Raw genomic sequence first — 115559 nt, 5'->3', positions numbered from 1 at the left:
TGCAGGAGGATGGATGGTGTATGGGAGGGAGGATGGTGTGTGTGTGGGGGAGTGGTGTATGTTTGGGAGAGTGGGTGATGGAGGGGTGGTGTGTGTGTGTGTGGGAGGATGGGGTACGTGAAGGTGGATGTTTGGTGTAGGAGAGGGAGGACGGTGTATGTGTAGGAGAATGATGTATGTGTGGGAGGATGGGTAGTGGAAGGATGGTGTGTGTGTGTGTGTGTGGGAGGTGTGAAGGTGGAGGATGGTGTATGTGTGGGAGGATGAGTGGTGGAGGGATGATGTGTGTGTGGGAGGATGGGGTAGGTGTGGGAGAGTGTATGGTGGAAGGATGGTGAGTGTGTGGGAGGATGGATGGTGGAAGGATGGTGTGTGTGTGGAAGGATGGATGGTGGAAGGATGGTGTGTGTGTGTGGGAGGACAGAGTATGTAAGGGTTGGATGGTGTATGTGTGGGAGGATGAATGGAGGAGTGGAAGGAGAGTGTGTGTGTTTGTGTGTGTTGGTCTGGGGGGGGGGGGGGGCAGGACTGGTTCTCGGGGTGTGCGGCTGGGCGCTGGGGTGTGGGGCTGGCCTCTGGCGGTGGCCGTCTGGGCGGGCCGGGTCCCCCCGGGTGGCGTGCTGGCCCTTGGCCTGAGGGGGTGGGGGGTGTCCCTGCGCTCCTGGGCCCGCCGGGGCCGGTGCCCTGTGTCCGCGGGGCGGCTCCTGCTGGGGTCTCCTGCTGCTGCCTTCCTGGGCGGGCGAGTGGTCGTCTCTGTGGACCGGTCGGGATCTGTAGCCTACGGGGGGGCTGGTGGCCTGGGTCTCGGGACCGCTGGCCTGACTCTGGCCTCTGTTCAAGTGAGGTGGCATCTGCATGATCACTCTGCATGGTCACTCCTTCCTGAACGTCTCCACACAGTCTTTGCGTCGCCATGTGGCCGAGTTCTCCAGCATATCCACACAGGTTTCTCTGCGCATGTTCTTGAATACAGCAGTTTCACTTATATCTATTATCATATTTTTTTTTCTTTTTTTTTATTATTTCGGTTCTTATTATTATTATTATTACTCTTACTCTTATTATTATTACTACTACTATTATTATTATTACTATTATTGTGATTATTATTATTGTTACTATTATCAACTAGTTGTGTAATGACCTACTGGCCAGGATGATCTTAGCTATATATGTTGCAAGTAGTATGGATTACATGGTCTTCTGTATGATGTTTCAAGTCCCCACCCGCACTCCCCACACCCTTTCTGTCCCTCTCTCTCCCCTCCCTCTTCTCTCTACTTTCTTTTCTATCTCTCTCTCTCTCTGTCCCCTCCGGTCGAGTCCAGCATTAAGAGTCTGATTTAATAAAGTTTTTCATGTCATCAAGAGGGACTTTATACATGTAGTATAAATCCCTGCTTGATAGAGTAAAATTGCCCAGCACCAGACAGCAGCCAGACAATCATTCTGTTTGCAACGATGCTGGACAAGACAGGTTTAAAAAAAAAAAAAAAAAAAAAAAAAAAGATATAAAACACATCATTCACATTCCTCCCGTGGGCTCACTACCTACAGGAGGGGCCATAGGGGTCGGATGCATTGTGAGCTGGGCGGCGGCCAGAGGCGGGGACCCTGGCGGTCTGATACTCGGCTGCAAAAGCTAGCTCTAGGGACGTGGAATGTCACCTCTCTGGTGCGCGAGGTGAAGCGGTAGATATAGTTGGACTCACCTCGACGCATGGCTTGGGCTCTGGAACCACTGCCCTCGAGAGGGGCTGGACCCTCTTCCATTCTGGAGTTGCTCCCGGTGAGAGGCGCCGAGCAGGTGTGGGCATGCTCATTGCCCCGCAGCTTGGCGCCTGTACGTTGGGGTTTACCCCGGTGGACGAAAGGGTAGCCTCCCTCCGCCTTCGGGTGGGGGGACAGGTCCTGACTGTTGTTTGTGCTTATGCACCAAATAGCAGTTCAGAGTACCAACCCTTTTTGGAGTCCTTGGGGGGGTGTTGGAGAGCACTCCTTCCAGGGACTCCCTCGTTCTGCTGGGGGACTTCAATGCTCACGTGGGCAATGACAGCAAGACCTGGAGGGGCGTGATTGTGAGGAACGCCCCCCTGATCTGAATCCAAGTGGTGTTTTGTTGTTGGACTTCTGTGCTCGTCATGGGTTGTCCATAACTAACACCTTGTTCAGACATAAGAGTGTCCACATGTGCACCAGGACACTCTAGGCCGCAGTTCGATGATCGACTTTGTAGCCGTATCTCGAGGTCTTGTTCACGAGCGAGGGAAGGAGGGAGCGGGAGATCGACAGACGGATTGGTGCGGCGTCCGAAGTGATGGGGACTCTGCATCGGTCTGTCGTGGTGAAGAGGGAGCTGAGCCAAAAGGCAAAGCTCTCGATTTACTGGTCGATCTACGTTCCTACCTTCACCTATGGTCATGAGCTGTGGGTAGTGACCAAAAGAACGAGATCGCGAATACAAGCGGCTGAAATCAGAATCACAATCAGAAATACTTTATGTAGCACCCGTACGGCCACTCTTTAGGATGAGAATGGTGGGTGCTTGGGTTCGTTATATGTAAAGGTGGATACCACGAAGGTGCACCTAGTAAGTGGATATTTCCAAACTTAAAAGTCAAACCAGTATTATGCAGAGTAGTCCTATGTAGGAAAGATATGACCCAGAGATGACGTAATTTAGGCAAACTGTAAGGCCTTAGTTTCAATAAACAATAATTTGGCAAAAATAAATATTAAACCCCCGAAAACCAAATATAAATCCCCAAATAGACATACAAAATAAAACAAAAACCAATATAATATTCCCCAGACAAATCAAAACCCCTACAACTTAGATATAAACCTTGTTAGTTTCAATATACTTTTTCTCCTCCAAAACCACAATATTGTACGCTTAGCTCTTAGCTCAATACGCCAAAACACAGAACAATATTTAAACAGTAGTGAACAAGCGCGCGAACAGTCTCCTTATTTAGCAGTGGTGGTGGACCCACACACACACACATACACAGTCAAGGTTACTCACGGTTCCTCGTTAACTCACGGATCCACAGACTCAAAAGGAAAGACGTTGCAGGCCTGTTACTCTTTCAAAACATTGAGTGCGTCGAAATAGGTCTCGGAAAACATTGAGTGCGTCGAGATATCGAGATTCCGGACGTTGGAAGGTGACATGGTGCAGCTAGCCTAGCTCTAGCACCTCGTGGCTCGCTGGTAGCTTTCTCCGCTCGCTCGTCCTCCTGTCCGGCTCTCCCGCTCCGTCGGTCCTCGGCCTCGCTCGAGTCTCTCTACTCGTGAACGTACGAGCCTCCGGTCCTCTTCACCAACCTCTCGTGCGGGACACACACCGGGCCTCTTTCCGCCGAGGAGTTTGAGCCGCCGCGCTCCAACTCCGCTGTTCTTTTCCTGAGTCTCCTCAACCCGAGTCTCTCCCGCTTCTCTCTGCTTTTCCAAACTTTTCCTTCCCCCCTCTCGCATGTCATTAGTCCCGCCCACTCGTGCCCTGCCCGCAAATCACCAGACACAGAGCTGAGTGACTACATACAAGGACGAATGAAATTACAGAAAAGGAAAACATCACTTACATTTACAACTTTCGGTGGCAAAATAAAAACTGTAGTGAAATAATCTTATAACACTCAGTATCTTATACCGCTATAAATTTAAAGTAATCTCCTGTACTTTATATTTAATTTTTTGTAATGTAAATATGTCAATATAAACAATAAAAAGCAAATAAACGTTTACTTTAGAATATTTAAGTTACTAATTAAACTTGATAAAGGATTAACATTAACTCCTTAGATACCAAAGAACCACTGCATTGTGTTTTAACCCTATAACTGCCACAGGGCTACATTTATTAATCCCTTCAGGGAAATGAGTTTCCTCCGCATGGTGGCTGGGCTCTCCCTTAGAAATATTGTAAGAAGCTTGGTAATCCGGGAGGGGCTCAGAGTAGAGCCGCTGCTCCTCCACATCGAGAGGAGCCAGATGAGGTGGCTTGGGCATCTGGTTAGGTTGCCTCCTGGATGCCTCCCTGGTGAGGTGTTCCGGGCACGTCCCACCGGAAAGAGGCCCCAGGGAAGACCCAGGACACGCTGGACGGACTACATCTCTCGGCTGGCCTGGGAACGCCTCGGGATCCCTCCGGATGAGCTGGTAAATGTGGCCGGGGAGAGGGAAGTCTGGGTTCCCCTGCTTAGGCAGCTGCCCCGCGACCCGATTCCGGATAACCGGGAAAAAATGGATGGATGGATGGCATTCACATGTACATCCATACTGTGTGTATGTTGAGGAGCTGCTGTATCAGAATGAGTCATCTTCCTCCAGAAATTACAGTTACAACTAGAAAAAGCTGTTATTAGCACAACATCACGTGTGAATGCTTTCTTGATGAATGATTGGACTGAAATGCTGAAAGATGGTTAAAAATGGTTGTTGAAGAAGTATTTATGAAGCTGAAGTGACAAGTTGAAGAATTTAAAGCTCAAATTGGAGTTAAAAGGTGCTGAAAGGGTGAAAGGTTTAGCTGAAATTCGCTCAAGATAATTAAACATGGCTGAAAATGGCTGAAATCTGCTTGTTGAAGTATCATCTGAAGTAATCATGAAGCTGAAGTGAACAGTTAAAGTATTTAAAGCTGAAACTGATTCTTTGAATGTGCTGAACTGGTGGAATGTAGAACAAATCTTTGTAAAGGGCAGAAAGAGCTGAAACAGAGCTGAATTGGCAGCTGAAACATAGTCCATCATGTAACCGAGCAGCAAAGGACATGATGAGAGGACAGACAGAGGAGGAGAGAGAGGAGGACATGTGGTCTGTTGTAACGAGAAGGACAAGGAGGAGACAGGAAAAAAGGATAGAGACATACCTGGACTCATTACAAGGACAAAACCAGGTGAGAAGTCCATAATCTGGATCAATAAAACTGAATGAATTAGGTCAAAGGTCAGCTGGCTCCTAACAGCTGAGAGAGCTCATTGGGTTGTCATGACGACGGCTCCGAACTCTGTTAACAGGCACACAGAGAGGAGACCAGAGCTGCACTGTTCCAATCACTCTGTGCACCTCCTGAACTACTCTTCATTAAGAGAAAACTGTACAAGATATCAAAATAATTTTTTTACCGTGAGCGCCAGGAGGGTCTGGGGAACGCAGGAATGTGATTTAATTTACTGTAATGTGAACTGAATTTAAATTGTGGCGAGTTAAAAACACATGAGAAATGCATTTTTCTCTTAGAATCCAGATTTGAATGGAAGTCTATGGGAGAAGAAGTAGACTTATCCTCGCTTGGAGAGGCATAGCTCAAAATCGGTAAATCCCAGCTCTGGCACGCTTGGTTCTCTCCGAAGCCACTCAGATTCCTCCGTTTTGATGTATAATCTATGTCTCTATGACGGAAACTGTAGGAGTTATGAAAGTTTGTTTTGAGTATCGGAACAGTCTGAAAAGTTAGAGTGGGGCTAGAGTGGGAGAGAGTGGAGTGAACATTCTAAAATTTATTGATTTTTAAACTGTCATATTTCAATAACGGTAAAAGATATCCATCCATTCCTCTTCTGCTACGGCTCAGCATTTAAATAACCTTTATCAGATTTGATGGTTTAGTCACAGACTTTTTAAGTGTTTTGCTTTTCTTTCACAAATGTGGGAATGAAATTGTGTAAAAATATATAAAACGGTGAAATTTCTCTAGCCTGGCCAGGCAGCTTTCTGGCAGTGTTGCCAACTTGGCGACTTTCTCGCTAAATCTGGCGACTTTCCAAACCCTCTTAGCGACTTTTTTTGTCAAAAGCGACTAGCGACAAATCTAGCGACTTTTACTGTAGTTATTGGAGACTTTCTGGTGTTTTGGAGACTCTTTGAAAGCACATGTTGTTCTGCAGTTACTGTCGTGAACGAGCAGCGTGTGCTGCAGGAGCCCCTCCCCGTCCCAAAGCACTCACACAGGCAGTCAGTCTCACAGTAGCTCGGGCAGAGGCTGCAGTCAGAGCAGCAGAGAGGAGACCCACACCGCTCCGCTTATACACTGAAAATGAATTGTGATGCGCAAAGGCGCCGCTGATCCCGCCCTGGTCTACAGAGCGGGATGTAAATGTTTTTTTCGCTGTCATACTAAAATAAATAATTGCAGTGAATAAGTCTAGTGAACACTGTTACATGGCTGAAGTTTTATACTCCATGTACAGTGATCCTCAAAACATCTTGTATCTGACTTTTTTGAAGTCAGGGCTTGGTGAGGTACAGTTGGCCATCAAGGCTTTTGAGGGTGAGCAGGTAGATCCTCCTAAACGTCTTGACAGCTTGGTTAACCTGATAAAGTCTGGGAGTAGCAGGGTGCTGAATCCAATAGCAAATATTGATGTGCTCAAAGAGCCAATTGATGGATACATCAGTTGTAGGCTTCTAAGTGCAGCATAAGGTTAGAAACTAAACTAAAAGTAAGAAAACTAAAAAAAAAAATAAAAAAAAAAAACTAACTCTGCCAAAGTGTCTCTTTTGTGTTACTTTGCCGGTCCCAAGCCCGGATAAAGGAGGAGGGTTAGACATAGAGCAATTCCACGCAACTTAACAGTCGTTTGGTTAAAATTGATATTCTAACAATTAACAATAAAGGACAAAATTGATTTATGTAATGTGGATCTCGACAAAGGTTATCAAAGCTTATTTTTAAAAGTAATGGCCTATTTCAATGACAAAAATACAAAACAAAACAAAAAAAAACAAACCAAGAATCAACAGAAAAAACTATTTGTAGTTTGTAATGGAAAATTTATACACATAACCCTTATAGTTTGTATTCTACACTTTGTATTGTTAAAAACCCTTGGCTTGTGGTTCACTCAGGGAGGAGAATGACTGTGTACCCAGATAAGAATTTAGTGAGCTTCCCCCTTTCACTCCTTAACATTTCCCTACAATGTTATCAGCTATGTAGAAGAATTTACTACAATGACCTTCGACCTCGATGTTATCAGCTCATGCTCTGGCTATATTAACCAAAGCACACATGTATCTGGAGACTCGCTCAGCCAAACCTCTTTGACTGTGTGTTTCTCATTGCTGATCAGCTCTTAATAAAACTGCTTTGTTTGATTCTCACTTAGTGTGTGATCTTTGACAATAAAATTCCACGACAAGTTCTAAACATATTTAGGGTGTTTTTGACTCTCCTTTTGTCTCTCCATGATGTTATTTCTTTCTCCTACAATGGCTGTTACATTACAGGCAAATGGCCAATTATGCAAATTAGGCGATGACGTCATTTAGCGACTTCTGGCGACTTTCAGGACAGCCAATAGCTACTTTCCTTACTGAGGAGTTGGCAACAGTGCTTTCTGGGTGCTCAGCCCCCCTAAACCTCTGATCCTAGAACCGCCCCTGGTTTACACCACCGTCCTCGCTGGTTTTCACTCTGCTTTCCTTATATGGCGGCATTTATTTTTCCAAATAAATCTGAAATGAATGCTGTTAATCTGTTGGATTATCTTGTCAGAGATTTCCAGAGAGAATGCAGGATAAATAACCCTGATAAACTTTCCATCTTAGTTAGGAGCACTCTTCCACATATAGTTGTGTCCCTTTGAAGCGATGAATTAAGAACACATTTAATTTTTTCTATATTATTTACATGCTCTTTTTCTCTTGTTTCTTTTTTTTTTTTTTTTTTTTTTAGTGATGCCTAAATATTTTACTTCAGTTTTAATTGTGATATTACAAACTGACTGAGCTGTTTGGTCATGTAGAGCAAATATCTCACATTTATCAGCATTTCATTTTACAGCTGGTGTCTTAGAAAACTGGTTCATAAATTCAAGAACAATGGGAATTTCTCTCTTATCTTCTAAAAACAATGTTGTGTCGTCTGCAAATTGGCTTATCAAAATGTTTCTGTCCAAAATGTTAATACCTTCAACCCCATTGTTTGTAAGACTGATAGCCAGCAGCTCAGCGACCATTATAACCAGCGAGGGTGAGGTGTTGCATCCTTGTCTGATCCCCTCTTGACTGGAAACCTCCGACATGTACCGGGCTCCAAAGCTACACAGCTGTTGATGTCATTGTGTAGCATATCAATTAGATCAATACATTTATTTCCAAAGCCAAATTCTGTGAGCGTTTCTAAAATGAAAGGATGTTCAGCTGAATCAAAGCTTTCTAGAAGTCCAGGAATAGAAGGTAGCCACTTACTGTAAACATGTCACTGTAGGCAGTGAAGTCCAGGACCAACCTGGTGTTATTGTAAATTATTCTTCCACCAAGGAAGCCAGATTGTGTTTCACTGATGATCTGATTTATACCGGTCTGAAGTCTTGCTGCAAGTTTCCTGATAAGAGTTTCTACTCTGTGTTTAGCAGTGTGATTGGTCTCAGAGTGTCCAGTAGTCTTTGTCCTTACCATGTGTTGGGATTAGTGTTATAAGCCCTTGTTTCATGCTTGGCAGTAATTATTTTTTCTATGCATGTGTTACAGCTGCCACTCATTGCCTCCACCTGGGGCTCATCCTGCAGGTTAACACCTGCCCTCTGTTGCCTGTTTGGAGTCGGCTGGTACTGTCACACCTTCGCCTTCACCCGCCTGATTGGATTACTGCTGGTCCAATCCCTGCTCCTGCTGCCTTCCACCAGGAAGTAAAAGACTGCTGCGACCGCTCAGTCAGTAGCAACTGTTTGCACAGACAGGCTGCCCTTGGCTTGTGAACTTGATTGTGACCGTGTGCTTAGTTGGTGGTTTTGAGAAGCAAGATTAGTATTTGTTTCCAACAGCGTTAAAACTGTTTGGCTTTTGTGTTCTTCGTTTTGCTGACTGACAGTCTTGTTTTTTGTTATCTTTGTTTGGTGTTTGGTATTACGTAAAGCCCTTTTGGCTTCTCTTTCAGTTGTATTAGTTAAAGTTGTTAATTAGTTAGGTGTTAAAGTTAGAATATGCTGGGCTAGGTTAGTTTTGTAATTGTAATTGTATGTAGAATTTTATATCAGCATAGCTACTGAAACTGCTTCACTCTTCGTTAACTTAGATTAGTAGACCAGTTTCCGTCATCCCGTTTGGTTATTTCTGGTTTTTGCTTTTAACTGGCTGATTTTGAGTTAGACCATAGCGGTAATTTTTTTGTTTTTGCTTTGAGCAGCTTCGCTAACCCCAACACTTTTCATTTACCACCATTTGTTTGTTCTCCATTTCCACTTGTTCCAATAAGATCTGTTAGCTTACGTCATGAACATCTGTCTGCAGTTCTCTTCTTTTGTTACGCCTCTCATACCACTGAACTGGGTCGTAACAGCATTCCTGTATTGCATGAAATATAAGGAGTCTAACGTCATTCCAAGATAATTTATAAAAGTCTGCTGTAAGACTGTCACGACCAGGGGATTTGTTGGATGCCAGTCATAACAACTTCATCTATAAAACAATGAGTTAAATTTTCCGGTTCAGTTTTACAAAAGGTACGTTTGTTATCAATGTCTCGAAACCTTGAGATAAATGTGTTAGATCGGTTTAAGTTTTGTAGTTTCTTTAAGTGTAATTCTCTGATTCTGTTTAAGATACAGAATTTAAAAGGAACGAGTCATGTTTTATGCCAATTCATATCCCTAAAACGAGCATCCCAACAGGATTTCCCTCTCCATGTTATTTTCCCAGCATTATAGAAACATTCTCTGATATTTATTTTTGCATTTTTTTACTTAAGATGTCAAAACCATTTATTTAAAGTGTGTTCTATTAGTAAATGATCTTAATCAGGTTTAGGAAATAAAGTTTTAACTACTGCTGGACAACTATAAAAATTTTAATCATGATTAATTGCATGACATGGTTCAATTAATTGTGATTAATTGCATTGTTCTGTGCAAAATGTCTCTTTCCTTTAAAAGAAGGCCCACGGCGCAACATCATGCCGGGGAGCGGAGCGCATCAGAGACCCGTTTAAAGACAATGGACTGCGGCCACACCGGTGAGTCACCCCGCCTGACAGATCCCCATCCGAGGACTGAGCCGGGAACTACGGCTACTAACCGCGAGGCTATGGGTGGTGGTGTGGGCTTTGGCTGTTGGTCGGCAGACGGAGCGGCAGCTAAAGCGGGGCGTGCTAAACTCGGTGGGGGAAAAGACAACATGCTACAAATGCGCTCAGATGGCTCTGACTGTCATGCTGCACAAAAACAAAAGCAACATTTATTCTTCCAAACTGTCAATCACGCTCATGTGCTCTGGGACGTAAAGTGTAGGGAATACTAGGCGGTCAATTAAACATACACAGCCTTATTTCCACATACGATCAGATCTCTGCACTTCTGCTGGACTCAAACTTGGACTATCTCTGTTTAACAGAACCATGGCTTCAGAGCAATATACCAGCTAATATGATCGACATTGCTGGGTATCAGTGCTTTAGAAAGGACAGAAACACAGGCAAGGGGGTATTAATATACATCAAAGACAAATTTAAATGTCATTTAGTTGAACTGAATACCCCACAGGAATGTCTAGCCTTGAACGTAATTTTATCACCTACTGTGAACTTTAATGTTGTTGTCCTCTATAATCCACCTTCACATACTGTTACCTTTTATGATGAATTAAGTTAAGTAGTGACGCAACTTGACTCTTATAGAGAGACAATATGGTACGGTGACTTTAATATCAATTGGTCTGACAAAAACTGTAAACAAAAACTAAAAGCACTTATGACACATTTCAATTATCAACAGATGATTAAAGGTCCGACAAGGAAAACCAGACAGACTAAGACCCTCATTGACCCGGCATTGACTAACAAACCAGAACGTATAACAAGGACTTATAATCTGATAACAGGAATCTCGGACCACAACATGACTGACTGTTAGGAAACTGACTAGAAACCTGCAGTATTTTGGTAAACCTGTTAATGAAAAATTAAAATGCATTATTTCAAAATCTAAAACTGTACAATTTGAAAGAGAAGTCACTAACATAAACTGGGAACAGATTACGGCTCTAGATGATGTAGAGGAGTGCGGTAATTATATGACAGCAGCCATCACAGGACTAAAAGAAATTTACAAAGCAGATAAAATCTAGACAAAAAGAATTCACTGTAGCCTGGATAAATAATGAAATACACAAACTGATGAAGCGAGATTTGGCTCTGAAAACATCACAACGTTCAAAACTTAATACTGACCTTTTGATTTACAAAAGCCTAAGAAATAAAGTAGAACTGGAACTGTACAAACCAAAAGCAACATTTTACACCCAGGTAATTGACAATGTTAAGGGTAGCAATAAAACTAAATCTATATCTAAAGTCATTGAAAAAGTTGTAGCAGCACAATTGATTATTTAGCAGGCAGACAGCTCCTCCACCCACAGCAGTTTGGTTTTAAACCAGGTTGTTTAACTAAATTAGCAAACTGCTGTTTAATTGAAAATGTAAGAAGTCCCTGGACAAGGGCAATGTGGTGCGAGCTATATTTATCGACCTTAAAAAGGCTTTCGATTGACTGCTTATTCCATTACAGGTCGCAGGTGAGCTGGAGCCTATCCCAGCATTTTAACAGGTGAGAGGCAGGGTACACCATGGACAGGTCACCAGTCTGTCGCAGGGTCCACACTAGAGATGGAATTTTTGGCTCTTTGAAGGGAGCCGGATCTTGAGGAGCCGTTCCTTTCAAAGAGCCATTCAAAAGACTGGCTCGTTCTCACAATATCATACAAACTTCACAATATATAAGAATGACAAACAATCAAAATATGTACCTATATAAAATTCATTATACAAGATAAAAAAATTATAGGAGAAATATAGATGAAAAAGGATAAACCTGAGCAGTCAGTGTAAATTCTATTAAATGTTTTAGATAGAACTCACAGTATTTGTTTCCAAACATAACTCTCTGCCCATAGATGCTTCACATGAATGGAGTGTGTTGGACATCACACTTCTATGTCACACATGTTATTTATTTTATTTTCATTTTACTCAACTGTACTACTTCTTATTTACTTATTTATTCATTTATTTATTCATTCAGTCATTTTCAGCTGGAAGGGGGTGAGGGGAGATTGGGCTTGGTGTGTGTGTGTATATGTGTGTGCGTGTGACTGTGTGAAAGATTTTATTGAGTGTTTTTATTCTTATGTTTTTAATCATGTAAAGAACTTTGTGCTACCTATGGCATGAAAAAAAACCCATTACAGTTTGCATACCGTAATGGGCTTGGGGTTGAAGATGCCATCATATACCTGCTTCAGAGAGCCCACTCTCATCTGGACCAGTCAGGCAGCACTTTGAGGGTCATGTTCTTTGATTTCTCAAGTGCTTTTAATACGATTCAGCCTGCTCTGCTGTGTGAGAAGCTGCAGAAATTCCAGGTGGATCCCTCCACAACCACCTGGATTTACGACTACCTCACAAACAGACCACAGTTTGTGAGACTGAAAGGTTGTGTGTCTGAGATGGTGGTCAGCTGCACTGGAACACCACAAGGGACTGTACTTTCACCATTTCTATTCACGCTGTACACCTCAGACTTCCAGTACAACTCTGAGTTCTGTCATCTGCAGCAATACTCTGATGACTCAGCAGTTGTTGGGTGTATCAGTGATGGACAAGAAGCAGAGTACAGAGAACTGGTCGGTCAATTTGTGAAATGGTGCGGTGACAATCATCTCATCTTGAATACCAAGAAAACAAAGGAGATGATTGTTGACTTCAGGAGGAACAAGAACACACATAGAAGTGTTTCCATCATGGGAGAGGAGGTGGAGGTGGTGGAGGAATACAAGTACCTTGGAGTTCAGCTGGACAACAGACTTGAGTGGAAAAGCAACACTGAGTACATTTACAAGAAAGGTCAGAGCAGACTCTACTTCTTAAGGAAGCTGAGATCTTTTAACGTCTGCACCAAAATGTTGCAAATGTTCTACAGGTCTGTTGTTGAAAGTGCAATCAGCTTTGCAGCAATCTGCTGGGGCAGCGGCATCAGAACCAGAGACTTGAAAAGAATTAACAAACTGATCAAGAAAGCTGGTTCTGTGCTTGGAGTAACTCTGGAGCCGCTGGAGTTGATCATCAAAAAAAGAATTCTGTACAAGCTGACGAAGATAATGGAAGATCCTTCACACCCTCTACACAACGCCGTGACGAAGCAACAGAGTGTGTTCAGTGGGAGGCTTGTTCAAGTCCGATGCAAGACAGAGAGACACAGAAGATCCTTCCTTCCAGCAGCTATCAGGCTGAAGAACAAAGCCCTTAATTAATTAATGTGATTGTTTTTTTTAAAAAAAAAAAAAAAAAAAAAAATAAAAAAAATTACTACTACTACAATATTGAATTTCCCTTTGGGATTAATAAAGTATTTTTCATTCATTCATTCATTCATTCAAAAGCGCTTTGTAAATAAAGTTTGATCTGATTTGATTTTAAAAAAAATTAAATTAAAGAAAAATTTGTATATACATTTGTATATAAAAAGAATGGCTCACAAATGAACGGCTCACAGCTGTGAATCGGTTCCCATCGTTCATTTAAAAGAGTCGTTCAAAAGAATCGATTCATTCATGAACGTCACATCTCTAGTCCACACAGAACAGAACCCACACATACACGGGGAGAACATGCAAACTCCAGACAGAAAGGCCACCACCCCCCAAGGTTCGAACCTCCCCCAGCTGAGGCTCAAACTGGCGACCTTCTTGCTGTGAGGTTGCTGTGCTAACCACCGTGCAGCCCACTAAAAATTATGGACAAAATTCCAATCCGCCATCATCATTGTATCATCATTAAATAATATAATCAAATGAGCTTTGAGAGCTTTAGCAATATTTGTTTCATCAAATTAATTCACAAATGTATTAATTGTTTTGCACCTGAGCCACTAAGTACATTTACTGAGAGACAAAACAGCAACAGATTCACCAGAAGTTCCACAAATGACAACTGTAAAATCCCGTACTGCAGGACTAGCTTTGGACAGACAGTGTTCTCTGTTAAGAGCTCTAAGCTCTGGAACTCACTACCATCTGACATTAAGACCAAACCTGACGCTAAAAGATTTACTTCCAGGCTTAAGAACTGGCTAAAGACAAACCAGGACTGTACTAATTTTTAAATACTGTAATTTCCTGTGTGGGTGTTAAATGGGTGGGATTGTTGTATGCGCTGATAACTGAAGACATTGTTTTATTTATTTATAGTGTTTTATTGAGGGGTGAGACATGTGAACATCCCATGTTGTATTTGTGATGTTTTATTGTTTTGTATTGTAGTGTGTATAGTCACTGTTGTCTGTGTTTTGTGTAAAAGCCTAACTAGGGACGGGCATTGAGAATTAACCTTGGCTAAAATGCTGTCGTGTGTGACATGATTCATGAAACATACTTGTCCCTACCAAATAAATACATTTTGATTTGATCTGATAAAAAAATGCAGTAAATTTTGGTTTACAAACACTACATCAGGGGTCTCCAACCTGCGACTCTGGAGCTGCAAGTGGCTCTCTGGACCTTCCACAATGCCTCTAAATACGTGGCTAAAATATTCTTGTCATTAGGTTGGAAACTATGGACATTGTTGTTTTTACTTTACATAATTTTCCACAAATATCTACATCCCTTAGAAGAAAGTCTGTCTATTCTCTTTTTTACAAGTTTGATGTTTTTCTTTATTTTAAAACCGATAAATGGAAATAAAAACGTGACTGAAGATGGGTTTAGCTTTAACTGTCATGTGACTGTTGCATGTTCTACTAGTTTAGCAGCAACCTGTGCACACATGTACTATGAAGAAAAAAGTTGTGGTGTAAGAGACCTAAATCAGAGACACACAAACATCTGATATTCATACAAACAGCTTCCACAAGTTTGTTTCTCATGAATAAAAAATCTTTTTAAACTTTTAGTTTGATGAATCCTGACCTGAGAGTTTCCAGTTTGCAGTCTGGACTCTTCAGTCCACCACACAGCTTCTTCAGTCCTGAGTCCTGCAGGTCGTTGTTACTCAAGTCCAGTTCTGTCAGACTGGAGGACTGGGAGCTGAGGACTGAGGACAGAGGTCCACAGCTTCTCTCTGAGAGACCACACACACTCAGCCTGGAGAGAAAGTTACAGAGAAAATGTAAGACGTGAAAAGACTGAATCAGCAACGCTTTATTGTTGCTGAGTCACATTCTACGTATAAACACATGTCTGTAAGTCTGTGGTTTCTATCAAGAGAAATAAAATACACAGAATGATCCTACGGAAGCTGAGAGTGGTCACGCTCATGTTTTTTTAACACTTCCTGCCAAAAACAACACTGGCCGGAGAAAACCCACGCAGAGATGGAGAACATGCGTCAGACGTTTTCTGTAATCTTTACTCCTGTACCCAGACAACCAAAACACGTCCCATTCTCCTTCAAAAAAGACATCTTCTCTTCTTGTGTCCTTTTATCCAAAAGAAGGCAAATATCCAAAGAATGACCAGCTCCACAAAACAAACTAACAAGTTCTTCTCTCCTTTATTTACAGGTTCCACTCTCTTCTGAACAGATGTTACAGTTGTGGCAAAACTACTGCTTCTAGTTTCTGAACCAATTTGAGACTCGACCATTTTCAGTTCTTTTCTCCTCATTCCAGGTTCATCTTGGATATCTCCAAAAAAGATGGTTGCTTGCTTTCTTGTTTTTCCACAAACTCCACAATATATTGAAACATGACTCTATAGCAAAACTTCTCCTGTATATCACAAACCGTGCTTCTCCACTGATCCCGCAACTTATAAGGAAGCTGTTTTATAATGGTTTACATATTTGATGGAACATTTAAGTCACTCAAAGAATTTCCCATGGAATTGGGACATTCTTGTAACAAATAACTACAGGCTTGTAAAGCTTTGATGTCTTCTGCTTTAACCATTGGCCAGGAAAGCACCTTATCAATGTAGGCAGAAGCTATTTTGAATGGATCACCAAAATGCTGTTGAAGTAGTGACTTTGCCTTTGAATATCCCTGAGAAACAGGCAAATGTTGACAACGTCGGACTAAATCTCTGGGTTGACCCTTCATATACTGCTCAAGGTAATACAAACAATCCTTCTGGCTTTGAGTTCTTCCTTCCATGTTATGTTCAAAAGCTCTTATGAATGTTTGGTATTGCAGGGGATCACCATAAAAACCTGTAGCTCTGGTTTAGGTAAAAGAAAAAGCGACTGGTGTTCAACCAATAAAGATGTTATTTCATTCTGCTTTTCCAGAACTGTGAGGAAACGTTGATCTGTGTTGCTCTCTAATGCAGATACAGATGAGTCAGGAGAACTATGTGTAGCTGTTTGATGTAAAGCACCATTTATGTTATAGGTAGACCGGCCCCAGTCACAGCAGCAGGAAACCCAACATTATTATTTATCTTTGGTTTCACAGCAGCGTAACTGAGAGAAAGGACATCATCTTCAGCCTCTGCAGCCAATGGTTGCGTGTTAAACTCAGGTACAAATGTTGCAGCATTAGCATTCAACTGTGTTTTCTTTCCTCTTTTCAGTTAGCTGTTCATCCCGTCTGCAGAAACATGACACACAAGAACCTTCCGACGCCTTTAACACACTCACTTTAGCCATAGAAGCAGCCAGTTCCATGTCTAAATCTAGCTCCTCCTTCTTTCTCCGTAGCAACTCCTGCTGCTCCTCTAAAACATGCTTTTCTTTCAGCAGTCTCTGATGAGCCAAAAGAGCGGCTGTCAGTCTTTAATCGAGCTGATGATGTTGTGGAGGAAGCGGACTTGCTTACCACTGTACTGCATCTCTTTGTTCTACTAGACACATTAGAAACGCTGTCATCTGGTCTAATGTCATCTATTACATTTTCAATATTACTCATCATTCCTCTTTATCATTGGAAACATTGGATCCTTGACATGATGAACCAACAGCACCACTGCAACAGGTTCTTTTGTCACCTCCAACAACCATTTCTTTGTTTCAGCCACAAAAGCTATTTTATGTTATTTAACACTATCAAACCACGTATTTTACTTTTCTTGTTCTTCAAGAGGAAACATAGGAACTTCCATAGCATGAAGATAATCTGCCTCATTATACAGACTTGATATATTTTCAAGACATGACTGTATTTTTCCAACATTATCAGCACTTTGCATAAGATCTGTAATTTCTCTTATTGCACCTTTGATCCTTTTTACCTTTGCTTGATGTTTTTCTTGGAGCCTTTAACTTTATTTTCAAAAGCTTTAGCTGTAAGTTTTGTTTGTCTCTTCCCAAGTGTTTCATTTAACTCCATTTTTCATTCACAAAATATCCAGTAACCACAAAAATATTTGCTAATTTCCAACTATACACAGCCTTTATTTATTTATCTATTTATTTATAACTTATGTTTCTACATATACAGTGCATTATTTTTGTTTAATTCCCCTCTACCTCTTCTCCAGGACTATAGTAAACTCAACCCTAGTCTTCTGTGCATACTAGCGGTGGGTATTTATGTACCCAAATACCGATAGCCTCGAACCAGACTGACCGTCTTAGAACCAGAACTACGGCAGCATTCCCAAACGCAACGCTTCAGCCGCTTGACACACGAACAAAAACACTCACAAAATCCCAAAATAAACAAACCTGTACAATCACCTTATGTGAAAGTACCGCTCAGCCTAACAGGAAAACAAAAACATCCTTTATTAAAAAACAACCATAAATGTTCTCAAACACACTGTGTGTATGTCGTTTTATAACAACGGCTACGACAGCAAACAAACAGCAAATTGTGAATGAATGGGCTTTACGAGACTTCAATGCACGTTCACGTCTACCGCTCACAACTTTAAAAGCAAACTCAAACATCCAGGGTTGTACCGATAATACCATTAAATCTGCTTCAACAAGTAGGCGAATATCTTCTGTTAACAAGATGCTTTTTGTTAACTAAATAACAGAATAATCTCCGTTGACGGATAAGTTACTAGTTAACATTTTTTCTCTTGACAAAAATTATTTTCTGTTGACAAATAATTACTTTGTATTGACAAAATATTGCAGCGCAGCAACTTAAATTTGAACCCAATCACCGCGGCAGGATAAGACATGAGGATTTGTATCAAAGACGCGTCACGCTAAACCAGTGCACTTGTCACGATGTTTTATTTTTCTTTATCCGTGTTACAATAGTAAGAAACAAGCACTTACTTCAACTGATGAGCTTCAAGTTGTACAAGGATATATCAAACGGTGCATTTTGATGACGGTTAATAGAAAATATCTCCCTAAGCTCACCGTGCCTCCATGCTCCAGGTCCAAACCAGACACAGGTGAGCGTACCCATTAATGAAGACAACACACCCACAATCACCGGTGATGTCACCACACATGTGCACACACACATTTTATGGGAAAAATAAATAACCTGACATATGGCTCCCAGAAAGGATGCTACCGTGGAGAGGGTTGTAGTGAGAAAGGCAAAAAATGATGAAAAGACAACCTAAAAATGTTTAGAACAGCAAAAAAAAAAAAAAATAAAATAAAATAAATTCTTCAGTCAATATTTTCTTTGTTTTTAAAGTTTAATTTTAACAAGTGTAAATTGTTTTTTTAATTAGGATGTTACAACACTTAACTTTTTAAATGTGTATGTCCACACTCTTCATTAATAAACATTAATATGTGACGGTAAGCCAGCGCGGGATCAACCAGCAGCAGCTTTGTACGTTTCATTTCCAGCCTGGAAAGAACATTTTCATCATGACAGCAGATGTGGTGAACTATTAGCAAATCAGCTCAAACAAAAGCAGGAAAAACAACCATCTCCAACATTAAGGACTCAGCAGGAAAGCCGACCCAGATACCCGAAGAGATTAATAACATGTTTAAAGAATTCTATGCAAACTTAAACTCATCTGGGAAAACAGATGAGGAAAGAATGAAGTTATTTCTAAACAACATCAACCTACCACAGTTAAATGAAGACCAAGTTAACATGCTGGACTCACCAATAACACATGAAGAACTTTACACTGCTCTTAAACATCTGCCTAATAACAAAGCACCAGGACCCGACGGCTTTCCTGCTGACTTCTACAACATTTCTGCTCATTCTAGCTCCCCTAGTTTGCTGAGTCATGTCTGAAATACAACATAATTCCAATATACCAGAAAACATGAATAAAGCTACAATCTCATTCATTTTAAAACCCAACAAAGATCCAACATGACCAGCTAGCTATCGTCCTACATCTCTCCTTAATGTAGACTTAAAATCATCACAAACTGGCTCATAGAGCTGAAAATATAATCTCACCTATCATTCACCCTGATCAAATCGGTTTCATTAAAGACACACACTCATCCAACAACACACGTAGACTTCTTAACCTTATAGACTGCTCAATATCACAACAATCCAAAACCATTATAGTCACACTAGACACAGAAAAGACATTCGATAGAGTTAACTGGTCATTTCTCATTTCTACATTGTAAAAATTTGGCTTTGTGGAATCATTTATTAACCAGTCAGGCTGTATGTCCAGAAGACACATAATAAACAATATCAGGCTTGTGCTGAACGTTCTTGATCCAGAAATAGTAAATGATAACGGTTTTATGTTATTTATAGACTTTTATAAGGCCTTTGATACGGTGGAGCATCAATTCATTTTACAATCTTTAAAAACTTTTGTTTTGGGGATGACTTCTATTCAGCTATCGTCACTCTATAAAAACAGTAACAGCTTTATTAAATTAAAAGCTGGTAAATCCCCAAGATTCAGTTTATCTAGAGGTATTAGACAAGGCTGTCCTGCCTCTCCACATCTTTTCTGTTAGTTGTTCAACCCAATCTGGAATAAAATACCTCTACATTTTAAAAATCTGTGGCATTGGTTCCTTTTTAATGTGTAATTATCATGTTGGTAAAATCCACTCAAACTGTCGGCTTTCATCACCAAGCCTTCTTATCATGGTCACTTATCTATAAACACAACTTTCCACCACACACACACTATATCTGGAATAACAAGGACATCTTATATAAACACAAACCACTTTATAGAAAACTGGTTTCATACCAGTATTATACTGGTAGATCAGCTGTTTAACAACGAGGGCTTCTTTTAACTTATGAAGAATTTCTGTATAAATACAACATCCCTGTAACGCCTGTGGAGGACGCCAAGATGTTTGCAGCTATCCCCTCTGGAGTGTGTATGCTTTGTAAACACCAACAGAGGATTGATACCAGTACACACCCCTGCTGTCTCCTCTTCATCCTCCTGTAGGGAAGGTCTGTCTGTCCAGTTATTCCAGAAATAATAATAGATCAGGAAGAACATTATTTCTAAAGAATATTCTATCATTACCTTGTGCTGTTTGTCAGTGGAACATGTTTGTGGATGATGTGCCATGGAAGCAGGTTTGGCTAATTCCTAATAAATCTCTGATCACTAATAAAAGGAAAGAAATCTCCTTCAGGCTCGTCCATAGCATTTACCAGCTAAAGTCTAGATTCAGAACAGATTTACATGAAATATTCATATACTTTGCAGTTTTAGTAAAAACTCTCCTGAAACGATGGTCCATTTATTTTGGTCTTGCCCAGCTGTAAAAGTGTTTCAGTAAAAGATCTGCAGTCTGATTCAGGATGAAATTGATGATCTTTTTGCTTTATGTGGAAGGATGTAGTGCTTGGTCTTGTAGCGAAGGATCTGCACAACAGTCCTAGTGTGAACTTAATTAATCTCCTTATTATTATGGCCAGATTTCATGTTCATAAGTGTAAATTTACAGGTAGGAAACCAGGCTTCATTTCTTTGTTTGATTAATTCAAACATTACATCTTCTCTATACATTATTCTAAAAAACAAAAAGCAGTTAAAACTGTATGTGTGTGCAGGATGTTTAATATGTAGACATAGTCTTTAACCCCCAGTATGTCTTTTTTCTTTTTCTTTCTCACTTCTCTCTGTTCTCATGTTGAACTAATGTTTCTACATTTAGATACAATAAGTTTTCTTTACTATTTACATATTTAAGTTGTTTATTTCCTGTATTCAGATGCTTTATTTTATTATATAGACAACTGTATTTATTGTCTTTGTAAATGCTTCACGTGTAATAAAGTAGAAATAAAAAAAAAGTAAGCCAGTGTCCTGCTTCTGGTGCCTCTGGTCCGGCCTCTGGCCGCCATCACAACCGGCTCATACACCAACAAACAGCCTGCACAGAGCAGCAGTTTTTACTCATTATTAACCTCTTTATCTTTTTTTATTCATCTATCTACATCAACTGTACACTATTCATTCTCTTTTTAGTGAACAATTATGAATTAAATCAGGTTCCAATCATGTTTAAAATGATTAATTAAATGACCGTCTCTCAATAACTCCACAGCACACTCTTATATACCTCTGGTTGGTTTTAAACATTGTTTTAGAAGCATAATGACACACATAACAATCATACATCCACAAAATGAGCAATTAGCCGTGGTCGGCAGCAGCTAGCATGCTATGCTAGGCGCTAACTGTTATCTCTCACCGGAGTTTTCTCTCCACAAAAACACAATAACACGGTGATGTCCGGTAACTCAGAAACCTCCTCGTGGGCGTAGATACCTTCTGGAATCAATAATTCCACATGAAATGAAGCTTTAACCACTCTTCATCCAGTTATTAGCATTAGCATGCTCTCTCTCAGATGAAGTGTGTTCTCATTGGCATCAGTGCAGAAGAACTAAAAGCGCCCTCTGCTGGTAAAAATAGAAACTACAACTACAAACTCATTCTAACAGCAGCTATAACTCAGTGGTTCTCACACTTTTTCTACCTGCCCTCCTTTTAGAGAAATAAACCTTCCATCTCTTTAACATTATATATGAATTTGATGAATCCTGACCTGAGAGCTTCCAGTTTGTAGTTTGGACTCTTCAGTCCATCACACAGCTTCTTCAGTCCTGAGTCCTGCAGGAAACCACACACACTCAGCCTGGAGAGAAAGAGGGAGATAAAATTATGGAGAAAGTTTTACACACAGTTAGTGCATGCACCAACCTGTGTATAGCCTGCTGCAGTCACTCCTTAGCTTTTCCTGTTTCTTTAACTTTTAACCAGCTTTTTGTCTTAATTGTTACTTTCTAGATTTTACTTTTCATTGAAGCTGCACCCACTCCTACAGGCTGGTTGAGATTTTTTGCCATTCATTTAACTGCAGGACTGTTCCTGTCATTGAGTCAAGGGACTGCAGCACTTTTTCATGCTGCTCTGATTGTTTATTCCAGATGTCAGCTGATTGTCCTGCAGCCAGCTGCCTTATTGGCCAGAATAATAGAAATTCCTGCTGTCAACACAGAGGCTGCAGAGGTGGAATGAAGACGAGGAACAAGAGAGCTGGGTTGCCGTGATCCACCTCTCACCATGGAGAACCCAAAATCACAGGTCAACAAGATGGATGAGCGACATTAAAGGGAGAAAATACACTTTTTAAAAATTTAGAGATGTCATTGTGAGGTGACCTTTCTGGTTCGAGAAGCCGTTTTGATGTAAAATACCTGAAGGGGGTGATATTACTAAATGGTTGGGAGACAAAAAAAAAAAAAAAAAAAAAAGGGGGGCTCTGGATGCCGACTCAGATCTGCACATTCTGTGAGGTTTTTAACTCAATGTCAGGATCCTAGTGATGGCTCACGTCCATGGTCTGATACAGGTTTACTAATGAAAACACAAAACGCTGCATATGGACCTCCAGTAGGAACCTATAACCTCATCCAAACATGGAGCCCAGAATTCACTGACTCTTAGCAAATGGCTGCTACATCTGCCACCAAATACAGTCACATGCAAGGCTTTTACTAAAAAGTGGAGGTTTAACTTCTAGCATGACTAGGTTAATTTGCTTTATTCCAGTTGTAGTTTCAAGCGTTCTTTTTGATAGAAAGAGTTTTCTAGAAGCTGTAATTTTAACTTCTGGTGTAAATCCCATCTCAGTAATAATAACCTGGACATTTAAAAAGAAATTCTAGTCTGTGTGTCTGTCAGACTAGTTTTGAACCATATGTTGTGTGTTGGTCTACGGCTACAGGTCTGTATCTTGGTTCTGTCTTGTTATAATCTCACTGCTCATGTTTAGGTCTGTGTTGTGTAGCTGTCCTTTGTTTATATAATTATTTAAAATAAATAAGAAAATGATGTCAGAGGTAACGGTGCTAGTCTAAAGTCAGAAGGAGTATTGTGTTAGCTTAATGTGTTTCGTAGAGCTGTGGCTGCACCTGAATATTCACGGTTTCCATGGAGGGTTTCCAGATGCTGTCAGAAGCAGCACTGCTAGCGGTAAGAGGAAAGGAAGAGGGCTCGGCATACTAGTAGATAAACTATGTCAATCTGGCTCAAATCTCCATCAGAAAGCACATTAGTTGTACAGACATTGAAACCTTTGATATTTGAGTTTTATTGATATTTAGAGTTTTCTCATGTTATAATGTTGACTGTTTATGTTCCTTCCTCTGCTTTCCCCCCCATCTGCACATGACCTGAGGGGTATTGCACGAAACCAAGATAAGGGATTAAGCCGGGATATGTTGGTTATACTGGCTGAATTTAGCCCTAAGTCAGTTGCATGAAAGCAGCTCAAACTAATCCCGGCCAAGTTACTGTGGTGATTTATCCGCTGCAGTTAGCCTGCTCCAGACCAGGCTAACTGCTCAGGCTAAGATTAATCCTAGCGAGTCACCTGCATGTCCAACGTCAATTCTATGAGGAATTAATGTGTTTTAGAGCATGTCCATGGTCTTCCTAAGTATGGCGCGTCATTTTAATCATCCAGTATTAAAATATTACATATACAGTCACTGTACATTTAATCGAAATCTGTTCGTAATCGCAACAGCCTTTTTATATGGATTCGAGTTGTAGTATTATTCTATTCTATTCTACAGTCATTTAGCAGACGCTTTAATCCAAAGCGACTTACATTTGAGAGTAAGAACAACACAAGCATGAATTCAAACAAGATGGGACGTCATAATTAAGTGTTAGTCAGACCGCTTTTGAGTCCAGTTAGACCCAGGTGCTGTCGTGTAGTGCTAATGCAGTGCATATAATTTTTTTTTTTAGTCATTTTATTTAAATACAGGATCACGATTTCATCACACAATATCAACTTGGTCATTAGTGCATGATTTCATCAGGCCAAGTGTTATATTGCTATGCTAATGAAGACTGCTCGTCAAATTGCTGTCAGAGGTTTTATAAATATGTGTTTTATTGCATTAATTGAGATTACAAAACACAGCGGATGAGGTTACAAAGGTGTATTCAAAGAAATCCGTGACGAGGGCAATGTAGAATATTCAGGTCCAACTCCCCTTCACCTGTTCCCTCTTCATAATGGCTTGCCCTTTTTTGGAGGATGTGCTGGACGAGGAAACCCGCATCCTCAGAAGAGCATTCATCCGGGTCCTGCTACACATTTTCTATTAGCACCACATCCCTGACTTCATATCCTTCATGGTATAAATAAGCAGGCCAATCCCATAAAACTGACATGCCTCAAGCCTTCTGGACTCCACTGACACAGTCTCCTCATCTGCAGACGTGCATTCTGCAGCTGCAGATGTGCCTTCCCCCTGCTGTATACATGCAGCAAGAGGACTCGGATTAAGATTTCACAGAACATACCAAGCCTGTGATTTCGAGACACTGTACTAACCGGATCATCTTCTGGTGGCTCCAAAAGTGTAATTGTGTCCCAGACACTGCAAGGTTATCCAAAGTCAGACACTATATTATGTTTGATTGTGTTCCATGTGTAGTAGAATTGCAGTACGTGATGTACCTTGTATGAAGCGGACAGTTTCTGTGGCTGGGACAGAGTCAGTTATTGTCCCTCCCTGGATCCCCTCCATCACTGGCCTCCCTTTATTTAAATGGAGTGCCAGTTCCTCTGCTGGAGTCACATCCTGGCTTGGTGGGCCGCCCCCTGTGCCAGTTCTATAGGCCTTTTTTAAACTGCTACAATCATACAGACATTGAACATGTCAGCAGACACCTCATCTATTCACCTCATTTGTTCACGGTTATCTACTTTGGAGTCACTTACCAGCCTGCAAAATGTTCTTATATTTTGTCCTTTATGAAGGACAGAAAGATAAAATAGATAAAAACGTTACATGAGGAAAATAGATTAAATGACACATTGTGGATAATTGTTTGCACCTAATCATACTCTACATTTCCTGAGTAACATGCACCTGCTTGTCACTCTTAAAGTATACAACAGTTAGTGGATTTGAAAAGTAACTCCTTTAATTGTAGCCTAATTATGACAGTTCCAGTGGAGCACTGTTTATTAATTGTACAGTTTTTGACCACTTACGCATTGAGCCGGTCGGCTATTGTCTGCCAGGCTCTCTCGCGTTCTTTACTTATGGTATTGGTATTGCCTTTTTTCCTTATAATATCCTTAACTTCGTCAGAGAACTCCGTCAGGAGTTGTTGTTCAGCGGCCGTGACGTAGGACGTGCGACTTTTATCCATTTCCCCATCGGTGATTCTGTGAGCGATCGCGAGGTCTGCTTCAGTATGCAGTGCACACGCACTTATCCCAGCTATCTTCACCTGGCTTAACCTAGCCGCACCTTCTCATCCTGGCTCAGCAAACGTGCAACCAATTAAGCCAGGATAGGCCGCGCAAGCTAGGTCAAGCTGGGCTTGCTTAATTATCCTGGATTTCTTTATTCTAGTTTCGTGCAATACCCCTCTGGTCCTCTCTGCCGTAGCCTGCTTACAAACACAACACTGGAGTGTATTTATTACAATCTCAGGTACTGTCGACCACGTCACCGTGTAAAACAAACTCTCCATATCCTCGTGGCTTAAAGCACTACAGACACACAACACGGAGTATACACATCATGCCGACCCTGGAGAGACTGGAACAGTTCTGATTAGTAACCAGGACTTGGAGTTGAGGACATCAGTATCTGCTGAACTGGGGCCCCTCAGGGAACTGTATTCTCTCCCCTGCTCTTCCCCCTCCACACCACGGATTTCAACTACTGCACAGAGACCACTTCATAAGTTTCCTGATGACTCTGTGGTATTTGGTCATGAGGATGAGGAAAGGAAGAACTGGACTTCAATGATGTGCCTGTAAAAGTACCTCGAGACAATTTTTTATACTCAGGTCCAGTTTTATCAGCCTGGTGGACTGGAAGCTGAGAACTGAGGACAGAGCTGAACATCCTTCATCTGAGAGGAACATTCACTGAGTCTGAAGAGAAGGAATCGAACAAAATGAATAATATTTGTATTAAACTTATGTTACATTTAATGTTTATGAACAGCTAAAATACATTCCTCAAAATAACAAATCCAGAATTTGCTCTGTACAGGCAGAATATCTGCTGAACTTCTAATGGGGAGCTTTGAAAAGTGGAGATACACAATCTAGTTTCATTGTTAGTTCTCTATCCACAAGTTTTATCTGACTTTCTAACATTTATAGGAGAGATTGTGCAAATATCTCCCATCAGCTACAAATATCTCACTATCCACAAACATGTTTAATCTAATTAATAACAGCGTCTACATCTTCAGTTCACCGTGAAAAGAAAGTGTTAAAGGTAGAGCTGGTTTCACAGCAAAGACCTGTGTGGACTGATAATTACATGAAAGTCTGATAAACCATTTCTACATGTGTAATGTATTTCACACATCTTTAAATCTCTTCTCAGTCTGTGGATGTTATTTGTGGCAGAGCAATAAACCTGCAGAAGATCTGGGGCCTCATTTATAAACCTGAGCGTAGCAAAGCAGACTATAGGCGGCGTCCGCAGGGAAACAAGGAAATGCAGCACAAAACTTCCAGATTTATAAAAGCATGCGGACGCACGTCCCACGCCTGTTTCCGTTTATAAATCACAATCAACTCTAACGTTGGTGCAGGTGAGGGAGCGCCTTGCTCCGCCCACATGGTGGCTCTAAAAGGTCAGGTGAATGCCTGTAAAACATTTTCATCACATCATTTCCATGATGGCTCCACCTTATTTAACTGGATGGATTTTATAACATGTAAGTTTTGTTTCACAACAACAGAACATATTTTAGTGGTTGAGCTTCTTATTAATACCATCTCCCTTTTTCCTGGAAATCCTGGTTTTATTTCTGAGGGTGAACTCTTAGGAGAATTAATATGGAATTATTCATTTCTGCAAACAGCTTTAATATCTAAGACGTGGTGTGAAAGGTAATAGTGGATTGTGTACAAATATCTCACATTTCACATCATTTCCTTGATTTTATTCTGGACCGTTGGTGTCGTCGTTTCTTGTTTTCCCAGATTTTGTGCGTACGCCTGGGTCAGAGTTGCCGTGGAGGTAGGAACATTTTCCACCAAGTTAGGTTTTTATAAATCCCAAAAGTTGACTATGAGCGGCGTACGCCGGTTTTTGTTGCTACAGCTTGATAAATGAGGCCCCTGGTGTAGCTGCAAACTGCACCAACATGAGGTGCAGTTAGTAGCTGCAGCAGCAGATGGCAGCATTTCCCACATGAGCTGACAGAACTACAGTCTCCACTGAGAGAAGAACAAGAGTCTTTACAGCACCTGGTCTAGTCTAGTCCGTCTAGTCTAGGGACGGCGGTACCAAAATCTTCCCCGTCAATACGATACCATTAGTTTATGGAACTTTTCTTCGATACTGATACAGAAATTGATGCTTCTTGGTCCTTAAAGGAGAATCATGATTGCACAGTGTGCATTATTATCTTTATTACAACGGCAGCATGAAGCATAAATAAAACCCACAAATGTAAATACCTGAGAGGCTTTTAAAGCGATAATAAATTATACTGATTTACATTTAAAAATACGATAAAATCTTTTTAAAATAATTATAAAAATAGTGAAACTACAGATTAATAAGATTATTCTAATTAAATGGGAAGTTAATAAACTATAAGTAATAATAATATGTTAAATATAATAAAATATAATGTGTAATAACCTGCATTAAAGCAGTAAAATATCTAAACCTCATCATCACTTACAGAAGCAGCATCATCATGACATCCTGACATCTGAAGCCACGATCAGCTGCCATGATCATGTGACACAGAAGGAATAACTGTTGCTGGGCTTCACACACAATTTTAGTGTCTAAAACTCTCAGAAGTGAAAACAAATGGCTTCTTTGTCTCAGCAGAGCGGTATCTCCATATTCACACAGTATCAGATCTGATATCTGACTGGCTGAAATCAAAGTATGGACTCCAGAGTACGGATACACCATCCCTGGTCTGGTCTAAGTGTCCAGTCTGCTCCAGAACCTTCCTTACAGAGTGAAGAACCTGGAAGTGTGTGAGCAGCAGCCATGGTAAGAGCTGTCTGAAACCATCAGATGCTAATGAAAGCCGCTCCAATGCTTTCTTTATGACCTCTTTGAGGAACAGCATAGCTTCCTTTATGAAAGGAGATAATTCCATAACACACTTCATTCTGGCTGCAGCCTTGGAAGCAATGCTGGTGTTTATCCAGTTGCACTAACTGGTAAATGTGTGGACATATATGAGGACAGTGGGGTGAGTGTGAGCAGCTGTGACAACATGTTTTACTTTTCCTTCCCTTTAATCACCAAGCTTGATTATAAAGTCATATGTTATATCTGAACACGTTCACATGACATATAGTTTCCATGTCAGTGTGATCAGACTGCATTAGATGAAATATCTGAATCCCTTTCTGTAGAATATTTATTGAACATCTGTAGTTTCAGAGCTGCAGAATAAAACCACAGGTGAGGCTCCTTGTGGTCGGATTCTCAATGCAATGCTGTCATCTTTTCTTGGATCCTCTGAATTTATCCCACCACCTTTCCTAAACTCCATGATGTTTTCCATCAGGGTAAAGGAATTTAGGCAGGAAAAAGCATTGGGGGTGATTCTGTTTACTATGTGACTGAACCACTGGATGGAAACAACGTGATAAACAAGCAGGACGAACAACATTTCAACCAAAGCTGAGAGACAAAGTAGAGCATCTTTATTTAACCAGAGGCTCATTTATACCTTTAAGTCCTAAATAAAACACATGTTCCTTCATTTTAAAAGATGCGTTACTCTGGACATATTTCATTCACAATATTTCAAAGTAGTTTAGAAAACGTTGCAGATTATTCCATCACAGAGATGTTTGAAGCTGAAACAGAGGAAAAACATGTGAGAGCAGCAGAGAAACCTGACCTGAGAGTTTCCAGTTTCCAGTTTTCCAGTCCATCACACAGCTCATTCAGTCCTGAGTCCTGGATTCTCAGGTCCAGGTCCTTCAGTCTGGAGGACGGAGAGCTGAGAGCTGAGGACAGAGCTGAACATCCTTCATCTGAGAGGGAACAGCTGCTCAGTCTGAAGAGGAAATAATAAGACAAGTAATAATCTGTCCCATGATGTACCCTTATACCAGCAGCAGTATGTTTCTCCACATCCTGCTATATATGTACTTACAGAGCTTTGCTGGAGGCTTTGACCACTGGCAGCAGCCTCAGAAGAACCTCCTCTGAAGGAGAGTATTTCTGCAGGTCAAACACCTCCAGATCGTCTTCTGATGACAGTAAGATGAAGGCCAGAGCTGACCACTGAGCAGGAGACAGTTCATCTGTGGAGAGACGTCCTGATCTCAGGAACTGATGGATCTCCTCCTCTAGAGAACGATCATTCAGTTCATTCAGACAGTGGAACAGATTGATGCTTCTCTCTGCAGACACATTCTCACTGATCTTCTTCTTGATGTACTGGACTGTTTCCTGATTGGTCTGTGAGCTACTTCCTGTCTGTGTCATCAGGCCTCGTAGGAGACTCTGATTGGTCTGCAGTGAAAGACCCAGGAGGAAGTGGAGGAACAAGTCCAGGTGTCCATTTGGACTCTGTAAGGCCTCATCCACAGCTCTCTGATGGAGACGTAGATCTGGTTTATTTAAATAAACAGAAAATGTTTGTTCATCTTCCATCAGGTTGATTCCAGACTTGATGAAGGTCAGACGGACATGAAGAGCAGCCAGAAACTCCTGAACACTCAGATGGACGAAGCTGAACACCTTCTCCTGGTACAGTCCTCTCTCCTCTTTAAAGATCTGTGTGAACACTCCTGAGTAAACTGAGGCTGCTGTGATATCGATGCCACACTCTGTCAGGTCTGATTCATAGAAGATCAGGTTTCCTTTCTGCAGCTGATCAAAAGCCAGTTTTCCCAGAGACTCAATCATCTTCCTGCTCTCTGGACTCCAGTGTGGATCTGTCTCAGCTCCTCCATCATACTTGACCTTCTTGACTTTGGTCTGGACCACCAGGAAGTGGATGTACATCTCAGTCAGGGTCTTGGGCAGCTCTCCTCCCTCTCTGGTTTCCAGCACATCCTCCAGAACTGTAGCAGTGATCCAGCAGAAGACTGGGATGTGGCACATGATGTGGAGGCTTCGTGATGTCTTCATGTGGGAGATGATCCTGCTGGCCTGCTCCTCATCTCTGAACCTCTTCCTGAAGTACTCCTCCTTCTGTGGGTCAGTGAACCCTCTGACCTCTGTCACCATGCCAACACAGTCAGGAGGGATCTGATTGGCTGCTGCAGGTCGTGTGGTTATCCAGAGGCGAGCAGAGGGAAACAGTTTCCCCCTGATGAGGTTAGTCAGCAGCACATCCACTGAGGTGGACTCTGTAACATCAGTCAGGGTCTCAGTGTTGTGGAAGTCCAGAGGAAGTCGACTCTCATCCAGACCGTCCAAGATGAAGACAACCTGGAACTCTTCAAAGCTGCAGATTCCTGCTTCTTTGGTTTCAGTAAAGAAGTGATGAACAAGTTCCACCAAGCTGAACTTTTTCTCTTTCAGCACATTCAGCTCTCTGAAAGTCAGTGGAAATGTCAACTGGATGTCCTGGTGGGCTTTGTCTTCAGCCCAGTCCAGAGTGAACTTCTGTGTTAAGACAGTTTTCCCAATGCCAGCCACTCCCTTTGTCATCACTGTTCTGATTGGTTCATCTCTTCCAGGTGGGAGTTTAAAGATGTCTTCTTGTCTGATGCTTGTTTCTGGTCTGTGTGGTTTCCTGGATGCTGTTTCAATCTGTCTGACCTCATGTTCATCATTGACCTCTGCAGTCCCTCCCTCTGTGATGTAGAGCTCTGTGTAGATCTGGTTCAGAAGGGTTGGGTTTCCTGCTTTAGCAATCCCCTCAAACACACACTGGAACTTCTTCTTCAGACAACGTTTTAGTTTACGTTGACAAACTGCAGCCAGAAGTTCTGAGAGAAAAGAAGAAATAAGAAGAGTCAGTAAAGATTTGAAGCCTCTGAGGAATGAGGATGTGAATATGTGATGTTCATGTGTTGAGACATCAGTAAATGTGTCATTTATCCAGCAGCTTCAATCTTTAGAGAAATCCTCTTACTGCTCTGCAGACGCTCAGCCAGCTCCTCCTGCTTCATCCTCCTCAGGAAGTCCACTGTGATCTTCACTAACGCCTCTCTGCTGCTCTTTCTCTGCTCCTCATCATCACCCTCCAACACTGAGCATTCTGGGTAATCTGGACTCAGAAGCTTCTGGATCGTCTTCAGCTCCTTCTTCATGAAAGTGATCATGTTGTCCTCCAGCAGCTGGAAGAGAAACGATATGAAGGACACAATCAGACTGAAATCATGGAGCCAAACATCAGATCCATGTTGGACACACTGACAATCCACTGGTCTACAAAGGTCAGCATGGAGATGATGTGGACAGAAGAGATGGAAAAGTAGTTGTTGTACATGTACAGACCATAAATATGGAGTCCAGCTGTGTTTGATGCTGCTGGGCAGACTGACCACTGGGAAGCTCTGAGCTCTGCTGGTCCACTCTGTGGAGGAATCAGGAAGAATCACATCACATTCTGTCACATGGAGAAGCTGCTTTCAGCTTTTAGGAAGCTCTCACCAAAACCTTCATGAAGCTCTGTGCTGAGGTGCCCTGGAGCAAGGCAGCCACAGCCAGTGTGTGCTTGGATGAGACTGACTGATGTCAGATGGAGAACCATGAGAGGAACTGTTAGAGTTTAAAACCAGAAATAGTTTTGGTTTGTTTGTGAGTCAAAGGGACTTTTAGGGAATATTCTTTCCATGTGGAACATGCAGTAATTCTGTTTCCTGGAAGGTTTGGAAGTTTTCTAAAATAAAATAAAAAAACTTAAATCTGCCTCTGAATGTTTAAGTAAACCAACTCAACATCAAGTTCAAACTATTATTTTCTCCATGTTCACAGAGCAGCTTTACTGTGTTTAGGAAATGGAAACAAAGGTTTTATTGGAAGCAGCAACACATTCAACTAAAGTTGTTAAAGTGACAAAGTCAGCCAGAAAAAGAAGCTCTACATGGAGCAGCATGTTATTTCCTAACAGTGTCAGGACTGGATATCATATGTAACACACAGCATGAACAGTAAGGAGGAGCTCGTTCACACTGGAAACATGAAGCTTTCTGAATTCTTAGAGAAATCCAGCTGGAAAGAACTGGATCAGACTGATCTGACTGGGTTTAGGGATCAAACTGCAGCTGTTTGCTGGTTGAACCATCTGATCCAACTCGTCTTAACATTTGAGCCCATCTGAATGTCCAGATTCTCAGAAACTGTAGAAGCAAAAAGATTCACAACACAAAGTAAAACCTGAAGGGTATTGCACGAAACCAGAATAAAGAAATCCAGGATAATTAAGCAAGCCCAGCTTGACCTAGCTTGCGCGGCCTATCCTGGCTTAATTGGTTGCACGTTTGCTGAGCCAGGATGAGAAGGTGCGGCTTGGTTAAGCCAGGTGAAGATAGCTGGGATAAGTGCGTGTGCACTGCATACTGAAGCAGACCTCGCGATCGCTCACAGAATCACCGATGGGGAAATGGATAAAAGTCGCGCGTCCTACGTCACGGCCGCTGAACAACAGCTCCTGACGGAGTTCTCTGACGAAGTTAAGGATATTATAAGGAAAAAAGGCAATACCAAAGCCATAAGTAAAGAACACGAGAGAGCCTGGCAGACAATAGCCGACCGGCTCAATGCGTAAGTGGTCAAAAACTGTACAATTAATAAACAGTGCTCCACTGGAACTGTCATAATTAGGCTACAATTAAAGGAGTTACTTTTCAAATCCACTAACTGTTGTATACTTTAAGAGTGACAAGCAGGTGCATGTTACTCAGGAAATGTAGAGTATGATTAGGTGCAAACAATTATCCACAATGTGTCATTTAATCTATTTTCCTCATGTAACGTTTTTATCTATTTCATCTTTCTGTCCTTCATAAAGGACAAACCTGTCTGGCCATAAAAGGACCTGGCAGCAAGAAAAAATGAAATATAAGAACATTTTGCAGGCTGGTAAGTGACTCCAAAGTAGATAACCGTGAACTAATGAGGTGAATAGATGAGGTGTCTGCTGACATGTTCAATGTCTGTATGATTGTAGCAGTTAAAAGGTCTATAGAACTGGCATGGGGGCGGCCCACCAAGCCAGGATGTGACTCCAGCAGAGGAACTGGCCTCCATTTAAATAAAGGGAGGCCAGTGATGGAGGGGATCCAGGGAGGGACAATAACTGACTCTGTCCCAGCCACAGAAACTGTCCGCTTCATTCAAGGTACATCACCTACTGCAATTCTACTGCACATGGAACACAATCAAACATAATATAGTGTCTGACTTTGGATAACCTTGCAGTGTCTGGGAACACAATTACACTTTTGGAGCCACCAGAAGATGATCCGGTTAGTACAGTGTCTCGAAATCACAGGCTTGGTATGTTCTGTGAAATCTTAATCCGAGTCCACTTGCTGCATGTATACGGCAGGGGGAAGGCACATCTGCAGCTGCAGAATGCACGTCTGCAGATGAGGAGACTGTGTCAGTGGAGTCCAGAAGGTTTGAGGCATGTCAGTTTTATGGGATTGGCCTGCTTATTTATTCCATGAAGGATATGAAGTCAGTGATGTGGTACTAATAGAAAATGTGTAGCAGGACCCGGATGAATGCTCTTCTGAGGATGCGGGTTTCCTCGTCCAGCACATCCTCCAAAAAAGGGCAAGCCATTATGAAGAGGGAACAGGTGAAGGGGAGTTGGACCTGAATATTCTACATTGCCCTCGTCACGGATTTCTTTGAATACACCTTTGTAACCTCATCCGCTGTGTTTTGTAATCTCAATTAATGCAATAAAACACATATTTATAAAACCTCTGACAGCAATTTGACGAGCAGTCTTCATTAGCATAGCAATATAACACTTGGCCTGATGAAATCATGCACTAATGACCAAGTTGATATTGTGTGATGAAATCGTGATCCTGTATTTAAATAAAATGACTAAAAAATAAAATAAAATAAATTATATGCACTGCACTAGCACTACACGACAGCACCTGGGTCTAACTGGACTCAAAAGCGGTCTGACTAACACTTAATTATGACGTCCCATCTTGTTTGAATTCATGCTTGTGTTGTTCTTACTCTCAAATGTAAGTCGCTTTGGATAAAAGCGTCTGCTAAATGACTGTAGAATAGAATAGAATAATACTACAACTCGAATCCATATAAAAAGGCTGTTGCGATTACGAACAGATTTCGATTAAATGTACAGTGACTGTATATGTAATATTTTAATACTGGATGATTAAAATGACGCGCCATACTTAGGAAGACCATGGACATGCTGGAAAACACATTAATTCCTCATAGAATTGACGTTGGACATGCAGGTGACTCGCTAGGATTAATCTTAGCCTGAGCAGTTAGCCTGGTCTGGAGCAGGCTAGCTGCAGCGGCTAAATCACCACAGTAACTTGGCCGGGATTAGTTTGAGCTGCTTTCATGCAACTGACTTAGTGCTAAATTCAGCCAGGATAACCAACATATCCCGGCTTAATAGCTAATCTTGGTTTCGTGCAATACCCCTCTGATTCTGAGAGTTCAGCTTCGACTTTTACATTTTAATACTGACAAATACTTACTGTCTGTTAGATCCACGACTTTGATGGAAATCAATTAAGCGTCCCATCGACCGGTCGCTCTTCATGGACACACAGCTGGGTCCAGGTCCAGGTTCAGGTTTAGATCCAGGTTTTAGCCTCTGAACGATCCTGAAAGAAAAGCAGAAATGTTATTAAATCTCAGCCTAAAACCCATCAGAGACCTGCTGAAGTTCAGAACAGATGTTTTCACAGGAGCTCATGTCTGATGAAGAGGAGCAGAATGTTGACTGACAACTACTTACTGTCTGACAGATACATGACTTCGTTGGAAATTAATCAAATCTTCTTTTGGTTGGTCGTTGTTCATGGACACACAGCTGGATCTAGGTTCATGTTCAGGTCCAGGTCCAGGCTGGTTCCTGTGGATCCAGATGTTTGGTGATGTGAGTTGTGATCTCTGACATGAAGAAGAGTCATGGACAGTTAGAGATGGACAGCTCACCTCTGAGTGGTTTTAGAGGGAGGGACTCCCTCCTCTCTGTCCTGATCCATGATGCTGGATTCACATCAGCTGACACACACTTTCTACCTTCACCTGCAGAGGAAACACACATCATTCATCTGAACATCAACTGAAATCCTCCTTTCCATCATCTGCTGTACAAAGATCAGCTGCTATGTTATATAGAATTTATTATTATTATTGTTATACTGGTAGTTAGAATCAGTTCTTGTACAGCTGTGAGAAAATTTACCTCTAGAGATATTTGCAAGTTGTGTTTGTGTGTGAGTGTGTGTTCTCTAAGTTACCATTGTAGCTGTGGCTCAGTCATCGGCTAGCTTTGGTTATTAGTATAGACTGATACCTTTGGACAATAAGACAATAACATGAAGAAAGGGCCATGTATCTTCTGTCTTACTGCAAGAATAAACCACTTCCAGCAGCTCGGATGATTCCAGCAATGAGACGTTACCTGGCAACCACCCACAAACCGCTGCAGCAACCCTCCTCCTCCTCTGCCTCCAGAGGCATTGTCTGCAGCTGGATTAAACTCAGTCTGATAAAGTTCAATCTTTATTTTCACCAAATAAATCATGGTCATTTTTTTTATAGAGAAGCCTTTCATTAAAAATGTGAGGAAATATTATCTCCTTAAGGCCTGATTTTATTTAGAATTACTGTATAAAAAATACCATAAATAAAGGGAATATAACCCAAAAGAAGACGTATTAAACAAAATGCTGTTAATTACATAACTTAATAGCAATTAATAAATAAAAATACATATATAAATAAATAAATATATAAATATGAATGAATAAAAACAAATTATGAATAAAATGAAGGCCAGAAGTGGTTTACTGTAAATTTACATCAACAGGAATCAAGGTGTTAATCTGTCATCATTTTAGTGCAGTTTTTAGTTCACACTACACATCTGCTTTTTACAGGTTTTTGTTCAGTCTGACATTATTAAAAAAATAAAAATGAAACTAAATGAATCTTCTCATGTATCTATCAGATGGGCCAGTTCGTGTTTCTGATACTGATGCAGGTCTAATTAGTTTTTATAATATTTAATTATAATGTGTTTTTCCATAAAGCTGTTAGTTTGGTCAAAACTGGCATCTTAACTCTGTATGCTGATGCATTAATTATGATATAAATGAAAAGAAAATAAACTAAAAATATTCATCTTTCATTATTTTATTGCAGCTTAAAGTTCAAACTGGAAGTTTAGTAGATAAGAGTCCCAACGTAATTTATTCTAACAGAACATGAGGGTTACGTGTCGACATGAAGGTTTTTTTTTTAGTAGAGGAGAAAACATTTTATGGCATCTATATCTAATCTGCTTCATAAAAGCCACATAATGAATGATTAAACCGGGATTCATCCTCTTATAAACAAGTCAAAGTTCATTGATAGACAGGAGCCACGTATCCATGGCAACCACCAGCTGCTCGGCCTGTTAGCTTCTCCTGGTGCTGGGACTGGTTGCAGCCACTTCAGCTGGTTACACATGAATTTAGATTAAAACTACATCCAAACTGCTTCATTATACACCAGAATGTTGATCATCTTTCAGACATTTTACTGTTTTCTACAATGTGTGGATCATTTCTAGAGATGAAGGTGATGTTTTCCACCTTATTTAGCTGGAAATGCTTCAGATATTTAGTTTACTGTCATGTGTGAACTAGTGTAAAATATTCAGCTTTTTCTAGCTGAAAAAATGAACTAAAGATGAATTTATTTCTACTGATCCACAGATAAATGGACGTGTTCTGGCAGCTCTAAGTAAAGTAGATGTAAACATAGTGGAGGTGGAGGCCTTGCTGGCTGCTTGTGAGATGGAAGGAGATTTTTAAGAAGACATGAAACAGAAAAGACGGATGTTTCTGAAATAACATGAAGGTGAACGATGATGAAGGAAATGATGTTGCAACATGAAGCTTGTAAAACTTCTCTGACTCCTGTTACTGGAAACATAAAGAGAGGCTCAAAGTTCAAGTTGTTCTGCAGCCACATTTCTGCCTCATTATCTACTAAAGCAGTTTGATCCAAGGATCCATGTTTCACTGGAAGCAGCAGGAAGCTGATGGCTCCCACTTTACTGCTGCAGACCACACTTTGATTCCAGGATCAATAATCAATAATCTGATCATCATGTAGATTTGTCTTCAAACAGCAGAGATCAAAGTTGGAGCTGAAATCAGAAGTGAACACGTTCTCCAAACATTCCAGAAACAAAGAGGAAAGTTCACACTTACAGTTTGTTCAGAGAAGAAGAAGAAGAAGAATCTCCACTGATACACAGGTGAGCTGCTTCCTGGAATGAGTCACATTTCTACCTGTGATGGAGGGAGGACAGGTAGGAGGGGTTACAGGTAGGAGGAGGACAGGTAGGAGGAGCAACATCAGACTTTCCTCCTCCTCTTCAACAGCCTCACCTGCACCATTGAGACATTTTTCAGGAGTGTTTCAACATCCTGGTCCTCAGGACCCCGTCCTGCATGTCTCCATGTTTCCACACTTTAACCCACCAGGCTGAGATGAAGGACTCATTAACAGACCTGCAAAGACCTGGACCAGGACTTCATTTCATCTGAATCTGAAGGGTCAGATTTTTCTCCATCAGTCTTGTTTTCATCTGGAAGCTGACCACACATCACCTGTCTGTCCACGTCTACCTCATCTATCTATGAGGGCCGTAGAGGCCAGGATTCATTCTCCTCTCACATATACACACATTTACCCTCTTACACAAATATATTGTACTCACACACATATATATTCTCCTCTGACACACATATTGTGTATTTAACCCTTTTTGTTGTTTGCTTGGTGTCTCTCACTTTCACTGACACAGGAAGTTCTTCCCTGAACAGGAAGTGACTCTCAAACCAGGAAGTCCTTTAACAAGACTCGCTAAGCGTGTCCACGTGTAGTAATAATACACAGAACTACATAAAATACATACAAATGTAAATCTATCAGTACAAGTACTGGATTCACAGTTTTAGGAAAATACAACTAAATGAAGCTTTGAAAGAAAAATGCCATTAAAATAGTTATGTCTTCAAGTTGTGATGTATAATCTGGGCCTTGTTCTGCTTTTCCCACTAATAAATCACTGATGTGACTTTCTCTCAGGCACATAGATGGAAAGCACACGCTGGTGAGACTGAAGATGATGTTTCACGGCTGTGTTGATGCTGGAATGATGGAAATCATGGTGTATTTATTCTGCAGCCTTGTGCATTTTCTTGGAAGGAGGAATTCCTGGTTTTATCCATATGATTGATGCTGAGAAGCTTTTTAACATTTTTCCATCATGTGACAAATAGAAAACGAATATCATCCAGTTTATAAAGTTCCAGTCAAATAACACTGTGCCAAGCTTTGAAATGGCTCCATTTCAAGTTTTTTATTGGTCTGTTCAGAAACTTTGTCTCTAAATGTGACTCCAAGCTCAAACCTCCATGTTGACATTGAAAGATATTTCTTTTATACAGGTTCCTGGTATGAAAAATAGTCCCACAGGAAACACTTTATTGAAGCTTCTGGCTCTGGAGAACTCACTAAACTGCCATAAAGAAATAATCACGTTAACATTTAACATCCTTTGTTGAACAGAAAGACTAAAACAAAAACATCATTGATGCTAAATTTGTGGACTCTGATGTGAGACTAGAAGTTTGGAGAAAAACCGTCTAACAGCTGAAGAGTCAAGCAGAAACAAACATTTCACATTACATGTGCAACGACCCGCAGAAACAAAGCTTCAGCTTTTATGCAGGAGAAAAATAGAGCCCTGCTCGGCCGCTAGAAGAAGCTTGTTTCACATCCTTCACAAAGCAGCACAAATATGTAGAACTTACCAGATGAGCTGCCCTTCTTACTGTACAATATGCCACATGTGTCCATCTACATTTCATAGAAGCTGCACTCAGACGCTCATGAAGATGTTCATGTAAGAGGAAATGGATTGCACATCACATTAAATCACATCCATGAACTTCTTCTAATTGTTATCCAGAAATCAGTTATTATACAGATCATTTAGAAGCACACAAGTTTCATGTAAATGTGAGTTTCATCAGACTGAAAGTTCTGCTTCGTCATTGCCGGGCTGTCCAGCTCCAGTCCTCCAAGGCTGAACTTGTGCAGGTTTTAAGAGATTTCCTTCACCAGCACACCTAATTCACTTTAAATGGCTTTTCTCAGCAGCTTGTTTTTAAAGTTCTGCCAAAGCATGTTGAGCCATTAACCTGATTCAGGTGTGCTGCAGCGGAAACATCCAAAACCTGCAGGATAGTGGCCCCTGATGAGCAGCCTGGGAGACCCCGTCTTATTGTAAACTTCATTCCAGTTTGTTGCAAAGATTCTTTCACTTAGTGGCTCATGTTGATTTTACATCATTGTACAGTAAAAATAAAGGCAGTAAGACTTAATGAACCCTAAAACTTTTCCCAAAACATAAAAACTGCAAACAAACAAAAGAAGAAGTATTTCAAAGTGTTTGTTGGTTGATCCGTTTGAAAAGCAGGCGATAAAATCAAGAGGAAAATAGTGAGCTGTAGATAAATTTAAAAGTGGAATAGTGTCTGACTAAAAAGCTGCAGTGAAGTTCGATTTCAACATTACTTGCAGAAAGCAGCTGAAAATGTGAACCGTTCTTCACATCTATTAACTTCAGTTTGACAAATATGCAGCAGGTTTGTATTTATTGTACAAAATCACATAAAAACAAGAGAAAAGAAGAAAAGTTTCACGTTGCTTTGTGTAATTAACTGAACATGAACTTGACCTTAACACAGAATACTTTGATCCAGACCTGTACACATATTATGCTGGGCTAAAACCAAGGGTCCCGCCCACCGCAGAGCCCCTGTTTTCCTGAAGGTCTCCGTATGAGGTCTGCAGCGTAGCTTCAAGCAGTTAGTGCAGCTGTTTGCAGCGGCAGCTTTGCAGCTTCCTGAATCCTCCTCTTTGTGGAGGAGAGAACCCAGTCGGTGAAGGAGTGTTGACTCCTGTGGAAAAGGCGAGGATCGTTCCCAGTTTCTGCTCCTTCCTCATCTGGTGGAAAAGGAAGAAAGAAACTGGACAATAAACAGAAAGCAGAACATCTCTTACTATTCTAAACTGACACACAATGACCAGATGCAGCTAAATATTTCAGTTAGAAGAAGAAATGGTCAAATTCCATGGATTTACTTCTGCGTGTGTCTCCAGAAAGGAAGAACTTCCTCAGCAGCTTCTGTTGCTGCCAGCTGGAGATGGCGGATAATGAAAAGACTGTCGGCCACATCAGCTGAGAGGCTGCAGGAGACCAGCACAGAAGAGCTGAGCTTGGATTTAGTCCAGCACACCAAGTGTTTTCAGTCCATCTCTGAATCTAAGACAGAGACAGACAGATTGAAGAGGTTTTTATTGGTTTAAAAAGAAAAAAGCTCAAATAAAATTCAGTAAAAATGCACAAAAAGACGACATTTACACGTTAAACTGAAAAGTATGTGAAAAGTCAGCAGTTGGTTTCTTTAAAAGCTGTGTTGTCCAGACTTTGGTGATCGGCCTCTCTGTAGAGCAGCAGATTCCCTCATTATTAGATCTCAGTCAAATTCCAGAGCAAAGCCCCACATTTACTCCTCGCTAGAAATTTAACACGTCTTCAGTTTGTTCATAGACACAAAGTTTAAAGAAAGTTCATGAAGAGCTGACGTTACAAAGATTAGTGCTGACTGACAATGTTTAGCTTGTTTCACCAAGAGAGCAGAACATCCCAGAATCCGCTGTGTTGGTCTGATGGACAGAACTTTCCATTTCTAGACTTTGTGTATCAGATCTGCATCCAGCTGCTGTCCAGCTGCACTTTGGCTGAAATCAGTCTGTTGCCACATGCCGTCAGAAACTCTAGGCTGGAAAACATCAAGTACAATGTAGAAAAGTTTCAAGTAAACAGTCCTTAAAAAACACAACAACAACAAACTTATTAACGCTCAACACGCAGCTCCAATAAAGCAGCGACACATCTGCTTGTTTTCCATCCTTCATGAGGACATGACTCAGCAGGTCTACCGTCAATAACATGAGTCAGCAGGAATTTACAGGAATTTACCACGTGTACTTTATTAATTACTACATGAATCATGAAGGTAAATCCATGTCAGTAGTCAGTACAGCACGTTTACACGTTGATAGAAAGAACAATGACATATAAGTGCAGACCTGACATCAGCTGACAGCTTCCCTCCAAAGGCGTCTCTTATTGGTTCAGGAACTCCGTTGGTCCCAGATTTCTGGAATTCAGATCCGTTCAGTTCATGCCCTCGTTCAGCAGCTTCTACTTTGTGCCACGTTTGATGAGAGAACAGCTGGATGTCCCAGAAGAAGGACGACGTCCTTGTTTCCAGTATCATGATCCTGATTTTAGCCTGAAAATAGAACACATTCATTTTATAGTTAATATTTGATGTTTGTAGAAAGTTCCCACAGTTGTTAAATGTTAAATGAATCATGCAAACCTTCACTAACTAAATCAAACTCTAGCCAGTGTAAATACTTTGAGACGTCCTCATGTTGCCGTGGTTACGGACAGAGCAAACGGCCGCTAGTTGTGTTAAACACACACTAAGCTCCAACAGTGATGTGACTGGACTGATGGAAGCAGTTTCCAGAACTCTTTATCTGAACTGACAGAAACATGTTTGATAAAACTCAGCCTAAAAGAAAAGTCACTTTTCTTTGTGTTTTACTAAAAGACTAAAAATAAAAGAGCAGCTTCATTTTACCAGCTTTATTTTTATCCCATCAGCTTGTGAATAAACTAATTATGTAATGTGTGATCCAGATAAGTGGTGGAAAGACGACTGTAACAGCTGCTCTGGTGAGGAGAGTGTGTTAATAAAATAGTCCCATTAACTGGGGCAGGAAGAATGGAGCAGACCCCCAACTGGACCGGGTCTAGAGTCTGCAGGTTATTAGGTGTGAACGCAGCCTCCAGCAAAGAAAGACTTTCTGTCCTCTGACAACATGTCATACAACACGTTATTCCCCAGCTGCCACTGCTGATGCTTCTATGACTCTCAGAAGTGTGTTTCTCTTTAATGGGAGCAGCAGCACAGCCTGCAGCTACATGAGCAAACACACACTACAGGACGGACTTAGTCCACTGGAACTAACACTTGGAGATTCTATTCACATTTTATTTTCACCTTTTCCTCGGTCGGGACGTCCAGCTGCCAAAGTGTTTGTGAGTCTTGTGTCTTAAAGACCGTGGTGACCCTCCGGTCCAGGTCTTGAGTACATGCCTGGACTGCTGAGTACGGTGGCCCAGAGGTGTCACAGCAAATAAAAGCCGCAACACAACAAAATAAGTCACATCACTACAAAATAAACCGCAACACAACACAATAAACCACAACACTACAAAATAAACCGCAACACAACACAATAAACCACAACACTACAAAATAAACCGCAACACAACACAATAAACCACAACACTACAAAATAAACCGCAACACAACACAATTAGGCACAACACTACAAAATAAACCGCAACACAACACAATAAGCCACAACACAACAAAATAAACCGCAACACAACACAACCACAACACTACAAAATAAACCGCAACACAACACAATAAGCCACAACGGAAGTTGTCTTTTTTTTTTTTTTTTTTTTTTTAAGATTTTACCACCGGAAGTTAGCTACACCAAGTTTCAGTCCAAACAGATGGGAAGTTGGAGATTTTAGGAAGCAGCCGGAGAAGTAAGTAAAATACTGTTTGTTAATAACGTTTATTAATTTCGGCATGCGCTTTTATGAATGCTTTTAACTTTTTATGTGTAAATTAAGAGTCATTGTTCGAGGTAGTAATGTGAACTGTCGACATAGAGGGGATCCCAAACTACGGATCTCTTGAGCCAGTATCCTGCAGGTTTTAGTGATTTCCTGGTTGCAATACAAATGATCAAAATGAGATGGATCTCCAGCAGCTTTTGAAGTTCTGCACGAGCCTCTTAATGATGCAATGATTTGAATCGGGTGTGTGTCAGGCAACAGGGAAATATGTAAAATTTGGAGGGCAGTGGCTCAGGAGGTCCGAGGTTAGTGATTGCCGTGTAGGTCTGGTAGTTTTTCAGCAGGACAAAGGCTTATCTGGGTTAGATATTACAGTTTTTCTCTATTGCTTAAACACATTTCACGATACTGCCCTCACTTTTCACAAAACTCTAAACACAAAACACTTTTCTAAAGCTACGTACACTAAACCTCACAGTTTCTTTTCAAAACCAACCCATCACACCAAAACAGTTGCTCATATGCTCAAAAGCAAACTCTGACACCAAAATACCACTCAAGGCCTGCAAAAATGTAAACACTACTGAGCATCATTAACCACATTACCAAAAAAATTGAAAGCACAATTTTCACAGTGTGAGACTGTTCTTTTTACAGTTTCACAACTGCCAGGATGCATTTGAGCAACCCTTATTTATTCTCAAATATGTTTTGGGCATTTTCTATAGATTTGTGCATTTCATGGGAATAGTTACATAATGCAGAAAATGCAGTAATATCACAACTCAATGCAAAAATGAGTACTAAACTCCATGGAGGATCCATTACACACAATAGATACTGTACAGTAACAATTGAGAACACAATGTTCAGGGTGCGATTTCTTTTATTACAGTACGTTGAAAATTGACACAGTATGTTGTATGTTGACACCGAAATCATGGAGAGGCATCACGTCGTCGGGCTGGGTCGGGCCACAGGACCTCATCAACGTCACAGGCAATATTGTCCATAGCCAAACAACGTGGGAAGAATGCCCTGGCATGCCGCACCCAGCCTTGGAACGCCTCCACAGCCACATCATCACAGGCCAGGTCCATAGCCCTGAGAAGGTTCTCTCTAGTGTAAGGTTGGCGGTCATAGACCTTCCACCGCCATGCTGAGAAGAACTCCTCTATTGGGTTTAGGAACGGAGAGTAGGGTGGCAGACACACATTAATGAATTGCTGATTGATGTTAAACCACTCTCTGACCTGGATGCTGCGATGGGAGCTAACATTGTCCCAGAGGATGACGTATATGGGAAGATCAGCCGGTCCAGGAATCTGCTGGTCGTGGTGATCTGCTGGCCGAGCATTCAGGTGGTCATTGTCATGCAAAACATCTCTGAGCTCTCCTAGGAAGGTGAGGAGACGCTCAGTGTTGTAGGCACCAAGTTCAGCATGCCGGTGGAGAAGCCCTCTAGAACTCATGGCAGCGCAGAGAGTGATGTTTTGGTTGGACTCGTTGTCCCGCTTCGGTCATTGTCATGCCGTGGACAATGACTGTTGCTCTCATTTCATCTGTAATGAAAATGCGTTGTCTTGCTTGCCCTCCTTCTCCTCTCGCTCCTTGGCCTGCTCCTCTTTGGACTGCTTCTCGCCCTCTTTGGCCCACTCCTCGGCCCGCTCCTCTCCCTCCTTGACCTGCTCCTCTCCCTCCTTGACCTGCTCCTCTCCCTCCTCGGCCCGCTCCTCTGCCTCCTCTGACACGAACTCCTCTGCCTCCTCTGACACAAACTCCTCTCCCTCCTCTGACACAAACTCCTCTTCTTCTGTCTTCATCATCCATTTTTGTTTTTGAACTTTCAGCAAACTGCACTGACTTATATAGGTGTGGTCACATCATTTGCAATAGGTGTTTTCAATTATGAGTCGTTGTGTTTACTGATTGACACCAGGTATGTTCATTGTGTTCAAGTTTTGCTGATTGTGGGTAGCATTTTGCATCACATGAGCTTCACAATGCATATTGGAGCAGAGTTATATGCAAAATGTGTTTTAGCACGGCAAATTTTGTTTTGAGTTTTGAGAAAAAGGGGATGGGTTTTGTGAACAGTGTCTACAGGTGAATTGTGTTTGTGGTTGTGGCAAAAGGGGGGGAGTTTTACTAAATGTGTTTAGGCAACTGGTCATTTGGTTTAGAGTACTGGGTTTTGTGTTTTGGCAATAGAGAAAAACTGTAAATGGATCCAACAAATGACCATTGTTAATTTATTTATTAATTTACTTAGAAAAAATGTTTCACAAAACCACCATTAAAATCCACGAAATGAGCCATTTTTGCATTTTCACACAAAAAGCATTTATATATATATGAACCTATTATAATGAATCTAAATGCTTTCAGCCCAGGTTTGAAGTCTAGATCTTGTTTTTAAGCAAGACCTGGTCTAATGTGGTCAAAATCGCCCCAAAAAGCAGTGAACTCACCTTTTTAGCATATGGCATGAACATAATTATTATTTGTATTTATTTATTTTACATCTCATGGTTTGCCTGTAGAACTGTTGCATGTGATTACATTGATGCCAAACTACATCTATAAAAGTTTACTTGTCTGAGGAATTGCCCAATAATACTGAATATTTTTTTCTTGCAGAGGAAAATGTATTGCCCTTTTTGTGGATTCAGCTTGGAGTCACTAACTCCATTTTGCAGTTCATGTGGCAAGGATATCAAATTCTTGACTCATGATAAGACTGGAACATCTGAAGGTAGTATCTTAAAAAAACATTTTATTTAAATTGGAGTGACACTGTACTGTACAGTATAATTATAAAACATGTCTGAACAAGATGATCAGAGACATATTCTCATATTTCACTTATTCTCTTAATAAGATCTGATTGCATTTTGAACCAGGTAGCACAGTAAAGTGTGCAGTGGAGTCATTCCACAAGTTCCGCAGTTTAAAAGAGAAGGAGAGGCAGTCATTCTTCAAAAAGAAAAAAAGACCTCTGAAAGAGAGCAGTGTGAAGGTAATTTTTGCCAGCGTTAATGATTTTTCTTTTTCCTGTTTTTTGTGTATTTGTACTGCCTCAAGGAATATGATTACAAATACCCTTAATATCTGTTTATCTGTAGATTTCAGTTGCCCTGATGCAACTGAAAGATGGAGCACTAAAACCTGTAAGAGGAACAGCTCTACCACTCGTAGTGAATCCAGAGCTGGATGCTGAGCACTTGCAAATAGCAGCTGTACAAAAATTGAAGGACTTCAACAGCAATTTGCAAGGCGGACCTTACTTCCTACTTTACCCTGATGGTACAAGGATAATTAACATACCAGGAACAGAAACACCATTCACTCTGAAACAGTACAAAGACGCAGTGGGAAAGACATACCAACGCATCACAGTGTACATATGTACAGCTGCCGATTTCCAAAATTATTGTAAGTAAATGAAAGTACTAACCAAACAAACAAGAACTGTCTTCAACTGATTTACTATCTGTAAAATTTGAAGTCAAAATATTTAAGTTTAAATCTTATGTCTGGTCTTGTATTTCACAGCTCGATCCACCTCAGGCTCCGACACATCTGACTCAGAAGTGATCATTACAAGCAGAAGTGCTGCAGAATTCAATTCAGCTGATACACTGGTGAATGTAACATTTGCTATTATGCAGATCTGTACTATAGGTTATGCCTAAAGACTGAACAAAGCCACAAAAATTACACTTAACCTACTGTAGTTTTTAAATAACAGGATGCATGACATATTTTAAATGCCAAAATACCACTTAGATATATTGTCCTGCAGAGATGTTATATCATTCTAACATTGATTATAATTAACATAACATAAAATAATTTTGTAAACCAAACCTAAATGTTACATTGATGTACAGTATACTGGATATGTATGCATTTCCAGCTTTGGGATCCTGCCTTGAACAGTACCAGCAATGACGGAGAATCGCACATTGGCTCTGATACGGTAATATGTGGCTCCCTAATTTGAATGTTTATTCTTCACATGTAGTTTTCTTAAAAAAATATTGTCATACACTTGTTCTACAATTTGCTTAATCAGTGTTTCACAATGACTTTGAGATCCACATCATCTTTCCTTACATGCGTATCTGTTTCTAGATAGGATATTTTAAATCTTTATATTTCAGTACCACGATTCACCAATCTGTTTTTCATGATTTCTGACACAGATTTTACTTTCTGACTCAGAAGAGGGCCCAGGAACATCAACATCTGCACTGGAAACTCCATGCTATAGGTATTTTTCTTACTCTGCAAAGTTCAAGAGTAATGTTAATTTGGAAATATCAACAATTTATAAATATTTGTATACCATTTCTCAGGAAATACACACAACTCTATGCACCTCTTGTAGAAGAGGAACAGGGGGACTCTGGCAGTGATAAGGAGAGTAGTAACGTTCAAAATGATGCAGAGTAAGACCATGGGTATTTTTTGAAGGTGTTGTTTCTTTCTGGTTAGATGTATGCCATCACATAGCTCGATAAGTTAAAGAACTAACATGGTCATGATCTGTCGGTAGGGTGGAACAGCCTTCTGTGTCAGAGGTCATCGCAAACCTGGCACTCCAGATCGATCGCGGCGCTGTCAACAGATTTAACATCTGCCGATCTGACATCTGGGATGGAGCTGTGAGAGGGTTCAGAAGAGGAACATTTGCTGAAACAAACGATCTCCTTGTGAAGTTCTCTGATGATGAAGGCAGATTTGAAGATGGACTTGCCAGTCTGAAGTTTCTAACAGCACTGCAGCAGCATCCTGCTGTCCTAACTCCTGTTCTCTGTCATTCAAATCACAAATTAACTGCGACAGACATGGAAAACCTATTCCAACCCCACCTCAGTCCTGTGGGAAGCAACATGAGGGTCCTGGAGAACAAAGCAAGAAGTTTCTGGGCAGATTACCTTCTTGACTGCGAAGGTTAGTTAATATAATTTTCAGTGATGTAATCCCCCCAAATTACAATTGAGTAAATATGTTCAAATGCTTTCTAATTTTAGACAATGACAGTGCAGTGACTCTGGAGGAGATCTTCATGTTTGCCACAGGTGTGCCATGCATACCTCCTGCTGGCATGAATCCTCAGCCACGCCTTCAATTCCTTACCACTTCCAAGTTCCCCATGGCAAATACATGTGCCAACACTTTAAAGCTGCCTCTCTTGGATAACTACAACACCTTCAAAGCCAACATGAACTTTGGGATTAAGAATTCCCCTGGCTTTGGCTGTTTTTAAACAGTCTGAACTATGTAAATGTACCAAAAAAAAAAGGTTCTGTGTTCAGGACAGAAAAGTGAAATTCTCAGCTATAGACTCTTATTTTGTCAAAAGATCAAAACTTTGTTTTCCTTCATTTTGTTCTGTCAGCTGTTTCTAAAAGTTGTAGTTTTCCTATATGTCAAAGGGTTATGTCTGGAAATATAATGTTCTCTCCATTTGGTAGCTGAATTAGTCTGAATGTGAAATTAAGATTAAATGTCAGTCATGTTTTTCAGGGTGATGTAGTTCTCTACAGCAGGCTGCCACTGAAGAGGTGGTGCCAAACCACTCTGTCTTTGCAGTTCTTCAAAGTCATGCTGGTCACTGTCCCCATCGGGCGCTGCTGGTGCTGGCACATGTCTTTCAAGCTGGCTCACAGTTTGTGGGGATGCTGGGAATCCACAGTTCATCCCATTGAATCTGGTAACGAATACAGGGGGAAAATATGCAAGATAAACATCACACTGACAGTGGTTTGTTTTTACTTAAATTTCAAGCTTTGTTTTTTCACTCCATCCCAATAAAAGTTTAAAATGGAATGCTTTTTTTTTTCATTGACAAGTCCACAATTTGCCAAAATGTCTTAATATTAAAAAACAAATGCAGAAACCCCACAAGACTACATAATAAAGGTTAAAATACACCATCAAATCTTAGAAAAAAACTGATAGTCTAAAGCTGTTAATGCATTATTCCAAACTTTTACCATTTCAAACATGTTAAATTTATGCAACTGCACTATCAGTGTTTTTTCCATGAATGCATGATGTAGATGTAATATGAGGTTATCCAATTGTACTTGTTTTACGTGTTTGCAATACACACCTGTGAGGCAAAAAGTACATTGCCTCTGGTCTTCCAGATGGGCAATTTGACTGCCGAACAGGACGAATAATGTGAGTGTTCCAGTGGTGCTTGTATTCATCCAGTTCTTTCTGTAGCACATCCAGAAAGCAGTGTCGCAGCAACCTTGTGTGTTCATAGCTGCCATTGAACAGATGCCTCTCCCTCAAGTCACCAAACAGATCTATCCAAAATTGTATCCTGGGAACACAAATTGTATTATAAGGAAATATAATAAAAGTAATACCCTTCTCCAATAAAAGGCTCAACAATGTCTGTCATGTGACCCGTTGTGTTTTAAGAAGTAGAGTTTGTCATGTAAAAACCATTAACAGTCTCAAACTAGAAAGTAAACTGTGTTGAAGACGTGCTCAGTTTGGCTTGGCTGCTTTTTGAATCAATCACATACAGTAAATACAAAAATATGGTGTGATACATATAAATATTTGGGATAAAAACCTTTGTTTACGAAAGTATGACCACCAGCTTTCAATGCGCTGGTTTGATGTTGAAGTGCCATACATGTGACTTCTGGTTCCTGCAAGTTCATCGCTCTGCTCTGATCTCAAAGAACAATGGAGTGCTGCCATAAGTCCATTTTCTGTGCCACAGTCCGTGCAGAGGCGCATTGGGAAAACTCCAAATTCAGCTACACATTTAATATAATTTTGAGCAATGACACTTGGGTCATTGTTGGACTTTCCACATGCAAGCCACATAATTTTTCTGGAGAAGCCATCAATACAGCCACTTATGGCAATTCCAAAGGGTTTGAGTTTGTCATATCCATCAACATGCCAGACTTCATTTGGTCCCGTTGAGTGGTACGTTCTTCGGACAAATCTTCTCTGAGAACGGTTCTCTATCCCAGATGGGTCAAGTTCTCTCATTAGGTTCATCACATCACATCTTCTCACTGTTAATGAGTACTTTTGTTTGAGAATCTGCCACATTGCTCTGTATCCTAAAAGCCTGCCTGATCCCTGAAGCTCCTCAGAAATGGCTTCCCGTACAGTAGCAATAGGAGTATAGTTAGTTCTCTTAGTCAGGTCTGCATCTCGTAGTCTTCTTTTTAAAGTGCTGAGACTCATTGAAATGTTGTGCTTGGTTGCCAGTAAGTCCAATATTATTTCAGAGGTATGGCCCTCTGCGAAATACTTGTGAATAAGTTCATCCACCATGGTTGCTTCAGGACCTGAAGGATAAATATGTGAAAACAGTTAAAAGGAAAAAGTACACTACCATTTACACACTTTTACATGACTGATTAATGAACAAAATGAGAAACTGAAAAGCTAATGTCTCGTTTAGATTTTTTGTTGTTTTAGTGTTAACCTGTTAACTCTAGTGAAATGCACTAGTTACCAGAATAACCCTTGCAAAATGAAATGAGATTTTAGACTTTATTTTGAGTTTCACCACCATGCTTAGCTCATAAACCTAATCATTTACAGTACAATACAGAAATCCATAATCTTTAAGAAAATTACAAAACTATACCTTCCGATTGAAGACTTCTCAAAAACTGAATACTCCTGCCGCATGAGGCACAGTATAGCGGGACAATCTGTAGATTTATTCCACAATATGGACAAAACATGATCTGGTAAAAGAGGGAGAGAAACAGAGGTTTAAGTTACTAACAATTACATTTAATAAAGTACAGCTGCAGTGCCTTTCCGTTTGGTGTTTGTCTATTTATAAAGCACGTTAACGTGAAAAAAATATTTAAAACAAAAACACACCAAAAAGAGAGAGAGAGAAATATGTATTTATGCAGACTGATGCGAGCCCCCAGCACTGTCTTGCAGCTTTGCTTTGTCGCAACGGACTGTACCTCGTCCGTGTGCATATCGAACATGCAATGACTCTTAATCTACACATAAAAAGTTAAAAGCATTCATAAAAGCGCATGCCGAAATTAATAAACGTTATTAACAAACAGTATTTTACTTACTTCTCCGGCTGCTTCCTAAAATCTCCAACTTCCCATCTGTTTGGACTGAAACTTGGTGTAGCTAACTTCCGGTGGTAAAATCTTAAAAAAAAAAAAAAAAAAAAAAAGACAACTTCCCTTGTGGTTTATTGTGTTGTGTTGCGGTTTATTTTGTAGTGTTGTGGCTTATTGTGTTGTGTTGCGGTTTATTTTGTAGTGTTGTGCCTAATTGTGTTGTGTTGCGGTTTATTTTGTAGTGTTGTGCCTAATTGTGTTGTGTTGCGGTTTATTTTGTAGTGTTGTGGTTTATTGTGTTGTGTTGCGGTTTATTTTGTAGTGTTGTGCCTAATTGTGTTGTGTTGCGGTTTATTTTGTAGTGTTGTGGTTTATTGTGTTGTGTTGCGGTTTATTTTGTAGTGTTGTGACTTATTTTGTTGTGTTGCGGCTTTTATTTGCTGTGACACCTCTGGGCCACCGTAGCTGAGGCTTTAGGTCTGAAGAGTTCTCTCATCTGATGCTGGACCCGGTCTGAGTTTTATTAGGGACGGATGAACCGTCCTCTGCTGCTCAAGAGACCAACACAACCATGTCATGATGAAAGATTTCTGAAACCACTGCATCTCATTTCTTCCATCCATGTCAGGCGGGAACTAGAGACGACCTGCACCTGCTTCTCAGCCAATCACAGCGCAGCATAAACTGCCTGCCTTTTCCACCAAACTCCTTCTGTTTCCACCAAATCTTTCCTCACACACACACACACACTCTTCTTCTACATACATGTTCTATTCTTACATGCAGATATTACCGTATTAACTACGTCCACTGAATTAGAGAAAATAAATGAAAGAGGGAAAGAAAATGTGAGCATGTGAGAGTAAGAATATATGTACAGTATGTGAGAGAGAAAATGTGTGTATGTGTGAATAAAACTGTGTGTGTGTGAGGATGAATTATGGCCTATACAGCTCCTCATACCTGTCTGTCCACTTCTACCTCACCTGTCTAGTTTCCTCCTGTCAGCAGCATCTTTTCATCTCCTCCATCATGTCCTCACTGAGGAGTCTCATATTAAAGTAGAAGCAGGTCAAAGTGGTGATTGGTCTCTTAGAGGCTGGGGGTGAAAGCTTCTCACACACAAGCAGCTCAGACATTTCATTCATTTCCCTCATGTTTGATGAAGCTGCTTAAAAACAGTCAGATGTAGAGGAGAAGGGATTAGATGGAGACAGAAGCCAAACCTGACCCCCCTCCTCCTTTCAGAGTGGAGCCTATTGGAGAGCGATGGCTGAGACCAGGTCTGAGAAAGTGTGTGTGTGTGTTTTCATTGCATTCATCACTTTCAAAGTCAGCATCAAAGTGTCAATAGATCAACACCTGAATCTGGATTGGTTCTGTTCTCTCCATCAGATTCCTGGAAAGTCAATGGAAGCAAACACGGTGAACAGGAAGCTCCACCTGTCTGACAACAACAGGAAGTTTCCATTAGTGGACGTCCCTCAGTCATGTCCTGATCATCCAGACAGATGTGATGGCGCCCTCTTCAGGTTCTGTGTGGAAATGTTCTGACTGCTCGCTGTTACTGGGATGTTAGTGGAGAGGAGACGTTTCTCAGTGAGTTCCAGAGGAACCAGAAGGAGAGGAACCAGTAAAGACGGCGTGTTGGGAGGAAATGAATCCTCATGGAGTCTGAGCTGCTCTCATCATCATGGTTACGCTGTCTCTCACAATAACAGATGAACAGCATGTCCTCCTCCTCCGTCTCCAGCAGTAGCAGCGTATGTGGAGCGTCCTGCTGGAACTCTGTCCTTCTACAGAGTCTCCTCTGACTCTGATCTTCCTCCACATCTTCATCAGCACCTTCATCATCCTCTGCTTCCTGGGTTTGGCTTCTTGTTAGGGTCCGAGCCATACGAAGTATGGCGGGGCCCTATTGTAGTTGAAATGTTTATTAGGGTCCGAGCCATACGAAGTATGGCGGGGCCCTATTGTAGTTGAAATGTTTATTAGGGTCCGAGCCATACGAAGTATGGAAGGACCCTATTGTGGTTGAAATGTTTATTAGGGTCCGAGCCATACAAAGTATGGCAAGGCCCTATTGTTTCTGCTATGTTTATTATTAGGGTCCGAGCCATACGAAGTATGGAAGGACCCTATTGTGGTTGAAATGTTTATTAGGGTCCGAGCCATACAAAGTATGGCAAGGCCCTATTGTGGTTGAAATGTTTCTCCTCCTAAGCATTTCGACGCCAAATTTGACCCCCTAAACACCCATGAAAACTTGTGAAACTTGGCACACACGTCAAGCCCGGCGAAAATCGGATATTATAAGGTCCGCATACTATTCAATGCAAAATTGGCTCAACAGCGCCACCTAGAGTCACCAAAAAACACCACATGAATGGGGCCCAGGAAGTCTACTTCAACGTAGGAAGACGAAACTCGGCACACATGTGTACCACCCCGTGTTGACCAGAAAACTCAATGTAACACCTGTCGCCATGGCAACGGGGTGCCCGCCATCTTGGCGTGTGCGGCCATTTTTTAGCCATTTTTTGCACTTTACACACATCGTATTTGAACAAACTAGTCTGAGGGGATTCGTGCGACTGACTCCAAACTTGGTGGGAAGCTTCCTGACAAGTTGGGGACAAACCGCTATTCAAATCTTTCTAATAGCAGAAAGCATGTTACCGTGGCAACAGACGGAAAAACGCCTTCTCGCCATGAAACACGGTTTGCTCATATCTCCACAGAAATACATGGGATCTCCACGAAACTTCACAGTATTCATACGTGTGACACCCCAAGTCCAGCAAAGAAGTCAATCAAACACCTGTTGCCATGGCAACGGGGTGGCCGCCATCTTGGATCTCATTGCCATTTGAACGAACTAGTCTGAGGGGAATGGTCCGACCGACTCCAAACTCGGTGGGGACCTTCCTGACAAGTTGGGGACCAAACGCTCCTCACATCTTTCTAATAGCAGAAAGCGTGTTACCGTGGCAACCGACGGAAAATGACCTCGCCAAGAAACACGGTTTGCTCATATCTCCATAGAAAGAGATGGGATCTTCACCAAAGTTCACAGGATTCATATGTGTAACACCCCAAGTCCAGCAAAGAAGTCCATTAAACACCTGTTGCCATGGCAACCGACGGAAAATGACCTTCTCGCCATGAAACACGGTTTGCTCACATCTCCATAGGAATACATGGGAACTGCACCAAACTTGACAGGATTCATACAGGTTGGATCCTTAATGCATTACACCACGTGTTGCCATGGCAACCCACGGAAAATGACCTTCTCGCCATGAAACACGGTTTGCTCATATCTCTATAGAAATATATGGGAGCTGCACCAAACTTCACAGTACTCATACCTGTGACACCCCAAGTCCAGCAAAGAAGTCAATCAAACACCTGTTGCCATGGCAACGGCGTGCCCGCCATCTTGGTTTTCATTGCCATTTGAACGAACTAGTCGGAGGGGACTCGTGCGACTGACTCCAAACTTGGTGGGAACCTTCCTGACAAGTTGGGGACCAAACGCTATTCAAATCTATCTAATAGCAGAAAGCATGTTACCGTGGCAACCGATGGAAAATGACCTTCTCGCCATGAAACACGGTTTGCTCATATCTCCATAGAAATAGATGGGATCTGCACCAAACTTGACAGTATTCATACCTGTGACACCCCAAGTCCAGCAACGTATTCAATCAAACACCTGTTGCCATGGCAACGGTGTGCCCGCCATCTTGGATTTCATTGCCATTTGAACAAACTACTCTGAGGGGATTCGTGCGACTGACTCCAAACTTGGTGGGAAGCTTCCTCACAAGTTGGGGACCAAACGATATTCAAATCTTTCTAATAGCAGAAAGCGTGTTACCGTGGCAACCGACGGAAAATGACCTTCTCGCCATGAAACAGGGTTTGCTCATATCTCCACAGGAATACGTGGGAACTGCACCAAACTTGACAGGATTCATACTTGTTGGGTCCTTAACGCGTTACACCACCTGTTGTCATGGCAACATCGGGTGGCGGGGTCCAGGCCGCTCGGACCCGATGGATGCCGCTTGCGGCTTTAATTAGGGTCCGAGCCATACAAAGTATGGCAAGGCCCTATTGTTTCTGCTATGTTTATTATTATACTTCTCCTCCTAAGCGCTTCGACCCCTAATTTGACCCCCTAAACACCCATGAAAAGTTGTGAAACTTGGCACACACCTCAAGCCCGGCGAAAATTGCAATATTCTATGGACTGCATACACTTCAATGCAAAAATGGCTCAACAGCGCCACCTAGAAAAAATAAATTACCCCCAATATAATGGGGACACAAACGTCTACTTCGACGCAGGAACACGAAACTTGGCACACACGTGTAACACCCCGAGTCGAGCAAAAAAGTCAATCAAACATCTGTTGTCATGGCAACGGGGTGCCCGCCATCTTGGCGTGTGCCTCCATTTTTTGGCCATTTTTTGCACTTTACACACATCGTATTTGAACGAACTAGTCTGAGGGGATTCGTGCGACTGACTCCAAACTTGGTGGGAAGCTTCCTCACAAGTTGGGGACCAAACGATATTCAAATCTTTCTAATAGCAGAAAGCGTGTTACCGTGGCAACCGACGGAAAATGACCTTCTCGCCATGAAACACGGTTTGCTCATATCTCCATATAAATACCTGGGATCTGCACCAAACTTGACAGTATTCATACGTGTGACACCCCAAGTCCAGCAAAGAAGTCAATCAAACACCTGTTGCCATGGCAACGGGGTGCCCGCCATCTTGGATTTCACTGCCATGTGAGTGAACTAGTCTGAGGAGATTCGTGCCACCGACTCCAAACTTGGTGGGAACGTTCATGACAAGTTGGGGACCAAACGCTATTCAAATCTTTCTAATAGGAGAAAGCGTGTAACCGTGGCAACCGACGGAAAAAGCCTTCTCGCCATGAAAGACGGTTTGCTCATATTTCCACAGAAATAGATGGGATCTGCACCAAACTTGACAGGATTCATACTTGTTGGGTCCCTAACGCATTGCACCACCTGTTCTCATGGCAACATAGCATGTTAGCTAGCAGAATTAGCATGCAAGCAAAAAATGCTAACTAAGTATATCAACATTTCAGATTTTCAGCTGGGTGTTTTACCATGTTAAATATGATGTGACCAGGTTACCTACCATGCTAGGAAAAGGTGTATGACACGGGTGGCGGGGTCCAGGCCGCTCGGACCCGATGGATGCCGCTTGCGGCTTTAATTATTATTATTTTTCTAAGCATTTCGACCTCAAATTTGACCCCCTAAACACCCATGAAAAGTTGTGAAACTTTGCACACACCTCAAGCCTGGCGAAAATTTCGATACTCTAAGTTCCGCATACACTTCACTACAAAATTGGCTCAACAGCGCCACCTAGAAAAAAATAAAATCCCTGAATGAATGGGGTCAACAAAGTCTACTTCGACGTAGGAAGACGAAACTCGGCACACACGTGTAACACCCCAAGTCGACCAAAAAACTCAATAGAAGACATGTTGCCATGGCAACGGGGTGCCCGCCATCTTGGCGTGTGCGGCCATTTTTTAGCCATTTTTTGCACTTTACACACATCGTAATTGAACGAACTAGTCTGAGGGGATTCGTGCGATTGACTCCACACTTGGTAGGAAACTTCCTGACAAGTTGGGGACCAAACGATATTCAAAACTTTCTAATAGCAGAAAGCATGTTACCGTGGCAACCAACGGAAAATGACCTTCTCGCCATGAAACACGGTTTGCTCATATCTCCTTAGAAATACGTGGGATCTGCACCAAACTTGACAGGATTCATACTGGTGACACCCCAAGTCCACCAAATAACTCAATCGAACACCTGTTGCCATGGCAACGGGGTGCCGGCCATCTTGGATTTCACTGCCATTTGAACGAACTAGTCTGAGGGGATTCAGGCCACCAACTCCAAACTTGGTGAGAACGTTCCTGACAAGTTGGGGACCAAACGCTATTCAAATCTCTCTAATAGGAAAAAGCCTGTAACCGTGGCAACCGACGGAAAAAGCCTTCTCGCCATGAAACACGGTTTGCTCATATCTCCATAGAAATAGATGGGATCTGCACCAAACTTGACAGTATTCATACCTGTGACACCCCAAGTCCAGCAACGTATTCAATCAAACACCTGTTGCCATGGCAACGGGGTGCCCGCCATCTTGGATTTCATTGCCATTTGAACAAACTACTCTGACGGGATTCGTGCAACTGACTACACACTTGGTGGGAAGCTTGCTGAAAAGTTGGGGACCAAACGCTATTAAAATCTTTCTAATAGGAGAAAGCCTGTTGCCGTGGCAACCGACGAAAAACGCCTTCTCGCCATGAAACACGGTTTGCTTACATCTCCACAGGAATAAATGGGAACTGCACCAAACTTGACAGGATTCATACTTGTTGGGTCCTTAACGCGTTACACCACCTGTTGTCATGGCAACATCGGGTGGCGGGGTCCAAGCAGCTCGGACCCGATGGATGCCGCTTGCGGCTTTAATTAGGGTCCGAGCCATACAAAGTATGGCAAGGCCCTATTGTTTCTGCTATGTTTATTATTCTCCTTCTCCTCCTCCTCCTAAGCATTTCGACGCCAAATTTGACCCCCTAAACACCCATGAAAAGTTGTGAAACTTGGCACACACGTCAAGCCCGGCGAAAATCGGATATTATAAGGTCCGCATACTATTCAATGCAAAATTGGCTCAACAGCGCCACCTAGAGTCACCAAAAATCACCACATGAATGGGGCCCAGGAAGTCTACTTCAACGTAGGAAGACGAAACTCGGCACACACGTGTACCGCCCCGTGTTGACCAAAAACCTCAATGTAACACCTGTCGCCATGGCAACGGGGTGCCCGCCATCTTGGCGTGTGCGGCCATTTTTTCGCCATTTTTTGCACTTTACACACATCGTATTTGAACGAACTAGTCTGAGGGGATTCGTGCGATTGACTCCAAACTTGGTGGGAAGCTTCCTGACAAGTTGGGGACCAAACGCTCCTCAAATCTCTCTAATAGCAGAAAGCGTGTTACCGTGGCAACCGACCGAAAAACGCCTTCTCGCCATGAAACACGGTTTGCTTATATCTCCATAGAAATAGATGGGATCTCCACCAAACTTGACAGTATTCATACGTGTCACACCCCAAGTCCAGCAAAGAAGTCAATCGAACACCTGTTGTCATGGCAACGGGGTGGCCGCCATCTTGGATTTCATTGCCATTTGAATGAACTAGTCTGAGGGGATTCGTGCGACCGACTCCAAACTTGGTGGGGACCTTCCTGACAAGTTGGGGACCAAACGCTCCTCAAATCTTTCTAATAGGAAAAAGCCTGTAACCGTGGCAACCGACGGAAAAGCCTTCTCGCCATGAAACACGGTTTGCTCATATCTCCATAGCAATACTTGGGAACTGCACCAAACTTGACAGTATTCATACTTGTTGGGTCCCTAACGCATTACAACACCTGTTGTCATGGCAACATAGCATGTTAGCTAGAAAATTAGCATGCTAGGAAAAAATGCTAACTAAGTATATCAACATTTCAGATTTGCAGCTGGGTGTTTTACCATGTTAACTATGATGTTACCAGGTTACCTACCATGCTAGGAAAAGGCTTAGGACACGGGTGGCGGGGTCCAGGCCGCTCGGACCCGATGGATGCCGCTTGCGGCTTTTTATTATTATACTCCTTCTAAGCGCTTCGACCCCAAATATGACCCCCTAAACACCCATGAAAAGTTGTGAAACTTGGCACACACCTCAAGCCTGGCGAAAATCGGATATTATAAAGTCCGCATACTATTCAATGCAAAATTGGCTCAACAGCGCCACCTAGAGTCACCAAAAATCACCACATGAATGGGGTCCCGGAAGTCTACTTCAACGTAGGAAGACGAAACTCGGCACACACGTGTACCACCCCGTGTTGACCAAAAAACTCAAAGTAACACCTGTCGCCATGGCAACGTGGCACCCGCCATCTTGGTGTGTGCGGCCATTTTTTTGCCATTTTTTGCACTTTACACACATCGTATTTGAACGAACTAGTCTGAGGGGATTCGTGCGATTGCCTCCAAACTTGGTGGGGACCTTCCTGACAAGTTGGGGACCAAACGCTCCTCAAATCTCTCTAATAGCAGAAAGCGTGTTACCGTGGCAACCGACGGAAAATGACCTTCTCGCCATGAAACACGGTTTGCTCATATCTCCATGGAAATGCATGGGATCTGCACCAAAGTTCAGAGTATTCATACCTGTCACACCCCAAGTGCAGCACAGAAGTCAATCGAACACCTGTTGCCATGGCAACGGGGTGGCCGCCATCTTGGATTTCACTGCCATTTGAACGAACTAGTCTGAGGGGATTCGTGCGACAGACTCCAAACTTGGTGGGAAGCTTCCTGACAAGTTGAGGACCAAACGCTCCTCAAATCTTTCTAATAGCAGAAAGCGTGTTCCCGTGGCAACCGACGGAATATGACCTTCTCGCCATGAAACACGGTTTGCTCATATCGCCACACGAATAAATGGGAACTGCACCAAACTTGACAGGATTCATATACGTTGGGTCCTTAAAGCATTACACCACCTGTTGTCATGGCGACATCGGGTGGCAGGGTCCAGGCAGCTCGGACCCGATGGATGCCGCTTGCGGCTTTAATTATTATTCTCCTCCTTCTAAGCATTTCGACGACAAATTTGACCCCCTAAACACCCATGAAAAGTTGTGAAACTTGGCACACACGTCAAGCCCCGCGTAACTCGGATATTAGAAAGTCCGCATACACTTCAATGCAAAATTGGCTCAACAGCGCCACCTAGAGTCACCAAAAATCTCCACATGAATGGGGTCCCAAAAGTTTACTTCGACGTAGGAACACGAAACTCGGCACACACGTGTACCACCCCGAGTCGAGCAAAAAAGTCAATGAAACACCTGTTGCCGTGGAAACGGGGTGCCCGCCATCTTGGCGTGTGCGGCCATTTTTTGGAACTTTTTTGCACTTTACACACATCGTATTTGAACGAACTAGTCTGAGGGGATTCGTGCGACTGACTCCAAACTTGGTGGGAAGCTTCCTGACAAGTTGGGGACCAAACGCTCCTCAAATCTCTCTAATAGCAGAAAGCGTGTTACCGTGGCAACCGACCGAAAAACGCCTTCTCGCCATGAAACACGGTTTGCTCATATCTCCATAGAAATACATGGGATCTCCACCAAAGTTCACAGTATTCATACGTGTCACACCCCAAGTCCAGCAAAGAAGTCAATCGAACACCTGTTGTCATGGCAACGGGGTGGCCGCCATCTTGGATTTCATTGCCATTTGAACGAACTAGTCTGAGGGGACTCGTGCAACCAACTCCAAACTTGGTGGGGACCTTCCTGACAAGTTGGGGACCAAACGCTCCTCAAATCTTTCTAATAGGAAAAAGCCTGTAACCGTGGCAACCGACAGAAAAGCCTTCTCGCCATGAAACACGGTTTGCTCATATCTCCATAGCAATACTTGGGATCTGCACCAAAGTTCACAGTATTCATACGTGTCACACCCCAAGTCCAGCAAAGAAGTCAATCAAACAGCTGTTGCCATGGCAACGGGGTGCCCGCCATCTTGGATTTCACTGCCATGTGAGTGAACTACTCTGAGGGAATTCGTGCAACTGACTCCAAACTTGGTGGGAACGTTCATGACAACTTGGGGACCAAACGCTATTCAAATCTTTCTAATAGGAGAAACTGTGTAACCGTGGCAACCGACGGAAAAACCCTTCTCGCCATGAAACACGGTTTGCTCATATCTCCACAGGAATAAATGGGAACTGCACCAAACTTGACAGGATTCATACTTGTTGGGTCCCTAACGCATTGCACCACCTCTTGTCATGGCAACATAGCATGTTAGCTAGCAGAATTAGCATGGTAGCAAAAAATGCTAACTAAGTATATCAACATTTCAGATTTTCAGCTGGGTGTTTTGCCATGTTACCTTCCATGTTACCAGGTTACCTACCATGCTAGGAACAGGTGTATGAGACGGGTGGCAGGGTCCAGGCCGCTCGGACCCGATGGATGCCGCTTGCGGCTTTAATTATTCTTCTCCTTCTAAGCATTTCGAGGCCAAATTTGACCCCCTAAACACCCATGAAAAGTTGTGAAACTTGGAACACACATCAAGCCCGGTGAAAAATTTTATATTCTAAAGTCCGCATTGACTTCAATGCAAAATTGGCTCAACAGCGCCACCTAGAAAAAAATAAATTCCCAAAATGAATGGGGTCCCGAAAATCTACTTCGACGTAGGAACACGAAACTCAGCACACACGTATAACACCCCAAGCTGAGCAAAAAAGTCAATCTAACACCTGTTGCCATGACAACGGTGTGCCCGCCATCTTGGCGTGTGCGGCCATTTTTTGGCCATTTTTTCCACTTTACACACATCGTATTTGAACGAACTAGTCTGAGGGGAATCGTGCCACAGACTCCAAACTTGGTGGGAAGCTTTCTGACACGTTGGGGACCAAACGCTCCTCAAATCTCTCTAATAGCAGAAAGCGTGCTACCGTGGCAACCGATTGAAAAACGCCTTCTCGCCATGAAACACGGTTTGCTCATATCTCCATAGAAATAGATGGGATCTCCACCAAACGTGACAGTATTCATACGTGTCACACCCCAAGTCCAGCACAGAAGTCAATCGAACACCTGTTGCCATGGCAACGGGGTGGCCGCCATGTTGGATTTCACTGCCATTTCAACGAACTAGTCTGAGGGGATTCGTGCGACTGACTCCAAACTTGGTGGAAAGCTTCCTGACAAGTTGGGGACCAAACGCTCCTCAAATCTTTCTAATAGGAGAAAGCGTGTTCCCGTGGCAACCGACGGAAAAGGACCTTCTCGCCATGACACACGGTTTTCTCATATCTCCACAGGAATAAATGGGAACTGCACCAAACTTGACAGGATTCATACACGTTGGGTCCTTAACGCATTACACCACCTGTTGTCATGGCGACATCGGGTGGCGGGGTCCAGGCAGCTCGGACCCGATGGATGCCGCTTGCGGCTTTAATTAGGGTCCGAGCCATACAAAGTATGGCAAGGCCCTATTGTTTCTGCTATGTTTATTATTATACTTCTCCTCCTAAGCGCTTCGACCCCTAATTTGACCCCCTAAACACCCATGAAAAGTTGTGAAACTTGGCACACACCTCAAGCCCGGCGAAAATTGCAATATTCTATGGACTGCATACACTTCAATGCAAAAATGGCTCAACAGCGCCACCTAGAAAAAATAAATTACCCCCAATATAATGGGGACACAAACGTCTACTTCGACGCAGGAACACGAAACTTGGCACACACGTGTAACACCCCGAGTCGAGCAAAAAAGTCAATCAAACATCTGTTGTCATGGCAACGGGGTGCCCGCCATCTTGGCGTGTGCGTCCATTTTTTGGCCATTTTTTGCACTTTACACACATCGTATTTGAACGAACTAGTCTGAGGGGATTCGTGCAACTGACTCCAAACTTGGTGGGAAGCTTCCTCACAAGTTGGGGACCAAACGATATTCAAATCTTTCTAATAGCAGAAAGCGTGTTACCGTGGCAACCGACGGAAAATGACCTTCTCGCCATGAAACACGGTTTGCTCATATCTCCACAGGAATACGTGGGAACTGCACCAAACTTGACAGGATTCATACTTGTTGGGTCCTTAACGCGTTACACCACCTGTTGTCATGGCAACATCGGGTGGCGGGGTCCAGGCCGCTCGGACCCGATGGATGCCGCTTGCGGCTTTAATTAGGGTCCGAGCCATACAAAGTATGGCAAGGCCCTATTGTTTCTGCTATGTTTATTATTATACTTCTCCTCCTAAGCGCTTCGACCCCTAATTTGACCCCCTAAACACCCATGAAAAGTTGTGAAACTTGGCACACACCTCAAGCCCGGCGAAAATTGCAATATTCTATGGACTGCATACACTTCAATGCAAAAATGGCTCAACAGCGCCACCTAGAAAAAATAAATTACCCCCAATATAATGGGGACACAAACGTCTACTTCGACGCAGGAACACGAAACTTGGCACACACGTGTAACACCCCGAGTCGAGCAAAAAAGTCAATCAAACATCTGTTGTCATGGCAACGGGGTGCCCGCCATCTTGGCGTGTGCGTCCATTTTTTGGCCATTTTTTGCACTTTACACACATCGTATTTGAACGAACTAGTCTGAGGGGATTCGTGCAACTGACTCCAAACTTGGTGGGAAGCTTCCTCACAAGTTGGGGACCAAACGATATTCAAATCTTTCTAATAGCAGAAAGCGTGTTACCGTGGCAACCGACGGAAAATGACCTTCTCGCCATGAAACACGGTTTGCTCATATCTCCACAGGAATACGTGGGAACTGCACCAAACTTGACAGGATTCATACTTGTTGGGTCCTTAACGCGTTACACCACCTGTTGTCATGGCAACATCGGGTGGCGGGGTCCAGGCCGCTCGGACCCGATGGATGCCGCTTGCGGCTTTAATTATACTTCTCCTCCTAAGCGCTTCGACCCCTAATTTGACCCCCTAAACACCCATGAAAAGTTGTGAAACTTGGCACACACCTCAAGCCCGGCGAAAATTGCAATATTCTATGGACTGCATACACTTCAATGCAAAAATGGCTCAACAGCGCCACCTAGAAAAAATAAATTACCCCCAATATAATGGGGACACAAACGTCTACTTCGACGCAGGAACACGAAACTTGGCACACACGTGTAACACCCCGAGTCGAGCAAAAAAGTCAATCAAACATCTGTTGTCATGGCAACGGGGTGCCCGCCATCTTGGCGTGTGCGTCCATTTTTTGGCCATTTTTTGCACTTTACACACATCGTATTTGAACGAACTAGTCTGAGGGGATTCGTGCGACTGACTCCAAACTTGGTGGGAAGCTTCCTCACAAGTTGGGGACCAAACGATATTCAAATCTTTCTAATAGCAGAAAGCGTGTTACCGTGGCAACCGACGGAAAATGACCTTCTCGCCATGAAACAGGGTTTGCTCATATCTCCACAGGAATACGTGGGAACTGCACCAAACTTGACAGGATTCATACTTGTTGGGTCCTTAACGCGTTACACCACCTGTTGTCATGGCAACATCGGGTGGCGGGGTCCAGGCCGCTCGGACCCGATGGATGCCGCTTGCGGCTTTAATTATTATTATTTTTCTAAGCATTTCGACCTCAAATTTGACCCCCTAAACACCCATGAAAAGTTGTGAAACTTTGCACACACCTCAAGCCTGGCGAAAATTTCGATACTCTAAGTTCCGCATACACTTCACTACAAAATTGGCTCAACAGCGCCACCTAGAAAAAAATAAAATCCCTGAATGAATGGGGTCAACAAAGTCTACTTCGACGTAGGAAGACGAAACTCGGCACACACGTGTAACACCCCAAGTCGACCAAAAAACTCAATAGAAGACATGTTGCCATGGCAACGGGGTGCCCGCCATCTTGGCGTGTGCGGCCATTTTTTAGCCATTTTTTGCACTTTACACACATCGTAATTGAACGAACTAGTCTGAGGGGATTCGTGCGATTGACTCCACACTTGGTAGGAAACTTCCTGACAAGTTGGGGACCAAACGATATTCAAAACTTTCTAATAGCAGAAAGCATGTTACCGTGGCAACCAACGGAAAATGACCTTCTCGCCATGAAACACGGTTTGCTCATATCTCCTTAGAAATACGTGGGATCTGCACCAAACTTGACAGGATTCATACTGGTGACACCCCAAGTCCACCAAATAACTCAATCGAACACCTGTTGCCATGGCAACGGGGTGCCCGCCATCTTGGATTTCACTGCCATTTGAACGAACTAGTCTGAGGGGATTCAGGCCACCAACTCCAAACTTGGTGAGAACGTTCCTGACAAGTTGGGGACCAAACGCTATTCAAATCTCTCTAATAGGAAAAAGCCTGTAACCGTGGCAACCGACGGAAAAAGCCTTCTCGCCATGAAACACGGTTTGCTCATATCTCCATAGAAATAGATGGGATCTGCACCAAACTTGACAGTATTCATACCTGTGACACCCCAAGTCCAGCAACGTATTCAATCAAACACCTGTTGCCATGGCAACGGGGTGCCCGCCATCTTGGATTTCATTGCCATTTGAACAAACTACTCTGAGGGGATTCGTGCAACTGACTACACACTTGGTGGGAAGCTTGCTGAAAAGTTGGGGACCAAACGCTATTAAAATCTTTCTAATAGGAGAAAGCCTGTTGCCGTGGCAACCGACGAAAAACGCCTTCTCGCCATGAAACACGGTTTGCTTACATCTCCACAGGAATAAATGGGAACTGCACCAAACTTGACAGGATTCATACTTGTTGGGTCCTTAACGCGTTACACCACCTGTTGTCATGGCAACATCGGGTGGCGGGGTCCAAGCAGCTCGGACCCGATGGATGCCGCTTGCGGCTTTAATTATTCTCCTCGTTCTTCTAAGCGCTTTGACCCCAAATTTGACCCCCTAAACACCCATGAAAAGTTGTGAAACTTGGCACACACATCAAGCCCCGTGAAAATCGCAATATTCAAAAGTCTGCATACACTTCAATGCAAAATTGGCTCAACAGCGCCACCTACAAGTCAAAAAAATACCCCATTGAATGGGGTCCAGGTACGTCTACTTCGACGTAGGAAGACGAAACTTGGCACACACGTTTAACACCCCGCGTCGAGCAAAAAACTCCATCGAACACCTGTTGCCATGACAACGGGGTGCCCGCCATCTTGGCGTGTGCGGCCATTTTTTTGCCATTTTTTCCACTTTACACACATCGTATTTGAACGAACTAGTCTGAGGGGATTCGTGCAATTGACTCCAAACTTGGTGGGAAGCTTCCTGACAAGTTGGGGACCAAACGCTATTCAAATCTTTCTAATAGCAGAAAGCATGTTACCGTGGCAACAGACGGAAAAACGCCTTCTCGCCATGAAACACGGTTTGCCCATATCTCCACAGAAATACATGGGATCTCCACCGAACTTGACAGTATTCATACGTGTGACACCCCAAGTCCAGCAAAGAAGTCAATCAAACACCTGTTGCCATGGCAACGGGGTGGCCGCCATCTTGGATCTCATTGCCATTTGAACGAACTAGTCTGAGGGGAATGGTCCCACCGACTCCAAACTCGGTGGGGACCTTCCTGACAAGTTGGGGACCAAACGCTCCTCAAATCTTTCTAATAGCAGAAAGCATGTTACCGTGGCAACAGACGGAAAAAGACCTCGCCATGAAACACGGTTTGCTCATATCTCTACAGAAATACATGGGATCTCCACCGAACTTGACAGTATTCATACCTGTGACACCCCAAGTCCAGCAAAGAAGTCTATCAAACACCTGTTGCCATGGCAACGGGGTGGCCGCCATCTTGGATTTCACTGCCATTTGAACGAACTAGTCTGAGGGGATTCGTGCGACTGACTCCAAACTTGGTGGGAAGCTTCCTGACAAGTGTGGGACCAAACGCTCCTCAAATCTTTCTAATAGGAGAAAGCGTGTAACCGTGGCAACCGACGGAAAAAGCATTCTCGCCATGAAACACGGTTTGCTAATATCTCCACAGGAATAAATGGGAACTGCACCAAACTTGACAGGATTCATACACTTTGGGTCCTTAACGCATTACACCACCTGTTGTCATGGCGACATCGGGTGGCGGGGTCCAGGCCGCTCGGACCCGATGGATGCTGCTTGCAGCTTTATTAGGGTCCGAGCCATACGAAGTATGGCGAGACCCTATTGTAGTTGAAATGTTTATTATTAGGGTCCGAGCCATACAAAGTATGGCAAGGCCCTATTGTTCCTGAAATGTTTAGTCTTCTCCTCCTTCTAAGCATTTCGACGCCAAATTTGACCCCCTAAACACCCATGAAAAGTTGTGAAACTTGGCACACACCTCAAGTCCCGCGTAACTCGGATATTATAAGGTCCGCATACTATTCTATGCAAAATTGGCTCAACAGCGCCACCTAGAGTCACCAAAAATTACCACATGAATGGGGCCCAGGAAGTCTACTTCAACGTAGGAAGACGAAACTCGGCACACACGTGTACCACCCCGTGTTGACCAAAAAACTCAATGTAACACCTGTCGCCATGGCAACGGGGTGCCCGCCATCTTGGATTTCTCTGACATTTGAACGAACTAGTCTGAGGGGATTCGCGCGACTGGCTCCAAACTTGGTGGGAAGCTTCCTGACAAGTTGGGGACCAAACGCTCCTCAAATCTTTCTAATAGCAGGAAGCATGTAACCGTGGCAACTGATGGAAAATGACCTCGCCATGAAACACGGTTTGCTTATATCTCCATAGGAATACGTGGGATCTGCACCAAACTTGACAGGATTCATACTTGTGACACCCCAAGTCCAGCATTGATGTCAATTGAACACCTGTTGCCATGGCAACGGGGTGCCCGCCATCTTGGCTTTCACTGCCATTTGAACGAACTAGTCTGGGGGGGATCGTCCGACTGACTCCAAACTTGGTGGGGTCCTTCCTGACAAGTTGGGGACCAAACGCTCCTCAAATCTCTCTAATAGGAAAAAGCGTGTTACTGTGGCTAACGACGGAAAACGCCTTCTCGCCATGAAACACGGTTTGCTTATATCTCCACAGGAATAAATGGGAACTGCACCAAACTTGACAGGATTCATACTTGTTGGGTCCTCAACGCGTTACACCACCTGTTGTCATGGCGACATCGGGTGGCGGGGTCCAGGCAGCTCGGACCCGATGGATGCCGCTTGCGGCTTTAATTCAGCTTGTTTTCTTCCTCAGTGTTTGTGTTGTGTAAAGAGTTTGATCCTGTCAGACATTATTAACCAGAGTTCAGTCTGGAAGCGTCTGTCTTCTTCAGAAACAGCCTTTCAGATTCACGTATGAAACTCTTCTAGATGATTCCTTGGATGTTTCCTGTTTTCCCTCCTTTAAAGATAGAAGCTGGGATTCTTCCAGGATCAACTGGACATGGTTTGTGTTTAGTTCTTGTCAGTTTCACTTCATGATGCTGGAAATGAAAATCCTCCCAGTGTGTCGCTCTGTTTGCCTCATTCTGTCTTCATTTGACTTTTTCACTCTTTCACATGTTGAATTACAGATTTTTTCACATCAGAAATAGTTTCTGAAACAAAAAGTCGAATGTTCAGTTTTCCCATTCTGTCTCCAGATGTTTGACTTTGGATTAAATTCTTCAAACTCCACATTTCAAATAAACTTTCATGAATCTGTTTTCAGTCAGCAGGTGAATTTTAAATGTTTGAGCTGAAAACTTTCACTGTTTCATTTAAATGTAGTTTATCAGCTTCAGTCAGCTTCATGTTTCTTTAAATGAAGATTTTGATGCTTTTATTTGAACATTCCTGACTTTCTTACAGGGATAATTGAAGGTTGGAGCTTCTACCTCACCTGGCAGTAAAAGCTGAACCTGCATGAACCATCAGGGAATTTAAAGATGGAAAAGCAACTCATTTGTGCACATTGAAATAATTCAGACCTTTAAGGCCTTTGTGAAGTATTGATGCATGTAGCGGCTCAAACAGGGAGAGCAGCTGCTAATCCTGCCATCACCTCAACCAGAGTTTACACTTCAGAGCTAAACTAGAAACTTCTGCCATTTCTACACAATCAAGCCAACAGTGATGCTGAAGCAGAAGAGCTCATTTCTGACAAACCTTTACACGGAAAAGAAGCAGCGACACTAAACCAGCAGAGGAAGTCTGAGGAAACCTTTTAGAAACACTCAGCTTCTAAAATCAGCTTCAACATGAATCACTGATGGGATTAAAAGATGTTTCCATCAGCAGCAGGAACAACAGTTTCCTGCACTTTGTTCTGATTCTAGCTGCCATTTTATCATAGAAAGAAGAGCCAGCAGGACCTGAGACTGGACTCATGAGACTGGACCGCTGTAGCCATGCACACACAGCTGGATGATGCAGATGTTAGAGGGAACGATGGAGACTCAGAGGAGAAAAAGCTTTGATCCTCTGAGTTCAGAGTTCATCTCATGGCTGTTTGAAGGCTCATCATGATCTAAAGTTGGACTTAAACCTGAATCCGAGTTCAGTGTGAACAGTTCTAATGATGCTCAGATGATGCATTAATCCCAGCAGGAAAAACATCTGGAACGTTCTGGCCTTTCCATCAGATTCTTTCCTGCTATCAACATGTTGGTGCTTGTGTTGTGATGATGTCGTTTCAGACTGGACACTTCTGGAAACTGCATCATGAAGATTCTTGTGTTCAAACTGGAACAAAGACGTGACAATAAACACATTTCATTCTCCTCCACTTCCTGTGTATGAGCGTGACGGCCAGCCACACATGCTAATATCTCCACCTCCCCCCCAGTAGATTTCCACTTTCATTGACTCTGCAAGCAGAAGTCTAAACACGATACACACTATTTCACACACCTCTTTCCTTCCTTTCATTCCTCATACCTACAATATTGAACACACCTTCATGCTGTGAGGTCAGATTATGTTCGTATTCATGTGTTTCTTTTCTTTCAGGTACCTGGGTTCAGTCTCTCCTTCCTGGTGCAGCAAAGGCCTGGTCCAGGTCTGAGGACTGATAAACTACTGCAGCTTCATTGGATTCCACCACAACCCCCCTATGACACTGCAGAGTCATTGGGGGGGGTTGGGCTTCATTTTGAGGTTGGTTGAAAATGTAGTAGCCATTTTATTTCCCCTCTTTGTGTTTACTTTGGCTTTTCTAAACTGGTATTTAACTTCCTGTTTGATTGTTCAGGAAGTTTGTTTCTGTTCATTTATTCCTTCATTTCTTTCACTTCTCTTTACTTCGGATTTTCACTCTACTTCTATTTATTTGGCCTCTTGTCAGGCTGTTTAGTTAAATCCTGGATGTGGTGACAGGTTTCAGGTTTTGGGGTAAATGAAGCAGTTTTGAAGCAAACCTGCATCCTGCTGCCTTACTGCTTGGTCCCTGACGGAGCATTAGAGGAGAAATAAACACTGGGAGGCCTGGAAGTGGACAGGTGGGACATCAGCATGATTACAAATCCAAACTTTGGTCCTAGAGTCGGGAACAGATGGAGGAAGACGAGGAACTTTCCAGGGATAAATACATAAAAGCAACATATGGAGGCAAACACACGGCAGAAGCAGTAAATATGCAAGTTTGATGCCAAAAAGCCCAAAAAGTGGAAGTGAAGATCTAAATGAAGAAAAATAAAAACTTCTCAGTTTACTTTCTGCTTCCAAAAAGGCTCTAAATTCTACTTTCACATCCAGGAGCCGTTGCAGGGATTTCACTAAATATTTATTGTAGCTGGACATAGAATTTCACCTTAAACCAGATAATCTGAAGTTTTACATTTTTATTTCCAGTGTAAAATCCACCTTTATAAAAAGATAAAAACCAATGATTTCTCCCTCCAAAGTCATTTCTAAAGCATCTGTGACCTGGTCCCAATGACATCAGCTCAGTTTAGCTTTACAATGGTGGAAATACGCCTTCAGACAGTCTAGTGCTGCTTCATTCTGATCACATGTTCAAAGCGAACTCACTTGTAATTCCATCAAATGAAGCACAGAGCTAAAAGAAAACAGAGACGTCTGTTTGAGGCCGTGAGGAGGTGGACAACTTTCCAGCAGCTGCTTTTATGTGTGAATCAAACACTTCAGGCTACTTTGTTAGCATGTATTCCTTCAGGCTGCCCACACACACATCTGAGTCTATTTAGTGGAAATACAAGTCTACTTTTCTTCAAGGCCTCAATACTGTGTCAAAGATTCCCACCGATATAAAATCCCCTGCAGGTACTATCGTCTCCCAGAGAAGGCCCCGTGGTCAAACCTCAGCTATGTGGAAGTTTCCTCTTCACTTTGCTCATGTGGGCTTTTCCCAGGATCTCTGCTTTCTTCCCAAAGTCCAGAAACCTGCATGGTAGGTTTGCTGCTTCCAGAATGGATGTTTTAATGTGGGCATGTTTGCTTTTTAACTGTTTTTACCAACTGCAGCTGGAAGCTCCAGGCCACCATGACTGTAAAGCAGAATACAGCAGCTCGGCTTCCAGTGTCTTTGAAAGAAATTAGAAAAAATAAATCACAAATAAAAGTCCAGCAAACAAAGAACTGAACACTTTTCCACAAGTCGTTCCAATCCTGGAAAACCCTGATTATAAACACGGATCCTAATTAAATACACAGAACACTAATGAAGTACATTAACTGGCCATAAAATATCTGCTATCTGGACGTTTCCTGGTCATGTTGACTGGGAATAAATAATTCTCTACATGTATTTATTTACCAGCCAGAAGGGACATTTTAAATGGAAATAAAAGCTAACAATCCTTTACTCTCAAACATGTTTATTGATCCATTCGCTCTTTAGTGTTTACTTTTAGGTGTATTGAGGACTGGAGCGTCCTGGGACAGAAGTAAACAGCCAGAACCCAGTCCTCAGTGGAGAACTGCTCCAGTCTGACACAGCTGCCCAGAATGAAGGAGATCAGGAGCTTATATAGAGGAGTCTTCCTGACTGGCCAATCACAGAGACAACGGAGCTGCTGGCGACCAATCCTGGAAGAGGGCGGAGCTGCAGACACAGGATCAGCAGCCAATCACCTGCAAGCACTGGCACAGTCCATTTACTAACTGCTTCATGAACATGGTGGTTCCATCTGCTCGCTGGGTGATTGCTGGCTGTTTGCCTCAAACATTAAGTGTCCCAAAGTCTACATGTTTGTAAGGGTCTTTTCAAAAAGCCCGACTATGTGTAGGGCTGGGCGATGTGGCCTACAACTGATATCAAGATTTGTTTTTTCGCTTTAGCGATACATAATATATATCTTGATGTTTTAAATCTCTAAAACAGTAGTTCCCAATCTGGGATCTGGGACCTCCCCCAAAGAGCACAAGGGGTCCCTGTTAATAGTGTCTAATAAGCCAATATGAGCTGGAACGCAGGTGTATGACACTTAAATAAAATATTCATTCATTCATTTATAAATAAATGAAACCCAGTGTTTCCCTGATCATTATATTAGGGGGCGCCCCAACCCTCCAACATCAACCCCGACCAAAGAAAATCCATTTTATTTTCTATAATTACTCATTTAATAACTTGTATATTTTTACATGGAATTATTTTAATGTGTATTCAAATATTATTTTATTATTTAGGTTTTTTCTATTTTCCACCAGATCCCATAGATGGATGGATGGGTGGATAGATGGATGGATGGATGGATGGATAGATGGATGGATGGTCTTTTGGGAGCCGTTTTCCATCCAAAAATCACAATGTTCTGCCATCTGTATGGGTTTAGACAAAGAGAAAAGTCGGTTCTTCTTCTTCTTTCTTAAGTTCCAGACAGAAAACGTCTCTTCATTTTAATAAACCCGCTCTCTCCTGATTACATCAGACGCACCGCTGCAGCAGAGAAGAGAGACATGGACGCCATGTTTCTGTCATCAAAGCCAAAACTTAACGCGCAATTAAAAAAATTAACAGCGTTAATAAAACATTGCGTTAACACGCGGTTAACGCGTTAACGTGTCCAGCACTAACAAAAAGAAAATTTAAAAATGTGCATAACTACTTACATATCCAATTTATCTCATTTATTTATTTGGTAACACTTTACTTGAATGGGTGTGCATAAGACTGACATAACGCTGTCATAATCATGACATGACACCTTTCATGGACATGAATGAATGCTTATGACAGTTGTCATTAAGGGTCAATCGGTAAATTATGACACTTTTGATGCAGAGTTGACATTGTTTAAGATGTCTTTGTTATGACAACTTGACATTAACCAAGACTACATAACCTGTCATGAATATGACAAAGCAGACCTAGTTGTCAAGCTTAAAAAATATTTAGTTTTGTAACTTAACATGACACTAAACTATCATATATGGTTTGTTTTGACATTAGCTGTTATGACACAATTATAAACTGTCGTCACAGCTGATGTCAAAACAAAACATATATGATAGTTTCATAAATGTCTTTATTAAGATATTAAGCGTAACATTGCCAAATGAGTTTACTGTATATTCCCTCCAACAGCTATATAACCAAAACTATTCATGACTGTCAAATCAGTTTATAACAGTGTCATGACTGTTTTCTTTTAATTCAAGTAAAGTGGAGCAATCTGAAGTTTTCATTAAGTATAATTACAGTCAAATCATTTTATAATCGTTTTATGGATATTTCTCTGTGAATTCAAGTGAAATGGAAAACTTTATGCTTCATGAAGATGTCATTAATCATAATTACAGTCAAATCAGTTTATAACATCTTACATTTCTTTGAATTTGAACTCTATTCTTCAAATTCAAGTACAGTGGGACACTTGAATGTTTCATGAAGATGTCTTTAAGTATAATTACACTGGTAATCCCATGGAGGATGGGTTTGTGCGTCACAGACACGAAAATAAAATCATTAATTCATACGCTTTCCAGTTTTTCAGTTGTATGACTCTTTTCTTTGAATTGGGCGACTTTTTATTGAAACATAATTAAGGATAATTACATTGTCAAATGATGTCTAAACAATATCAAAAGACAAGATATTTTTCCTTTCTGCATTTAAACATAAACCATTGACAAAGTAGCTGCTGCTTCACTTCTCAAGCAGTGTTGTAACAGTCAATATGGAAAAACTGAATATTAACATTGATCAACATTTTGAAATTTAAGTTTACATTACTGGGAGGAGTTTTCTGCTTTTTCTCTTAGCTGTGATAGTTTTATTCCTAATGCATTTGAACACAAAAATTTAAACAGAATAATCTGTTGCATTACTTCTCCTCAAGCAGGTCGGTACAACATATGGTCTGTGTGTAGGAACAAAATAACTTAACATCGGCAACAATATTCAGAATGAATATGATCATGACATTATTAAGTGTATTTATACATGATTGGGAGGAGTTTTCCAATTTTTTTCTTTGCTGTGATTATTCCAGCCATCTCCTCTGTTATGGCCTCCCTGCACCGCTCTGCAAACACAGACATCTTCTCATTTTCTTCATCTTGTGGAAGCAGCTCCTTGAATGTGTCTGGAAATGTGATTGCTAGTTCAGCAATTGCTGCTGTTCTTGCAATTGTGTTGCGGTCAACGTTGATTTTGGCAAAGGCCCTTTTCATGGATCCATACTTGTTGAAAATGTGCAGGGCATTCTTGTAGCGGCGGATAACTCCATCCGTTGTGGTCACTGGTCACAGAAACAAATAAAAAAAGTCATCTTAATTAAGGCATGCATTGGTGTTGTTAATTTAGCACCCTATGGGTACTGTAATATAATCAGATTAGAAATGATCCCACCTATTATCCCTCTGATTTACATTGCATCCTCCTTTGTTCTATTAGATTTAGCTCCCTTTCTACCTGCCACTGTGGCTAGCAACAACCTTCCATCAACAGCATGGAAGGAGGATGACCAGCAAGTAATGTCCTTTCTTACCTGCCACAGAGGCTGTACCTAACAAAGTAGATTTTTTTCCATATCCGTTTCCGAGGCTAAATATCTAACAAAATTAGAGAAGCCTACACAATAACGTGGGAAGAATGAGAAAGCTGTTCAGCACATGGCTGTGAAGATCTGAACTAGTAAAGCACTCGGAGAGCGCAGACCTCCATGAAGCTTACTGATTGTCATCCAACATTGCATGGATCACCCCCAAAATTTTATCACTTTTTCCTTAGGGCATTCCCAACAAGTTCTGAACATTTTATCAAGATCTGACCATTACTTTTCGATGTATGTTGCTAACTAACAAACAAACAAACAAACCCCGGGTAAAACATAACCTCCTTGGCAGAGGGAATTACAGATTTTAAGAGCGAGTACTAAATTATAACATTAGTGTCCAAATAATGTTATAATTTAGTACTCACTCTTCAAATCATTATAACATCAGTGTCCAAAATAGGGGGCTGAACAGTGGTGTGGTGGTTAGCACCGCAGCCTCACAGCAAGGTCACTGGTTTAAGCCCCGGGCAGATGTGGAGGTGGTTCGCAACACCGCGCTATTGACGAGCCTAATCGCAGGGCGTTGTCAACAACCGCCACCACCGGGAGAGTGTCCTTGCTCCCTTCAAACTTCTATTTACATCCGGTGCTACCGCAAGAGCTTATTAGCTTAAATGTTTAGTTAATCAATTATAATCAAATATTTATTGAAAAAGGCTTAAACGGCATCTTTAGCCTGGTTCACCACTGAAACAAACTAACAGAACCTTAATTTGCGCAGCCTGCATATTTGTTTCCTAATAAAAAACACGACCGAATTGATCAGTGTGACGGACGGAGAGAGAATACGCAAGCAACATGGCATAAGTGACGTAATGTAAGGGCCAGACTATTTATACTTTCATGATGGTCATCCGCATAATTACCATGCAGTTTATCATTAGAAGTCGCAGCGCACGTCATCTCCTGCTGCTGTATCAGCGCAACCCGCCACCTGATCTGAGAACGTCCTGAAACTGAAACCAGAGCAGCGCAAGCAGCGCTCACAACCCGCGGCTGCAAACATAAACAAAATAGGATATATACATATATTCTCTCTCATATTTACACAGCTACAACTAAAATCCACGTAGTTTTAGAAAAAGCCAGGGACCAGCAAAGCTCCATCATTTTATCTGTTTATTAATGTGAAGATTTCAATTATTTAAAAAGTGACACAATTTTTTACCTGTTTATGTCCTAAAAGTGACGAAAACTAGACTTAAACCTTTTTAGTTTTCGTCGACTAAAACTGGACTAAAACTTAGCCTACTGAAATTAGGATTGCGTAATGTTCATGAATAGATCCATCTCTCTCTTTTTTTAAATTGCGTTGACACCGCATACCGCGCTGTTGAGACAACATGCGACACCGCAGAGGAAATTCCTTAACCGCGACGGCCCTACTTGCATGTTCTCCCCATGTATGTGTGGATTCTCCCCGGGCACTCCGGCTTCCTCCCACTGTCCAAAGACATGCTCTAAATTCTCCGTAGGAGTGTGAGTGTGTGTGAGTGGTTGTCTGTGTCTCCATGTTGGCCCTGCAACAGACTTGCGACCTGTACAGGGTGTACCACCTGTTAATTGACTCCGGCCCACCCACGACCCAATTTGAATTAAGCGGTACAGAAAATTAAGGATTGAATGAAACAGTGTCAAAAATATGGACATAACACAGCAACGCTTACATCCCATCTGATTACTATTATCTAAGCCCACAGTAATAGTTCTTTTTTCTTCCAAATATGAACCATAGAAGATAGTTAAGTACTGGTCAACTTTAGGGTGGAAAGCATTTGATTAGAAAGATGATCAATGCCTGAGCTTACTCCTTGAACGGCTGTGAGAAGCAAGGTGTTTCTTGGACTTCTTGGCCTTCTTCTTTTTCTTCTTCTTCTGCTCCTCTTCCTCTGAGGATGATGAGAAACTGGATTCTGAGGATGGGCACGGAGATGTCGAAGTTGAAGTAAGTTCCAGAGCAGCCTTGCTGGAACCTGTGAGAAGGTGGGTTGGGGATAGATGGACAAGTACAAAATGTCAGGAAACAAAGCTCAAAAACTTAGACTGTACAGTACTTTTTCAATGCAATTCAAAGCACTCTTGGTACTGGAGATGCTTTAAAAATATTTCCAATGAACTGGACATTCTAGGTGTAGTAATTATTATCATTAATAACTCACATTATCCTACTGTGCACCATCCTTACACTCGGGTCCTGAAAACCCTATTTCAATTTCTCCTGCACAATTTGCATAACCTCTAATACTGCATCAATAATATTAATTGTACAGCATTTGCACCTTTCCCAGTAGATCCAGGCATGTTGGAGGCTCCCTTAATTTGAGAAAGGAGGAAGTCCTTGTCATTTTTTAGATCCCTGTTGGCCTCTTCCAGGTATTTAATGTGGTCCTCAAGGTGTTTAATCTTGTGTTGGTCCACCTTGGCTTGTTCTTTCAGCTTGGCCAACTCCAATGCCCCTGTTGGAGAGACTGTAACAAAGGCAATTCGTTATTATTATTAATATTATTATTGAAGTCAGTAAATATTAGTGGTTTTCTGGAGTGCACTATATTGAGTTTTGTTCCTCATTCTTTTCAACTCATTAACATACTGTATATAACATACATTGCATGATATTATGCCAGCACAATACCTCTGATGCTTTCATACAAATGCACAAATAAGATAAGTAATACTATGTGCCAAAGTCACCCATAGCATTAACTAATGGGTTTTTTGCACAGTTCAACTATATCCTGAACTTACTCGGGCCATTTAGTGTGGTCAGACACACATGGAATAATCACTTCATCCAGTGATGAGTGACAGTAACAAAGGAGCTGCTTAAGTTCATGAAGCTGTGCATAAAGCCCACTGATCAAACACAGATTAGAAATCTGCTGCCAAAGTAGCAAAATACATATAACAGCCACAGTCAAAACTTCTGCTGTTAAGGAATTAACTTATTTACTGTAATGGTGGGAGGAATTAGAATTTCATATTCCCTTTAGGGGAAAGTAGTAAAAGAAATAAATTTTGAAAAATAGCAATATTCACTCAGTTTCTTTGGGGAATATTTGACTAGCTTCTTTTTCTTCAGTTGAACAGAGACCTCTTCCACATCTGTCTGGTTGTCCTTGTTTGTCTCGTCCACAACTTCTTCCTGAGCTTCCTCGGCCTTCATCGCCTCACACACCCTTTTGGTCAAACGAGTTTCCATCTGGGAACAATTGTGTGTGGCAAAGAACACATGCACAATGCAAAGGCAGCAAATGTTACATAGAGGCAACTTTGTAATGTAATGTATTTGTCTATAATTACAGAGATAAAAAATTTAATATATTGGAAAAGGCTACTGCAAACTTGCTGACTGCCTTGAAATACCCACTAGCATTAATTACTGGACACCAGTTTAACATAAAACGGTCTGACGTCAATATTATGTAGCCTACTCCTCTCAAAAGTTCTGAAGAGCTTACCTCTAAGGCAAACGTTGGTGGTACTAGCTACTTTGCTTTCCTGGTACGGTTACCTTTATACGATGAAGCTTTCACGCCAGATGCAGCACTCCTGTGTGTGGATCGATAGCTCTCGTTAGCCAGGGGGACGTTGACGTTACGTGAAAGCGCGCATTCAGTTCAAATTCAAACATCACGGGTATTACAATTACCACAACAAAAAAAGAGGATGATTAAAAACATTATGAAAAAGTATAATAAAGAATAGTAAACCCACGAAAACCAGGCTTGTGTTGGTAGCAATGTAATGAGATGTATTGTCTATTAATCAAGCAATCACAAAATCGAAGTGACGTACTTCCTGACCTTCCTGCTTTTGCAAAGAGGCGCGGAACTCCGACTGCGCGAGCGGAAAGGGGCCAGCGGTCATTGTTTGCAATGGTACAAGTGAGAGAACTGATGAAAATAATTAGGCTGTCAGATACAAAGAAGAACAGAAGAAAAATAATTAGATGGATGCAGAAACGTGGGATACTGAGGAGGACCGTAAAGTGTGTAAAATGCAATCGTCGCATGCATCTGGTGACCTGCCATGTCAAAGATGGGCTGTGGTGGTAAGCACAAGCTAACTAACTTGCTAATTAAGTTATTATTTGTTATTTAAGAAAACCTTGAAAGTTGACAGCATAGCATTAAGTAGTAACGTTCTAATTTGATTGTGTCTTGTTAAAGAGAAGTCTGAAATTAGCATTAGTCTACTGTCACATTAAAAGTTGGAAATCACTAGTTATGCTCTAGCTTGCCTGTAACATACTTTTTAAAATATCTTTTAAATGAGGTAGCTTACTTCTTAGCATTTGCCTTCTTTTCCCACAGGGTTTGTAAGCATCATAGAAGTTCTCCACAGTCTGTACGCAATGGCTCGATATTCACGAAGTCTCACATCCCCTTGATAAAATGGCTTGAGTTCATGCACAGGTACAGTATTACTAAGAATGAAATAAAAGTTTTCCTTTCTAAAAAAACACATTCAACAGTATGATTTATAGATTCATTGTTGATGTAGTATCCCTTTATTGAAATTTTGCTCCATTAGCTTCCTCATTTCGCACTTGAGCTATAAATGTATGAAATAACACCTGCATTCACCAGTCACTACATCAGGTAAATCTGTGAATTAAAAATGCATTCCAATGTAACAGGTCTTCCACAAATTAGATTTTTGTTGACAATGTAAGAAAAGTAATAATTACTTTATTGAGGACACTGTGGGCGTGCTGATGTACTTGTCAGGTTTAAGAACACTTGCAATAGAGTATGGACTGTGTACAGATTTGTATTGTTGGTTTTAATATTAGTTTCATGTCAGCCCAAAAAATAAAAATAAACAAAAATCCTCTTGCACTACCATGATAGCATCTGTGTCCAACTGGAATTGCAGCAGTCTGGACCGCACTATTTGATTTCTTGCCTTTGTTGTTCTCAGATGTAAGTTGCTTTGAATAAAAGCACAGCTGAATGTAGTAGTAGTACAGTAAATCAATGAAAATGTTATCATGGTGACCATGCTATTCAGGTTCCTTAATTATTTTATTTTTTCTTCAGGTTTGCACAAGGTTTGCAGTTGAAACAACTTGCCATGATCACTGACGGGATAGCAGCAAGTTCCAGGACATTAACAAGGATGGCAAAAGTACTCAGAAAGGTTGTCATATTACATGCTAGTTTCTAACTATGATTACTGTAATCAATTTTGTAAAAGACAAAATAAATACACTAATTTGAAATTTGCTTGTTTACATATTGATTTAATTATGAAAATAATTAAATAAACCCAATTCACTAGTGAAGTTTATTTAGCACATTCCATGTGCTTTGCATAAAATATAAAATAAACATTACAGCAGAATTCGGAAGAAGTATTAAATGAAATACACGTAAAACTTTTATTAGGTCACAGTGAGAATATTTGTCTCCTTTTCTATTATGGTAAATTAATTTTCTTTAGAAAAATGGCTCAACAATTTGTGACCATTTGCCCTTTTTCAAGTGCAGTGACTAATTGTCTATGCATCTTTGAAATTGCTCAACTGTTATATTTCTACATTTGAAGGTTTGCATTGCTGCCGTCAAGCGGCTGAGGAAAAGAGGAATGAGGATCGGTGGTCGTCATCGATTTGTTGTCATCGACGAGAGCAAATTTGCCCACAAGCGAAAGGTACATTTTATATTTGTATGCATGTGTAGTATATTTAGATCAGGATTTTTATGGCAAGGTGCAGTAGTGCAATAAAGATGGTTAACTTTAATATTAGTGCAGTTATTTGGCAGTGCTTTATTTTCAAGTAGCATGAATCAGTATGAAGAATCAGGAAGTCAGTATTACTTACTCAATAGGCTTACATGATGATTGTGCAGCACATCCTCTTATGTCTTTTTTAAATACAGGATAACAATTGATGCAGCAGTGCATGTGAGAATAACACAGAAAAAAATTGAATACAACCTAAACCTTAAAGTGTTTGTCTTTTCTTATTTACTTTCAGTACCATCGTGGTCGATGTGGCAACACTTGGCGTCGTGAGCGGCAGTGGGTGTTTGGGATGCTGGAGGTTGAAGGGAAATCAAGAAGACCTATCCTGAGACTTGTCAGGGATCGCACAAGGAAAACCCTCATTGGCAAAATAAGACATCATATCAGACCCAGAACATCGATCCTCACTGATGAATGGCGTGCCTATAAGGGGCAGCTTGCTAAATATGGATATGATCAATATTCTGTCTGCCATAAAAAAAACTTTGTTGATCATGAGAATGGTGCTCATACTCAACATATTAAGCGTGCATGGCAGAACTACAAGCTGGAAGTATGGCGCCATAGAGGTAACCGTACTCTTGAGTCACTGAAGCTTCATCTCAAGATGATAGAGTGGCACCACTGGTTAGGTGTACGTCATTACAATGGCGTCTTGGGCAGGCTTTTCCATGATGTAAAAAAACAAGTCAAGTGAACATCAAATCTAACTATGCACTGTCTGATGGCATCAATATTGGACTGACTCAGACATTGCCTCATGGCACTTATATTCATGTTCTCTCCTGACAAGATCCTTGTTTGAGTTGTATGAACTCTGAAATGTATGTTAATTTAGATAAAATGAACTGCTCTGGAAACCCCTGCTTGAAGAAGTAATACATTTTCTTTTGTCAAATGTTAACTTTTCCTTTGTGTTTCTTTTATGTCATATGCCTATGTTGTAAGGCATTTAAATTATTTGACTACAAGTATGCTTAATGACCTTTTTATGAAAACTTAAAATTGTTCCACTTTACTTCACAGAAAACTGTCATAAAACTGTTATAAACTGATTTGACTGTAACTATGCTTAATGACATCTTCATGAAACTAAGAGTGTTCCACTTAACTTGAATTAAGAGAAAATAGTCATAAAATGGTTATAACTGATTTGACAGTGTAATTATGCTTAATGGCATCTTTATGAAAGATAAAGAATTTTCCACTTTACTTGAATTCAAAGAAAATGGACATTAAACTGTTATAAACTGATTTTAATGTAGTTATGCTCAATGAAATCTTAATGAAAAGTTCAAATTGGTCTACTTGAATTCAACTGATTCGACACTAACTATCAATGACATCTTCATAAAACATAAAGAGTGTTCCACTTCACAGAGAAATAGCCATGAAACAGTTATAAACTAATTTGACCTTGTAATTATGCTTAATGGCGTATTAATGATACTGTCAGATTGCTCCACTTTACTTGAATTAAAAGAAAACAGTCATGACACTGTTATAAACTGATTTGACAGTCACGTTATACTTAATGGCATCTTAATGAAAACTTTAGATTGCTCCACTTTACTTGAATTAAAAGAAAACAGTCATGACACTGTTATAAACTGATTTGACAGTCATGAATAGTTTTGGTTATATAGCTGTTGGAGGGAATATACAGTAAACTCATTTGGCAATGTTACGCTTAATATCTTAATAAAGACATTTATGAAACTATCATATATGTTTTGTTTTGACATCAGCTGTGACGACAGTTTATAATTGTGTCATAACAGCTAATGTCAAAACAAACCATATATGATAGTTTAGTGTCATGTTAAGTTACAAAACTAAATATTTTTTAAGCTTGACAACTAGGTCTGCTTTGTCATATTCATGACAGGTTATGTAGTCTTGGTTAATGTCAAGTTGTCATAACAAAGACATCTTAAACAATGTCAACTCTGCATCAAAAGTGTCATAATTTACCGATTGACCCTTAATGACAACTGTCATAAGCATTCATTCATGTCCATGAAAGGTGTCATGTCATGATTATGACAGCGTTATGTCAGTCTTATGCACACCCATTCAAGTAAAGTGTTACCACAGGTATTAGTATTGTTGTAAGATATACTAGGACCAGGGATGTCACCAGTATGACCACTGTAACCAATCAAAGGAAAAGAATATAGTGAAATAAATGACAATATATGCTTGATGTGCATTATTAACACTTTAGCCATCTCACCTACAGCTACAATATCTGAAACATGAATGTAAGCGTTGAAGGATGAGGAGTGGGATGATTTGGTTTTCACCTCGTCAATCTGAACTAATGAACTAATCTTCATTCAACATTTTCAAATTGACGACACATTTTTGAGATTCCCAGAACAATTACAGTTGTTTGTTCATGGTAAGTTTCAGTATAGCTAATATATCAAATATTAAACTTAAAAAAAAAACTATTGGACTGACCCTTTGGACTTTATGAAACGATAATGTTTTCTATTGCCATCCACAGATATAGCCAGCATATCTGGAGTACAAGCTGGACACTTGAATGGCTCCACCAGGCACAGATCTTCTTTTTTGTAATTGCAGAAGATAAATTCTCGAAAGACTCTGTGGAATGTGTCACTGCAGATGCTGCCTCTCTGGAAACAAGAATAGTAGCATTTTGGTCAGTTTAAGACGTGGACGTTTGGAATTAAAAACATCTGAATGTCAGAGCACCTACCCGTCCTGTACTAAGGGCTCGATGTTCAAGCATTCTGATCAACGCTTGCTGTGATAAAGCTGGGCTGTCTAACTTCATCTGCTGAAATGATGTGAACACACCAGATTTGAACAGCAACTGGAAGCTTGGGGTTTCTGGCCAATATTTGAGGCCAAGAAAATCACTCATCCCTGGGGTCCATTTGGAGGAACAAAGGGGACAGCACACAGCAGGCAGATAGAGGCTGTATGGCCCGGAAAAAAATTACACTTTCAGTCAGTCAGTATCAGAATTAAATAAGATCTTCATTATAATATGTTAAGACATGTTAAGAAATATGTTCTCATTTTGTTTGTTTTGACATCATGAATGATACCCCTGTATTTGGTTTCTGACACGGCTAATGAGGGAATCCTCCACACGTGCAACAATCAATAAAACAGGGTGTGCCCACAGGTGCGGGCTCCCACTCTAACTCATGCGTGTGACGAAGTACTGTGTTTTTTCATCACGTTGAACACTGCGCTATAATTAGATTCTGCTAACATAATATATCATCATAATAATAATTCACTGTTAGGCTTGACCTAAAACTTAATCTTCTTATGGGTTAAAAACAGTCACAGAAAGTGACAACATGTTTCTGGTGGACTGCTGAATCGCATGCTGGACAGAGACACTGAGTTCCTGAAGCAACGCAGCCCAGGCACCGGATCACTGCCCCAGCTGTTTTGCATAAATGACAGCAATGCTCTATTACTGTCTCAGTGGCAAATTTGCTATCCAACAGCTCTGGCACTGCAGTTTGGAACTTTTTTTCAAAAGTGGACTGTCTTTTAGTCCATGTAGACATGGCAGGTGTCTCCTCCACTTGGACTGATGCAGGGACCATGACAGAGTCCACAAGATCCCTGAGTTCCTGAAGATGTTGCTCTAAAGTAAAATATTTAAAGAAATATGATAATGTAAAATACAGAGATAGCAATGTATTTGAACAAAGAAAAATGATCTCTTAGATGGCTTTGTCACTGAGTATGCATCATAACAGTAGGCAGCAAGATTGATATTCATAGTTTAATGGTAATTCTAAAGATACAAGCTTATTTAAACTATCAGAGTTTAATATGCATACCAAGATTTGGGTGCTCTGGAGGATCATGATCAGTCTGTTCTGGATTAAGAGAAATAACTGTGACTGGACATCATAAGACTATATCAGACATGTCTTACCAGATTGAGTTTTTCTCATACGTATAATCGTCCCATCTTGTTCCCGCTTCCTCCAGGTAACATTTGAGCCCCCTGCTGTCTTGCGCTTTTTTTTCGTTGGGGGCTAAAAAACAACAACAGAAACAAAAAAAAACAAAACAAAGATCATTAATTTACCTTTGCTTGGTACATACTTTCTTTTCAGGTTTGCACAGAAGTTCAGTTAAATGAAACAAGAGAATGATATACATAAAAAAATAATAGAATAAATGAAAACTTACTACTTTTGATGACAACTCGTCTGCCAGGTCTTTCCCTGCCTCCAACCACTGTTTAAAGGACTCAGCCATCTCAAGACAATGAGTCTTGAGTAATTATAAATTGAAATTAAAGTGCTCGAAATAAAAAAGAAAAAACAGATGACCTTAAATTAGTTTTGAAACTGTGTCTTTTACTTTTATCTTTCAACCATAAAGAAAGTTGTGTACTTCATCTAGGTACAATTTGAAATTAGCAATAAAAGGAAACTTTCTGTTTTGATTGGTAAATCTCGCCAATGGTGCACAAAGCTTGCAGAATTTATTTTATTTATTTATTTTTGGTCAGTTTTCATTGAGGGGTGATGGGTACAAAATATTAAAGCTGAATTTAAGGAGTATTGATGCATCAAATGAATTTTGATGGTATAAGGGAAAAAAACATATTTAATCATACTGTAAGTAATATTTTAACCCTTTTCTAAACTTTTTTGTTAGCACTGAAAAGAATTACTAAAATGTGCTTTCAGGTATCTGTTTACACTAGTGGTCACCATTCAAAGTGCAAACAGGTGACACTCGTGTCTGGTTGAGGTATTATTTATTGTGCGGACATATTTCGCAGTTAGATTATTTAGTTTTTTCATTTTTATTTTTTTAGCTTCATACTTGTAAGCTAGCAAAGCACCTGTTAAAGTTGCATGCCTTAGGCCAGCATTCACAAATGATCCTGGCAAAAGTTAAAACCTTACAATTAACTAACTTGTGGACGCCCGAAATGCAACCTCTTCAATAACAACAACAGCAACAGTAATAATTGTGGGAGCCATAAATATTAAGAATGTTAAATGTTGTATTTTCTGTTTATTGGATTGTTTTGTATTAGTTTATTACAGTGATTATGGTTTGGGTTGGTCACATGGTTATGTGCGGTGGTTCTCTAGTTTAATTAAGACACCTGTGATGTGTGTGTGTTTGGTCTGGTAGAGAGAGGGTGTGTGGGTCGCCGTATTCTTTGTTGACCGCCACCTTAGTTAATCGCTGTGATTTATTTCTTTGTTTTGGATTAAGTTAGTATACGTTGTATTAAGTTAAATTTATTCTTTTTCAATAAAGTTATAAAACGTATAATTTTGGATCTCAGCGGATTTTTAATGTGCGCGTCGGACAAAGAGGAAAGGCCCAACTTCAGCCTCTCGGTGACTTTTTTTTGGTGGTTTTTGAAGTCATCACAATAATAATAACATAGACAAATAAAGCTAAATGCACAAACATGCTAGTCTTACCTGTATCACGAAGTTCAGCAATGAAATTACGTCAAACCTTTTCCGGGTCAAACGAGGGCACCGTTATTTTGCGTCCTCGGAATGCGTTACCGAAGGTATTTTGGCCGAAATGACGAAGCGACCTTTAACTGATAGGTTTTAGAAGATGCCGACATTCCAGATTCAGAGACAGGAGGCCTGGTTCCGCCTGTAGTCCATTGTTGTCTTTATTAGATTTCTTTCTAATAGGCTATGTTTTGTTTTTAATAAGTTTGTAGTGTAAATATCACAGAGTTGTTGATAATATTGTTGATAAATTTGTTGTTAAGATGGAATTGTTTGTGAAATATTGAGGTTAAATATGAGTGGTTAATTAATCATTATCACCCAAATTTGCTTGAGTTCTCGGGGTACACAATATTTATTTATTTATTTGTTTAAATTTTTATTTAAATTTATTTGTGATTTTCTAGCTGTGACATACTTGTACATACTCAGAATTGGCTACTTTGGATATTCAAAGTCAAATTCAAATTCAAACTTTATTTGTGTAGCCCTTTTCATACATTATCATGCAATACAAAGTGCTTTACAATGTAAAAACATATATTAAAAATGTAAGAGTAGAATAACACAAATGCTATCTACTTTACATTTTGAATCACACACATTCACACACGCACACACACACACACACACACACACACACACACACACACACACACACACACACACCCAAGAGCGCAAACACACAACACAAACAGATGATGCCACTCTTCTTTCATAGAATTAAAACTATTCCTTCTAGTTCCTGTCTCTTTAACTGAAACGGTTTAAGAACAAAGTTTGAGAGAGAGATCTAAAGACAAGATAAAAGACGATTGGCTTGACACCACTGTGAGGAAGCAATACCTTGGGGACCCATCCACACCATGAGCGCCCCACCAGCAACCACAGAGGCCATCGCCACAGGAGCCGCCAGGATCGGGGCAGGCGGGGGCCCCCACCACAGCCACAGGACTGCAATGCAGGGCCCGTCAGCCATCCCGTCCAGGTCGACCCCCGCAGCGACAACCCTGCAGGCCGGAGAGACAGCCCACGATGTGGAGGATCCCCATGAGGGAACACCGGAGCTAGAGGATAAAAGCTGAAAATAAAACACAGTATAAGATACTTAAAAGAGCATAAATAAATCAACGTAATAAGAACAATAAAAGAAAATTAATATATATTAAAAAGTCAATTTAAGACCAAGATACAAATGAGTGATAAAAATAGACAAAATAGATAAATAGATTAATTAAAATAACTGAATAAATAAACTAATAATATTGTTAGTCAAATAACTAAATGATTAAGAAGTTCAAGTAAAAGCTAAAACTAAAAAGATGTGTCTTGAGCCTCTTTTTAAAAGCATCTACAGTCTCTGCAGACCTGAGGCCCTCTGGCAGGCCGTTCCACAGGCGAGGGCCACAATATTGGAACGTGGCCTCGCCATGTGTTTAGGTCCTCGCCTTAGGAATGACCAAAAGGCCGGTACCAGAGGACCTCAGGGTCCGCGAGGGTTTATAGTCTAAAACCAGGTCAGATAAATAAGAAGGCCCAAGACCATTAAGACATTTATAAACAAGTAAGAGAACTTTAAAATCAATCCTGAACGCACGGGGAGCCAATGCAGCGATTTTAAAACTGGTGTAATGTGTTCCCCGCCCCCTGGTCCTCGTCAGAACTCGTGCCGCTGAGTTCTGGAGTAACTGCAAGCTAGAAGTACTCATTTTGGGAAGACCAGAGAGCAGGGCATTACAGTAATCTAATTTACTAAAAATAAAAGCATGCATCAGCACCTCCGTGCTGGCAAGAGAGAGAAACGGGCGGACTCTGGCGATGTTTTTAAGATGATAAAAGCCTGTCTTTGTGACATTTCTAATGTGTGGAGTAAAGTTCAGCTCAGAGTCAAAAAGAACACCCAGATTTCTCACACACTGAGAAAGTTTAAAGTCTTGTAGTTTGCATGAGATGCTCCCTCTCTTGTCTTCAGGACCGATAATTAAAACCTCAGTCTTGTCCTGGTTGAGCTGTAAGAAGTTCTCTGCCATCCATGACTTGATATCTAAAATACAGTTTAAAAGGGTGTTAACTGGTTCTAGGTCATCAGGAGACACAGCGATGTAAAGCTGCGTATCATCAGCATAGCTGTGAAAAGCAACACCCTGTCTCCTGATCACGTCCCCAAGTGGCAACATGTACAGGTTAAAAAGTATTGGGCCTAAAATTGATCCTTGGGGAACCCCACACTGCATTTCATGGATTCCTGAGGAGCATGTATCCATACTTACGAAAAATTTACGATCCGTGAGATAGGAGTAAAACCATTTAAGAACAGTGCCTGAGAGGCCCACCATACTTCTGAGTCTGTGTATTAAAATCTGGTGATCCACTGTGTCGAAGGCGGCACTAAGATCCAGCAGCACCAGAACAGAAAGTTTCTGTGCATCTAAGTTACACCTAAGGTCATTAACAATCTTTAAGAGGGCCGTCTCAGTACTGTGGTTCATCCTAAAACCAGATTGATATCTTTCTGAAATACTTTGTTCATTTAAAAACTCATTTAATTGGCTAAAAACAACTTTTTCAATCATTTTACTTAAAAACGGTAAGTTGGATACAGGTCTGTAGTTATCAAGAATGTTGGGGTCTAAATTACTCTTCTTCAGAAGGGGCCTCACCACCGCTGTTTTATAGGCAGATGGGAAGACACCCGTCTGAAGAGAGTAATTTACTATGTTTAAAAGCTCAGGCTCAAAGAAACCATAAAACCTTTTTTAAAAGAGATGTGGGAATTGGGTCTAAAGGCAGGTAGTTGGATTTAGCTGGGAGAAAACCCGACCAAGCATCTTTGCATCAACCAGGACAAAACTCTCCAGTGTTTCCTCTGGTAAAAATGCTTCAGATATGTTAAAATCAACATATTGTTGAGATAAAAGATTCAATCTGATAGCACTGATTTTACCTCTGAAGTGGTCTGAAAAGTCCTCACATGCAGCCTCTGATGCTGGCATGGAGGACTTATTAAAATCTGTGTTTATTAAATTATCTATTGTTCTAAAAAGGAAACTGGGGTATATTTTTATTTTGTGCAATAAGGTCTGAAAAATGGAGGGTTCTTGCTTGTTTTACTGCATTATTATAGATGTACTGTTGTTCATGAAAAATCTCAAAGTGGATGTTTAATTTAGTTTTTCTCCATTTTCGTTCGGCTCTCCTGCATTTCCTTTTTATTTCTTTGATGCTCTCATTTATCCATGGTGATTTGGGTTTACCTTTTATAGATTTTGTTTTTAGTGGAGCAGCAGCATCAATAGCGGATTTAAGTTGCAGTTAAAATGATCAACAATAAGATCACTGGATGCAGGTAAAAACTGAGCAGAGGTATGATGTAAAATGTTAATAAAATTTGCAGCCACTTCAGAAGTAATATATCGCTTCCTCACAGTTCTCACTGGGGCCTCCCGCTGCCTAAAACTGGTGATGTTAAAAAACACACGTAGTGGTCAGACACAGCCAGGTCAACAACAGAGGACACACCCGTGGACAGGCCATACGTAATGACCAAGTCCAGGGTGCGTCCTCTGTTATGAGTTGGCTGTGTGACGAGTTTGTTTTGAAATCCATGCTGTCTAAAAGGTTTAAAAACTCTCTTCCATAAGGATCAGAGCTGTTAAAAATATGTAGATTAAAATCACCAGTTATTAAAATTTTGTCATGGACTTGAGTGTATAAATGTTAAAAAGTCAGAAAATTCTTGAATAAAACAGGATGGAGGCTTTGGTGGTCGATAAACTGTAACACATAAAATGGACGGGTTGCTAAAAACAAATGCATGATGCTCAAAAGAAGAGTAACTATATAAAAGGATTGTCTTTGTTAAAATTGAGTTGTGAGCGATCGATGCTTGTGCCCCCCCTGGTAGAAAATAAAAAGTTAAAATTTGGGGGAGATACAATATAGCTATTGTAAAATGCCTGGTAAAGATGTCACCTACTCTGAGGTGGTTGGAATACGAGACAGCTGGAATGCACCATTGCTGCCGTGCTGACAGTCATTTTTACCATGACTCAGTAGGGTGGCGCTTAACTTTGAAATGTAAACAATAGACGTTTATAGGTGTCTGTTAAAACGACCAGTGTGGGCGTTCTTCTGGTGAGGACAGTCTTGCAAAAAGGGTTAAATACACAGTATGTGTGTCAGAGGAGAATATATATGGTGTGTGAGGACAATATATTTGTGTAAGATGGGTAAATGTGTGTATATGTAAGAGGAGAATGAATCCTGGCCTCTACGGCCCTCATAGACAGGTGAGGTAGACGTGGACAGACAGCTGATGTGTGGTCAGCTTCCAGATGAAAACAAGACTGATGGAGAAAAATCTGACCCTTCAGATTCAGATGAAAATGAAGTCCTGGTCCAGGTCCTTTGCAGGTCTGTTTAATGAGTCCTTCATCAGAAACTCTTTCGTACCCCGGGGCCATCCGGCTATACAACATCTCGCTGAGGGCCCAGGGGTCACAACCACAACCATAGTCTGAATAGTTTTTATGGACATGTGCCTTTTTCTCATTTGTAAGCACATTTGTTTTTCTAAACACTGTTTTCAGCAGTTTTTGCACATCCTGCACTTTTCACTCATGCACCTTGTTTGACTACCACTGTCATAATATGTACATACGTTGATCACCTGTACAGTATATATGTACATAGACCATAATAATGACTCTTGTTCGGTCCAACTCGGAGTGTGTTTTTGCGTCACAGCGCATCCAAGCTGAGTAGACATTACAATAAGTGTACAATAGTTTTTTACCATTTGTCTCCTTTATCTACCGTTGCCTTTATTTAATTTTAAATTAGTCTAGTTATGCTTAAGTATTAACCTTTAATGTATGTATATGCTACTGGATGCTTGAATTTCCCTCGGGATCAATAAAGTATCTATCTCTCTATCTATCTATCTATCTATCTATCTATCTATCTATCTATCTATCTATCTATCTACTATCTATCTAATCTATCTATAGAGGAGGAAGGTCTGATGTTGCCCCTCCTACCTGTCCTCCTCCTACTTGTGCTCCTCTACCTATCCTCCTCCTACCTGTCCTCCTCCTACCTGTAACCCCTCCTACTGTCTCCTCCTACCTGTCCTCCCTCCATCACAGGTAGAAATTTGACTCATTCCAGAAGCAGCTCACTGTGTATCAGTGGAGATTCTTCTTCTTCTTCTTCTCTGACCAAACTGTAAGTGTGAACTTTCCTCTTTGTTTCTGGAATGTTTGGAGAACGTGTTCACTTCTGATTTCAGCTCCAACTTTGATCTCTGCTGTTTGAAGACAAATCTACATGATGATCAGATTATTGATTATTGATCCTGGAAATCAAAGTGTGGTCTGCAAGCAGATATTGTCTGATGGAACTGTGATATTGCAATTAAACAATAGACTGTTGCAGGGAGGGAAACCAGGAAGAAAAAAATAACACTGCCTCTAGCACTACACCTACACCTCTTGCACCTGGGTCCAAACTGGACTCACAGCAGTTATGACGTCCCATCCTGGTTGATTCTTTCTTGTGTTGCTTTTACTCTCAGATGTAAGTTGCTTTGGATAAAAGTGTCTGTTAAATGACTGTAGAATAGAATAGAATAGAATAGAACAGAATATTAAAGTGGGAGCCATCAGCTTCCTGCTGCTTCCAGTGAAACATGGATCCTTGGATCAAACTGCTTTAGTAGATAATGAGGCAGAAATGTTGCTGCAGAACAACTTGAACTTTGAGCCTCTCTTTATGTTTCCAGTAACAGGAGTCAGAGAAGTTTTTACAAGCTTCATGTTGCAACATCATTTCCTTCATCATCGTTCACCTTCATGTTATTTCAGAAACATTAGTCTTTTCTGTTCATGTCTCTTTAAAAATCTCCTTCCATCATCACAAGCAGCCAAGCAAGGCCTCCACCTCCACTATGTTTTACATCTACTTTACTTAGAGCTGCCAGAACACGTCCATTTATCTGTGGATTCAGTAGAAATAAATTCATCTTTAGCTCATTTTTTTCAGCTAGAAAAAGCTGAATATTTTACACTAGTTCACACATGACAGTAAACTAAATATCTGAAGCATTTTCCAGCTAAATAAGGTGGAAAACATCACCTTCATCTCTAGAAATGATTCACACATTGTAGAAACAGTAAAATGTCTGAAAGATGATCAACATTCTGGTGAATAATGAAGCAGTTTGGATGTAGTTTTAATCTAAATTCATGTGTAATCAGCTGAAGTGGCTGCAACAGTCCCAGCACCAGGAGAAGCTAACAGGCCGAGCAGCTGGTGGTTGCCATGGATACGTGGCTCCTGTCTATCATTGAACTTTGACTGTTTATAAGAGATGAATCCCGGTTTAATCATTCATTATGTGGCTTTTATGAAGCAGATTTAGATATAGATTGCCATAAAACGGTTTTCACCTCTACTAAAGAAAAAAACCTTCATACCAACACGTAACCCTCATATTCTGTTAGAATAAATTATGTTTGGGACTCTTATCTACTAAACTTTTAGTTTCAACTTTAAGCTGCAATAAAATGAGGAAAGAACCATATTTTCAGTTTATTTTTCTTTTCATTTATATCATGATTAATGCATCAGCATAAGAATTAAGATGCCAGTTTTGACCAAACACCACTAGCAGCTTTATGGAAAAACACCATTATTAATTAAATATTGTAAAAAACTAATTAGACCTGCATCAGTATCAGAAACACCAACTGGCCCATCAGATAGATACATGAGGAGATTCATTTAGTTGCATGATTCTTTTTAATAATGTCAAACTGTGAACAAAAACTTGTAAAAAACCAGATGTGTAGTGTGAACTAAAAACTGCACTAAAATCATTACAGATTAACCCCTTGATGCCTGTTGTTGTAAATTTATGAGAAACCACTTCTGGCCTTTAATTTTTTTATTGCTTTTATTCATTATTATTTTCCTTTATGAATTGCCTATCAATTCATGTGATATTCATAGTATTTTATTTTATTCCAGTCCTTTTCTTTGTGTTATATTTTCCTGTATTTATGGTGTTTTTATATAACTGTAAATAAATTTGAGCGTTTAAAGAGTTCATATTTAATCACTTTTTGCATGAAAGGATTCTCTAGCAAAAATTATCAGACTGAGTTTAATCCAGCAGATTGATGCCTCCGGAGACAGAGAAGAGGAAGGTTGCTGCAGCGGTTGCTAGGTTGGTTGCTGGGTAAATGTCTAGGTGTCGTCTCATTGCTGGAATCTTCCGAGCTGGCTGGTAGCAGTTTATTCTTGCAGTGAGACAGCTGATACATGTTCCTTCTTCATGTTATTGTTTAAACCACTTTCTAATGTCTTAATGTCCAATACTTTAGTCCCTATACTAATTAACTAAAGCTAGCCAATGAGCGCACAAATACTACAGTAACTTAAAGAACACACTCACACACAAACACAACTTGCAAATATCTCTGGAGGTAAATTCCCTCACAGCTGGAAAAGTACAAGAACTGATTTTAACTACTATTAATAAATTCTATCCTGAAAGAACATAGCAGCTGATCTTTGTACAGCAGATTGATGGAAAGGAGGATTTCAGTTAATGTTCAGATTAAGTTCAGCTCCAAGGTCTTCATCAGCTGGAGAAAGTCCAGTCAGTTCAGAGATCATTAGCTGTGGAAGCATGCCACACATCTAGTGTGGCGCTCTTCCCTGAAAAACAGCTGAGCAGCTTCCTCAGATCAGCTGTGTCATCAAAGTCTTTCAGTTTTTGTCTCCTCCTGGTCCGTAAGCCAACGATCAAAGCAGAGACACATCAAGCTTCATCAGCTGGGATCTGCTTGCAGCTTTCAGGAGAAGATTATGGACATGAAATCAGGCTGGATGAAGAAAGAAGAACATGTTGGTTGTCGGAATGAGCTGCTGCTGCTTTTGATGGAACAGGAGAGATTTCAGTTGCTGTTCAGATGAATGATGGTGTGTTTCCTCTGCAGGTGAAGGTAGAAAGTGTGTGTGAGCTGATGTGAACCAACATCATGGATCAGGTCAGAGAGGAGGGAGTCCCTCCCTCTAAAACCACTCAGAGGTGAGATGTCCATCTCTAACTGTCTCATGACTCTTCTCCATGTCAAAGATCACAACTCACATCACCAAACATCTGGATTCACAGGAACTCAGCCTGGACCTGGACATAAAAGTTAGACCTGGACCTGGACTGGATCTGGACTAGGACCAAGACCCGCCACTTAAACCTAAGCCTAGACTCATATCTGGACCTACACCTGGACCTCAACCCAGTTGTGTCTCCATGAACCGCGACCTATCAAAAGGATGTCTAATCGATTTGCATCAAAGTCGTGGATCTAACAGACAGTAAGTAGTTGTCAGTATTATAAATGTAAAAGTGGAAGCCTGAACTCTCAGAATCAGGTTTACTGTGAATCTTTGCTGCTGCATCATCTGATCTGCTTCATCAACATCTGAACATCCTGCATCCTCAATAACTCTAGAAGCACAAACAGCTGCAGTTTGATCCTAAATTCCAGTCACATCAGTCTGAATTCATCTGGTTCAGTTCTTTTCAAACTCAGACAGTTGGATTTTTCTAAGAATTCAGAAAGCTTTACATTTCCATCATTCAGTCTGTCATCAACGTCCATCTGGTCTCTTTGGACATCTCCTCTTCATCAGACTATAAGCTCCTCTTCATCAGACATGACCTCCTCTTCATCAGACATGAGCTCCTCTGAAAACATCTGTTCTGAACTTTCAGCAGATCTCTGATGGGTTTTAGGCTGAATTCTGAGATTTAATAACATTTTCTGCTTTTCTATCAGGATAATTCAGAAGCTAAAACCTGGATCTGGACCTGGATATGAAGTTAGACCTGAACCTGAACCCAGCTGTGTCTCCATGAAGAGCGATCCGGTCGATGGGTCGTTTAATTCATTTCCATCAAAGTCGTGGATCTAACAGACAGTAAGTATTTGTCAGTATTAAAATGTAAAAGTCGAAGCTGAAACTCTCAGGATCAGGTTTTACTGTGAATCTTGCTGCTGCATCATCTGATCTGATTCATCACATCTGAACATCCTGCATCCTCCAATAACTCTAGAAGCACAAACAGCTGCAGTTTGATCCTAAATCCAGTCACATCAGTCTTGAATTCATCTGGTTCAGTTCTTTCAAACTCAGCTGTGTTTCAAAGCTTCGTGTTTCCAGTGTGTGAGGGAGCCATCTCCTTACTGGTCATACTGGATGTTACATACGAGTCCGTCTCCTCTGAAGTCCACTGATCACATGGAAGGTGGAGCTGACACACTTTCTTCACACAGTCTTTGCAGCTGCAGCTGTCCTGTGATGCAGCAGATTAAAGTTCAGATCCCAAGGTCTTCATCAGCTGGAGAAAGTCCAGTCAGTTCAGAGATCATTAGCTGTGGAAGCTGCCTACACATCTGGTGGCTCTCTTCCTGAAAACAGCTGAGCAGCTTCACTCAGATCAGGCTGTGTCACCAAAGTCTTTCAGTTTTTGTCTCCTCCTGGTCCGTAAGCCAACGATCAAAGCGGAGACCACATCAGCTCATCAGCTGAGATCGCTGCAGCTTTCAGGAGAAGATGTGGACATGAAACCAGGCTGGATGAAGAAAGAAGAACATGTTGGTGTCTGAATGAGCTGCTGCTGCTTTTCTGGAACATTCTGGGACACATCAGTCGACTCTGTTGGAGCTTTCTAACATCTATGACTTCTAACAGAGTGAGCTGCTTCTTAGATGAAGCTCCTACTTCCTCCTCCATGGTTCCACCTTCCAATAAGCAGCTTGCAGCACCTGGTTTTCTGGATCTCTGATCGACAGCTGGCTGCAGAGTCTCTGCAAGAAATCAGGAGGAATTTGCAGGAATTTGCTCTTCTCACCTGCATCCAGCAAACATTTCTGGAACATTTCAAGGCTGCCAGTTCATGTTGTGAAAACAAGCTTCAGTGAACGATGCATTAAAGTTCACGTCCAAAGTCAGGAAAGCTGTGTGGTTGGCTATTATTTTAGTTCAGCAGAACTTTCCATCCAAAATGAGCTCATCACTTTCCAATGATTCCAGTTCTTCTCCACCATAGCTCTGTATCACATCATCCCTGTTAAAGTTCTTTTCTTTCTTTTTCAATTCCACTGTATTACCTGCAGAACAATCAGGATGTTCCAGTGTTGCTTGTTCCAGTGTAGTTTTGTCACCTACAGAGCAGAATTCATCTGATCAACCAACCAGCTAAAGACTTTATCGAGATTAGAATGAGTGTGTCAGTATGGGTCCAGACTGAACTGAGGCCTTTCAGAGGCTTTTCATCAGCAGGCTGAGCTGGATGTGGATCTCTGATCAGGCTGGAAGAACTTCTGAGTCTGTCATCAACATCCATCTGGTCTCTCTGACAGCTCCTCTTCATCAAAACTTGAAGCTCCTCTTCATCACGACATGAGCCCCTCTGAAAACATCTGTTTCTGGACTTCAGCAGGGTCTCTGATGGGTTTTAGACTGAAACACTGAGAATTAATAACATCTCTGCTTTTCTATCAGGATCATTCAGAAGCTAGAACATGGATCTGGACCTGAACCTGGACCCAGCTGTGTGTCCATGAAAGCGACCGATCGATGGGACATGTAATTAATTTCCATCAAAGTCATGGATCTAACAGACAGTAAGTATTTGCCAGTATTAAATGGAAAAGTCGAAGCTGAACTCTCAGAATCAGGTTTACTTTGTGTTGTGAATCTTTTTGCTTCTACAGTTTCTGAGAATCAGGACATTCAGATGGGCTCAAATGTTAAGACGAGTTGGATCAGATGGTTCAACCAGCAAACAGCTGCAGTTTGATCCTAAACCCAGTCAGACCAGTCTGATCCAGTCTTTCCAAACTCAGACAGCTGGATTTCTCTAAGAAACTCAGAAAGCTTCATGTTTTCCAGTCGTGAACGAGCTCCTCCTTACTGTTCATGCTGTGTGTTACATATGATATCCAGTCCTGACACTGTTAGGAAATAACCATGCTGCTCCATGTAGAGCTTCTTTTTCTGGCTGACTTTGTCTCTGTAACAACTTTAGTTGAATGTGTTGCTGCTCTCCAATAAAACCTTTGTTTCCATTTCCTAAACATAGTAAAGCTGCTCTGTGAACATGGAGAAAATAATAGTTTAAATTTGATGTTGAGTTGGTTTACTTGAACACTCAGAGGCAGATTAAGTTTTTATTTTATATTAGAAACTTTCAAACCTTCCAGTAAACAGAATTCCTGCATGTTCCACATGGAAAGAATATTCCCTAAAACTCCCTTTGACTCACAAACAATCAAAACTATTTCTGGTTTTAAAACTCTAACAGTTCCTCTCATGGTTCTCCATCTGACATCAGTCAGTCTCATCCAAGCACACACTGGCTGTGGCTGCCTTGCTCCAGGGCACCTCAGCACAGAGCTTCATGAAGGTGTTGGTGAGAGCTTCCTAAAAGCTGAAAGCAGCTTCTCCATGTGACAGAATGTGATGTGATTCTTCCTGATTCCTCCACAGAGTGGACCAGCAGAGCTCAGAGCTTCCCAGTGGTCAGTCTGCCCAGCAGCATCAAACACAGCTGGACTCCATATTTATGGTCTGTACATGTACAACAACTACTTTTCCATCTCTTCTGTCCACATCATCTCCATGCTGACCTTTGTAGACCAGTGGATTGTCAGTGTGTCCAACATGGATCTGATGTTTGGCTCCATGATTTCAGTCTGATTGTGTCCTTCATATCGTTTCTCTTCCAGCTGCTGGAGGACAACATGATCACTTTCATGAAGAAGGAGCTGAAGAAGTTCCAGAAGCTTCTGAGTCCAGATTGCCCAGAATGCTCAGTGTTGGAGGGTGAGGATGAGGAGCAGAGGAAGAGCAGCAGAGAGGCGTTAGTGAAGATCACAGTGGACTTCCTGAGGAGGATGAAGCAGGACGAGCTGGCTGAGCGTCTGCAGAGCAGTAAGAGGATTTCTCTGAAGATTGAAGCTGCTGGATAAATGGACACATTTACTGATGTCTCAACCACATGAACATCACATATTCACATCCTCATTCCCTCGAGGCTTCAATCCTTTACTGACTCGTCTTATTTCTTCTTTTTTTCAGAACTTCTGGCTGCAGCTTGTCAACGTAAACTAAAATGTGGTCTGAAGAAGAAGTTCCAGTGTGTGTTTGAGGGGATTGCTAAAGCAGGAAACCCAACCCTTCTGAAAACCAGATCTACACAGAGCTCTACATCACAGAGGGGAGGGACTGCAGAGGTCAATGATGACATGAGGTCAGACAGATTGAAACAGCATCCAGGAAACCACACAGACCAGAAACAACCATCAGACAAGAAGACATCTTTAAACTCCCACCTGGAAGAGCTGAACCAATCAGAACAGTGATGGACAAAGGGAGTGGCTGGCATTGGGAAAACTGTCTTAACACAGAAGTTCACTCTGGACTGGGCTGAAGACAAAGCCCACCAGGACATCCAGTTGACATTTCCACTGACTTTCAGAGAGCTGAATGTTGCTGAAAGAGAAAAAGTTCAGCTTGGTGGAACTTGTTCATCACTTCTTTACTGAAACCAAAGAAGCAGGAAATCTGCAGCTTTGAAGAGTTCCAGGTTGTCTTCATCTTGGACGGTCTGGATGAGAGTCGACTTCCTCTAGGAACTTCCACAACAATGAGACCCTGACTGATGTTACAGAGTCCACCTCAGTGGATGTGCTGCTGACTACCTCATCAGGGGGAAACTGCTTCCCTCTGCTCGCCTCTGGATAACCACACGACCTGCAGCAGACAATCAGATCCCTCCTGACTGTGTTGGCATGGTGACAGAGGTCAGAGGGTTCACTGACCCACAGAAGGAGGAGTACTTCAGGAAGAGGTTCAGAGATGAGGAGCATGGGCCAGCAGGATCATCTCCCACATGAAGACATCACGAAGCCTCCACATCATGTGTCCACATCCCCGTCTTCTGCGTGGATCACTGCTACAGTTCTGGAGGATGTGCTGGGAAACCAGAGAGGGAGGAGAGCTGCCCAAGACCCTGACTGAGATGTACATCCACTTCCTGGTGGTCCAGACCAAAGTCAAGAAGTGTCAAGTATGATGGAGGAGCCTGAGACAGATCCACACTGGGTCCAGAGAGCAGGAGATGATTGAGTCTCTGGAAAACTGGCTTTTGAATCAGCTGCAGAAAGGAAACCTGATCTTCTATGAATCAGACCTGACAGAGTGTGGCATCGATATCACAGCAGCCTCAGTTTACTCAGGAGTGTTCACACAGATTCTTTAAAGAGGAGAGAGGACTGTACCAGGAGAAGGTGTTCAGCTTCGTCTATCTGAGTGTTCAGGAGTTTCTGGCTGCTCTTCATGTCGTCTGACCTTCATCAAGTCTGGAATCAACCTGATGAAACAGAAAAGGTTTAAATTAATCAAGAAAAAAATTATTTAAAACATCTCTATCAGAGAGCTGTGGACGAGGCCTTACAGAGTCCAAATGGACACCTTGACTTGTTCCTCCGCTTCCTCCTGGGTCTTTCACTGCAGACCAATCAGAGCTCTCTCCTACGAGGCTTGAATGACACAGACAGGAAGTAGCTCACAGACCAATCAGGAAACAGTCCAGTACATCAAGAAGAAGATCAGTGAGAATGTTCTGCAGAGAGAAGCATCAATCTGTTCCACTGTCTGAATGAACTGAATGATCGTTCTCTAGAGAAGGAGATCCATCAGTTCCTGAGATAAGGATGTCTCTCCACAGATAAACTGTCTCCTGCTCAGTGGTCAGCTCTGGCCTTCATCTTACTGTCATCAGAAGAAGATTCTGGAGGTGTTTGACCTGCAGAAATACTCTCCTCAGAGGAGGTTCTTCTGATGGGCACTGCCAGTGGTCAAAGCTCCAGCAAAGCTCTGTAAGTACATATATAGCAGGATGTGGAGAAATATACTGCTGCTGTTTTATAGGACAGAATGTGACAGAGAACTACTTGTCTTACTTTTGCTGCTCTAGTTTACTGCAGAGCAGGTTTGGTTCTGAGATCAGTGATAAATACAGGTGAAAGCTCAGCCTCGTAGAAATATGAACAAGTCAGAAAGATATGGGTTTGTAGACGTTGAGCGAGTCTCTTTCCAACTCTCTTAAAGAGAGACTGTGTTGTTTGATTTTCACTGATCTTCATCTTCCTGAGTGATTAAAAAGAAGACTGATTACTCTAAAGTTTGTTCCGGCAGACATTTAAACATTTTGAACTGGTGTTACTTATTTTTATCTACTGTGAGATCTGATTGGGTTTCACAAAGTTGGGTTCCTTTACTAAATAATGAAATAGAGATTTGAACATTTTAAAAAGCTGCAGGACTTCTGAATTAGATCTTCCAAGATCTCTCGAATTTACATCTGATAATCTGGACATTGAAGTGATTGCAGTTTGTGGTTTTCAGCATTTCAGTGGACAAGAACAGCTTCAAGATACATGACCATCAAAATTCAGTAACTGGGAGAAATCAGACTGTTGTAATAATCAGATCTCACACATCTATATGCACTTCTGATATGTGATATTATGAAAAACCCTGGTCTACATTTTCCTGTCCTTTATTGGATTTCTAACCGATTACATACGTACTTGATGATGTAATACTCAAACTTCCAGATATTTTAGAACATCTGGTCTTTGTTGAACATGGCAGCACCTACAGTCTTAGCATTATGCTAATGTGAAAGCTAATAATCCTGCTAAACAAACTACATGAATGCTTTACTTTGTTTCTACTCTGGCTTCATACTGCTGCATGTCATCATATTTTTCTTTTGTGTTTCTCTCATGTTGTGACTGCATGACTTCCATCTTTTAATAAAACACAGTTTGTTGCACATGCAAAGATGTAAAAAACAAAGAAATCAGATATGTGTGTGTCTACATGCACTAAGATATCAGAGTATTAGGGATGAATGGAGGTGTGTTAATGTGATTTCTTATAACCAGATTATCTGATAAATGATTTCAGATTATGCTGTCTACATCAGTGCTTCCCAACCTATTTTTATTGGGGACCCGCTTCATGCCAATGTTGAAAAGTCATGGACTTCTTGCCCCACCATGCTTGGTTTTTATGCTTTTAAAAATGAGATTCTCACCGTAAATCGTGTATTCTAGTTGAGTCCTGTCCTTCCATAAAGCCAAAGTTAAATTGACAACATATGGCATTCAGCTATTTTTTCTTAAAATAGGGTCAATGTGTGGACAATTATCACAATGGCTCTGAATGTTTGGGGCCTCGGGATCCCACTGTGCTCTTTGAGAGACCCACATGGGGGGTCTTGGACCCCAGGTTCAGAACCTCTGATCATGATCAGATTGTTGGTGTGCATGTAAACAGACTCATTGATGATGTGACACAGTTCCAACATCACAAAGCTCATGATGTGCTGATAAATGCTAAACTCTATTCCTCACTGATCTGATCTGAAGTCAGCCCCACCATCACCCTGATGATTGTTCACTCATGATGTCTTTGAATATTAAAATCCACCACATGGACACGATAACAAGGTTAGAAACCTGATTTTCTCTACAGGTGGTCCTGCAGTCTGATTCCACCATGAGGGCTGATTATTTTGTCACATATATTATTCGTGTTTTTCTCTGTAACTTTATCTCCAGGCTGAGTGCATGTGGTCTCTCAGAGAGAAGCTGTGGACCTCTGTCCTCAGTCCTCAGCTCCCAGTCCTCCAGTCTGACAGAACTGGACCTGAGTAACAACGACCTGCAGGACTCAGGAGTGAAGAAGCTGTGTGGTGGACTGAAGAGTCCAGACTGCAAACTGGAAACTCTCAGGTCAGCATTCATCAAACTGAGAGTTTAAAATGAGTTTTTATTCATGACTAAGAGAAATTCTGTGGAAGGTGTTTGTATGATTGTCTCTGATTTAGGGCTTTTACACCACATGATCTTACCAGAACCAGTAACCGGTCCCACATCCTAAACCTCTCAGAACATATAAAATCTTGGTTCAGGTTCTGTTTAAGGTGCTGTACAAACAGAACTTTTTAGATACACTCAAATAAATAATTGGATGAACCCAGTTTAATTCCAGGGCTGTTTTTTTTTTTCTATTTAATAATGTGGGTTGAATATTTTTGGAAGGTTTAAGTAAATTAATTCTGCTCATTTTCAAATGCTGCCATTGACAAGAAATAGTCATAGTCATTTCTAGTCTAATTTAATTTAATAGAGCTAAATGATGAACATTTCCTTATTTAAATTGAATTAATAGTTAACAGTTCAATGCATAGAGTTCACTACAGTGGGGCCTATTTAAAAGCTTTTCCAGATTTCTAGCGTATACATGGATGAGGATAGTAAATTTGCACCAGGCAGGACCGCAGGGTGCCAGATACTGGCAGTAAAAGAATACATGGAATGCCATAACTACATAGCCGGCGTAGTATACAGAAACATCTGTGCAGAGTGTGGGCTGGAGACTCCTAGATCACAATGGGAAACACCTCCAAGATGGTGGAGAATGAAAGGGCTAAGATCCTGTGGGAGTTCCAGATACAATCCAACAAAATGGTGGTGGCCAACCAGCTGGACATTGTAATCATGGATAAGCAGCAAAGAAAAGCCGTGGTGATGGATATTGCCATCCCCAACTATGGAAATATCAGGAAAAAGGAACCCGAGAAACTGGACACATACCAAGGACTCAAGGAAGAGCTAGAGAAAACCTGGAAGGTGAAGGCAACAGTAGTACCAGCAGACATCTGAGCACTAGGGGCTATTTCCCCTCACACTGGAAAAGTGGTTCCAACAGATACCTGGAAAACCATCAGACATCTCCATCCAGAAGAGATCAATCTTAGGAACAGCTAAGATACTGAACTGGAGCCTCAAGCTTCCAGGTCAACTTTGTTCTCATCCACAGTCAAACTATAATTTTAATATTATGTTCCATATGTTTTAATCAATGTTCTAACGGTGGCCTTTCTGTGCAGAGTTTGCATGTTCTGCCCGTGTATGTATGGGTTCTTTCCAGGTACTCCTGCTTCCTCCCACTGTGCAAAGACATTCATGTTAGGTTATTTGATCAAATTCTCCCAAGGAGTGAGTGTTAATCATTGTCTCTGTGTTGGCCCTGCGATGGACTGGTGACCTGTCTAGGTGTAATGGTGGGGACTATGGATGTACATTAGGGTTCTGTTTGAGGAGAACCAGATAAACTTTTGCGATGGGATGTGAAATGACCAGGTGAGAGCAAATTTTGAAATGCCAACGGGGACAAAAGCAGCACAATTTTGCAACAAGAAATTTATTACAAATTAAAATTAAATGCTAAAGGTGTCAAATCAGGTGGTAGATGACAGCACAAGGGGTGGCCAGTTTACATGCGTCACAAATTATTCACAGCAACTATAAGCAATTAACAGAAAAAAAAATAAACAGTACACAAATAAAAAGTAAATACCACACCACTTCTGCTAGATCACACAGGGTGTACCCTGCCTCTCACATGTTAAATGCTGGGTTGGGCTCTAGCTTCCACAAGACCCATCAGGGGACAAAACGGTATACATGATGGATGGATGGATGGATGTTTTAATCAGAATAAGTAGGGTCAGCATGCAGCCTCTCTCTGCCTCCAGGAGGATTGATGACTTTAAAAACATACAAACTCCTTCGTTTGCTAGGGGTGATGAGGACGGAACACAAAGTGAGTCAGAAACCGGATCTCAAATGAAAATACAATTTATTCTAAAACAAAGGGTTCAGGTACAGGTCCGGTGTCGACTAAAAACAAACAATAAACAGGTAACTCAAAACCAATAAACAACTAGAAGTGTCCCACGAAGGGTAACAAGTACTATAATATGCTAAACAGAAAGTCTCACCAAAAGGGTTTACAATAGCTACTATAAACAAACTGAAAATGTCCCAAACAAAACGGGTTACACGCACATGGGCGGAATTTAGCTCAGTAACAAACAAAAAGACTTCACCTAATTATAGGTATAGGTAACTCAAACTCCAATGTAATGACTTTACAGATTAAAAAACTTCACAATGCCAAGCCCACCCAGGGCAACTTCCATAACCACAGATTCGCAACACTCCCAGTCTGGCAAGCTGCGTCCCTCGGTCCACAGCTGCCTCGAGTGAAGCAGGTGACGGGGCTTAATAGGCGCACCAACAATGTTATTGGTCGGCAGCTGGCATCCCGGAAGCAGGTGGACCAATCCAGGTGGGGGTAGGGCAGCGCCAGATGAGGTTTCCAGGTCAGTCATCGGCAAGACAAGCTGCAGTCTCGTCTGGTCATTAGGCCGGCAAGCAGGCGGCCGTAACACCCTTGAAAACATGATTGGTGGTGTAGGAACCTGGAAATGTAACATTTGTAACAAACTGAGTCATGAAGTCATAAACGTGGAACAAATGCAGACACAAAGCCAATAATGTGAGACAAGTCCAGTTTCTCTGAACATCTGATGACGTTCAGCTTTAGTTTCACAGCAGTTCTCTCAGAGTTTCTGTCATACGTGTTGTTTTCTGCAGCCTGTCAGGATGTCTGATCACAGAGGAAGGCTGTGCTTCTCTGGCCTCAGCTCTGACCTCCAACCCCTCCCATCTGAGAGAGCTGGACCTGAGATACAACCATCCAGGAGACTCAGGAGTGAAGCTGCTGATGGCTGCACTGAAGGATCCACACAGACTCAGGTATGGAGAGGCTGCTGCAGCCACACAATGTCTGATAGAGGAGGAAGATCTGCAGACATTTTCTCTGTCCTTCACTCAGTCCTGCTTCATGCTGGATATGAGTGTTATATGAACCATCACACATGTAGGAGCCTTTTTTCTTTGCTCACAGCAGATATGTGAGTAGGAGAGTCTCCAAGGAGAACATCTGCAGGAACAACAGTGATAACTGTCTGTTGCTCAGAGTTTCTTCAGTCTGGAAACATCTCTGCAGGTTAAAGGGACATTCTGTCATAGAAACATCTTTTCTGTCCTCTGACCCTGGATCAGACACAGAGATGCTCCAGGAAATGTTAGCTTAGCTTAGCTTAGCACAGATATTTATAAAAGCGTGTGAACAGTCATGTTCTTGTAAAGTTCTCTTTAGAAATCGGTCCATGTGGAAATGTGCACGTGTTGATCAGACCTGTATTCCTACCTCTGTATAGATACATTTAAACACATGATGGATGAAAAGCTTCCCATGAATGATGATGCTCAGTGATTCTCCCACTTACTGGAGGCTCCTGATGCTGAATCACAGCAACAGACCCACAACATGAATTTAGATGAGACACATATAGAGCAGGAAGTATTCTGGTCCCTGAAGACTCGTTCCCTCTAGATTCTTTCATTCATGTCGTCTTCTGTTGGTGCCGGTGCTCCGTGCAACGTCACACATGAGTGTCGTTGTAGTTTTTATCAGTTTCCTTCAATTAGCTGCACACAGCTGATCACAATGATGGAGACAGTCAGTGGAGCCCCTCCCCCTGATCTGATCTGAAAAGAGGAGTTAGACAGGAAAACACAAAGTTCTTTACTTCTTCATGCTCCTGAAGTCTGGCTTAGTGTTTGATGATCTGGACTCATAATGAGGACATGAATGAAAATGACTGAGAGAGTCCACTGGATTTCTGGCCAGACTTTGTCACTATTAACCTGTCAATATTCACTCAGCAGTCACATGACTTAAATGTAGGGTTGTTTTACCAGAAAAATGTAGCATCATGCTAAGATTTCAGACCTGTTGGTGGACGGGATTCCTGTGGGACCTGGATCAGGAGTCTTCCTGTATCAGTGCTGCTGATCAGTGGTGTAAATAGATGATAAGGACCTACTGGAGCAACTAGGAGGCGGAGTAGAGCCCTACTGTCCGTTGGAATGGCTGATAACCACTGATAATGCTGCTTCAGTCATGTGATAACGGCTGGATCGGGTGCTGGGAGGAGGTGATGGAGATGGCAGTGTGTGTGTGTGTGTGTTGTGATGAAGATGATGATGTTACATCATGGTTTCCTGGTTAACGTGAAAGGACTCAGTATGTTCACAGCTGATGTTGAGGAAAGATGAGACAGACTTTCCTGAATCCTGTCACATCCTGTATTTCAGCAGCTGCAGCTCCATGTCTGAAGCCACCAGAGGCAGGTCTAACCTCTCCTCTTTCACTCAGGACTTTAGAGCTTTGATGATCCCATGCTGCTGATTCAGTAATTACTAATTCAATCATCCATCAGATGATCAATCAGCTTCAATAACAGTGTAGATGTTGGAGTCAGTAGAAGCTTGGTGATGTGGCTGCACTTCAAACTGAAATGAATCAGCAGACTGGATCAGATGTGGAAGAAGTGTGGTGAGTTGATGCTGCTGATCCCTCTGATTTGTTCCTGCTTTAGAAAGAAATGTGTTTGTGTCCCAACAGCAGCAGGATCTGCAGGAATAATGTGAGGGAACAAATCCTCAGTGTGATGATGAAGCAGCTGTTTAGTGTGCAGTAGGAAACAAGCCGTCACAGCTCCAAACACACACGATCATGGCCTCAAACAGAGTCTCTGACAGTCATTTAGCTTCATGTGGCAGGAAAGAAGCCACTTTAACATTTCCCAGCTGAGTCACACATCTGAGCTCAATCTGCTCGTGCAGAGGAGATTATTGTCAGAAGCTGATCAATAAGACTTCAGGGCAGAGAGAAGCTGCAGCTCTTGGTTTAGATCAGGAGTTTCTGCAGAGTTCTTCATCTGTGAAGAGATGAAAAGGAGAAGATGGTTGAAAGAAGAAACTGGGACTTTCACCAAAGCAGTTTTGTTAGTGTGGGTGTGGACCAATCAGCTTCCTTATTCTGCTCCTTCTAGTCTGGAGGATGCTCCAATCAAGGTGGACGTGTCCAGATGTTGGACTGTTCCTTTCTCAGTGTAGAACAAAGTGTGTATGAGAGCCATGTAATGTCCATGTTAGCATGCTCTGACCCCCTCCTCCTTTCAGAGTGGTGCCTGCTGGAGAACCATGGTTGAGACCAGGAGGTCTGAGGGAAGTGTAAGTGTGTTTTTCATTGGATTCATCACATTCAAACCATCTCACACTGTCCCATCACTCATTCATCAGTCAGCATCAAGTGTCAATAGATCAAATAACTGCAGCTGGATTGTGTTTGTTCTCTCCATCAGATTCCTGTCCACTCACCATCGACATGGACACAGTGAACGAAAACCTCAAAACTGTCTGACAACAACAAGAAGGTGACACATGTGAAGGAGCTTCAGTCATATCCTGATCATCCAGACGAGATTTGACAGGTTTCAGCTGCTGTGTGAAAATGTTCTGACTGGTCGCTGCTACTGGGAGGTCGAGTGGAGAGGAGACGTTTTTATATCAGTCAGTTACAGAGAAATCAGAAGGAGAGGAATCAGCAGAAACTGTTTGTTTGGATTCAATGATCAGTCCTGGAGTCTGAGATGCTCTGATGATGGAGGTTACTCTGTCTGGCACAATAACATAGAAACACCCATCTCCTCCTCCTCCTCCTCCTCCTCCTCCTCTGTCTCTAACAGAGTAGCAGTGTATGTTGACTGTCCTGCTGGCTCTCTGTCCTTCTACAGAGTCTCCTCTGACTCACTGATCCACCTCCACACCTTCATCACCACATTCACTCATCCTCTTCTATGCTGGATATGGGGTCTGGTTCAGTTCTGGTTCCAGGTTTGGTTCCTGGGTGTTTCTGTGATGAGTGTAAAGAGCGTGAAGGTAGCAGAGAAACTCTGACTGGTGAACAGATAGTTCAGTCTGTACATGTCTGTCTCTTTCACTCAGAAACATCTTTTCAGATTCATGGATTCAATCAGTTTGTGTGTGAAACTCTTCTAAATGATTCCTTGGAAACTTCTTCCTCTTCCAGTCCTTTAAAGATGGAAGCTGTGCTTCTTCCAGGATCCACATGTTGTTTCCAGTCAAAGCTTCACACTGAATATCAGGATGTTGTGTTCACTTCATGTCAGCTGCAGTTAGTTCCACTTCATGATGCTGGAAATGAAAATCCTCCCAGTGTTTCACTCTTAGTTTGTTTGCTTCATTCTGTCTTTATTTGGACTTTCTGAACATTTTCACATGTTGAATTAAATATTCATTTCACATCACAAATTTCATGTTTTGCTTCATTTTCACCACAAATGTTTGGCTTCTACTTGAAATGTAGAATTTAAAGAATTTTCATTAAAAACTTTCACATATAAATTTTATCTTTATTTTCATTCAGATTATTTTAGACTTTTTCTGAAATATTGATGTTTAATGAAAAATAAATATGATGTAATTTCTCTTTTATTTCAATTCATGTGGTTTTGATATTTTCTATCTCAAATAATTCATTTAATTTTTTATTTGTTTTTAATGTTTATTTTATTCTAGTAACACATTATAATTTAGTATTTTAGAAGTATTTAAATGTTTTTCATCATGTTTCATTTTTTGTTTCATTTAATAAGTATTAAAAAATTCTCTCTGTGTTTCACTCATCTTCAATCTTTTTCTTATGAAATGATGATGATGATGAAGAATAAGATAAATAAACCAGGTTGTTTAGTTTTTATAATAAGAACACATATAAAGCTGTTCTAACTTTATCAATGTAGAACAATGAAAGCGAAGTAAAATAGAAGAAGAATAAAATAAATGAGGCACCATAATGAGAACATGCTAGACAATTATTATTGTAAATATTAGAGGAAATAGAGCACAATAAAAGAGATTAGAAAAATGTTAAATGGTTTTATTAACTATGGGTCTAAGTGAAACATCATTTTCTGATTATTTTACTGAAAATGGTAAAAAAAAAAACGAGCAACACAAACACAAGCAGCAGCTTTAATGAGTTCTTTGTTACCGTTGGACCAAAGCTGCAGAGAAATGAATGAAAGTGGTGCCTGAAGATGATGATGAAGAAAACAATAGCAAGGAAACGTTAGCTCCATGTTTACATGTAAAGTCCATGGAAATGAGATAATAAATAAAGTAAGTAAATACAGAAATAAGACACCAGCAGACTGGAATGAATGTGACATGGGTAATACTCACAAGGTTATTCTGGGAATTTCTAAACCGTTAACACACAATCTGCAGTTTATCCTTTCATACAGGAACATTTCCAGTAAATGAAAATAGAAAAAGTTTTACCGTCGTTCAGGAGACAAAACCACCAGTTTACAAACTACAGCCCGTTTTCATGGCTTCGCACAGTTTTCTAAAATCCTGGAAAAAGTTCTTTATAAAAAAGACTGGATAAATTTATTGACAAACCAATATGTGATCAGACTGTCAGTTCGGATTTAGAAGCAACAGATCAGCATCTCTGGTGATGATGCATTTTTTTTTTTTTTTTTTTTTTTAACTTGTCCTGTCCAGCCATCATAGCAAGCAAAATGATAATCTGGGTTGCTGTATTGTACTGAACAAATTTGCTCTGCCAAGGGGAGGCCTATGGGTAAGGCTCCTCTTGATAATGTGATTAATTTATTTATTTATTTACTTTGAATCACGGAATCTATGTAATCTTGCTGGCCTGACCGGAGGGCGACAGAAAAAGATGGAAAATAGCAAAAACAGAGCAAAAAGGGAAAGAAGAAAAGGAGACAAAAAGATCACAGACAGAAGGAAAAACGACCCTTCAAATCCACACCATCACCAGACAACAAACTGTTCCACCTGTACATGAACACACCAGAAAATTTCCTACACTGTAAAAAAGAAAACTTAAATTTGTTCAGCTTAATATGATTTATAATCAAATATAACTTAAAATATTGAATTGCATCAGAAACTCATAATTGTAGTTTTTTCCAACTATCTTTGATACGTTTTCTGTGTAAAGTTGGTCTCAACAATAAATGTATGTTGGCACAACACAAAAGTTTTAATTAGACCTGATGGTAAAACATTTAGAGTCAGGCCAACTACTGTCGCTGACTGTCAACATGTTGTAAAAACGAAAAACTTAAATTTGTTCAGCTTAATATGATTTTTAATCAAACTGAACTAAAAATATTCAGTCGCATCAAAAACACATAATTGTAGTTTTTCCCACTAAATTTGATAAGTTTTCTTTGTTAAGTTCGTCACCAACAATAAATCTATGATTGCACAACAATAAAATTTTTATTAGACCCGATGGTAACTGCAGTGCGAGTCAGACCAACTACTGTCCACATGCTGTGCAAAAGAGCTACTGAGAGCTTGTTGCAGGGGTTTTTCATAGTTCCAGTTCTGGTGGTACCCTTTTAATCGTGTGCAGGCAGCATTTTCACTTTAAATACTAAAAGTTTAGTTAATTATTTATTGTAAAATCTGTTAAAATCGTGTTTTAGAGTAATGTAATACTGTAAAAAACAAAAACTTGCTTGTGTTCCCCTGAATTAGATTTTCAAAGTGAACTTGAGATGTTTAATTGCACAAGAAACTTATGACATTTGCTTGAACATCACATCACATTCCATTTATTTATTTATTTGTATTAAATTCAGATACTACTTAAATTATTTTATTAGAGTTGCAGGTTAACATTTTCCTCAAAGTGAAATAATCTGTCAGCTATCTTTTTTGGAGAGATTTTGAAACAGTATAGTAATATAGGATCATACCATTCATATTAAACTTCCCACTTTATTTTTCCCCTTTAAACAATTTTGGAAAATGATTGTACCACAATATTGGATACACAACCAGCATGTTACAGCTCAGGAGTAATGTGTCAGTTTATTTTCTATCCATGATTAATTTATTTTGTCAATTATTTCCATGTTACACGATAGTTTTGCATTTAATCCAATTAGAGATGGTTTGTACAGTGTCCCACATCCACTGTAGAATAGTATAGCACAAAAAAGCAACACCTGGAGTAACTTCATGGAAGAGACTGTGGGTTTAGTGATCTGAATTCTTGGATGGAGAAAGTATGATCTAATGATCATTTATTTCCTCTCATACTTTGTGCCAAAAGTCAGTAATAAGCAGACAAACAAAAATTAAATACATCAAAATAAAAGTTTAAAGTGATAAAATGACCTGAACAAATAACTAATTTTGAGAAAACGCAAAAGTTTTCGTTAGACCTAACTAGATCCCAGTGAAGGTCGGGCCAACAGCTGGCACTGAAACAACGGGGTCTACACCGGAGTTCTGCAGGGTTTTTTTCACTCTCCATCCACCATTTCAAGTTGCAGCCCTCGTGTGTTCGTCGAATGCTACCAGTATTTTCACTTTGACGGTGAGTACTTTTGTCGTTTAATCAATGTAAAATGCAACTTAAAGTTGTGTTTTACTAAGTTAATGTATATGGAATGTAACCGATGCCATACTGCGTGTCAACGAGGACCGCATTCAACCTAGCTTACATTCTAGCTAATACAAGCAACGTTAGCAGTAGTGGAAACGAAGCAAATCAAAACACACACACACAAAAAGTATGTGGAGGATTTTGCTAACACGCAGAACATTTCTAGTGCGCCGATATATTCTCCGAACTATGGCAACAGGTTTACTGAGCGCATTCGCGTGTATTTTGACTAAGACAGTATTTCCTGAGCTCAAGCTAGCACTGAAGCATGGGTGGAGGACAGATAACTAAATAAGTGAATAAGAATGAACCAAGCTAAATATATAAAATGTAACATCATGTTGACTTCATATTAAGGAAGGTTTTATGGCAAAACACATAATTAGTGGATTTAAGATTAAGATTAATTAAGATTTGCTGGCATGCACTTGATTGTACGGTACAAGTCAAACGTTTGGATATATTAAGTATTATTTTATTTAACCTTGATTGTACAAGCTACACATTAGACAGAGTCTTATTTACAATGTCGCCCTGGCTAGTGCACATGGAGCAGGGATGGAGGGGGAGAGAAATAAAAGCGTAAATAATTTTTGTACATTACAGTACATCATTGGAAATATAAAGCAGTATTAGTTTGTGATAAAACTTTAATTTTTAATTTGTCAAAACGTCTTTAAGTTTACTCACACTGAAATATTAAGTATACTGTGTTGATTTTGTGCACTGTTGTGTGTATATATATAGAATATTGTACAAAGCTGTAATTCGGCTCTCAGTGTTGATACTAATATAAATTATCTTCTGATTGCCAGTTACTGCATGAGGTGGGTAGACGCTGTGGTTTCATCAGCTCAAGTCAAGAGGTCTTTTGAGACACTCCATCAACTAGGCACAAAAAGAAACACTCTGGCCCTGGGTTCTTCAGTGACTGTGTGTGTACCTTCGAAAACACCTGTGCGTTAAAATCTCACCTAACCAGATCACATTGTAGGAGGTGAAAAAAGAGAGGAGACAGCAACTTTTTTTTGTGAATTGTGTGAGTTTAGAGAAATTTGTACTCAACGTACTTTTTTCACTCATCTTGGACATCATCTAAAGATCAGGAAAACTGTTCATTGCCCTTTTCTGCACTGTGATTTTAAAAGTAACAATTTTAAAAACTTTTAGCTCGCATAGAAGTAGGAAACACAAAAATACAAAGGGAATAAGAAATTGTTTTAGAAGTAATCCTGAAAAAGAAACTTTTGTGACTGAGCCTCATGTACTGACCAGTCCAGTAACTCTGAGGTAGTGGCCTTACCAAGTAGTTCAAGAGCAGATTCCAGTGAAAATGGTGGGGAAGACTTTGTAGAAGCCGAGACTATTGAACATAAACTTGCATCTCTTTTTCTGTGCATGCAAACCGTATTGCATGTTTCTAAAAGTGCAGTACAGAAAATAATTGAAGATTGAATGATATTCTGCATTTTTCTAAACAGCATTCCCACGAAAGAGTAAGACAAATACTTACTGAACACAATATTAAAGTGGATGATAGGTGTTGTTCAAGAAGTCACTGATGCAGTATTCAATGACAAATCCATTAATTGTGACGACTGAAGCAAAAGGTGTATTGTCCCACAGATCACAGGAGGAATCTTTATTTTAAAGATCATTTTTCCTGTAATTGATCCAACTGAATACATATATAAAAGAACCCACAGAAACACCTTTGTTTATGTCTCTGTTATTCCGGGTTCTGGAGAATTTATTGAGACAGCCAGATTTTTCAGAGAAATTAGTATTCAATCGAGAAGATAAACCTGGTCATTACTGGTCCTTTCGAGACGGTCGATACTTCAAAGCAAATAGACTTTTGGGTAGTGGAAGAGACCAGTATTTCTATGGGCTATACATTGATGATTTTGAAGTATGTAACCCTTTGGGAACATCTAGAAAAATTCATAAAATTACCTGCTATCTATGGGGGGTTGTGCTTAATTTACCATCAAAATTTCGATCTACACTACCCTTAATTCAGCTTGCTGCTCTTGGAAAAAGTGCTGATGTCAAACTTTTTGGTTATGAGGCATTTTTTATCCACTAATTGAGGATATCAAGTGGTCTTGAAAGAGATGGAGTGTATGTTGAAGTTCTAGATAAGTTTGTCAAGGGAACAGTATTTTGTGTCTGTTGCAGATAACCTTGGGGGCTCATAGTCTTGCAGGCTTTTCTGAATCTTTTAATGTAGAAAAATTTTGCAGATTTTGTTGCCTTAATCGTCACCAAATAGGAACTGTTGAAGCACGGGATTTTCCATTAAGAACTGTAGAACAACATGATCAGTTTGTGCCAGAGTTGAAATCCAGTGATAAAGACAGTGTGAATGGTGTTAAAGGTGCTGTGCTCTAAGTGAACATTTGTCCTACTTTCACCAGTCACCGGGTTCCCCCCTGATATTTTGCATGACTTCTTTGAGGGTGTCATTCTGTTGAATTATGTTTGTGTCTTAAAGATCTAATTAAAAAAGGATTTATTACACTTGATGGACTGAACAGCCGCATAAAATTATTCCCATATAAATTTTCTGACAAAGTTAACAAGCCACAACAAATTACAAAGGCCAGCTTTGAAAGGGCAAGAATAAGTGGCAATGGACATGAAAATGGACACTTTTACGTTTGCTTCCTCTTCTGATTGGGGTAGTATTCCAGAACAGGAGGCCTCATGGAAATATTAATGGACCTTAAGGAAATTGTTGAGATTGTTCTGTCCACTACTCTGTCAGAGGAAATTCTGTGCTACTTGGAGAGTAAAATATCTGACCACCGGAAGCTACTGCTTGACACCTTTCCTGACTTTAAGGTGTCTGCCAAAACACCACTTTATTGAACATTATGTACATCTCATAGCTGCTTTGGACCTCTTGTGACTTGTGACTATTCGATTTGAGTCGAAGCACAGCTTCTTCAAAAAAGTGGTGCATGATTTCTCAATTTCAAGAATGTGCTTCTTACCTTGTCTTCTAAACATCAGCAAATGATGGCGTACTACCTTGATGGACAAGATCTGTTCAAACCTAAACTGCATGTAAGCAATGTTGACACAGTTAATACAACAATCATTGGAAGAAAAACTTAGGAAGGTGATTGAAAAGAAGTTCATAATCAAGATACAGTGTCCCTTGCAAAAGATGTCTATATATACGGAACTCTGTATACAAGGGGCATGATTGTTTCGGCTGGACAATGCAGTGGATTACCGGAGTTCCACAAAATACTGAACCATTGTTGTCAACTTTGAGAAAGTTTGTGTTTTGTCACTTCAAAGCTCTCCTCTTGGTTCATGGAACATTACAGGTCTTATGAAGTTCATTGACAATGGCTATGCAGATATAGAAATCCTGGAGACAAAGGATTGAATGATTACCACCCATTGGCTGCATATACAGTAACTGGAAAGTTGATGGTGACCGCAAGGACTTGCCTACTGCACTAAATGACATGGTATGTTGTATTTTACGTGATTAATACATTTGACTGCACTTTTTGTATATACTGCATATAATGAAAGTACTTTGACATCCTTCCTAACAACAGCTATCACTCTCTGGAACAAAGATTTCTACTTCATGATCTGAGTAATTATTTTGTTAAAAAAAACAAACAAAAACAAAAAAAAACACAGACCCAAAACAAAAAACTTACTACAACACTGAAATTTCCTGTGATAAAGTATTTTTCATTGCATTTAATATAAAACTTATTGGCTAGTACACACTGAAAAGTGGATTTTTGTTTACACTGATCAACCATGAAATATGGAGGTTTTATTGTTTCATAGAAAGTATAGTTTGTTATATTGTCATTTTGTCTTGAATGAGTTTTCCTTGATCTGTA

At 41.1% G+C, this 115559-nt stretch overlaps 3 protein-coding genes and 5 long non-coding RNA genes across 8 annotated transcripts; 3 read left to right on the top strand and 5 right to left on the bottom strand.

Annotated features, from left to right (window-relative positions):
- Window positions 1-40319: 40319 nt before the first annotated feature.
- On the bottom strand, window positions 40320-41208 carry LOC121655516. Its single transcript, XR_006013231.1, has 3 exons — window positions 40948-41208; window positions 40668-40848; window positions 40320-40529 (listed from the first exon to the last, which is right to left on the bottom strand). It is a non-coding gene; the product is annotated as an uncharacterized LOC121655516 (long non-coding RNA).
- Window positions 41209-46652: 5444 nt separating this feature from the next.
- On the top strand, window positions 46653-47665 carry LOC121655620. The gene is made up of 5 exons (XR_006013254.1): window positions 46653-46695; window positions 46816-46904; window positions 47180-47242; window positions 47469-47536; window positions 47622-47665. It is a non-coding gene; the product is annotated as an uncharacterized LOC121655620 (long non-coding RNA).
- Window positions 47666-48644: 979 nt separating this feature from the next.
- LOC121654328 lies at window positions 48645-50955 on the bottom strand. The gene is made up of 4 exons (XM_042008419.1): window positions 50903-50955; window positions 49862-50597; window positions 49385-49603; window positions 48645-48979 (listed from the first exon to the last, which is right to left on the bottom strand). The coding sequence occupies exons 2-4, from the start codon at window positions 50581-50583 to the stop codon at window positions 48772-48774; spliced, it is 1149 nt and encodes a 382-aa protein (XP_041864353.1). The 5' UTR covers window positions 50584-50597; window positions 50903-50955; the 3' UTR covers window positions 48645-48771.
- A 23025-nt stretch (window positions 50956-73980) lies between these two features.
- Window positions 73981-78092, bottom strand: LOC121654797 (coiled-coil domain-containing protein 106-like). Its single transcript, XM_042009102.1, has 4 exons — window positions 78089-78092; window positions 77332-77520; window positions 76861-77025; window positions 73981-74734 (listed from the first exon to the last, which is right to left on the bottom strand). Exons 2-4 carry the CDS (start codon window positions 77351-77353, stop codon window positions 74421-74423), a joined length of 501 nt encoding a protein of 166 aa, XP_041865036.1. The 5' UTR covers window positions 77354-77520; window positions 78089-78092; the 3' UTR covers window positions 73981-74420.
- Window positions 78093-78915: 823 nt separating this feature from the next.
- LOC121649040 lies at window positions 78916-81682 on the top strand. Its single transcript, XM_041999572.1, has 6 exons — window positions 78916-79103; window positions 79366-79467; window positions 80095-80194; window positions 80603-80707; window positions 81036-81168; window positions 81642-81682. Exons 1-6 carry the CDS (start codon window positions 78928-78930, stop codon window positions 81680-81682), a joined length of 657 nt encoding a protein of 218 aa, XP_041855506.1. The 5' UTR covers window positions 78916-78927.
- A 1653-nt stretch (window positions 81683-83335) lies between these two features.
- LOC121655688 lies at window positions 83336-95003 on the bottom strand. The gene is made up of 3 exons (XR_006013271.1): window positions 94992-95003; window positions 88787-88797; window positions 83336-83448 (listed from the first exon to the last, which is right to left on the bottom strand). It is a non-coding gene; the product is annotated as an uncharacterized LOC121655688 (long non-coding RNA).
- Window positions 84767-86341, bottom strand: LOC121655459. Its single transcript, XR_006013212.1, has 3 exons — window positions 86263-86341; window positions 85001-85114; window positions 84767-84843 (listed from the first exon to the last, which is right to left on the bottom strand). It is a non-coding gene; the product is annotated as an uncharacterized LOC121655459 (long non-coding RNA).
- On the top strand, window positions 91480-94507 carry LOC121655593. The gene is made up of 3 exons (XR_006013248.1): window positions 91480-91533; window positions 94311-94402; window positions 94487-94507. It is a non-coding gene; the product is annotated as an uncharacterized LOC121655593 (long non-coding RNA).
- Window positions 95004-115559: the final 20556 nt, after the last annotated feature.

The sequence above is a fragment of the Melanotaenia boesemani genome, chromosome 2, assembly GCF_017639745.1.
Source record: "Melanotaenia boesemani isolate fMelBoe1 chromosome 2, fMelBoe1.pri, whole genome shotgun sequence".
In the NCBI taxonomy this organism is placed as follows: Eukaryota; Metazoa; Chordata; class Actinopteri; order Atheriniformes; family Melanotaeniidae; genus Melanotaenia; species Melanotaenia boesemani.
The sequence above is the reverse complement of the archived record's forward strand: the minus strand, read 5'-3'. Positions and strand labels throughout refer to the sequence as shown.

Coding starts and splice junctions, on each gene's coding strand:
- LOC121654328 (XM_042008419.1), bottom strand. CDS start 50,583: ATGGTGGATGAACTTATTCACAAGTATTTCGCAGAGGGCCATACCTCT. Junction 49,604..49,861: donor TCATACTTTCGTAAACAAAG/GTTTTTATCCCA, acceptor TTGTGTTCCCAG/GATACAATTTTGGATAGATC. Junction 48,980..49,384: donor ATGTACTTTTTGCCTCACAG/GTGTGTATTGCA, acceptor ATTCGTTACCAG/ATTCAATGGGATGAACTGTG.
- LOC121654797 (XM_042009102.1), bottom strand. CDS start 77,353: ATGCCTGGATCTACTGGGAAAG. Junction 77,026..77,331: donor GCCTGGATCTACTGGGAAAG/GTGCAAATGCTG, acceptor ACCTTCTCACAG/GTTCCAGCAAGGCTGCTCTG. Junction 74,735..76,860: donor TTCTCACAGCCGTTCAAGGA/GTAAGCTCAGGC, acceptor TTCTGTGACCAG/TGACCACAACGGATGGAGTT.
- LOC121649040 (XM_041999572.1), top strand. CDS start 78,928: ATGGTACAAGTGAGAGAACTGATGAAAATAATTAGGCTGTCAGATACA. Junction 79,468..80,094: donor TGGCTTGAGTTCATGCACAG/GTACAGTATTAC, acceptor TTTTTTCTTCAG/GTTTGCACAAGGTTTGCAGT. Junction 81,169..81,641: donor CACAAGGAAAACCCTCATTG/GCAAAATAAGAC, acceptor ATGTTAATTTAG/ATAAAATGAACTGCTCTGGA.